Below are 121,896 nucleotides of genomic sequence, written 5' to 3'. Positions count from 1 at the left end.
TCCAGCTGCTGATACTGGTTGTGTAGAGTGCCACCCAGAGGTCCCATCCTCTGTAGAAAGATGGGTCAGAGGAAAGGAGGAGAAATGAGGCAACTTCTGTGGCTGGAATCTACACAAGGAACAAAAAGAATGATGAGAGAACATGCCCAGGACCCATCCCTTGGACATTAATCCTTTTCTGTGAGGGTGAGATAGATTTACCTCGATCATCTCGGGGGCCAGGGCAGTCGTACAAATGGAGGTCTGGGGCCCACAGCCTGCTGTCTTTCTCTTCCTAGTCCCATCTCTGTCCCACGGCATGACATGCACATGTGTGTGCACACCCCAGCCCACAAGTCAAGTTCTGTCACAGCTCCGCATGCTCCTGGCAACAGCTGCCCTTTGCTACCCCTTTACCTAGAAGCTTGGTCTACTCTCAGAAAGACAAACTCAAGAACCAGGCCTGGCCAGACTCTGAAAGCAAGCTCAGAGCCATTTAGGGAGGGAGTTATGACCCAGATCATGGTCGGGGTGTGGGTTGTGGAGGGCACATCCCTTTGGGCCAGTGGACTCCTCACCCCCTAGAGAGGGGCATGGTCCGAGGAGAGCCAGAGTTCTGGAATCTTCCAAAGCTCACGGTCAGGGCCAAAGAGTTAACATAGATGCACTTAGGTTACCTTAGGTCATGAGGGCTATATTCCTTTGCTAGGTCTGTTGTAACAAAGTACTACAAACTGAATGGCTTAAAACAACAGAACCATATTCTCGCGGAGTTCTGGGGGCTAGATGTCCAACCAAATCAATGAGTCAACAGGGTCGGTTTCTTCTGAGGGTTCCGAGGGAGACTCTGTTCCATGCCTCTCTCCTCGCTTCTGATGACAGGTGTCAATCCTCGGCATTCCTCGGCTTTAAACATATCATTCTCATCCCTGCCTGCATCTTCACATGGCATTCTCCCCATGTGGCTGTGTCTTCATGTGGCCATCTTATTATAAGGACACCAGTCATATTGGATTAGATGCCCACCTGATTCCAGTATGACCTCATCTCAAACCATGTCACATTCTGAGGTTCAGGGGCTGGGAACTTCATATTTTTTTGTGTGGGGGTACACAATGAGCCCACAGCAGGGTCTATCATGAAGTCATAGGCGGTAACAAGGGTGAGGCAAGGCTCACAAGTCTGCAGAAGCCATCTTTCAGCTGGGCCTCCTGAAGGTGGGAAACAAAGTGGATGTTTCCTCAAGATAACCTGGTTCCCACTGACACTTGCTGACAAGCACTTACTGATCGTTTAGTATCAAGATGTCCCAGTCTCTCTGCATCTGTGTCCATCTCTCCGGGTTTCCCAGCCAACTGCTTTCACTCTGTGTATCTCTTTCTCGACCTGACACCTTTGGCTGCCTCTGGCCTTATGGCCAGTATGGCTGCTCTCTCTCAACATTTTTCATATCTTGCTTCTGTCAGTTGCCCTGGCTCTCCACTTAACCTCCAGGGCAACTTGCTGAGAAGTGGTCTGGTCCAAGAAAATCACCATGGCCCCTGTTCTCACCAGTTTGCCTGAGTAGGAACTGGTTAGTCTTCATTGACCGCACACCCTGATCCAAGTAGCTGTGTCCGGGGTTGAGACATGGAGGACCTGATAGGGGCGGTGCGGTGTGTGTGTATGTAGGTGTATGCGTGTATGTTGAGGTCTTGTGGTGTAAACCATGGCCAGTTAACAAGGATGAAGCAGCGCCCAGTGGTTTATTAGCAAGTTGCAAAGGGCAGGACAATTGCCCACTCCTTCTTCCAAGGTTTCTCAACCTTGGCACTATTGTCATTGTAGGCTGGATAATTCTCTGCTATAGGGGGCTGACCTTGGATGTTTAGCAGCATCCCTGACCTCCACCTAGTAGATGCAAGCAGCATCCTCTCCCCTCTCCCACTGAGTTAGGATCATCAAAATGTCTTCAGACCCCTGGTTGAGAACCACTGTTCTAAGGGTATGGGAGGCCTCAGGATTAGCCCTTCCAGGTGGGTGTAGTCAATAGTCAGGAGTATGGGCATAAAGGCTACTGATTATAGTATATCTGCCTCTGTCAGGGCTGACTCAGAGGCTCTTGCTATGGGGAGGGATTGGATGGTGCATTGGTGGGTTCAGAAGTGAATAGCTATGCTCAATTAAAGTGAAGATACCAAGGAAGAGTATCATTGTGAGTGTGTTTTTGGAGCTGTGTGAATTTGAATGAGCATGTTCATTGGTTTACTCTTTGTGTATACGTGTCTGAGAACGCACAACTCTTGGTGTGGGTGTACCTCTGGGTGGATCTGTTTGAGGGCGTATATATCTGTATGTCTCAAGTTTGGACTGTACATAGTTCATGCTGCCCTTCCTCTTATGTTATCAGGCTAGATCAGTATCATATATGACACAATTAGTATTCTCAGAGTGCTACACAGGGTAAGAAGCAGCTCTACTGAAGTGGAAATGGAAAACAGGATTTGCTTCAGCGTGGTTTTTCCTATTGTGTAAACATGTCTGCCTCTAGGCATATGTAGTATGTTATGAATATATAATGCCCTCAATGACATCATTCTGTAGCACCAAAACCCAGGATGGACCGAGCCCAGGGTCCAAGAAGCACAGCCAAACCCATTCTGAGCACAACAGTGTTTTCTAGTCTCAGCCCTTTGACCAACTGATTGTACAAAAAACTGCTTAACACTTCATTTGTGCGTGTGTGTGTGTGTGTGTGTGTGTATATATATATATATATATATATATATATATATATACACACACACACATACATATACACATCCTATCTAATAACAGACAAACATGGTAATTGATTGTACCTTCGCTATGCCTCCCATAGGCTAATCAGTGTGATATGCAATTTAGCCGCCAACAAAGATGGTGGTTAATTTGCATACGTAGGCTCCAAGCGGTGGAGCGAAGCCTGACGGCCCGGGGCTGGTGGAGCAGCGAGGCCGGATGTTTCCGGGGCCAGCGGAGAAGCGAGGCCTCACGGCCACGGGCCGGTGGAGCAACTAAGCCTGATGTTTCCGGGGCTGACTCCAGCCAGAACTCGGCCAGACCGAAGGCCTGGGGCCTAATATATATATTAGAGGCCCGATGCATGAAATTCCTGCAAGGGGTTCGGCCCTCGCAGCCCCCTGCAGCCCCTTGCAGCCTTGGTCAGCCCTCACAGCCCTGGCTTCCTCCGGAAGGTCATCCGGACGGTTGTTCTGCTGTTTGGTCTAATTAGCATATTAGCTCTTTATTATATAGGATATCAGAGCATGTTCAAGTCCATCGTCATCTCACAGGAACTGGAGAGGAGGCAGTTTTGTGTGTGAGACACTGGTGCTGGGGTGGATGGCCACGTTTCCCTCCCTGATGCCACAAGAATAAGAAAGAGCACTTGGAAAAAGTATGATATAAAATTTTTTTTAACAAAAAATCAGAAGATAAAGTTGAGAAAATCTTAACTTTAGGAGAGAAGTGATTTGAAAATCAGGGGAGTGTATTACAGGGACCAATTCTGGAAGTTCAATATTGGACTAATAAGATTTCCCAAAAGACAAAAGAGGGAAAATGGAGAAGAAATAACCAACAAAAAATTTCAAGACCATTTCCCAGAACTAGAGAGCTTGAGTTTTAAGACGGAAAGAACCCATCCATTCCATTGGAATGGATGAGTGAGCCCATGTCAAAGCACAGCATTGTGTAATTTGAAACTTTTGGGGAGAAAAAGAAGCTTTCTCAGGCTTCCAGGAAAAAAACTCCACAACAAACAACAACAAAACCCAGAGAGGTCACATAAAATGGGTAATTGGATGTTTTCAGAATTCTCAATAGCAGTACTGGAAGCTAGTGGTCACTGTAGTAATAGCTTCAAAATCCTGAAGGAAAATTATTTCCAACCTAGAATTTTATATGCAGCCAAACTATATATAGAGGGTGAAGGTTTTCAGACTAGCACGCCAAACTATATATAGAGAGGGTGAAGAGTTTCAGACTAGCACAAGCTAAAAATTTTTTGCCTGATGATTCATAAAACTGGGGGTAGGGGGTGGGGTACAAAACATTAAGTAGCAGTGTTGCCCTGGCCTGGGTAGCTCTTCCTTGGAGCGTCATCCCCGTAAGCCAGGGTTGTGGGTTCGATCCCCGGTTAGGGCACATACAGGAATCAACCAATGAGTGCATGGACAAGTGGAACAGCAGGTCAATATTTTTTTCTCTTTCACTTCTGTGGAGTGTCTCCCCAATTTCACTTCATGTTATAATCGCCTGGGGAACTTAAAGATCCCCATGTTATGTCCCATACCAATTAAATCAGACTACCCGGAAGTAGGAGCCAGACACCGGTAATTTTAAAATCACGCTCAGGTGATTCCGATGTGCAGCCAAGTTTGGGAACCACGGAATCGTGTTCGAGGCGGGGTAACACTGTCCCCGGATGAGACGAGCCTCCGCTCTGGTCTGGAGGAGGCCGTGGGATGCCAAGGGATGCTTCTGAACGGGAAGGGGTGCACAGCGATATTGGGGGGAAGATGAACGCACAGGAGAAATGGGAGGAAGTGAGACCCCAGAAGCAAGAAGACCACTAACTGGACCGAGGGGCTAGTTCTGGACTCGAAGTCCGCGGGCAGCGCGCCTGGGGTTCACGGTCCTCGATTCTCTGGAAACGTCCGCAGGGGAGGGCGGAGGGCGTGTGGGAAAGGGATCCCAAGACACTGAGACATGGAGGACCTGATAGGGCGGGGCGGTGTGTGTATGTGTGTCTGTGAGTGTGTCTGTGTGTGTCTGTGTGTCTGTGTCTGTGTGTGAGAGCCGCTCCAAGCGCCCCATTGTGTATGTATGTGTGTATGTGTGAGTGTATGTATGTGTATGTGCGAGTGTGTATGTATGTGTGTATGTGTGTGCATGTGAGTGTATGTGTGTGTGTCTGTGTGTGTGTATATACGAGTGTGTATGTGAGTGTGTGTGTGTGTATGTATGTGTGTGAGAGCCGCTCCAAGCGCCCCATTGTATATGTATGTGTGTATGTGTGAGTGTATGTATGTGCATGTGTGAGTGTATGTGTGTGCATGTGAGTGTATGTGTGTGTGTCTCTGTGTGTGTATATACGAGTGTGTATGTGTGTGTATATGCGTGTGTGTGTGTGTATGTATGTGTGTGAGAGCTGCTCCAAGCGCCCCATTGTGTATGTATGTGTGTATGTGTGAGTGTATGTATGTGCATGTGTGAGTGTATGTGTGTGTGTGTGAGTGTATGTGTGTGAGTGTTTATATATGAGTGGGTGTGTGTGCATGTATGTGTGTGTATGTGTGTGAGAGCCGCTCCAAGCGCCCCATTGTGTATGTATGTGTGTATGTGTGAGTGTATGTATGTGCATGTGTGAGTGTATGTGTGTGTATGTGAGTGTATGTGTGTGTTTATATATGAGTGTGTGTATGTATGTGTGTGTGTGTGAGTGTGTGTGTATATGAGTGTATGTGAGTGTATGTGTGTATATGTATATGTGTGTGTCTGTATGTGTGTGTGTGTGAGTGTGTGCATGCATGTGTGTGTGTGTGTGTGAGAGCCGCTCCGAGCGCTCCATCGAGGCCGGAAATGCAGCCCGAGGTTGCCCTAACTTCCCCAACTCAGGGTCCCTCTGCCCTTCCAGGAGGTTCCATGCCACTTCCGGCTGTGCCGAGAGGCGCCCTCGACGGCAGGCGCCATGGACGCTGCCGTGAGTGTCCAGAGGCCGGAGGCCTCGCTGGCCTCTCCCCGCCTGGCTCCCCGGGACTCCGACGACAGAGGCGCGGGCCCAGAGTGAGTGCTGGGCATGTGGGGCCGGTCTGACAGGAAGTGGCCGCGGTGGCGCGGGCCGCGGCCTGGGGGTCTGTGGGAGGGACGGAGGGGACTGAGGGGAGGAGCGGCAGGCGCTCGCGCTGAGCCCGCCGAGGACAGCTCACGGGTGACCGCGACGGGTGTGTGTGTGTGTGTGCCCAGGCCCTGAGGTGACCGGCCCAGAGCACCGTCCGCCCGCGGCCCCTCCACGGCCGCTCACACGCGCCGCCGGAGGGACGTCGAGACGCCCGGAGCCCAGGACAGACCCCCGCCCACCAGCGGCGACGCGCACGTGACAGGCCTCGGCTCCCGCAACTACGTGGAAACTTGGACCCGGTCTGCACTGCACACGGCCGGCCGCCGGGGCCTCGCGCCGCCGCCCCGCTCCTCACGGCCCGGGCGCCGCGCCTCCCGGAGCGGGCCCCGCGCTGCCGCTGCACGCGCCGCCCCCGCCGCCCCCGCCAGGGCCGCGCTCTCGGGCTTCCGCACCGCCCGCCGCGCCCTGCCCGCCAGCCAGCGGCTCCCGAGGCGGCGGCGGCGGGCCCCGCGCGGGCGCTCAGGCCCCGGCCATGTGGGACCCGCGGGCCATTAGGTGCGTACGCGGCGCGGGAAGCGCGGGGGGAGCCGCCGGCCTGGCGGGCCCCGCGCCGCCTCCGGGCGGGCAGCGGCCGCGCGCGCGGGGGGCCGGCGACCCCCGAGACGGAGGCCGGGCGGGCCCTGCGCTCCTCCGGGTGCAGACCCGGGCCTGCCTGCCTGCCTGCCGCGCGGGGTCGGGCGGGGGGCGGCTCCGGCCTTCCGGGCCCCGGGGGACGAGGGCACGCGCTGCGACAGGGCTGCGGGGGCGCGCGGCCTGCCTCGTCCCCGCCCGGGGACCGAAGCCGCGGCTCCCGGGCCCGCCGCCCGCCCCCCTGAGGGGACCCCGGGGCCGCCGGCACCTTCTACCGAGAAGCCCCGCGGACGCGCCCCCGGGCACGCACCCGGGCGCGGGGCGGCATCTGCGGGGAACTTGGAGAGTGGCCGCTGGCAGGCAGCCGGAGCCTGGCGGTCCCAGCCCCGGGCAGGCCTCATGCTCTGCCCTCCACCCCGATCGCGAGCGGGGCTGGGCCGACAGGGGCTCCCCGCCCGGCGTCCTCGGCTAACGGGCTAACCGGCTAACGGGCTAACCGAGGCGAGGGCCTCCCGGGGAGCTGCCAGGCCGAGCAGGGGAAACCCCCAGAAGCCCGCAGGCTTCTGCTCCCGATGGTTTTCAAACGTGGAGCCCGGGCGGCGCGCTCCGCACCCCCGCAGCGCGCACCTCGGGGAGCCCCGAGCGTCCGCCACGCCGCGGGAATGGCGCTGCTTTGGGCGTGCAGCGCGGGCCAGCCCCCTTCCAGGCCGGGGGTGTTTCTGGGAGGCTGCAAGCTACGGTGTTTCCTGGGGAGGGTTTTGAGGGAGATGTGCAATTTGGAAAATAATGCTCAAAAGAGGAGAGCGGACGGGGGCCCTGAGTTCTCTAGTCCCCAGCCCAGTTGCTATTTGCCCAGTCAGTCCTTAGGTATCAGGGAGCAAAAGGGCCTTCCTTGCGTGCTGGGCACCCAGATGCTCCCCCGCCGCTGAGCCGCCCGGGCGCCAGGCACCTTTCTCGGGCAAGGCTGTTGCACGGATGGCTGGGTCTTTTATGGAGCATCTGTTTGTGCTTATGGGAAGGACCGCCTTGAAGGGGAGTCAGAAGTTTGTTTCCACTGTTTTCCAGTTAGCTGTGTTTTGTGGAAGAGCAGGGTGGGTGCTGGAGTTCTCAGTACCCGCTGCTGGCCCTTGCATCCTCCACAGGGGATGGAGGTGGCTTGGGGGGTGTGGCATTCATCCCTGGAATCGGATCCCACTGAGGCATATGCTGCCTAGTCTGCTTTTGACCAAGACCAGCCATGGAGACCACATCCACCCACATACATATACAATACGAAACTGCCACAAGAGTTCTGCAGTATATTTATTCTCTCTATAATAAGGCACAATGATATTGTGTGTGTGTGTGTGTGTGTGTGTGTGTGTGTGTGTGTGTGTGTAAGCTAGTCATAACCCATTAACTTGATTTTATGACTGACTAATCAGTTTAGGTGGCAACTGCAGGCTCTCTTTGGGCCATCTCCAGGGAGGCGGGGAGAACATCAGCCTTTCCCTGGGAAGTAACTTTGGAAGGGAGAGGTTGGTGTTGGAGAGATGGAGACTGATACTCATACTTGATAAGGAAATTCCTACGTGAATAATGAGAGTGCCACAGGACATGGTGGTGTGGTTCACACCATTAGCGACTGCAAAGGCAGGCTAGGGGATGGATGCGTCTGCTCCCTCCGGTTCTGTCTGTCCACACCAACCTGGCTGCTTGCCATGATGGGGATTGGGGATAGGTTGCTTTTCTTTTCTTTTTTTTTTTTTTTAAGAAGAGTACTGCAAGGCTGTCACAGACTCTGTATTCATACATTCCAAAGGCGGTTCTTTAAGTCTCTGCTCAGAATTTTACACCTACAGTGTCAGGGCTGGGCCATCAACATATTATAGATGAAGAAATAGGCCCATCAACTGTCAGTCACTAGTGGGATCTGGGATTAGATACTGATTCTCTTGACTTCCCAGCCCATGGCTCTCAGGGCCCAAATAGAGACTTTGCTTTTGTGGGATTCTTGGAATTCTCTGTGCTGATTAGTTCTGTTTTTTGTTGGCTGCTACCAAAGGCCCATTGCTGTGGTGTATGCCCTCTTATTATTTTACCTTTGCTTCTTGGGATGAAGTTTCCTTTAGAAGCCTGAGTAGAGCCTGCAGACCCCATGTTTGGATGGGGAAGATAAAGTGATCCTGGGATGTTTTTAAGAGCTGGAGTGAAGGTTGAGGTGTGGGCCTCCAGCCATTGTCAGGAGCGTGGCATTGTTTTAACTGACCTTGAGGAACCAGCGCTCCTTTGCCTTTTCGGATGGGGAAGTGGAGCTGACAGGTCAGTGCCTTCCCTGCAGTTCTCTAGCCAGTGATAGAGCTGGCTCATGGCTTTTGTAACAAGTTTCCTTAGAGTGCAGCCTGAGGTTCTTAAGGCCAAAAAATCCCGGTTATTAGAAATGAAAGAGAAATTCAAGGGGAAATAGTCTCCTTAGCAAAGATGACTCTTTTTAGCAGAGAGTGGGGGCAGTGGCAGTGGCAGGGTGAGCATTCAGGTTTAAAATGTTAAAAAAAGTACTAAACCGGCTAAACCGGCATGCTGGAACCTCCCGGCACCTCAGGACACTGACCAAGAGCAATGTTCTTCCTTTGGTCAGTGAGGCTGTCCATGCTGCCTGATCAGACATTTTTCTTGGTCTAAGTTTCTTAACTAAGCGTCGCCTAGTTCCTTGTTTTTGTGGAAAATCTGGAAACATGAATGAGCCTTATATCTGATACCCTGGCCCAGTTTTCCTGAATTAACTCCCTCTTTTGCCTGGGTGTTGTTGAACTTCAGTATCGCTGCTCACCTGTAGTCACTATGGCGCGTTATTCTGAGCTCCCATGAGCCTGGTGAGCTGGTGGGACTCCCGTGTGTCTGTCAGAGCCAAACCAAGTCTAGGTTCAGCTATGTCGGTGTTTGAAGTTCTAGTCATTTAGATTGAGATGTTTTTATTTTTTTAAGCATTGGGTCCTTCTGTCAATGGCAGCATTTGGAAGGGTGTTTGTGGGGGGTGGGGAGGGGGAAGGCAGAATTGCTATCCCTAGAAAATGGTGATGACGTTTTGGAGGTATAGGGGTGGAAACATTTTTCCCTTCTTCCCTGCTAGTTTCTATGGCTGTTCTGAGTTAAATTGATGGAAGACAGGTTAACAAGAAAAAAAACAAATTTAATTTTGTACACAGGGGAGGCCCATAGAAATAGGAGACTCAAAGAAATGACCGAAGCAAGAAGCTTTTATATCTTTTAGAAAAAGAAACAATACATTTGTGAAAAGTAGACAAGACAGAGGGATTTGGGTTTGGGGTAATAGGTGAAGAAGTAACAAGGTTTGTTTATGTGGCTTTCTCTGCCCTCAACTCCCTGTCTGTGGTCATAAGAATTCCTTCCTCCCTCCTGGTTCAGGGAGATTACCTTTCACATGGGACCTCACAAAGGAGGGTCAGAGTGTCCTTCTTGCACTGGCTCTTTCTCAGTACCTTTAATTCAAAATAATCAGTATGCCAAAGTGACATATTTTGGGGAAACCAGGCCATTTTGGAGGAAACTGCACAACATCAAGAAGAGTAGGCAATTTGATTCACTGTGACAAGAATACTCAGATCATAGCCTTGAACTGTGATGAGCTTCATGTCCAGCTGTGGCCTCCAGGGCACTCTTCTTTGGCCACCCTTGGGCCAGCTCATCCTCCGCCCATCCGGGTCCACTCTACCTGCAGGGTCAAAATTTGGTGACAAGTCTGAACTCCCCCTTAATCTGGCCCTCAGACTTTCTGTCTGTTATGCCTCTTCTTCTCCTCTCAGGTCTTACCTCTTCTCACCTCTTGTTGCTTTTTGTTTTTCAAGGCAGTGTCACCCTTCACAGAACTCAGACCCTGTCTCATGGAGGATGTAAACATGTAAGACAGGCACTGCTAGCGGTGGTAGACCAGGCAGAGCCGTGAGAAAGGACTAGAGGAGGTGCAGACAGCACTTCAGGAGTTCCCAGCCCTAAATCCTTCCCAGCAGGAAGATGGAGGGGTGTTGGGAAGGAGAAACAGACATTCCCGGTAAAAGGAGCAGCTTCTTTTTAAGAATAACATTGCACAAAAGGGCTTATATCTTAAACATCAATATAGTAATCTTATTACTATATTGATGTTTAAATATGGCTCTATGTTAAGTGTGTTTCATATATTATTTAATTCTTACAGAAATATTATGAGAAATCCTCAAATGATAGATCTCTCTTCACCAGAATGTAAACTTCATAAGGACCACAGTGTTTTGGGTCATTCTTGCTCATTCACTCAATATTTGTGGGTCATTCTTGCCTGGCACTCAGTATTTGTTGACTGACTCAGGAAACGGGAGTCCAGTCACATAGGTGATACTGTCCACTTTCCAAGGACACTGAGGCCCAGAGTTAGGTGAATTGGGTCCCTGATAACAGGCCTAAAGTGGGACTTGATCCCAGGCTTCTGGATTTTGTTTTCTATCAGGGGGACACATTCATATCCTTCTACCCTCCTCCTGACACCGTCCCAGCCCTGTTACATTGCTGTGCAAAGGCATGGGAGAGGGAGGGAACCAGATGAATTTGAGGAAGCGTGATACAACATTGTGGGCACATAGTATTGGAAAATGCTGGAAAGATAAGTTGAGGGTGTGTGTATGTAGGACTTAGAATGGAATCTGAGCTATTTGGGCTTTATTCTAAATGGAGTTAGGAGCCGTGGAAAGTATGGTTGTGTGTGTGTGTGTGTGTGTGTGTGTGTGTGTGTGTGTGTGAGAGAGAGAGAGAGAGAGAGAGAGAGAGACAGAGAGAGAGAGACAGAGAGAGACAGAGACAGAGAGAATGTGTGTGTTTTAACAGCTCTGAGTTTTATTTAGAAGGCTGGGAGTATGGATGAATAGATCTTTCAGTCTGGCCACTTTTTTCAAGACCAAGTTGAAGGCCCCATGTTTCAGGACACTGTTAGGTGGTGTTAGAAATGGGGCTAGAACTCAGGATCTCCCAGCACTGCTGAGGGTCTGCCCTTCAGGAGTTCCTGTCTGGGGGAGACTGCTTTGTTTATGGGGATTTCCTGGGCACCTCTGGATCCTCCCCATGTTATAGTGGATGGTGTTTTAGCCTCTTTGCTGGGTTGTCTTGCCCTTCATTCAGATTGAGGGAGAAGTAGATTACTCTGGTCTTGAGGTGGGAAGTAAAATGGAGGCTATTAACCAGCATTTAAAGCATCGCAGAGGGGTTTGGGGAAAGATCTGGAGGGGAGGATGGCTGGCTGCTATTCAACTCAAGTTCTCCTGTGAATGAGAAAGCACCTTTGTTCAGGGGCTGCCAACTTCTGTGGCGCTGCCACCTTCTGTGGGGTTGCTCCAAACTTTACAATCATCTATAGCTCTCAGATGCTTTAGGGAGAGTGGGAATATGAAAGGAATATGGCACTTGTTGGGCAGCCTGGAGTCAGCACAGATACTGAGTCAAGATTGATGAGCGACCTGTGCTGGCTGATGCTTAACTTCCTTGTTTGTCTTGAGGCAGAGTGTGGAATGCTAACTTCTTGGGCTTTCTGCCTTTAGTGATATTTGGTTTTAATGTTAAAGCCCATCCTTCCTGTTTCCCCCAGTTCCCCTCACCCTGTGTTCACCTTGTCTCTCCTAGGGCTTGTGAACACTGATTTTGGTACAGACTTGGATTTGTGCCTTGCTTGGAGAAATCTCTTCACCTTGATTAAACCTGTTTTCTGACCTGGGAAACTGGGATAATAATTATACATCTCTCGCTGGCATTGTTAGGGACATTCAATGAGCAAATGCCCAAGAAGAGCTTAGTATATGGAACATAGTAAGTGCTCAATAAATCTTGTTATCATGCAGCTGCCTGGGACTACTCTCATTCAAATAGCAGAATGGGAAAATGCCAGTCTGTGGCATACACTGAAGAGAAATTGTGCCCATCACTAGCCACCAACTGGGAGGGAGGCCTGCTTGCAGCCTTTCTCTTTAGAGGTCCTGTGATTGAAACTCCACTGCAGAACCAGGAGTTGAAATTGATCCATCTGTGCCCTTTAGTGATGTTTCTTGAGCATCTTCCAGGGGCCTGGCATGGTTTTAGGGACTTGGAACATCTGCCTTTGAAGGTCCAAACCATCTGCACACTGTCCAAGACTAACATGTGCTGTTAGGTTCTTAGCTCAGTCTTCCTTGAGAATGGCTTTCTTTAGACTGAGTTTACATTTTCCTCCCTTTTTTTGGGGGGGGGGGAGTTAAAATATTCCTTCTTTTGTGAAATTATGGGGAGAGACGATGGTACACTTGAAAAAAAAGTTTTTATTTGGCAAAATAAAGAGCTGGCAACCTTAATTAGGTTCCTTTCGATTTCTTTTCTTTGTCTACAAATGTTATCGTTGGCCAGCTCCAAACTAATCTACGGGATTATGCTTTGCTTTGAACATTTTTGATATCTGGGACTATAATTTCACATGGGAATTTGTGGCACTATTTGCTGACCATTGAATTCTCAACAGATAACTTACAAATGTGTAAACATTTTTCTCCATTGTTTTCCCAGAGTAGCTGGCAGCTTTGGCAGTTTTATTTTGGTTGGATTTATCTGGTGGTTTCTGGTTTGTACTTTGCGTGGTTGGCTTTTATTAAATGTGTGTCCTCCAAGGGAATAGATGACAGTTAAGCATTGGCTTTCCAGGAGATGGTTAGAAATCCAAAACCACCAGTGAAATTACCCCCCCTCCTCCACCCCACAAACAATCCTTCCTTTCCCATCCTCCAGCTTAATCATCTGTCCCTGCTAAAAAGCCAGAAAATCGTTTATTCATGCAACACCGCTGAGCCCTCGGGTTGCAGAAATAATAAGACTTAGTAAGACGCAGTTCCTGCCTTAAGAGCTCAGTCTACTGGGGAAAGCAGGAAAACAAGGCCTAGCTAGCATGGAGCTTTGGAGACACGGCACCGGGTAGGGACAGGGCACCCTTAATAAAGACCTTGTTTAATGTGAAACTGTAGGGAGGGGTGAAGTAGGCGATCCACTCTCCTTTTCTTTCTAGTGAATGAATGAAAAAACAAACTACTTAGGCAAAAAGAGGAATGTTCTGGAAGGCTGCTGATGACTGATAATTAGGGAAGGGGCAGGGAGCCGCTGGGCCTCAGAGGCAGTGGCAACCCTCTTTCTGCCTCTCCTGTCTCTGGGCATAGTATTCCCTCGCCCCAAAGTGGCTTTTTCGCAGGGTGGGGGGCAAGGCCACCCTCCTGGAGCCTCTTGCCTCAGCTGCCACCACCGAAGGAACTTCTCCTAAAGTTCAAACCTGCCTGCAGGTCGGAGGCACAGATCACGGATCACACCCCCGCCCTGCCTCTGGGCATCTCGCTCTCTGGGAAGGCCTCTGTGGTGAGCTGAGCAGCCATCCCAAAGGCTGCTTCCCAGGGTGACACCCTCCCTCTGAAGAGGGTTCAGTAGGGCCTGGGACCAGGAGCTGGGCCCTTCTCCCCAAAGGAACAATCCTGAAGAAAGAGTTGGGGCCCTTTTCAGATGTTGCAGCACTGACCCTTCTCTCCCTTCATCCAAGGCCTGAGTCTCTCAGATTCTCTTAGCCACTTAACTGACTGGTCATTTCAGGAAAGCCCTGAGAAAACAGGCAAATACTAGGGCTTTGTTTTTAACAAATATTTTCTCTGCTGAGTCAACAAAGCAAAGGTTCTGTAAATGTTGCAGGGTTTACACTCAAATTACATGCAGGGGCGGCTGCTGCCGATACCATTACCCTGAACCATCACCCCAGTTAAAATGTGGTCATCACCCCAGTCAAAATAGAGAACATTTCCATCCCCCAGAAAGTGCTTTCGCATTCCATAGCCTTCCCTCCCTTTGATTTCTTAAATTTGCCAGTTCTGGAACCTTATCTCAGGGGAATCACAAGTACATACTCTTTTGAGCTTGGTTTCTTTTGCTCAGAATAATGTTTTTGATATTCTTTATGTTGCTGTGTGTCAGCAGCTTGTTTCTTTTTATTACGGTGGGTTTTAATTTTTTTTTTTTGCTTTTTAATTACACTTGTTAACGTAAAAAAACCCATTAAAACCTGTAAAGAATTTTTCTGAGTTTATTTGAGCCAAACTGTCGACATATGCTGGGAAGCAGAACCTCAACAAATTGAGATAATGCTCTGAAGAATGGCAGGTTACATTAGTATTTATACATTTGCAATCAAAGGAGGGACGTAGTTGGGTTACATGAAATTCATTGGTGATAGATTAAGGAGGAGGGATAAAGCAAAGCAGGGGAAACCCCTGGGATTGGAGAAAAAGTAAAATGATGGACACATACTTAGGTGGGTGCAGGATCAATTAACATGATAGTGGAGGAATCTGTGGTATCTGTCCTGGCGCCCAGCACATTTGGTTGTGCCCCAGGGAGTCCAGAAAAAAGGAGAGTTACAAGTTACCCAGACATTTCAAGGGTATGTTATCATAGATGCAAAAAGACAGATAGGCTCAGGTAAGGTAAAGGTTGACTTTGTCAGTGAAGATACCGGCCTAGGACGTAACTGTCCACCATAACTGCTTTTAGTTAAGGTTTAATTTCAGACCATCCTTTGTGGTGACTTTAGGTCTCTGAGTCTGCAAGACTGCCATGCAGGCCTCCCCTGAGCTTGTCAGGTCAGCATGTGGCCCCTTTCGTCTACACTTGACATTCAGTATTATTTTCATATGAGTTTCAGGTGTACAACATAGTATTTAGATAAACAATTTATGCTGTGGTGTTTTCTTTCTTTTTTTAAAAATATATATCTTTATTGATTTCAGAGAGGAAGGGAGAGGGAAAGATAGAAACATCAATGATGAGAGAGAATCATTGATTGGCTGCCTCCCGCGCGCCCCCATTTGGGGATCAAGCCCGCAACCCGGGCATGTGCCCTTGGCTGGAATTGAACCCAGGACCCCCCAAGTCCGCAGGCCGGCGCTCTATGCACTGAGCCATAGGGCTAGGGCATTGTGGTGTTTTCTTTAAAAATTTCTATCATTCTATTTTTTAAAATATATTTTATTGATTTTTTTTACAGAGAGGAAGGGAGAGGGATAGAGAGTTAGAAACATCGATGAGAGAGAAGCATTGATCAGCTGCCTCCTGCACACCCCCTACTGGGGATGTGCCTGCAACCAAGGCACATGCCCTTGGCCGAAATTGAACCTGGGACCCGTCAGTCTGCAGGCCGACGCTCTATCCACTGAGCCAAACCAGCTAGGGCTTTCATTCTATTTTTTTTTTTTTTAATTTATTGCTTAAAGTATTACAAAGGGTATTACATATGTGTCCATTTTATCCCTCCGCCCTAGACAGTCCCCTAGCCTCCCCTATCCCCCAATGTCTTATGTCCACTGGTTATGCTTATATGCATGCATACAAGTCCTTTAGTTGATCTCTTACCCCCCTACCTCCTGCCCCCCAACCCTCCCTGGCCTTCCCGCTGCAGTTTGACAATCTGTTTGAGGCAGCTCTGCCTCTGTATCTATTATTGTTCAAAAGTTTATAATGGTCTCTATTATCCATGAATGAGTGAGATCATGTGGTATTTTTCCTTCATTGACTGGCTTATTTCACTTAGCATAATGCTCTCCAGTTCCATCCATGACGTTGCAAATGGTAAGAGTTCCTTCCTTTTTAGAGCAGCATAGTATTCCATCGTGTAGATGTACCACAGTTTTCTAATCCATTCATCTACTGATGGGCACTTAGGCTGTTTCCAGATCTTAGCTATGGTGAATTGTGCTGCTATGAACATAGGGGTGCATATATCCTTTCTGATTGGTGTTTCTGGTTTCTTGGGATAAATTCCTAGAAGTGGGATCACAGGGTCAAATGGGAGCTCCATTTGAAGTTTTTTGAGGAAACTCCATACTGTCTTCCATAGTGGCTGCACCAGTCTGCATTCCCACCAGCAGTGCACGAGTGTTCCTTTTTCTCCACATCCTCTCCAGCACTTGTCATTTGTTGATTTGTTGATGATAGCCAGTCTGACAGGTGTGAGATGGTACCTCATTGTTGTTTTGATTTGCATCTCTCGGATGATTAGTGACTTTGAGCATGATTTCATATGTCTCTTGGCTTTCTGAATGTCCTCTTTTGAAAGGTGTCTATTTAGGTCCTTTGCCCATTTTTTGATTGGATTGTTTATCTTCCTTTTGTTGAGTTGTATGAGTTCCCTATAAATTTTGGAGATTAGGCCCTTATCAGATATGACATTGGCAAATATGTTTTCCCACACAGTGGGTTTTCTCGTTGTTTTGTTGATGGTTTCTTTTGCTGTGCAGAAGCTTTTTATTTTGATGTAGTCCCATTTGTTCATTTTCTCTTTAGTTTCAAGTGTTTCATTCTATTTTTTAAAAAATCTTTATTGTTGAACGAATTACATATGTCCCCTCTTCCCCTCCCCCATTGATTCCTTCTAGCCCATTTCCCCCCGCCCCACCCCCTGCCGCAGGCCTTCACCACCCTATTCTCTGTGTCCATGGGTTATGCATAGATGCATACAAGTTCTTTGGTTGATCACTGTGGTGTTCTGTTTTTTTTTTACATGAACATTTTTTCATTCATTTAGAACGAATTTTGGTATAGGATGTGTATTCGTTTTCTATTGTTGCCATAACAAATGATCACCAATTTGGTGGCTTATATCAACATGAATTATGTAATTATCTCACAGTTTGTAGGTCAGAAGTCTGGGTTGGCTTGGCAGGTTTCACAAGGCTGAAATCAAGGTACTGGTTGGCTGAGCTCCTAGAGAGAAAGCAAGGAATCCTCTTCCGGGTTCATTCAAGTTGCTGGCCTGGTCCAGTTCCCTGTGGCTGTAGGGCTGAGGTCTCGAGAGCCTCTTCCCAGTTTCTAAGGCATCACCTCCATCCTCAGGGCATCACTGATGGGTCCTCTTTCTCATGCACATCTGCTGCTGTGACTCTCCCACCCCTTCCCCCCCCCCCTCTCCCCTGGCAGCTCTCCCCAGGCAGAGGAAGTTCTCTGCTTCAAGGGTTCTTGTGGCTAGAATGGGCTCGCCTCATCTTCCAGGATAATACCTTTATCTTAAGGTTTGTAATCCTAATTACATCTACAAAGTCCCTTTTGCCATATAATATAGAATTTTCTGGGGTTCTGGGGGTGGGGGCATTGACTTTTTCCGGGGGGGGGGGGCGGGGAGGAAGGTGGAGGAGAGGTGGATGAGAGGTCTCCATTATTGGTCTACATTGCAACATGGTGTGAAGGAGCAATTTAACTTCTGTTCCAAATATCTAGCCAGTTGTACCAATTGATTCATTTCTTCTCTATCAATTTAAAAAGCCCCCTTTATCATGGATGAAATTCTTTTATAGTATATATTATTTCCTTATATTCTGTTTGTTCCATTGATCTCCCTACTCTTATGTTAGTATTACAATTTAAAATTAGATATGTTTGAGATGCATTTTAAAATGGTAGAGAAAATGTTTCTCTTAATACTTATTTTTTTAAATAAGTATTTGGCTATTCTGGCTTGTTTATTCTTTTCGATGAAGTTGAGAATTCTTTCACTAATCTCCTTAAACATTCTGTTTTCTAAATAGAAATTTTATTGAAAATATTAATTCATTAATATGGAGAAGATTTGACATTTTATAATAGTGAAGTTGTTCAAACAGAAACATGTTGAGTATTTTTAAAAGTCAAGACTTTTTTTAAAATATATTTTATTGATTTTTTTACAGAGAGGAAGGGAGAGGGTTAGAGAGTCAGAAACATCGATGAGAGAGAAACATCGATCAGCTGCCTCCTGCACACCCCCTACTGGGGATATGCCCGAAACCCAGGTACATGCCCTTGACTGGAATCAAACCTGGGACCCTTGAGTCCTCAGGCCGACGCTCTATCCACTGAGCCAAACCGGTTAGGGCAAGATTTTTTGAGTAAAGTTTTTTTTAATCCATGTAAGTCTTTCGATTTTATGGGTGTTATTGGATATTCTGTTAGGAGCCCTTAAGAAAAGCTATGAGAATTTTATATATACCTATGCTTACATATTTTTTCATTAAAATTTTTATTGCCTGTTTTTTCCTTGAAAATTGGTGTCTGTCCCCTCAGGTTGAACAGATATAGGTTATTTTATTCCTGTGTTAGTTTAAGCCTATAAACATTACATTGTGAAGCTGTGTGAATATAATTAACCTTCCTAGGAGTCCTCTTCCTGCCTTTCTCCACATAGTGAAGTGTTCCACTTATGATCTGGAATTGAACAAAGAACATGTTTTTTGAAATACTTGTTGGTTTGAGAGACAAGAGTGAGTCACTCTGAGGTGAGTCAGGTCTTAATGTGAATATCCAGGGAAACAGGGCTTTAGAGTTGGCTGAATCAAAAACTCTAAACAGTTACTCAGCAGAGATAAAGCTGCAACAGCAGAATACAGCTATTTTATCCCCTCTCAAATAAAAAAAAAAACAAGTTGCTTTATGAAATCATGTCAGGAAGTATTTTTCATGCTTGCTTTACAAGGTCAGTAGCAGTTTCTTAGGTTGGACCTTGGCTTTGCAGGTCTTTGCTCTCTTAAGGGAATAAGTAGGATAGAAACGGAAGGTTCTGTGTTTATGGGGGAAGCTATGGAGCAATGACCTAGTTTCTCGTTGTACTACTTCGAGCACTAAGATGCTTGGGGGAGATGTGACTGGGTTCACTCAGCACGACCTGTGGCCCCACATTCTATCCAACACATGCTGCAGAAGTAATTCCAAGAGAACTTGTAACCCTGATTGCAGATATTATTAATCCCTGTGTGTTAGATATTGTGTGGGCTAGAAAAATGGCACGATGCTCAGTGGTGGGACTAGGGTAATGCAAGAAAGGTGGGGCCATCCAGTCCCTGGGCAGACACGCCGCACACCAAGATTTGGGGCAACAGCCCTCACATCTGCCACTCTCACACACAATAAAGGCTACGTCTTTCACCGAGTAGAAGGTAATATTTCAGATGTTGCACCGAGGTTACTATTCTGTCTGGGACTTTATTCTCCAATAGAACTTTCTCAGGGCTGGTGATATTCTGTATCTGTCAAGTATGGCAGCCACATGTGACTATTGAGCACTTGAAACGTGGCAGGAGCGACTGAGGACCTGAAGCTTTCCACTGAGTTTAGTTTTAGTTATTTATTTTTAAATACGTTTTTATTGATTTTTTTTTTTGAGAGAGAGAAAGGGAGAGAAACAGAGATAGAAACATCAATGATGAGAGAGAAACATCGATTGGCTGCTTCCTGCATGCTCCCCACTGGGGATCAAGCCCATTGGCTGGGCAGTTTTAGTCATTTTAGATTAAAATGTAAATAGCCACATGCATAAGGCAGGCCTCAGGATTGTCTCAAACCAGTGGCTCCCATGTCTTGTCCTGTGATTCCCTGGGCTCTGGCCTCTTCCATTTGGTGTTGGCTTCATCCTCAGGCTGAAGTTCGGGGCTGCACATCTGCATGTGCAGTGTTGAGATTCACAGCCACACTTCTACACTGGCCGGTGCCTCAAATGGCAGGCAGATTTGCTTCTGGAAGCTTATTCAGAAGAGTGAGGAAAATGTTCCCAGAAGCCTCTAAGAAACATCTCTAAGTTTCAAGGTCCAAAATTGAGTCCCACACCCAGTCCTGAACCAGTCCCTGGCAGGGAGATAGGATTTGCTCATCAGACTCTCAGGAACTAGGGCTGGGATGGGCTTCCCATAAGGACAATAGCTCTGGGGGGAAGGAGTGGTAACAGAAACACAACTGGGATTCAGTTAGGCAGGTGTGGCTACTTTGAAGGCCCCAGGATGGTTCACTGTAGCCAAGTGGGTAGTGCTGAGCTTTCTGAGTTATAAACACCACCAATTGATATTCAGGACCAACTTTCAAGTTTCTGCCATAAAAGTTTAACCTGATTTTGGTTTTTACAGTGACACCATGCTATCATACTAGAGTCCAATGAACTCTCATTAGCCACTTACTTTAGAAAATGTATTTCCTGAGCTTGTTATCATTTGTGTGCTGTTTAGTTGAGTAATGGTTGTTGGGTGTCCAGGCCAGAGTCCACTCCTCTCCCTGCTGCCAAGTAGTGATATTATTGATTAAATAATGAGCTAAAGTGGGCCTGGCATGTGGTCATCTATGGTTACTTATTAAAAACAAAACAAATAACCCTTTACTTTTAAGATTGGGTCTTTTGGCACTCCATAAGAGCGGACATTCATGTGGCTTTATGTAAAAGCACACATCATTAGTCATCAGGAAAATGATAATTAAAACCACAATGAGATACCACATTGGTTAAAATTAAAAAGACTGATACTACCTACTATTGACAAATGTTAGCAGTTTATACTCCCAACACACTGCTATTGAGAGTAAAACTGGTAGTATCTACAAAAAGTATATAGTACCCTGTGACCCAGCGATTCTACCCCTGGGTTATGTACTCAAAAGAAATGCAGACATATATTCATTGGAAGACATATACAAAAATGTTTATAACAACTTTATTCATAATTACCTCAAACTGGAAACAACCTAACATCCATCGGTGGAATGGCTAAATTCTAGTATAAATCATGCAGTGAAACACTGCACAGCAACAAGATAAATCAACTACTGATACATGATACACACAGTAACATTAGTGAGTCTTATACATACAATGTTTAAGGAAAGAAACCAGACTCAAGAATTGCCAGTGTGACTGCGAGGTTCAGGAACAGATAAACCTAATCAATAGTTTAGAGATCAAAATAGTGGTGAAGGTATGTTTACAGGAGACAGGGGCAAGAGGGAACCTTCTGGAAGCTGACAATGTGCTGTATATTGACTTGGATGGGGTTACATGGATTAATAATTCACTGATCTGAGCACCCAAGATTAGTGTTTGTAACGCACATTACTGTATTTTACTTCAATGACAATGTTAAAATAAATAAATTTGGTCTTTCCAAGGAAATGGGTTAGGACATCCCTATTACATATATCTTTTCCTTATATGCAACTAGTGACCTGGTGCACGGATTCGTGCACATTGAAAATAAATTAATTAGAAGATGCCCGGTGGGGTGGGGTGGAACTGGGTTAGATGGGCCGGACACGCCCTGGAGCCAACCTCCATGGTCCCTCCCCGGCGTCTGTGGAGTGAGTGGGGTCCCTCTGGCAGGTGGAGTCCTTTGGCCTGGCCTGCAGGGATCAGGCCAAAACTGGCTCTCTGACATCCCCCGAGGGGTCCCAGAGTGTGAGAGCACTCTGCAAAGTTGCTGTTGTACAGGGTGTGGAACACAAATGCAAGTGTGCAGTAAACCAGATTCGAGGCCAGCAGTGCCCCAGTAACAACATAACCCATGCCGAAGGTGGAATCACGCATCCCCGCGAGGAATTGGGCTCTCTCCTCGCTGGTTTTGGGGTGCATCACCTGAGAGCTGCCACTGCCTAGTTACTGCAGCTTGGCAGCTCCTGCATTGAGTGTCTGCCCCCTGGTGGTCAGTGCACATCATAGCTACCGGTTGGATGGTAGGAGGGACACTTAGCATATTAGCCTTTTATATATATATATAGATTGAAATTGTTGATGTATGTTGTCAGACAATTTGACTATAAGCCCAAATACATTATTTGTATAATGTAGGGGTTTTTTTTTGTTTTGTTTTTTTTTATAATCATAGAAATTACCTTTGAGTACTGCCAACCTCATACATGTGATACCTTCTGGATGATGTTTCCTCCCAGCTTTATGGAGGTGTAATTGGCAAAGAAAATAATAAGATATTTAAAGTGTATAGTATGATGATTTGATATATGTATATGTTGAGAAAGGATTCGGAGGATTTTTTAAAAAGGGATTTTGTTTTATTGCCGTGGCCAGTGTGAGCATCAGCCCAAGCATCAAAGGGTCTCGGATTTGATTCCTGGTCAAGGGCATGTACCTGGGTTGCAGGTTTGATTCTTAGCCCAGTCGGGATGCGTGTGGGAGGCAACCAATTGATGTGTCCCTCTCACATTGATGTTTCTCTCTCTCTCTCTCTCTCTCTCTCTCTCTCTCTCTCTCTCTCTCTTTCTCCCCCTCCCTCCCTCCCTCCCCCCCTTCTACTCTATCTAAAATCAATGGAAAAATATCCTCCGGTGAGGATTAACAACAAAAAAAAGTTTTAATTTTTATTTTTCAGTTATAGTTGACATACAATATTATAGTAGTTTCAGGTGTACAATGTAGTGATTGACATTTCTATGACTTATGAAGTGATCACTCTGATTGGGGGATGGGTTTTGATTGCTGTCATTACCGTGGGGCCAGCACATTAGCCTGGCTTTGTCAGTTAGCATCTTGGCTGCCTTCCCTTTGCTGGCTGTGCATGTAAATCTGAACTACCATGAGACAGGAGGTTTGGGTACACTACCATATTTTGGGTATTTTGGCATATAGCATAGTATACATAGAGAAAAAAAATATTTTTTCTGTCAAACTTGGAGTAGAAATAACATGTTTGGAAAATATTCTTTTACACTGGTGTATTCGTGTTTCATTTTCTTCCTTTCTGGGTTTTTGGTTTGTTTTTACCTTTTATTTGTGTATCTTTTTGTTAATCCTCACCCGAGAATATTTTCTCCATTGATTTTTAGAGAGAATGGGAAGGAAGGGGAGAGACACACAGAGAGAAGCATTGATGTGATGGGGCTGGGGACTGAGCCTGCAACCAAGGTACATGCCCTTGGCCGGGATTGAACCTGAGACTCTCCAGTCTGAGGGCTGGTGCTCTGACCACTGACCAAAACCCGTAGAGCTGTTTATAATTTTTTTTCTTTAACAATATTTTATTTTATTTTTGTTGTTGTTAATCCTCACCTGAGGATATTTTTCCATTGATTTTTAGAGAGTGGAAGGGAGAGGGAGAGACAGAGAAACATTGATGTGAGAGAGACACATCGATTGGTTGCCTCTTGCATGCACCTGGACCAGGGTTGGGGAAACCTGCAACCAAGGTACGTGCCCTTGACTGGAACCGAATCCAGGACCCTTTAGTCCGCCGCCGATGCTCTATCCACTGAGAAAAACTCCTATGGCTGCTTTTACTTTTAAAAAATTTTAATTGTGACCCTAGCCGGGTTGCTTGGTTGGTTGGAGCATCTTCCTGTGCACTGAAAGGTTGCGGGTTCGATTCCAGCTCAGGGCACATACCTAGATTGTGGGTTTGATCCCTGGTCAGGGTTCCTGGGAGGGAGGGGCAACCGATCGATGTTTTTTTTGTCACATCATTGTTTCTCTTATCCTCTCTCTCTTCCTCTCTTTCTAAAAATAAGTCAATAAAAAATATATCCTCAGGTGAGGATTAAAACATTTTAAAATTGTGTCAAAAACCACATAACATAAAAGTTACCATCCTAGCTATTTTAAGTGTACAGTAATGTTAAGTGTGTTCACATCTGTTGAGCAACAGATTTCCAGAACTTGCAAAACGGAAACTTGAAGTCATCAAACAATGACTGCCTCCACCCCCAGCCCCTGGCAGCCACCTGCTTTCTGTAGATGGCAACAGTTCTACTTTCTGTCTCTGTGAATTTCACTGTTCTAGGTACCTTATGCAGGTGGAATCAGACAGTATTTGTCAGTTAATTTCTGGCTTATTTCACTTAGTATATGCCCTCCAGGTTCATCCATGTTGGTAGCATGTGTCAGAATTTCCTTCCTTTTTAGGGCAGGATCCTGTTGTATGTATATACCACATTTTGTTTATCCATTCATCCATAGATGGATCTTTTGTTTACTTTTAACATTTTTTTATTCCTCAGTTTCCATTAGGGCAGTGATTCTTAACTTTTTTTGTTTTCATTTTAGCCACACTCCAACCTTATAAGCTTTTTTTTTTTTTTTTTTTTTTTTTGCTAATATAGCTCTCCACCCCCATGACATTTTAACACCACAGTTATGCACATTGTTATCTATTTGTGCATTTACATTATATATATATGTGTGTGTGTATATATACACACATATATATATATACACACACACATATATATACACACACACACACACACTCTCTCTCACACATATACATATACATACACATATATATTCTTTGTACATAAAAAGAATAAAAAAATTCACTCCTCAACCTTTTGGGGGACGAATAGTTCCCTTGAGAGTGCGTGCTATAAGGAAAATTACTTCCAGAATAATGTAAATGGAGCCAGCCCCAAATTTCCTAAATATCCTGATAATGAAAGAAATGGCACTTGAAGAAAATTTTAAACTCACCTCTGGTCTCTCGTCTCCAGCTAACTCTTCTACCTCCTCCATCGTGTGTCCTACCCCTTAAACAGACAGAAAAGGGCAGCAGAGAAATAGCCTTTCCAGTCCTGGTGTAGGGATGGCTTCCTCTGTCCTAGAGGGGAGAGTGGCTCTCCGTATCCGACACTGCCCCCAACCCTACCCTGCACCTGCTGCTGTTGCTGGAACACTAAAGGGTTCATGATGCTACATTGGCTCACAGGATGTATTCTTCTATGGGATACAGTTCTACTTGGTACATCCTGACAGTCACAGGTGATCTGTGCTCAGGCTGTCATGTATTTCCCCCAATTATTTACTTCATAGAGCATATACTTTACCCCATTAGATGCAAGGCATCAGAATGGTTATTCTCAGAGGCTAGGCTGTGCGTGTGTGTGTAAAAGTTCAATATTATATGCATTTATTTTGAAACCAAAGCTCCTATTTCTGTAATGCAAAGTAAAGTTTGACTAAAAGCTTTGGAGTTGATTTTTCGTGCCCTTTACTCTCATGTAGTCCCATCAGTAACTCTTACTGACTCCGTGTCCTGTATTTGTTTTGCAGTGGCCTATTTCTCTCCATCTGGCCGGCAGCCAGTATAAGCCAGTTCTTGTTAATCCCAGCTTAAAACCCTCTAGTGCTGTACTGTCCGATAAGGTAGCCGCCAGTCACATGTGGCTATGCAAATTAAAGTTAGTTAAAAATTAAGTAAAATGAAGAATTTAGTTCTTTAGTCGCAGTAGCTGTATTTTAAATGTTTAATAGCCCCGGTGGCTAGTGACTTCCATATTGGGTAGTACAGAATAGATCATTTCCATCATCACAGAACGTTGTCAGGGACAGGGCTGCTTTCCCAGTTGCATTTAAGATGAATTCCAAGACCTTCTGATGTCCCTCAAGATCTCAGCTCATCTGTCTAATGGAGCCCTTACTACTCTTCCAGCTTCACTTCTGTTTCCCACCCACCTGACAGTTCTTGAATTGTGAAGCTCAGAGCCTTTGCATATACTGTTCTCCTTGCTTGGACATCTACCCATACTATTCACTGGACTAATGACCGATTTTCAGGATCTTTGCTTAACTATCACTTCTAAGAGAAACCTGCCTTCCTCCTACAGTTTAGGTTATATTCTCATTTTACATCCTTCCTTAAACCCTCTACTTTTTCTTCTTACGAAGGAAAATCTGTTAACTATAATACATGTGTGATTATTTATTTAATGTTCATTTCCCTAATAGACAGTAAGCTTCTCAAAGATGGGTTGTCCTTTCTCAGTCAACCTCCCTGTCCCCCCAGTGCCTAGCACAGGATAGACCAGTGATGGTGAACCTGTGACACACCTCTGACACACCTCTGACACGCGAACTCATTTTTTTGGTTGATTTTTCTTTGTTAAATGGCATTTAAATATATAAAATAAATATCTAAAATATAAATCTTTGTTTTACTATGGTTGCAAATAACAAAAAATTTCTATATGTGACACGGCACCAGAGTTAAGTTAGGGTTTTTCAAAATGCTGACACACCGAGCTCAAAAGGTTCGCCATCACTGGGATAGATGCTATGTAAATTTTAAAATTGGAATATTCTGAGATACCTGTGTGTTGAGTGAGTGTGAAAACTTCATCAAAAGAGGCATCGATTTAAAACCAGTCAAGAGACCCTGCCTGGTAGACTGTTATTTATTATATTTACTTTTTGCTGGGAATATGAGTTTTAGGATGTAAATTTTACAAGGGCATTTCAGAGCCGGACTTGTCAACTGGTTTTAGCATCACCAATTTGACTTTGCTTTTCTGTGTGGTTGGGGGTTAATGAGACTATAAGTTGGGGCAGAATAATTTAAAGTTGATGGATGAAGGAGAGTGGGTGGACTGGGACAGCCCTAGGTTTATGGCAGGCTGCTGAAACAGCTGAGGTGGTGTGGCAGGATGATCTGTTTTTTCTTGTTCTATTTTGATACCCAAGTAGAAAAGTCTTAGGCCTAATGCTTCAGACTTTTCCTGAGGCCTTTTGAAGGATTTTGAATAAGTTTCTTAAGAAAATCCCTACTCTTCTCCTCCTGGGTTTGTCCCCTTCCCTCCAAGAAAAAAAAAAAAAGAAAGAAAGAAAGAAAGAAAAACAATGAAAACACATTGGAGTCCCCAGAATGAGTCTGACTTTGGATTCTTATCCTGGCTGACTTCCTGTGGGGAGTAGGAAGGAATCAGCTTTGAGAATTGTTTTCTCTGGTCTCAGTTTGGAACTCTCTCTTCCCCTAGCATTCCAGAGTTGATCTTGGATCACTGACTGCATTTAGGGTCTTTTGAAAGGATTTTATAAAAAAAAACACACAAAAAACCACCAAAAAACAAAAAAGGAAACTAATTTGCTTTCAAGATTTTCAAGTAGTACCCAGATCAGGTATGAAGGTAAAGCCCTCTGCTGCCCATTTCAGCTGCCCGCGAGCCCACTCCTGTTGGTAGTTTTTGCTCTATTCCTGTAAGTTAGTTACACAATTTCATGCGCATACACACAATGACTAATAAAAACCATAATGACCTGGATCTGTTTTCCTTCAAACGTGCTTGTTTCAAAGTCTGCTTGGTGCATCTGTATTTTTCTTGCTTCTGCTTCCTTGTGTGTAGCTAGGCAGCCCAAGACACCTCCCAACAGCTGGACCCTGAGTTCTCTTAGGGATGTACTGAAACTGCCGAAAGCCAATGTGGCAGCTGTGAAACCTGCAGCTGTGAAACCGTCTCTGTTTATCTTTTAGTTTTTGCATCATTATCAAAACCGAAAGGGCAGGGGAGTGAGTGCTCAGTGCTGGGCAGAATGTCACATACCGTAGTGATTTGACCGGGTGCTGGCCTTTGGCCTCTGTCTTGGCCCTTCAGAATGTAGTTGAACCAGTCAGGCCATCTGGGTTTGAGTCCAGCTCAACCACTTTCTGTGAGACCATGGTAAATAGCTTGACCTCTCTTTGCCTCATTTCCCCTATATGTCAAATGGGGATACAATCATACCTATTTCTTGGGGCTTCTTGTAAGAAGAAAATGACTCGATGATGTAAAGTCTGTAGTTGGTGCTCAAGCGTGTTGTCATTTTGTTAATTTATTATCACTTGCATTTAATAATTTCATCTTATAAAGAGACCACCCAGTTGTTAAAAAAAATGGACTCAACAATGGAGCCTTCTGTGTCCTAAGGCAGAGGTAAAGAGCATTCTTCCCTATAATGAGAATGTAACTGGCAAATCTTACTTAGAAGTGAAAAGCCTTCTGGGTTGGCAATTCACTTTCCCCTGTGACGTGATGGTACCAAGAAAAACAGAAATATAAGCACATGAAAACGTGATGTTTGCCCACATAACAGTAAGAGCTCACTCTTGGTTTCTAGAGGAGTATAACCTCCCCCCGCCCCATTCTGACGTGAATAATTTTTATTATAGTTGTAAGCATAGAAAATATTTTGTGTTTGAATTCTTCAGGTAAGCCCTTAAAGAATCTTGTTTTGATAGCATTGATTAAATGTTATTTAAACTAGTAAATAAAACGGCATGATATTGGTGTAAAAACAGGTATATAGATCAATGGAACAGAATAGAAAGCCCAGAAATAAACCATGCCTATCGGGTCAATTAATGTATGACAAAGGAGCCAAGATATACACTGGGGGGAAGGATAGTCCCTTCAATAAATGATCCTGGGAAAACTGGACAGCCACATGCGAGTTTGTGTGTCACCTCTGACACGCGTGTCATAGGTTCGCCATCACTGAACTAGATCATGCTACAAAGGGTCTGTACAGCAAAGAAAACCATCAACGACCTTCTGAATGGGAGAAAATATTTGCAAATAATATATCTGATAAGGGGCAAATATCCAAAATGTATAAAGAACTCATACAACTCAAAGCAGAAAAAACAAATAATCTGATTAAAAATGGACAGAAGATCTGAACTGATATTTCTTCCAAAGAAGACATACAGACAGTCAGTTACATGAAAAGATGCTCAACATCACTAATCATCAGGGAAATGCCAATCAAAACCACAATAAGCTACCACCCGTTAGAATGGCTATTATCAAAAAGACAAGAAATAACAAGTGTTGGTGAGCACATAGAGAAAAGGGAACCCTTGTGCACTGTTGGTGGGAATATAAATTGGTGCTGCCACATGAAAAACAGAATGGAGGGTCCTCAAAAAATTAAAATAAACTACCATATGATCCAGCAATTCTACTTTTGATTATTTATCCAAAGAAAACAAAAACACCAACTTGAAAAGGTGTATGCACTCCCCTGTTCATTGCAGTTATTTATAGTAGCCAAGAGAGAAACAGCCTAAATGTCCACCAGTGGATGAATGGATAAAGAATATATTCAGCTATAAAAAAGAAGGAAATCTTGAAGTTTGCAACATGGATGGACCTCTTAGTGAAGTAAATCAGACAGAGAAAAACAAATACTGTATAATCTCTCTTAGATGTGGAATCTAAAATCAACCAACCAACCACAAACCAACCCAGCTTATAGAAAACAAATTGGTAGTTGCCAGAGGTGGGGGTGGGGATTGGGAAAAATGGGTGAAGGGGGTATGAATTTATAAAAAGTTAAATGTAGCCCTGACCAGTTTGGCTTAGTCGGCCTGTGGACTCAGGGGTCCCAGGTTCGATTCCAGTCACGGGCTTGTACCTTGGTTGCTGGTATATACCCAGTGGGGAGTGTGCAGGAGGCAGCTGATCGATGTTTCTCTCTATCCCTCTCCCTTTCTCTCTGTAAAAAATCAATAAAATATTTTTTTTAAAAAAAAATGTAGACTAGCCACGTGGGGCCAGTGGCTTCTATATTGGACAGCACAGATCTAGAGCAATTGGGGGCAGGGGGCGGGAAGGAGGGTTCTATTGAACTAAGCTCACTCTGTGCATAACTTATAGTTACACTATCTCATTTAACCCTTAAATCAGCCCTGTTTTGTTGACAAAAAAGTGAAGCTCAGAGGGGTCAGGTAATGTGCCCATAGTTTCACAGCTAGGAAATGGCTAAGTGGGAACCATGTGGGATGCTGTTACCACTATGAGATGAAGCCGAAGCACAGGCAGGACCAGGTTAAAGGCTTTGGATATCAGAGAGTTCCCTCCCCAGTTGACCAACTAAAAAAGTAGAGAACCATACTCCACTGCCAAGGACACTGATGTCGGGAAGCACATCCCTGGCCCCATCTGGGTGTCATGGAACTCACAGGCTACACATCGCTGAGTTCTAGCAACCAGACCTCTCAAGGGGCTGAGGGGTCAACATCAGGACTTTAGCCCAGTGAGTACCAAATAGCTCACCAGTGATTTGGGTCAGATAGAAGGTTCTAGAGCAAAACCAAGGCAGTGTTTTGGAAGGCACAGTGGGGGAAGCCCATTGGGGGCTCACTGGAGAATTTGGGGGTTTGCTGCTCAGATTTGCTTAGTCCAGCCGTGGGCAAACTACGGCCCGCGGGCCGGATCCAGCCGTTTGAAATGAATAAAACTAAAAAAAAAAAAAAAAAAAAAAAAAGACCATACCCTTTTATGTAATGATGTTTACTTTGAATTTATATTAGTTCACACAAACACTCCATCCATGCTTTTGTTCCGGCCCTCCGGTCCAGTTTAAGAACCCATTGTGGCCCTCGAGTCAAAAAGTTTGCCCACCCCTGCTCTAGTCAATCAACTCTTTAACTGTTTTCATGTTCAAAGTCACCTGTGTGTCAATGTGCGAGCCATAGGATCGAGAGATTATTTAATGAAAAATGTCGGTGGAATTTCGCCTTCTGACTGCTTATGAATCATGTGCCTCATTCTGCTACAGCTCTGCCTGAGGAATGCAGCTCAGTTAAAAAACCCCATTTCCAACACGCTCAGGCGGATTTAAAATAAGCCATCACTTACATCTGCGTGCGTCTGCTTTCCCTGACCCGAAATTCCTCATCAAGATTTGAAACTAGCCCTGGTCAGTGTGGCTCATTTGGTTGAAATGTCCCATGCACTGAAGAGTTTCGCATTCAATTCCCCGTCAGGGCACATAACAAGGTTGTAGGTACTGTCCTCAGTTGGGGCATGTATGGGAGGCAACCTATAAATGTTCCTCTGTCTCTCTCCCTCTCCCTTCATCTCTCTAGAATCAGTGAAAACATATCCTCAGGTGAGGATAAAAATAAAGATTTGAAACAATAAAAATAAGAATTATTATGTGTCTAAGAATTGTGTTGGTCAGTAAGACCCCCAATGGATTGTACATCCCCACAGATACATGGCATTTGCAAACACCTGAATCAGCCTTATATTTAAGACCTCCCCCACTGCCTTCCCTTTCCCGCTGCTATTTTGGGAGGAGGAAATCCTAAAGGCTCCCTGCTGTCCCTCTCTCCCCCTTCGCTTACCTCCTGGAGGCTCTCCAAGCTGCTCTCTTGAGGCCCATCATGTGGACAGGGCTACAAGCACTTCTCCGACTACCCAGGCCACGCCAGAGAGAATCAGGAAGTGAGAGTCGACCTCTGGGTCTGACATTCAAATCTGTTACACAAAAATATTAAAGTACCCATGATATGCTAGGCCATAGGGGCACAAAATGAATAACACAGAAAGTCACGACTTGAGAGAACCATGTGCTTCTTGCGAGGCGCAGGCGAGTAAGCAGGCGAAGGCAAAATCAGGCACAAATCTCAGACACGAGTGCTCTGTCACGTATTTTATAGTGTTTTAGGCAGGGTGGGGGACGGGAGAGGTAGCGATGGTGGCCCTGTGACTTAGTCCCTTGTGTATTGTGGCTTTCTGCGCTGCACCTCCTCCTCCCCTTTCTGAGAAGGACCATCAGCTGAGTTTTGCTTGTACCATCAGGTGATGTGGCATAGTGGTCAAGAGCAGAAGCCTGAATGTGGGGTCTGAACTGGGAAATGCCATTAGCAGATCTTAAGGCAAGTGGCGTGAACCTCTTTGAGAATTGTTTCCTCATCTGAACAGTGGGGACAGTGCATCCTTATGGGCATAGTGATGGTAATGAGAGCATAATAATCGTGCCAGTTATAGGAACCGCTGCCACTTATTGAGCCAAACTACCTACTGGGTTTATGCTGTCGGGCATCTGGAAGCAGCCTCCTTGCTCAGTGCAGAGCTGATCATTAACACAGGCTAAGTGGCACTGTTCTGGCTTCTGCCCCTGAGGTCAGAAAAGAACTGAGGAAGAAGTGACCGAGGCAGACTCTGGTCCCATGCTGGCGAGAAGTGTTGTCAGGGTGTGCCCTCTACAGGTGGGTGGAGCCAGAACTTACAAACTGCCTCTCCAGACTCTCAGCAGTGCAGATGGGAAGGGGACCGAGGCCCGTGCAGGCCTGGCAGCCAGCCCTTTCCTATGTTTCCTCACAGGATGGACCCAGCAACTTATGCTGAGTTGTTGAAAGAATCCGGCAACCAAGTTTTTAAGAATGGGAACTTCTCTTTGGCCATCAGAAAGTACGATGAAGCCATCCAGGTTCTTCTGCAGTTATACCAGTGGGGGTAAGTGTTTGTATTTTCTTCCCACCTTTTTTTTTTTTAAATATATTTTATTGATTTTTTACAGAGAAGAAGGGAGAGAGATAGAGAGTTAGAAACATCGATGAGAGAGAAACACCAATCAGCTGCCTCCTGCACATCTCCTACTGGGGATGTGCCCGCAACCCAGGTACATGCCCTTGACCGGAATCGAACCTGGTACCTTTCAGTCCGCAGGCCGACACTCTATCCACTGAGCCAAACCGGTTTCGGCTTCTTCCCACTTTTTTTAAGTAAAAAGGGAACTCAGTTGCTTAAGTTTTCTTGTCATTTATCACACTGCCTGGTTTCTGTTTTCTTCTCGCTCACTTCCTGTTGATCTTCTCTACATAGTCAGCCCAGAAACTGAACAGAATACACTAGATCAGTGGTTCTCAACCTGTGGATCGAATGACCCTTTCACAGGGGTCGCCTAAGACCATCGGAAAACACATATATAATTACATATTGTTTTTGTATTTAATCACTATGCTTTAATTATGTTCAATTTGTAACAGTGAAAATTCATCCTGCATATCAGATATTTACATTATGATTCATAACAGTAGCAAAATTACAGTTATGAAGTAGCAACAAAAATAATTTTATGGTTGGGGGTCACCACCACATGAGGAACTGTATTAAAGGATCGCAGCATTAGGAAGGTTGAGAACCACTGTACTAGAGTAATAAGGGAAATGGAAAGTGAAACTTGAGGGACTGTTGATAAACATTACAAAGCTTTCCCTTCTGTCTGATTATGGGATCAGAGTTCCTGGATTGAGAGAAGTCTCCAAACTTATCAGTTGTCATTCGTTTCATCTTCTGGAGTACCTATGCCATATACCCCCTGGCCATTGTACTCACCACTCAGGAATGCGGCTCACCTCTCTACCTGCCCCTTCACTTCTAGTAGACCTGTTCCCAAACATTTTCATATTATGATAATGCTTAAAGTCATAGAGGACCCAAAGAGCTTTTGTTTATGTAGGTTTTTAGTTGTCAATATGTAGGTTTTAAGTCTGTATCAGAACTTAAAACTAAGAGAAATTTAAAGTTTATATTTATTAATCTAAATAAAAATATCAATAAGAAATCCATTACACGTTAATATAAATAAAATATTTTAAAGAAAAGTAACTATATTTTCCAAAGCAAACAATTTGGTGAGAAGACTGGCACATTTTACATTTTCACAAATCCTTTTAATGCCTGTCTTAGTAGTAGACATCTGGCTTCTCACATCTGCTTCTACAGTCAATCTGTTTTGATAGCACACGTCATGTAGCCTCTGAACATCCCCTGAACACGTGAGAGAATGAGTGTGTAAAGGCACAAAATATCTTAGCATTATTATTGTATAAGTTTCCTGTTGCTGCTGTAACAAGTTACTATAAACTTAGTGGCTTCACACAATACAAATTTATTATCTTACAATTCTGGGGGCCAGAAGTCTGAAATGAGTCTTAACAAGGCTAAAATCAAGATGCCAGAGGAGAATCCATTTCCTTGCCTTTTTGAACTTTGAGTGACTGCCGTTTTCCTTGGCTTGTGGCCCCTTTCTCCATCTTCAAAGCATATTATTTCAATCTGCATCTGTCATCACATCACCTTCTCCTCTGCCTGGTTTCATTCTCTCTCTCATCCTTATGTTTGTGATTGTATATAATCTGGGATAAACTCTTCTCAAGATTCATAAATTAAATACATCTGCTTTTGCCATAAAAGGTAACATTGTTGGGGGACCATTATTCAGTCTACTACAGTTTGACCTTGTGGATTACCTTAAATGGTCTTGGGGAACCCTTCCCCCCTGAGGTTCCCAGATCATATTTTGGGAACAGCCATAGCAGAAGAAGCAAGAGCTTGGCATTTGTGGGTAAATACAACCTAAACTTGTACTTAGAAATGACACCGAATTAAATTACTGAAACATGGCTCCCAACCCTACCTCTCTATCACCATAGTATTGCACTCTAGCTGGACTTGGGTTGAGTGTAATTGGTTTGGGCCTGTATTTCTGTTATTCTGCCCCTTCCTAGGTCAGATCAGAACTGTCATAGCTGGGCCTAGAGCTCCTCATTCAGGGCAAAACATCCGGCTTTCTTAAAGAGGAAGCATTGGAAAGTGGTTATGATCACAGACTGACCCCAACTGTGAGTGCTCAAATCTTAGCTCCACCACTTACTGGCTGTGTGACTGCTAATGGGACTTCTGCCCGGACCCTCACATGTTGCCTTTCATGGACCTTCCTGACACTGTGTCTTTTGCCTGTCACTTGCTGCCTGTCTTCCTGCTGATATAGAGATTTAGGTGCATGGGGTTTGCAGAGCAAGTGCTCTCAGGAGATGGGGACTGAGGGAAGCAGGATGGGGCAGGGAAAGGCTCCAGGCAGGGATATTGTCTCACCTGGAGTCCCCTTCAGCCTGATCTCCAGTGAACTTGGGAGGATGAGTTGTCCTGCAGAGCTGGTCCCACTTTGGGACAAGGGGCTGACCCTTTGATTCCCATGTTAGTCCATCATTGGTTGTAGGCTGTCCAGCCCCTGGGAGTTGTCCTAGGGAGGGAGGCGGTATTAGTCAGCATGGACTGTCATAACAAAATACCATAGACTGGCGGTTTAACCAACAGGAATTTATTTCTCACAGTTCTGGAGCCTGGGATCCTGCTGGCCAGTACGGTGCCTGGTAAGAACTCTTTTCCTGGTTTGCAGATGGCCACCTTCTCACTGTGTCCTCATATGGTACAGAGAGAGAGCAAGGAAGCTCTCTGGTGTTTCTTGTTATAAGGCAGCCATCCCCATCTCGAGGGCTCCACCCTCACCACCTCATCTAAACCTAATCACCTCCCCAAAGCCCCATCTCCAAACACCATCACACTGGGGACTAGAGCTTCACCATATGAATTGGGGGTTGGGGCACACAAATCAGACCCTGGGAGGAGCATAGCTTCCTGGAGCGGATGCTCCCATTAGGCTGAGGGTAAATCTCTGGAGCCCTAGCTGCAGCGAACACTCACTGCAGGTGGGGATGGCTGCACTGGCCAGGGTATCGGGCCTGACACCAGGGCATCTAGTACACTCCAGTCACAGCTCCCTTGCCAGTCACCCCCTGGGTGCCCCACTGCCTCTTCTGTGATTTTGGAGTCTCATCTCTTGCCCTAGAGGGAATGATGGGTGCTGAGAGGAGCCGGGCACATAAAGCACTGGGGTGGGGACAGTAGTAGAGGTGATTTTTTCCTTTGCTTTATTTTTGTGCTTATCTGCATCACCTATCTTTTCTTTAATGATTGGTATAATTTTCACAATTGAAAATATTCAATAACATAGAATTGGCCTTGTCCCTCCCACCCCCCAGTGTGTCTTGAATTCAATAGCTTTTGAGCTTTTGTTAACATATTGTGATATATTTTGTGTTTTCCTCCTTCTTCTGACCTGATTTCAGCACTAACCTTGCAGCTGTATTACTCTGAGACCCAGGCAAGAGAGGCCCCACCCTGCCCATGCTTTACAGGGACCTTTTGACCTTTCCCCAGCTGAACCCCTCCCCACAGGAGTCTGTTGGGCCAGGGGCTTCATCCAGAACCCTTTCAGACCTTTTGGTCCACACTGTGGGTACTAGGGCCTGCCCATGGACCCTATTCCCAGGCCCTGCATGAGCCTCCTACCTGTATCCATTCTTCTGCGGTATGGCCAAGGTCAGGGGTGTGGACAGAGCTTGGAATTGTATCTCCTACAGGGCAGGATGAAGGCTGAGGTGAAAATAGAAGAGAGAGTGGGCAGGGGCACAGGCCTGGCTCACCCTGACCTGACACAGTGCCGGCGGTTCTAAATTTGAACCTTGCCTCCCAGCTATTATAAATTAGGAGGGTAGGATGTGTTTTACTAAGCAGTTTGTGAGCTTGAGTTATGGCCTTCAGATCTTGACTAGCACTGTCCAATAGGACTTTCTGTGACCATGAAGACGATCTTTAATATAGAAGGTGACTACTGAGTACTGAAATGTGGCAAATACAACTAAGGAACTGAATTTTACATTTTGTTTAATTCATTTAAATTTAAATAGCTACATGTGTATAGTAGCTCCTCTATTGGGCAGTGCAGATTAGCCACATGGTGTGTGGGCCTTGTTTGTACTCTGGGTCCTGCCATGATAGAATAGTGCTTGACCTGGGTCTCTCCCAGTGGGTCCGTGAGGATGCTGTGGTCACGTGTTCTGAACAGCCCCTCCTGTGATAAGCTCTGCCTCCAATCAGGAGGAGCATGCATGTGGAGCGGTTCACACCGTGTCTGAACTCTGCTCACGCTCAGTGGGAAACTCCCATCCTCTCCATCCTTAGGAACAGTCTCTAAAAAAGGAAGAGATCTGTGGGGATCAGTAGGAAATGGAACCAAGGTGTTGAGAACATTTGTCATTAAAAGCTGGGAGCAGAGGATTTGGAAGTGAGGAAGGACAGATTGTACCTTGCAAGTGCCCCAGGATTGCTAGGGGCCTACAAGGGTCAGCTCTGATAGCCATACCTGGCACATTTCCTGCTGAAACCCCGTGGGCATGACAGCAGTCAGGATCAGAGTGCTGGTCTTTAAGGATTGTTTTCTGTATTTGCAGGAAGATAGTTTTACGGATCTCCAGCTTGTTCTTTCTCACAGGGTTCCCCCCAGGGACCTGGCTGTGCTCCTGTGCAACAAGTCCAATGCCTTTTACAACCTTGGGAAATGGAACGAGGCATTTGTGGCTGCCAAGGAGTGTCTCCAGTGGGATCCAACCTACGTGAAGGTATGGTGCAAGGGACACTGGGACAGCTGCTGCTTCCTTCCTCTTAGCCTGCCTCCTCCCCTTCCTTCTAAAATGGGAGTACTTCTCATTCAACTCCCTTTGCACTTCACGCAGGTGCTCATGGGGCATGTGAGTGATACCCAGAGAAGGGCGGAACCAATGATGGCCAAGTGTTGAAATGCCCTTGTAAGGGGGAGCAGAGCTGGGCTCTTGGTGGATGGAGTGTAGTGGAGATCCTCTGAGCTCATTTTGTCCTGAAGTAGTGACACCAAATTCATAGTCTGTTCATGTTCTTTGCTGTTTACAGGTTTCATGATAGCAAAGCTTTACTTCAGATGCAAGCTAGTGTACCACATGACATCGATTCTTTTATATATATACTAGAGGCCCAGTGCACGAAAATTGTGCACTGGGGGTGGGACGAGTCCCTCAGCCCAGCCTGCGCCCTCTCACAGTCTGGGAGCCCTCAGTCTGGGAGCCCTCGGGGGATGTCTGACTGATGGCTTAGGCCCTTCCCCTCTGCAGGGAGTGGGCCTAAGCTGGCAGTTGGACATCCTTAGTGCTGCCACGGAGGGGGGAGAGGCTCCTGCCACTGCTGCTGCACTCGCCAGCCATGAGCCCGGCTTCTGGCTGAGTGGCACTCCCCCTGTGGGAGCGCACTGACCACCAGGGGGTAGCTCCTGCGTTGAGCGTCTGCCCCCTGGTGGTCAGTGCATGTCATAGTGATCGGTTGTTCCGCAGTTTGGTCTATTTGCATATTAGCCTTTTATTGTATAGGGTATTTTATTGATTTCAGAGAGGAAGGGAGAGGGAGGGAGAGATAGAAACATCAATGGTGAGAGAGAATTGTTGATCAGCTGTCTCCTGCATGCCCCCTACTGGGGATAGAGCCCTCAACCCAGGCATGTGCCCTGACTGGGAATCGAACTGTGACTTCCTGGTTCATAGGTCAACACTCAACCACTGAGCCATGCTGGCCCGACCAGATTTTATTTGATGTTACTTTCTACGTGACATGGGTCCTTCTGAGAAAAGAAGTGAAGACTCCAAAGAAGTGGGTGGGTCGGAGAGTTTATATATCATTTTTAATGAAGCGTGATACATTGTAGAGACATGGAAAGACAAAGGACAGGGTTTTAAAGACTTTAGGGTCTGTGAACCGTGGAGAAATAAACATACGGAGAAACTAACGGCAGATAAGGGCTATCAGCGAGGTTTGTTTGTGCAGGCTCATCTCAGTGCCGACTTTCTATCTCCTTCAGGCCATAAAGACTCCCTGGAGAGGGGATTTATGCAGTCCTCATGTCCCATATTTTGGGGTGACATATTCTGATACCCCCTAATCCCTGTGTCCAAAATAAAAAGATGAGACTTAAATCTGAGGAAGTCAGAGAAATGGGAAATTCTGTACCAGCTTGCCTGGTTGGAAAATAAAACACTTTTTCTGATTGTTCTCTAAGGTTTAGAAGAGCTTTCAAATGAAAGTTAAGACAAATTAAAAAATAATCAGAGATTTGGTGTTAAGTGGAATTATAAATGCCAATGCAGTTAGATGGTCAAAGTGGCGGGCGGGGGGGGGGGGGGAGAGGAGAGAAAGAGAGGTGAGAGAGAAATATCGATCAGTTGATTGATGGGCTGCTTCCCACATGCACCCTGACCAGGAATCAAACCCCCCACCTTTTGGTGTACGGGACGACAAGCAAGCCACCCGGCCAGGGCATGGGAGGCTGTTTGCATCACTAATCCTTGTAATTTTCTTCTCTCTACAGAAATAATTTTTTTTTTTTTTGCCTATAATGTGGAGCTTTGTAATTCTCAATGCTTGTGATTACAATTTTTCCCTCTACATCCCCGGTGCAAATTGTGTTTACTTTGATTGAAAGGAGCAGGAAACAATTTCTGAGATACATGACAAGCTCATTCTTTCCCAGAACACTGTAGTCGCAGGATTTTTTTCATTCCTCTCTTCTTGCACAGGCTGTGATTTGAGTCATGGGTAAATAAATTACACATGTAATTGGAAGCAGGCCAGCTTCCTTCTCTCTGTGCCCTACGTCATAGATTTGGAAGTGATTATTTTCTTAGCAGTTAGAAAATGACAGAAAAAAATGTTGCACAGGACATCACGTGGCAGTCTGGTGGGCAGTGACTGTTAGAGATCTGTGTTTACACAGAAGTGAGATTCTAGGGTCCCCGCCAGCCCCCCAATCTTGCTCATCCTCTCAGCAGCACTTGAGGAGAGACGGTAAGGTTTTCCTTTTTTCGTTCCAGGGATACTACCGTGCTGGTTATTCCTTGCTGCAATTGCTCCAGCATTACGAAGCTGCTCGCATGTTCTTTGAGGGCCTTCAGCTTCTACAGGGCAGCAGTGATCAGAGCCAGTTTGCTGATTTCCTTGTGGGAGTCTTCACCACTATGGGCAGTAAGTCTGACTCGGGGGAAGCGTTCCCTCCCTTCTTCCCTCCCTCTTTCTCCCCTCCCTCCTTTCCTTCCTTTCTTCCTTCCAGTCCTAGTTATTTTATTTGAATTCCTCCTGCAAGACTCAGGCTCCTGGGGAGATGATTACAGGGTGTTTTTTGTGGCTGATTTATGTAGTTTGAATAAAACTGGTTTTCACATTAGAAAGTATTTTGAAAGCTTTGGCGGCTCATGCCTTTGTAAAGATGACTAATTCCTATTGCTATTCATAGAGTTTTCCCGATTTATACTACTACTTGCTTTATGTGTTTTTGTGCTTCCTTATGATTTTTGCATATTTCTCCAATGTGTTCAGAAAATATTCTGGTTTGCTGTGAAAATAACCCGAAAGGGCTGGCAGAGTCCTGTGAAAGCTGTCAGCGGTGTTCAGTGTCGCGGCTGCGATGCTCACTTCAGCGGTGGACCCACTTGCTCAGTCTGGGAGTGATGCATGGGAGGCCTTGAGCATCACCACTAGATTCTTATTGTAATCACCTGGCCCATGGGGTGGCTTTTGTCAGTGGCCTGGACAGAAAACCAAAAAGCTCAGTGTAGTACGCTCCTTGCTAGTGACAAAGGGGCTCCTTCTGAAGTCCCGCCAGTAACCAGGCTGTTGTTTTCAAATATTACGCTTGATCCGATTTAAGTTCTCATTGATTTAAGATGAGCCACTAGTTTATGTTCTGCCACAGAGACACGACATCGATTGTAACACATATCCCGATTCTATAGGTGTCAGAGTGTGAATAGCAGCACATGCTAGACTTGGTGGAGTGTGGTTTTTGGCTTTCAGAAGTGGGGAAATCACTGCTGGCCACAGACTCACCTGTTAGGTATCCAGCTGTTCCACTGCGATGGTGGGAGAGTGACTTCTGTGGTCTGTGGGTGGAGCCTTACAGATTTTGGCACAGAGAGGGGTAAGAGCATGTCAGACAGTGAGTGACGGGGTTAGAAGTGGGCACCGCCATGTCCCCTAGACAGAGAGGTAGGAGATCTTCAGATTTCCAGCTGGTCACTTCCGCCAGGGCCTGCAGCCTGCATCCCCTTTCAGAACCACATGGCTTGTCCCCTGCCTACACTTCCTCATCGTCTCTGCGTGTCCTCCGAAAGTCCTTCTCCTGTCAGAGCCCAGCTGGCTGCACAACCGTTCTTGGTGACCATCCCTGGAGAAATCAGGGTGGTTTCCCTCTGCCCCCATCTTAGAGGGAGCAGTTAGCAGGACTTCTTGGGGTGATGCAGCCCCAACTTTTCTACCAAGGAGAGTATGCCCATGCCCAATTTTTAAATTTTGGAAAATATACTTGTGGAAGTTTTGTAGCCTTTCATATAATACTAGTACATGGTTATTTTGATATTTATTTTTGGAAATGAATAACTCTCGAAGAGGCACTATGTTAGTCTGTCTGTCCTATCCCTTGGATGTTCTTCTCATCCGTGAGTTTGAGAACTGTGGTTTGCAAGGTTGATGGGCTACCAGGTTAGAAGAATGTGTGTTGACTAAAAGAGTTGTTAGATGTGGATTCCAGTCTTGTTTTTGGTCATGAACTAGCAGCATGACATGCCACGAAGCCTGACCTCATTTGTGATAGTGCCTCATCTGTTGGGTGAGAATACTATTTGTCACATTTTTCTTCAAGGAAGTGAATTGTGTAACTTCCCTTAAGCTTCCATTTCCTTCTCCGTAAATGGAGGTAATAGCCACTGCCCTCTTGGTATGTTTGAGGGGTTAAATGTAAACACATGTTGCTGGACTTGGTGAATAGAAGGGCTAAGTGAATGGTGGCTCACATTATGCTCTCTGACTCTTAGGGGATTGATTGTCACCCAAATTGAAAATGATTGCAACTCCATACATCTTTAATTTTTCCTTTGTCTATGTGTGGTCTTAATTAGGGGACCTTTGCCCAAATGTTCTAGACTTTCCCCAAGTTAAAACTTCTAAACGATGGAATTTTTTTTTTCAGGTGACCCCATTGTTTTGCAAAGTTTCTTGCCCTACTTTGATCACATTTTCACCATTGGATTCTCCACGGAAGTGTGGCAATCCGTAATAGAGAAGTTGGCAAAGAAAGGATTATGGCATGTAAGTAAAAGGAGATGGTGGCTCCCTTGTGGAGAAAAACCTTCTACATTAACTGGTTTCTGCTGGCCCTGGGGCATTGTAACTTAGCATTTGTTTATCTTGATGCCAAAATAACTTTTTTCTCTTTTTTAAAATATATTTTTGTTGATTTCAGAGAGGAAGGGAGGAGAGAGATAGAGAAACATCAATGATGAGAGAGAACCATCGATTGGCTGCCTCCTGCACGCCCCCCACCGGGGACCAAGACCGCAACCCTGGCATGTGCCCTTTACCAGAATCGAACCTGGGCCCTTCAGTCTGCAGGCCGATGCTCTATCCACCAAGCCAAACCAGCCAGGGCGCCAAAATAACTTTTTAACTAGAACATCCTTAAAGATGGAAATTCACTGAGATATATTAATTAGCTAGCTTCCATTTTTTAATTTTATTTTTTGTTAATCCTTACTTGAGGGTATTTTTCCATTGATTTTTAGGGAGAATGGAAGAGAGAGGTAAAGACAGAGAGAAACATCAGTGTGAGAGAAACACATTGATTGGTTGCCTCCTGTACACACTGCGACCAGGGCTTGGGCGGAGGAGGAGCCTGCAACCAAGGTACATGCCCTGGACCAGTCTCTGATTATCATGGCTCAGGCTGAAAAGCTTGGCAGCTGGCCTAAAAAAAGGAGACAGGTTCAGAGGGTATTTTGTTTTGTTGTTTGTTTGTTTTAAAGCTTAAGGATACTTTGGCTCTAATAACCTATGTGGAGAACATCATTATTCTAATCTTTTATTTTTCTGCCTTCACCAGTCATTTCTCCTTCTGTCAGCAAAAAAAGATCGACTACCAAGAAATATTCACGTCCCAGAGTTATCACTGAAAAGTCTCTTTGAGGTAAGGTGGCTTTTTGAAGGGTATGGTTTTACTTCAGGCTTGGATTTGGGACCTTCTTTTTCAGCTCCCCAACTGCAAATTTGTTATTTATGATAATCGTTTGCTTGGGCCACAACAAGTCCAGGTTTTACTGATTCTGAGCTTTATGGGTGAAGGAGTTGAAAGTTTCATGTTGCTACAGTGACTTCCATGGTTGTTCCTGTGTGTTTTCTTTCCCAGAAATATGTCTTCATTGGACTTTATGAGAAAATGGAGCAGGTGCCCAAGTTAGTCCAGTGGCTGATCTCCATTGGCGCGAGCATCGAGACGATAGGACCGTACCCTCTTCATGCCCTCATGCGACTCTGTATCCAAGCAAGTGAGTGTTCTCCGGGTAACACCCTCCCAGCTGCCCCCGGGCTCTGAGCTTTTGGTGCTCCTCTCTGCTCAGGTGAAAGCAGAATTTAGCCACTTGAATGGAGACTGTTCAGATGTTTTAAATATTCAATGATTGATTATTCATATGCATGAAGGCAGCAGGGCAACAGCATCCTTTTTATTTCTCCCGGGACCTTGTAGGTACAGGATGCCCGGATTGAAAGGGTCTGTGTTCCTAGACAGGCCCTGGCAGTAGGGTGGAGCCCGGGACCCACAGCCTTGCTGGGCAGAGCTCCCAGGAGAGCTGTGGAGTGTCCTCCCACTGCAAAGGCAGATGTGGTCTTTTCCCAGGTTCAGGTTCATTTTCTGTAGCCTAGAGGGCCGACTGCGGTGGGGGTAGGATGGGAAGCACTGGCTGTTGCCGACACAGATGGCTGGTGGTTCTTTTAAACTTTAAAGGACTTTAAAATTTCAAGGACTTCTATTTCCATAAACATCTTAAAAATGTTATTGTTAAAACTCTCTCTCTCTCTCTTTACACTTCAGATGGGAGCTTGTTTTTCTTTTCCAAGCAGGTGTGGCATCTCTGATGGACACTTACCCATATCATTTTAGAGCCGGAAGGGCCAAGAGAACTTGTCTAGGCAGTCCTCCTCTTCTAGGCCATATCATCTCCCAGAATGAGAGAGTGGTGGTGGCCAGAGGCTTGAAGACTTGGGCCCCCACCTTTGCTTTAGCCAGGTTTGCCCTGCCATCATTCACTTCATGTATTGAGGAATCTGTAAGAGACTTTATTCTTACACGGGGATTGTTACATAAAACACCAAATAAAGTTTGATTCAGAGCAATCTGATCCATGTTCCCAGCTTCAAAGTAGGAATCTGGAACCCAGAGAAGTGTGCCTCTGGTTATGAAAGGCATGATTCCTCATCCTGTCTACTCTTCAAGGCGGCTCCTATGAGAATAGGCAGGTATCCGTGAGATCAGGTCTTCAATCAAGTTTATCCCTGTTTAGTTTCTGAGAGGAAAACTCTGACATGGTGATAAGTAGTGTTACTGAATTGGCAGAAGAGTGGGGCTTTCCTCCATCCCAGGAGCTACAAGGAAAGGAGTCTGTGAAAAGAATTTAAAATATATGTCCTATGATAGTAATGTAGTAATCTCTTCAGAATACTGACTTGATGGACGCTCTTAGGCCCCGCCCAGATCCTCTTTATTTTTATTTTGTTAACAGAGGAAGGGAGAGGGAGAGAGAGATAGAAACATCAATGATGAGAGAGAATCATTAATTGGCTGCCTCTGGCATGCCCCACAGAGTTCAACCACGGAGCCACGCCGGCCGGGCCCAGGTCCTCTTTAGACCATGCTTACCCCCACCTGCTATGAGTGCTGGAGGCTTGGACAGAGAACTGCTCTCTGCCAACAGGCACCACATCCCAGGGACCTTCTCCCTCAGCCTCACCTTCCTCCCAGGGGCCTCCTGCAGGTCTCAGGGACTGACGTGGGGGTACAGAGGTCAACCTCTGCCTCCAGGTGGGCCAACTCTGCGGTACAGTTCACACTCCAGAGCTCCCCCTGGGGTCAGGCCCGAGTGGACGCAGCTGGGACCACATCTCTTTTTGCCTCCTCCCCCTGTCCTGTCCTGCTCCCCTCCCTCGGTCTCGAGCTCCCTCTCTAAGTCACATGGCCAAGAATTTATGTCTTAGGCTTTGCCTCTAGGGAAGCTGACTTCAGTGCATTGTAAATAACTTTCTAAAACTTTCAGTTCACAAGCTCCCGTGTCTCCCACACCTGTGTGTGGCAATGGCGCATGTGTTGGATTCCCCGCTCGGTTGCCTCAGTGTGGTACACATCGACTTGCTTTGCTGGTGTTCTGTAAGCAGAAGAGAACATCAGTAACTCATCTTAATGCCCTTCAGGGGAAAACCATCTGTTCAGGTGGTTGATGGAGCAGCAGCCCGAATGGAAAGGCCGCGTCAACCAGAAGGACCAGGATGGCTGCACCGTCCTGCACGTGGTCGCCGCCCACTCCCCGGGATACCTCATCAAGCGTAAGTGGCGACACCGGGTGCAGGGCGTGCTGTGGGCTGGAGGACCTCAGGCATCGGCGAACTCACTTAACAGGCCATTGTGTTTGCCCCGTCCATCCTGTGACGGGCTCAGGAGTAAACTTTGCCATGAATTAAACATGATTAGGAGGGTAAGCTGTGTGCAGAGAGGAGGTGGAGCGAGAGAAGGAAGAGTTGCAGGGCTCTTGGCTTTGAATGGCTTCTGTGGGGTCGAATGACTCAAGGACATGGGCTTCCATCTGCATTTATTCTCGCCCCCATCACGTGGTTACTAAGGGCTTTATTTTATGCCAAATCTGTGCTCCACCAGAGATAAATTGTGAACCAGACAACAGACATAATCCTGCCTTCCTGGCACTTAGGAGCTAACACAGGAATTGCATCCTCCCCTGCCCTCCAGGGGGAGACAGGCTTCCTGAAAGGGGCTGACACGTGGGAGGAAAAGCTGGCTCCTTGACGCAGATGTACCTTGTTAGCCTGTGACACAGGAAGCTGTGAGCACGCCCACACAGCTCTGGAAAAGGGGTCGCTGTGATGATAGATGGTCATGGACTCTCAGCCCCAGTGGAAGGGAGGCGACGGAGCAGTGGGAGCTTGTGTCTGGGCTGGCTGCAGCCAGTGCTGATCGTGGGAACCAGGCCTTGCAGCTGTCTTCTGATAGCAAGAGACGTTGGAAGGCTGGATTTTTAAAAAAATACGAAAACTCATGATTATAACATGTCGGCTTGGAATTGAATGTGCCTGTGGACTGGACACAGCCTAAGTCTAAGTCCTGCTGTTGGTCTGGAGGGCCCTCCTAGGAAATTGCAGTGTTCTCTCTCCAGTGGTCCCAGGAGCAGCCTGTGAGGTTTGTTTCTCTATTGCTATCCCCCGCTGACCGGGGCCCCGGGAATCCATGTCGGGGTGCCCTATGAATTTTATTGTGAGATTTATTTATTTACTTATTTAAGTCAGGACATTGATGAAATTATTTACCTTTGTTAAAAATAGGTTTTTTTAAATTGATTTCAGAGAGAAGAGAAAGAAAGAGAGAGAGAGAGAGAACCATCGATTGGCTGCCTCTTGCATGCCCTCTACTGGAGATCTTCATCAGCTCATTTGGGACAATGCACAAGGATAGCTGCGTTGGTTTTCTATGCTATGTAACAAACCACCATAAACTAAGTGGTTTAAAACAACACCCATTCATTAGCTCACAGTTCTGTAGGTCCAGAGTGATGTGACTGAGTTTTCTTTTCTTTTTTCTTTTTCTTTTTTTTTGTTGGGGAATCAACAGAGAGAATTGCTTTAATATACATATGGATGTTTCAAACATAATTGGTATCTCAGTAAACAAATCATTTCATGATATATTTTTTTACATTTTAAAAAACCTTTATTGTTGAAAGTATTACATATGTCCCCTTTTTATCCCCATTGACCCCTTTTAGCCTGCCTCCATGCCCCCCCGCCCCCCCCCCCCCACTCCCGCCCCAGGCCTTCACCACACTGTGGCCCGTGTCCATGGGTTATGCATATATGCATACAACTTCTTTGGTTGATCTCTTCCCACCCCCGCCTTCCCTCTGAGATTTGACAGTCTGTTCCATGCTTCTGTGTCTCTGGATCCATTTTGTTCATCAGCCTATTTTGTTCATTAGATTCCACCTATGAGTGATATCATGTGATACTTGTCTTTCTCTGACTGGCTTATTTTGCTTAACATAATACTCTCCAGGTCCTTCCATGCTGTCTCAAAGGGTAAGAGATCCTTCTTTTTGGTGCTGCATAGTATTCCATGGTATAGATGCACCACAGCTTTTTTATCCACTCATTTACTGATGGGCACTTGGGCTATTTCCAGATCTTAGCTATTGTAAATTGTGCTGCTATGATCAGTGTGGAGTTTCCTCAAAAAGTTAAAAATGGAACTGCCAGGGATTCCACTTCTAGGAATATATCCTAAGAAGCCTGAAACACCAATCAGAAAGAACATATGCACCCCTATGTTCATGATATTTTTCACTCTGCAATATGTACCCCTTTTCAGTAAAAAAGAACAAAAATGGAGATAGGTGTGATGTCACCTAGTGGCCAGGTTCAGCATTGCAGCTCTGAGAATCTCAGACGGGGGCTTTGCAAGGGTGAAGGGAAGTAGGTTGGAAGCTTAACTTTGTGGGCACAGCCAGTGTTTTCTAGATTTTCACTTAATGGAGCAATACTTCTGTATCCATCACTTTTCTAGGATATAAAAGCCCATTTTCTGGGATATCTAACCTTGAGATTGGAAGCCCAGCTCCAGCCTAAACTGAGGAGAAAGCTCCAACTGTGAGCATGTATTTCAAGTGATAGAGCTAGAGGGACATAGACACACACACACACACACACACACACACACACAGTGTTTTTAAATCTACTTTGTATGTGTAGAAAACTTTGAACTGAAGACATGTCTGAGAGATACTTGCTTCCTTCAAAAAGATACCTATATTCTCATTAGGAGAAACAGCGAGAAATGACTTTCCACAATGCCAGCCTTGGCCCTGAGGCTCAGCCAGCCCCTAACTGTGTCTCAACAGTTAAAGGGCCATTAAGTTCCACCAGTGTCATGTACCCGGCAGGTTTTCTCACTCACCCTCAGGGACAGCTGTGAGGAAGGTATCATGAGTCCAGCTTCACAGATGATGACGCTCAGGCCGCTAGAGCCCATGTCACTCTCCAGATCAGTGGTAGGATGGGAATGGGGTTCCATCCCTCGTCCTCCCTACAGGACCCGGAGCAGCCTCCCTTTTAGAAGATGGGCTTCCATGTGAGTGAGTTTTCTGCTCAGTGTCTCCTGAAGCTGAAATCAGGTGTTGGCTGGGACTTTGTTATTATTATTATTTTTTAAATGTTTTTATGGATTTCTTAGAGAAAGAGGAATGGAGAGGGAGTGAGAGATAGAAACATCAATGATGAGAGAGAATCATTGATTGGCTCCCTCCTACAGGCCCCCCACAGGCATGTGCCCTGAACGGGAATCGAACCAAAACCTCTTGGTTTCTGGGTCAACGCTCAACCGCTGAGCTATACCGGCTTGGCCATGAAACTGTTTTCTTATCTAAAGTTTGAGGCCTAGCCCTAGCCGGTTTGGCCCAGTGGATTGAGTGTTGGCCTGTGTACTGAAGAGTTGCGGGTTCGACTCCAGTCAAGGGCACATGCCTGAGTTGCAGGCTTGATCCCCTGTAAGGGGTGTGCAGGAGGCAGCTGATCAATGGTTCTCTCATCATTGATATTTCTCTCTCTCCCTCTCCCTTCCTCTCTGAAATCAATAAAAATATATTTTAAAAAAAGTTTGAGGCATTCCTTCAAGTTCACATGATTGTGGCAGAATCCAGTTCCTTGTGGTTGTAGGACTGGGGTCTGAGTTTCCTTGCTGACTGTCAGGCAGAGGCTGCTGCCAGCTTCTACAGACCACACACATTCCTTGTCATCAGGTCCCCTCTATATTCAGAGCGGGGAGAATTTCTTGTGCATCAGATCTCTCTTGTATTTTGAATCTCTGACCTCTACACCTTTGACCTTTAAGGTTCAAATGGTTAGGCCAGGCCCATCTGGAAAATCTCCCGATTATCTTAAGGTTAACTGCTTTGGGACCTTAATTACATTCTCAGAGTCTCATCACAGCAGTCCTTGGATTAGTATTTGTTTGAAGAACTGGGAGAAGGTGTGTGTATGCCAGGTGCTAGGAATCTAAGGGATTCTGCTTACTACTGTGAGATATTTGATGGGAAGAGAAAAGTAGGACTTTAATTTTTTTGTTAATTCTCACCCGAGAATATTTTTCCATTGATTTTTAGAGAGTGGAAGGGAGGGGGAGAGACACACAGAGAGAAATATCGATGTGAGAGAGAGACGTCGATTGGTTGCTCTCAACCAAGCCAGGGATTGAATCTGCAACCAAGGTAGGTGCCCTTGACCGGAATTGAACCTGGAACTCTTCAGTCTGTGTGCTGATGCTCTGTGCTCTGAGCCAAATTGGCTAGGGCAGGCCTTTTAAATTTTGTCTTATTTTTGTAAAGTGGAAGAAGGGCAGTTGTTATTGGGGAGATGGGGAAGGAGAACACCATGAGTAGGACAATACCTTGAGTACGGGTGCTTGGTCAAGGCAGTGCATTTTAGGAAAGCATGGGTATGAACGTTGGGGATCGGGCATTGATTCATTTAACTCTCTATGCCCACATAAGTCTTTGTACCCCAGAAGTACACCTGTTCCATTATGAAGACTGCTGCATCTGTGACCACAGAGACACCTTGATGCTTGGCAAATAGATTTGTCAAAGCAGCAAATGGAGCTGGCAGCCAGAGGGTAGGGGCTGGGAGGATGGAAACAGTGACAACAAAAAGACCCCGATTGGAGAGCAATTGCCACTTTTTTCTCCTGTCCCCAGACAGGCTTTTTTTTCTGGAGGAATATTTTGTTTCCTCTCTAGGGAATAAAGAAATCTGAAGTCACAGCTTGCTGTTATCCTTACAGCTGTAACAGTTGCCTAGTAACCAGATTCCCCATCTCCTTGCTTGTTGCCAAGGAGAGGGGAGAAAGGTATAGAGGAGCGCACTTCTGAACCTCTTAAAAGCTATTGTCCTTCCCACTCCACAAAGTCCGCCTTGCTTCGGGGACTTTGGTGGGTTGCCCAAGGCCAGCAGTTTAGGTTCTGCAAGCAGAGGGACCGTGGTCCCCTTGCCCCGGGCTGCTCAGGCAGGAAACTGGGAGGACGAGCACTCATGGGGACATCTCCTTACGGAAGGAACCATGACAATGCCCCCTTTTCCTTTTGGCCTGCCCTAGGACAAACAGAGGATGTGCAGATGCTCCTGCGTTTTGGGGCAGACCCCACTCTGCTAGATCGACAGTCCCGGACCCCCGTGGATGTCCTGAAGAGGAATAAGAACTTTAAAGCCATTGAGAAAATCAATAGTCACTTGGAAAAACTGGCTGCGTGTTCTAAGGACCTATCAGGTACAGCTTCCAGTGAATTAACTTTTTTTTTTTTTTGAGGGGAGGGGTGTGTGTAAAAACTGGTTCTGTGATGTTAGATACAAATTGATTAATCTTTTCTTGGTATGTGAAGATGGAAATGAGACTCCCAATCTTTGGAAAACTTGTTTCCTTTTTTTTGGAAGATAGAATGAGACAACTCTTATTTAGAGAGCATCTGCAATATTCCGGGAACTTCGCCAGGTTGTCCTTTAGATGCTATGGGGGATTTATTTTCTAACGCATGCACACAGTAAAAAAGAAAAAAAAAGCAGAAGGAATAGGAGATAACCAAAATCATTCCTACCCTCAGAAACAGCCACAGCCAACAATTTAAAATACATTCATGTTGCACTAGATTACACTATGCACTTACATATTAACTTCTATTCCTATTTCTTTATCAGTTTAGGACAGCATCCATTGACTGACTGCTGTATAAGATGAAGTTAAACAAGTCAGCCCTAATTGTTGAGGAATGTCTAGTAATGTTATTTGTGTCATTTACATTCTGTTCCTCAACTCTTAAGTTTCTGTGCTACGTCTATAGATTGATTCTAAAACTTGAAAACCAGTAAATAGCATTGGCATGATAGGATGAGTATATAAATGTTATATTTTCTACAACAAGTAGCATACCTGGACCCATAGGAAAGAATTACCCAGTGTCCTGAAACCTTTGCTCATTAAATATTATAATAACTATGTATGGCATTGGGGGGATCACTTTGTAAGTTATATAAATGTCTAACCACTATGCTATACACCTGAAACTAATAGAATATTGAATGTCAATTGTAATTGAAAAATGAAAAAAAATTTAAGAGATGTGACACTCTTTAGGCACCCCAGTTTAATGAAACATACATATACATTATTGCATATGTGTGTATATGCATGTGCACACACAGTATATGCTTTTTAGACTTTACTTAGGCTCTAGTCCCCACGTGTGTACAGTATGCTGCGTTTAGTTTTGTTACTTCTATATGATTCTTCTGGATCATGTTGTCTATTTAGATTTCTCTCCTGTTCTGCTAGAGCACCAACTTGTACGTTTTTCGTGGAGGGAGGAGACATGGGTAGTAGACTTATGGAATTTGGGAAGAGTCTTTATTTTATTCCTATTGGTTGATAATATGTCTGAATATAGGCATTGTATTTCATTGATTCCAAGTTACCCTTTCCCCCCACATTTTAACATCTTCAAAACTGGAATGTGTTCTGTCATCACTGACATGCCTCTGTTTAATGGTATATTAAATTAAGAAATCGAAACTATCTTTGCCAATGAATTTCCAGGTTTTAAAATAACAACAAAAAATGACCACCAGTTAATGGTAGAAAACGGCTGCTCTGATTGCCAATTTATTGTTTATTAATTCTAATGTTAATTCTTATAATACTCTATATGTATGTTATATTTAGTGTTACAGACTTTAGCATGTCATTCGTTTTTATTTATTTTTTAAAATATTTTCTGATTCCTTGTACAATAGAATTTTTGAAAATCTGCTGATCTTAAAAACATCTCATCTACTGAGACAGGGTCTCACTCTCCCTTCCTCTCTCTGCTCCTTCATCAACTAATTCTGGTCCAGGTTTGAACCAGGAGGAGAGACTCAGAATTGCAGCTGGTCCTTTTTTACTTACTAGGACTCAACTGCACTCGCCTGGCTGAAAAGCCCATTAGGAGGGGTGTGTCATCCCAGGGCTGACTGGTAGTTTGTGATGGCAGTGGAGGCAGTCAAGCCTAAAGTCCCCCAGTGGTCGTTGGTAAACGTATTGGAGATTTGATTACCGCAACGTTTTTCAGACCATCAACCAGGAAGGTTTCCTTGCTGCGCTAGAGGAATATTGAACGACCATAGGAGAACACTGAGTGAAAAGAAAGCAAAAGGAACTGATACAAATCAGAAAAGAGCAGGATGACAATTATCAGGAAGAGCTAGCTAGTGATGGTGTCTGTAGATAGGGTGGCTTTTGCTTCTGGGTGAGAAATCTCACTGAATATTTCTGCTGTTCTCTAAACCAGAGCTTTCCGACGTAACTGTGCACACAAATCGCTGGGGAGCCTGTTAAAATGCAGATTTTCATTCAGCAGGTTCAGGGCAGGACTCAGGATTCTTAGAAGCAGCCAGGGGAAGCCAGAGTCCACTTTGAGGAGTCAGGGTTCACGCCTCAAGAGTCAGGATTATGTAACTGTCTTACCTGCCTTTGACCACCAGATGGCAGCATGTCCACCTTCTCTGGAAGCTCAACTTTCCTTAGGACCTAGACTAGAACAAGATTGATTGATCTTCCTTCTCTCACTCACTAATGCAGCGCCTTTCAAGCGAGAACAGATCCAGTCCTCTGAAGCTTTTCTCTCTGGTCTCTTAGGCCCTGCAGTGGTTCTCAACCTTCCTAATGCCGCGACCCTTTAATACAGTTCCTCATGTTGTGGTGACCCCCAACCATAAAATTATTTTCGTTGCTACTTCATACTGTAATTTTGCTACTGTTACGAATCGTAATGTAAATATATGATATGTAGGATGTATTTTCACTGTTACAAATTGAACATAATTAAAGCATAGTGATTAATCACAAAAACAATATGTAATTATGTGTTTTCCGATGGTCTTAGGCGACACCTGTGAAAGGGTCATTCGACCCCCAAAGGGGTCGTGACCCACAGGTTGAGAACCGCTGCTAGGGGGAGCCAGCTGCTTTCTGCTCTGTGCTGGTGCAGGCATCTCTAGCACAGCAAGCACTTGGAGGATACTGGAACTTTCCCTCACAGACAGAGCCTGTGATTCGAGGTTTCCCATCTTCGCATCCCTCAGCACCAAGACGGGCCTTGTATTCAGTAAATGCAGGGATGCAGTGCTTACTTATATGTGTCCATGATATGTTTTTTCTTATTATAAAAGCAATATATTCTTTTTTAAAGGAAATTTACAAAATAGGAAAGGAAAGCAAGAAAATACTAATTCTCTATAAACCAACCTCCATCTGCAAATTCATATATTTGTGACTTGGCTATTTAGTCTTATCTCATGCATTTATAGCTATATGTTTTTATATTTTTCTTTTATGAAGTGAGATGGTTGCATACATTTAAACTGATTAAAATGTGTGTAATAAAATGTACCAGAGTGTATGATAAATCTTACTAGTTTGTCTTTTTTAGCATGGGAGAAAGATTTTAGGCAAAAGCGAAATCTCTTTTTGAAATGATTTATTCTGTTTTCTCACACTTCTGAGCACTGTTACAACTTCAGAAGACCTTTTTTAGTTTTAATTTTTTTAAAAATATATTTTATTGATTTTTTACAGAGAGGAAGGGAGAGAGATAGAGAGTTAGAAACATCGATGGGAGAGAAACATCAATCAGCTGCCTCCTGCACATCTCCCACTGGGGATGTGCCCGCAACCCAGGTACATGCCCTTGACCGGAATCGAACCTGGGACCCCTCAGTCCGCAGGCCGACGCTCTATCCACTGAGCCAAACCGGTTTTGGCTAGTTTTAATTTTTTAAAATATATTTTTATTGATTTCAGAGAGGAAGGGAGAGGGAGAGCTAGATAGAAACATCAATGACGAGAGAGAATCATTGATTGACTACCTCTTGCACCTCCCCTACTGGGGTTCAAGCCTGCAACCAGACATGTGCCCTTGACCAGAATTGAATGGGACCATTCAGTCCTCAGGCTGGCGCTCTGTCCACTGAGCCAAACCAGCTAGGGCTAGTTTTAATTTCAAATCTCCTAATATATATCCACTAAATATGATCATTGAAGGAAGTTTGTAAAAATATGGTTTTATATAAAAACAAAAATTTATTATAATCACAGTTTAGCATATTTTCACCCAGTGTTTCTGTTGTTGTTTAGTACTTATATAGTCACTTTTTTTTTTTTTTTAGATCCAAAGGTATTTTTTCCATTGATTTTTAGAGACAGAGAGGGGGAGGGAAAGAGAGAGAGAAAAAAACATGAGAGAGACACATCCACTGGTTGCCTCCGGAAGGCATCCCCACCAGGGTCAGGGATCAAACCTGCAACCGTGGTATATGCCCTTGGCTGGAAATCGAACCCACAACCCTTCAGTCCTCGGGCCTACCTTCTAACCACTGAGCCAAACCAGCTAGGGTCCCAAGAGAGCGAATGGAACTAATAGGCCTCTTGAGGCCTAGGCTCAGATCTTGCACTGAAACCACAGCCACTGCATTCTACTGGTTGTAACTGGTCATGGAGCCAGGCCAGAATTGGGTGGGAGGGGAATAGGCTCCACCTCTTGGTGGGAGGAGCTGCCAAGGTCATGGCAAAGCATGTGGGTGGGGTGCAGAATTGTAACTTTTCCATCTCCTGCAGCTGTGATCTCTATTCGGAAGCATCACCTGGTTCTGTTTTGCAGGACTGAGCCATGGCGAAGGACCCAGTAGCGAGAGCAACATTTTCCGGGAGGCCTCTGCGCAGCTGGTGAAGTACCTGAACTCAGGAAACCGGTTGCTGCATAAAAACTTTCTGAAGCAAGATGTAGTCCAGAAGTTCTTGCGCCTCCTTTCTTCCCTGCAAGGTAATTTTTTATTTTTATTATTTATTATTATTATATTTTTAATATTTTTATTGATTTTTTTACAGAGAGGAAGGGAGAGGGATAGAGAGTTAGAAACATTGATGAGAGAAAAACATCAATCAGCTGCCTTCTGCACACTCCCTACTGGGGATGTGCCTGCAACCGAGGTACATGCCCTTGACCGGAATTGAACCTGGGACCTTTCAGTCCGCAGGCCGACGCTCTATCCCAGAAGTTCTCAACCTGTGGGTCACGACCCCTCTGGGGGTCGAACGACCCTTTCACAGGGGTTGCCTAAGCCCACTGGAAAACACATATTTTCAATGGTCTTAGGAACCGAGACACTGCTCCTCTACCCGTCTCCAGGCGGGTCCGCCCACATGCAGATACACCCACATACGAGTTGCAGCATTAGGAAGGTTGAGAACCACTGCCTATCCACTGAGCCAAACAGGTTAGAGCCCTGCAAGGTAATTTTTCTCACAAATTCAATTGTGTGAAAGGTTATTTATGTTCATTCAGACTTTTTGAATATCTTTTAGAAATGGATTTAAAAATGTAATGATCTGCCCTAGCCAGTTTGGCTCAGTGGATAGAGCGTCGGCCTGTGGACTGAAGAGTCCTGGGTTCGATTCTGGTCAAGGTTACACACCCTGCTCGGGGCGTGTATGGGAGGCAACCAATCAATGTGTCTCTCTGTATCCCCCTCCCTTCCACTCTCTCTAAAAATCAATGAAAAAATATCCTTGGGTGAGGATTAACAACAACAACAAAAAAGGTAATGATCTACATGTAAAACAGCCAGCACAGAACGTCAGTTATCTATCAGTGAAAAGTCCATCATCCATCTGTGAACTTCAGTCCCTAAGTCCCGTCCCTGAGGCAACCTCCATTATTAGTTTTTCATGCATCCTCCTAGAGTTACTCCTTGCTTAGGCTGTCCTTTTAAAAACACCACAGATGTTTCTCTCTTCTATAGATACTGGCTAACATTGGGACATTTGGTTATTGTAGAATGGAATGTTAATTTTTTTCATTTTGGGAAAATCGGAAGGAAAAGAATTTTAGATGACAAACTTTAGATAATCAGGGACAATTAAAAATTCTGTTCTCCTAGACCAGGCTGTACTCACCTTAGGGTATTTCTTTCTTTTTTTTTTTTAAATGGAGAACTTTTTTTTTCTTTTTAATATATTTTATATTGACTTTTTGCAGAGAGGAAGGGAGAGAGATAGAGAGTTAGAAACATCGATGAGAGAGAAACATCGATCAGTTGCCTCCTGCACATCTCCTACTGGGGATGGGCCCACAACTAAGGTACATGCCCTTGACCGGAATCGAACCTGGGACCTGGGTTCAATTCCACTGAGCCAAACCGTTTCGGCCTTAGGGTATTTCTGACCTCCCCAAGGAGCTTTGCCACGAAGGCACAAAGGGCATGCCAGGGCCACACAGCTCGCAATGGCATGGGTAGAGGTGGGAGGTGGCAATGCCTCGTAATTCATTATTTGCTTATAGTTTCTCCAGTGCTTCAAACTACTGATCAGTAACGCGTTAATGACGCATCTATGTGCTAAGTTGTGGTTGGGGACAGAAACCGTATGAACCTTTTTTGGAGTGTGGTGTGTGCTTACTTTTGAAAGAGATTCCTCCTGACCTGGTCTGTGACATTAACCGCGACTGCGCCAACGCCTTCGTCAAGTGTTTACTGGAGAAACAGAAATGGCCCGAAGTGCTTCTGCTGCTGACCCGCAAAGCGAGCGGGGAGCCTCCGCTGGGAGACTGCCTCATCACAGACTGCGACTTCTCGGGCCTCGACCTCTGTGCCATCATCCCCCCGCTCAGCACCTGGGACCAGCGCCGGGTACAGCTCCTGGGCCGCCTGGTAGACAGCGGAGGTGAGCATGCTGAGATGCGGGGCTCCCCTCCCACGGGAGCTCAGGCCGTGCCTGGCCTGGTGTTCTTCACTTGATTTTGAAGGCTCCTTTAAATCCTGCTCCTTCTCTTCCTCCGTATCTCCTCACTTGGAAACAGCGAGGCCTGTCAGTGGGTGGTGCCCTGTGGGAAGCCTGCATTTCTGTGAATTACAGTTATGAGAAACCTCAGGTACGTGGAGGGAGTGCTTTGGCCCGCAGCGGTCACTTCCTCCTGGCCTCAGGCTGGACCCTGCACGGCATCTGCTGCGTGGGGCCTCGTCAGCTCTGCGGCATTCTTTTCTAATCAACACATTGGGATTCAAGATGCTTGTTTTTAAAAGAAACAGTGAAATAATTGGTTGGTGGAAGCACCTGCCGCGTTAATCAGCACAATCACACTTGGCTGGGTGGACGTCTGGAGTGTGCAGCATCTTGCTGGATTGGGTTTTATTTTAAAACGAATTTGGAAATACCAACCTGCTCTGGCAGCACCTCCCACCCCTACTCATGCCATGGCTAGCTGTGTGGCCTTGGCATGCTCCCTGTGCCTTTGTCTGTTCACTTATAAAACGGGAATGTGAATAGTCCCTCTTCCTTAGGGGTGTTTTGAATGTGAAGTGAGCTCACTCGGAAGAGCACCCTGGCTGTGGGTTTTCCGCTTGCTTTGTCGTTTAAGGGGAGTGGTGACACATCGGTCCTCGGCTCTCCACGTGCCATACAAAGCCCCCAGGCATCGGCTGTACCCACAGGTTTCAGGAGGTGGATGGATGCCTCCTATAGTTTATTTCTTCAAACCTCTCCCCTAAATGGAGTGTTACTCCCTTAGCCCAGAAACTGTGGCTGCAGTGGGATTCCAGTTTTATTCCTGAGTCACAGAGCACTTAGGGAGCACCTCCCTGGGATCAGGTGCTTGGGCCTAAGGGCAGAGAGTGAAGGTGTGGCTGCTGGAGGCCTGGGCAGTGCCGAGGGGAGAGGAGGACTGAGCTAAAGGAAGGGAGGTGGGGCTGAGAGGTGTCAGGGAAGATGGCGATTGACAGTGGATGCGCATCCTCTGGAAGCAGCGTCATAGAAACAAAGGATGTTGGTAGTGGAGCTCACGTCCTGATCACCGGCTGACTGTGCGGCTGACTGTGCGGCAGGTACAGTGTCAGGCCAGCACCCGGGTTCAGTTGTTTGCAGGCCCTGCTCTCCTCCCCAGCAGGGCTGATGCTGGGGTCCATGTCCTGTTCTGGGACGGCAGGGGGAGCCAGAGAGCTGGGGGAGAAAAGGCCCACAGACAGGGCACTGGAAGGAGCTGGGCTTTCACTCTGAGGGTCTGGGAAGCCTTTGCCTGCCAGGCAGTGGTAGCGGGCCTCACCAGTCAGGCGAGCATCAGCTCTTCCCTGGGAATAATGGCAGAGGCTGCCCTGCCTCCAGTGCCCAGGCTGTACCTCGTCATGTGAATGCAGCTCACGGTGCCCTTCTCCCTCCCCCAGCCTTGCCCGAGGGCCTCCAGGACAGCCAGGCGAGGCCGCTAGCCATGTGCCTACAGCACCAGGACTTCGAGTTGGCGTTTCTGCTCCTGACCAAGGGTGCGGACCCCCGCGTCATCTCCCTCACGGAAGGCGACACACCTCTGCATGCAGCTCTCCGCATCTTTTTGGATGTCAATGGTAGGCCTCTTTTTCAAACCGGTTTTTGCCTTGGGGAGGAGGCTGGATATTAGAACCGGTGCTCTGGTTTTTTTTCTGTTGGGCAAGCCAGCCAGTGATCTGGGAAAAGCCCCTTCACTGGCAAGGCCTGCCCGTAGCTTGACAGGAAGGAGTGACCATCACGGTGAATGATCAGGGTGGGTTGATTGAGGAGGATTCTTAAGTTTCAAACTTGGCTCCATAGCCAAGAATACTTTATTTACATCAGGGGTCCTCAAACTACGGCCCGCGGGCCACATGCAAATACAAATATTGTATTTGTTCCCGTTTTGTTTTTTTACTTCAAAATAAGATATGTGCAGTGTGCATAGGAATTTGTTCATAGTTTTATTTTAAAACTATAGTCCGGCCCTCCAACGGTCTGAGGGACAGTGAGCTGGCCCCTGTTTAAAAAGTTTGAGGACCCCTGGTTTACATGGTTTTCAAGGGTCCTGGCATAAAGGATCTGACTGGAATATCATAAGGTTATTTCAGGGTTTCTCACCCTTGGTGCTGTTGACATTTGCGCTGGGTAATTCTTTGCTGTGGGTGCTGCCCTGTGCTCTCTGGGATGCTTAGCAGCATCCCTGGCCTCCACCACTCGATGCCAGTAGCATGTCCCAAATTGGGACAATCAGAAATGCCCCAGACATTCTCACATGTCCATGGGGAGCAAATTTCCCCAGTTGAGAACCACCGAGTTGTCAAATACTTGGGGAAGTTAGGTGCTCTACGACATCCCTGGCTGGCATCTCTCTTAAATCCAGGGGACCCTGTTCCCCGGGAAGAGGGGCTCAGCACTCAGAGTGTTGTTTGTGTCTTTCAGCTGACATCGGTTTTAACTTCCTCAACCACCTGCTGGATCTCTTCTGGTCCAACCCCGCCAAATTTGACTACCTCAACCCCAACACCCAGGACAGCAGCGGGAACACGCTGATGCACCTGCTCTTCCAGAGGGGCACGCTGAAGCGCATGAAGAAGCTGCTAGACCTGCTCGCCAAGTTTGACATCAACTTCAACCTGAAGAACAAAGAGGGCAAAGACGCACGGCACCGGATTAAGAAGAACGCCCCTCTGCTCTTGGCCTGGAACAAAGCTGTGGCGGAGAGCCGGCGGAGGAGCCGGCAGGACCCCGCTGCCCACCAGGGGAAGCTCCTAAAGAATGCTGTCCCTGGTCAGATGGCTCAGCTCAAGTCCCAGGTTCCATCTGATGCGCTGCTGTGCGGTGACCCTGACAGACCCCTGCCCGAAGGGGCCATGGTTCCTGACAGCTGGGAGACTCTCTCGGACGCCCAGATGGCGAGGCAGGAGTCTGGAGTGGCCAGGCCCTGTTCTCAGAGGGACCGCCTTGTGCAGCACATCACGCGCCTGATCGAGAAGGTTGAACTGGACATGTCCCTCCCGGAGGACTGTCCTCCGGACTCCAAGCCCCTGGAGATAGGAGCTGTCACAGAAACGAAGAGGGAGGAGCTCCAGCGAACCCTGGGGGTGGGGGGCTCTGACTGTGGTGGAAACAGCCCTGCTGTCCCTGAGGCAGGGGGTGGACACGCTCAGGCGGGCCTCGGGACTTCACAGCTCACGCCCGCTGGTCACAGAGGCGGGGAGGACACTAGCGATCAGGATAGCTGTCAGGAGGTGGAGGCCTGCCTCCAGGACTTCGAGAACATGACCTGGGAGATCGAGTGTACCTCTGAGATGCTGAAGAAGCTGTCCAGTAAGGTGATGACCAAGGTCATGAAGAAGAAAATCATCCTAACCATCCATCAGCTAGGGAACGGCGAGTGGACGCAGGGCCTGCAGAAGCGGCTGAAGCACCTGAAAGGAAGCATCCAGCTCTTCGAGGCCAAGCTGGACAAAGGAGCCCGGATGCTATGGGAGCTTGCCATCGACTTCTCCCCTCGATGCAGCGAGAACCCTGAGAAGATAATCACCACAGAGCGGAGCTCACACCCCATGGAGAAGTCGGGGCGGGTCTACACAGAAATCATCCGGATCTGGGACATCGTCCTAGATCATGGCAAGCTAACGGACTCCATCCGGGCCATCTGCAGCGCCTACAACCGCGGCCTATCCTGCATCCTGCGGAAGAAGCTGAGGGGCATCAACAAAGGCCAGGTGTCGGCCAACATGAGAATCCGAAAGCGGATACCCCGCTGCTACGTGGAAGACACGGAGGCGGAGAAGGGCAGGGTGCCTGTGGAGCCCCAGTACTTCCCCCCGGCCAGCGCGGTGCAGACGGAGTACAACGTCATGAAGTTCCACAGCTTCAGCTCCAACATGGCCTTCAACATCCTCAACGACATGACAGCGACAGTGGAGTACCCCTTCCGGGTGGGCGAGCTTGAGTACGCCGTGATCCACCTCAACCCCCGGCCGCTGGAGCCCATCATCCTGATCGGGCGGAGTGGCACCGGGAAGACGACGTGCTGCTTGTACCGGCTCTGGAAGAAATTCCACATCTACTGGGAGAAAGCCGAGCAGGCGGGAAGCCCACTGCTGGCCAAGCAGGTCTGGCTGAAGAGAAGGTTGGAAGTGGAACCCAGAAAGGAGGGTCCCGGTGGGGAGGAGGAGGAGGAGAAGGAGGAGGACGAGGAAGAGGAAGGTTCCATCGAAGTGGAGACAGTGGACAGTATAGATGAGGAGCAGGAGAGCGGAGCCTGTGCAGGGACAGCCAGTGAGGACCCTGGGGGGCCCAGCCAGGTGGCAGAAGTATGTGCCCCAGAAGGTCCCCAGCAGCTGGAGCATTTACACCAGATCTTTGTGACCAAGAACCACGTGCTGTGCCAGGAGGTGCAGAGGAATTTCATTGAGCTCTCCAAGTCCGCCAAGGCCACCAGCCACTACAAACCCTTGGAACCCAATGTCCACAAACTCCAGGACCTGAAGGACGAGAACTTCCCTCTGTTCGTCACTTCCAAGCAGCTGCTCCTCCTGCTTGATGCTTCTCTGCCCAAACCATTTTTTCTGAGAAATGAAGATGGCAGCTTAAAGAGAACCATCGTTGGGTGGTCCACGCAGGAGGAGCTGACCATCCCCAACTGGCAGGAGGAGGAGGAGGAGGCTGAGGGGGATGGGGACAACGTCGAGGAGGATAAGGTTGCGGAAACACGTTCGTGTGACATTGATCCCCGGGTGTACGTGACATTTGAGGTGTTCACCAATGAAATATGGCCCAGGATGCACAAAGGGAAAACCTCCTACAACCCTGCACTGATTTGGAAAGAAATAAAATCTTTTTTGAAGGGGTCTTTTGAGGCCCTCAGCAGCCCCGAGGGGAGACTCACGGAAGAAGAGTATAAGAAATTAGGGAGGAAGCGGTCCCCCAATTTCAAGGAAGACCGGAGCGAGATCTACAACCTCTTCTGCCTGTATCAGCAGATCAGGTCCCAGAAGGGCTATTTTGACGAAGAGGATGTTCTGTTCAACCTGTCCCGGAGGCTGTCGAAGCTCAAGGTGCTTCCGTGGTCCATCCACGAGCTCTATGGCGACGAGATTCAGGACTTCACGCAGGCTGAGCTCGCGCTGCTGATGAAATGCATCAATGATCCCAATGCCATGTTCCTCACCGGGGACACAGCTCAGAGCATCATGAAGGGCGTGGCCTTCCGCTTCAGCGATCTGCGCTCTCTGTTCCACTACGCCAGCAGAAGCACCGGGGACAAGCAGTGTGCCGTCCGGAAGCCCAAGAAGATCCACCAGCTGTACCAGAACTACAGGTCGCATTCGGGTATGTCCAGAGCTCGGACTCACCTACGAGGGAGGTGCTTGGGAACTGTCCTTGGGCTGCTTTGGAAGCTGTGGCATAGCTTGTTTTTTTTTCTTTTTTAATGTATTTTTATTGATTTCAGAGAGGAAAGGAGGAGACAGAGATAAAAACATCAATGATGAGAGAGAATCATTGACTGGCTGCCTCCTGCACGCCCCCTACAAGGGATCGAGCCCGCAATCTGGGCATGTGCCCTGACTGGGAATTGAATCATGACCTCCTGGTTCATAGGATGACGCTCAACCACTGAGCTATGCTGGCTGGTCTTCTCATGATTTCTTTATATTGTATATCTTAATAAGTATTAGTAAAACTTCCTTTTACTACTTGGTAACAGCAATGGACATATAAGCCCATTTCATGGTCATCTACCAAGAACATAGTGTTCTGTGTGGTGTTAGGTAAAGGGCACTTGCGCCCAAGACTAGTGGAGAGACCCAGGGGGATCTGCGTGCATTGGAGCTTCATGTCCTCACAGGTGTTGACTGACTCCTCAGAGTCCCTGTTTGTCACAGTGGGATTATCTGGCCTGTCTCACTGGGCAGTCGTGAGGATAAAATGGGGTGATTTCTGTGAATGTGCCTGTTGAGTGGTAGCATTCAGTCAGCATCACTGTCACTATTACCTTAAGCTTAGACAAAAAATGGGACCCAGGGAGAAAGCTCTTCAGAATACCTTTTCTCCAGCTCTGACAGTGTTTCTTGGTATAGCTCTCTCTCAGCTGGCTATAAACCTGGTGGAAAAGGATGATGGAGGCCTTGGTTGCAGCCTCAGCTGACCTCCAGCACTGCTGTTACCATGGCAATGTTGTCTCCAGTCCTCTAAGCGGCAATGAGAGGGGACAGGATAAGTCTCGTTTCCTTACCATCTATACTGGCCCCTGATATTCGCATTCTAACAACTCCCATTGTTCAGATTACATTTCTGCCTTGACTCTTCTTTATGAGGCAATTTTCTCTCATGTGAATGTAGGTCAGGAATGAGATTCTACAAAACCTCTGCCTTCATCCACTGTGCCTGGAGTAAGAACGGCTCAGGGCCAAAGTGATCATCTAATGAGAACTGGAGATTGGCTTGCAATTATATGTATTATTATCTGGACCAGTACTGCTTCTCAGGAAAAAACTCCCACACAAAACCCCCAAATCCCAGCCATTTTGTCATGTTGTTCAATATTGGACATGTATTTTCTGTTTTATCCCAGGAATCCTCAATCTGGCCTCAGGAGTAGTGGATTTACTTCAGTTCTATTTCCCAGAATCTTTCGATCGCCTTCCAAGGGATTCTGGCCTCTTTGATGGTCCCAAACCAACGGTCCTGGAGTCTTGTAGTGTAAGCGACTTAGCAATTTTGCTCCGAGGGAACAAGAGGAAAACCCAGCCCATTGAATTTGGGGCCCACCAGGTGAGCTTCTTGGGATTGTTTTGAAATAAAAGGAAGTTTGCAATTGAAAAAAAGGTTTGAGAGGCTAAACTATTCTACAGGGTAGAATTCAATAGCCCTTCTCCCAGAGTGGGTAAATTTCAGAGATGGGTGAGTGACTAATTGTTACTAATATTTCCACTAGCCTGGCCAACCAAGTCGATGCTGGCTACTTCTTAATCGCATTACTGCCTCCTATAGAAAAGGACTGAGGTGCAGCTGATTTTTCTTTGTAGAATTTGATGTTTTTTTCCTTCTATCTTCCTTTTCTTTTTCTAGGTGATCCTTGTAGCCAATGAAATGGCAAAGGAGAAAATTCCAGAAGAACTGGGGTTAGCACTTGTGCTAACAGTTTATGAAGCAAAAGGCTTAGAATTTGATGATGTCCTCCTTTACAACTTCTTTACTGATTCCGAGGTATGTCATACTGACTTCTTTTCACACAATGCATGTGGCTATGTGTGAGTTACCCTGCCACTCTGGGAAAGAGAATTTGGAGCTGAGTAGAAGAGAGTTTGCCAAAGGTGCCTATTTCTGTTTTGGAGTATCATCCCTTTAGTGTGGGGCTTGGAGTGTTTGATGTGGGTTTTGACAGTGGCTATGAGTTGTTTCACAGTGTGTTATGGGCTGGTTCCCGCCCTTCCTTATTTTCTTGTATTCACCTTCTTCTAAATGCCTGGTACCCAAGTGCCAGCTGCCAGTTTTCACTAGCTACTGTTATCCTTGACTCCCAAGGATGCTCAAGTTGGAGTGAGCTCTAAGGAGAGCTTTCCAAGTGAAGGCAAGGGTAGCAGAGTCCACCCAATGAGGACAGAACTGGGCAAGGTCAGTCCATAGAGAGAGACAACTCCAGGAAGACAAATGAGGCTTGGTTCCTGCCCATTGGATCAGGTAATGTGGGGGACGAGAACAGCCGCCTGCCTGGGGGCTCCCTTCTGGCATGGCTTCGCCACCACTGCTTGTCACCCATGCAGACAATGGCAGCAAGAGTGTCCCCAGATTGACCCCCAGTGACCTCTGTGCCAGCTCATTGCTTTGACTTGATGGTCTTTCTCAGTGCATTATGGGTAGAGCCACTAACTCAAGCCCACTGCCCTTGGTTTTCTAGCCACTGATTTCTCTTCATCACTGTCTTTGGTGGGGACTCAGGCTGGCTGCTGACTGTGCTGTGGGTCTCCTTTGGGGACGTAGCTGGCTGTGCCCTGGTCCCTGTTGCAGACGTCCACTGCACATGGCGCATGCTCGGAAGGGCTGTTTCCATAGCCAATTCAGGAGCACCGCTAGCTTTGACACGTTAAAATCTGCCCCAGAATTGACCCTTTACATGGAATCCTTACTCTTTTTGTGATCTTTGAAAAAATGTCATGTTTGACTTGATAATACCTATAGCTAAGGTTGCCATGGGTGCTTGACAGTTTGTGAAATACCTTTTGAATGCATTGCCTCACTTTATCTCCCACCAGCCCTCTGAGGTTGTGTGTATTTTTATTACCCTAATTCTGCAGATAAGGCCGAGTGTCATGGAAATGAAGTCAATTGCCTATAGTGATAAGTGGCAGAGCCTAGACATGAACTCAGACGCTTTGAGTTCTAAATTTCACTGTACTCCCTTCCTTTTAAAGCCCTGCATGCAAATCAGCTTCTAGTACCTTCCACAGAGTGTATCTTTGCCATACCTTAAGTGCATTCCTTTTCTGTTGACTTTTGCTAATAAAATCAGATGCACTCGCATTAACCCTGGAACCATTTTTAATCTCTGAGGACTAACTTTTTTTTCTCATAATACATCCATTGGTCATGGTTGGACCGAGGCTCTCCTAAAGAGGAAGGGGTAAGAGTTTGTTGTTCCTGTCCTTTATTAAGTGCCAGTTGTGTGCTTGTGCCAGTAAGAAGCTCAAGGAGCTCTGGGCTTATGGATCTGTAGCTTGTGGTCGCCTCTGTTTGTGAAAGAAAAACCCAGTGATTGTCTCACTTTGATCCTGGAAATGGCAAAGGCCCGCGATACCTTGACCCTGTGCTCCCACCAGTGGCTCAGTGAGTTGCACAAAATTAAAACAATCACAAGTGGAATCTTTTGGTAACATCCACTCCCTCCTTTGTGCACACTAAGACTTATAGAAAGACCTCTGATGTGCTTCCCAAGGTACCAGGCAATGTAATTCTGCATTCCCAGAATAGAGCATACCCTTAGTCTGTCATTTACAACCTCAAAACCCCAACGTGTGCATCAGCACGTGAGAGGAAATGCATTAATCAAAGCAGAGGAAAGACAAGGATCACATGAGTCCCCAGTCGCCTGTGGGCTGGCTGCACAAGTGGGGTTTCTTTCGGGGTGACTGGCAGAAGGCTGTTGAATAGTAATTGCTGTTTGAGATGGGGGACTGTGGAGGGCTCCTCCCCATCCCTGGCCTCTTCTTCCACCCATCCTGGCTTGTGTTTCTGTCAGGCACTCCCTTTGCAGAACCTGCCACGTGGGTGAGCATGCGTGTGTGGGCATATGTGCGTGTGTGTGCGTGCGTGTGTGAGGGGGTCTTACTGCCCTGATTGGTGAGTTTTCTGTCTAGAAGATTTACTGTTTACCTGTTCTCCTGAGATGGGGAAGGAGCCAGGGAATGTTACTCCAAGTCCTTCTGTAGGATTTCGCCTCAGTTTGGGGAGGGGCAGTCATTCTCCCAGTCACCCCGAAACTCTCCTCCTGTGGGGACTTGGAAGGGTGCCTGCCATTTATATTCTGCCCCAGTGGGGAGTCCTTTCCTTCACACTCATGTGCAAATAGGACAGGAAGGACTTCAATAACCACAACCTTTGTGGGTTGCAGGCCCCACAGTGGAACGGTAGGCTTGCAGTAGAAACAGAGCCTTGTTCCTTCACTGTGATGAGTCCCAGTAGAAGCTGGAAGATTGAAAGGCTTCTTGCTTGATTGCCAGAAGTGCTGCAGGCCTGTGGTCTTGTGTCTTTGTGCACAAATGCACGAACTCACTTTTAAAAGGCTTGTCTCGAAAGTCGAATGTGTTTTATTCATGGAAACAGTTGTCAGGTGCCATGCGAGCAGCTTTTCTTCCCACTCAGCGGTTCTAAAATGCATTGTGCTTCACCAGCCCTTCCAAGACCAGCCAGTCTGCACCCCATGCTGTCTGCTGGGAGGTCCTCCCAAATGTCAAGTATATATGTCTCTGCCTGCTTTCCTTGGCAGACAGTTTGGTTGTGTAAACACCTTTACAGAGAGGACAGTCATAATATGCCCTGAGAGGTTTTTGTAACTTCCAGCTACTTAAATGATTACATGACTCACATCTCTTTTCAGAACCTGGTGATTAATTCCATAATTGCTTACTAGCATAACCATTCTTATTTAAGAGATAGTGTTTAAAGCATTTAACCTGAAGTTTATATAGTTTAAGTCATGGAATAACTGACAAGAGGCAATGAGCAGTATCCACTCCATTTTACCTTGAAGAGATACACAGGTGGCAAGTAGCACCACTTTAGGAAAAGCAAAGCAAAGTAGAGGAGAGTTAACAAGCTACTCTCACAAGTCACGGTACCGTATGAAATCTGAAATGTCGTAGGAATTCTGGACTCTAAATACTACATGTGACCTGGGTACTTTAGCCACACAGGGTCTGCAAACCATGCCCCCAGGGCCCAAGTCCAGCCCACTGACGTTTTCTAATGGCCTGTGGGCTAGAATGGTATTTACATATTTTAAAATGGTAAAAAAAAACAATGAAAAGGAAAGTAACATTACGTGGCCCGTGAAGATGATATTAAATTCAATTTTAGTTTTAAAAAAGACATTTTATTAGAAAACACCATGCCCATTAATTTACATATTGACCGTAGCTGCTTTGGTACTGTAGTAGCAGAGTTGAGCAGTAGCAAGAGAGACCTTAGGACTCACAAAGCCAAATATTTATTATCTGGCCCTTTAGAGAGAAAAAATTGCCCATTCATAGTCTACAGAGTCAGTATGGTTTGAGTTTACATAAAGGGGAAAACTGGCTAAAATATTGAACTCTTTATCAGCCATAGTAGTAGATACTCACCATTAATGATCTGCTTTTATTTTCCCAACAAACTTGGGTAGTTCTAGCATTCTCATTTTATAGAGCAAGAGAATGAGATCAAGAAGAGACAAACGGTTTGTCCAAGATCATGTAGCTAATAAGTGAAAGGACTGAGATATGAATTTGTTCTGTCTGAGCTCAGAGTTTACCTTGAACCATGTACCTCACAGCTCTGGAATATTCTTCCATCCTCGGTGAACAAGTTAGTTAGAAAATGCTGCCTCATGTGTTTTAGCAGCTGACCTTAAGTGGCATCTTTTAAACATGTAGTGAAAAGAGGCGAGGACACTGGGCTCCTTTCTCCATTGCCTGTTGAAATTCTTCCAACAAGAACTTCTTGGGCCCTTGGCATTCCTCTGGAAGTGGGCACAAGTGCCTGGCTTCCCAGCTGTCCTGACCACATCTGCGGGAGATTTCCTGGAAGCTTCCCTGACCCCTGCCTGCGCAACCTGAGACCCAGCCCATCATTTGGAGGCCATAGGATGGCCCCCTCCTCCTAGCTGGGGCTGACGGCCTGGTCCCCAGGCCAGGAAAAGGGGGGCTCAATTCTCCATGAGGCTCAGGGTGGCTGTGTGTAGAGTTGGAAAGCATGTTCTGTTGGTCTTTAATCTGTCCTTCTTGTTCAGGCTTACAAGGAATGGAAGATCATTTCCTCGTTTACACCTTCATCACCCGACTCCAGGGAGGCAAGCGGGCCGCTGATTGACGTGCCCCTGAACAAACCCAGCTCCTCTCAGAGTCGCTCTCTCGTGAATCCAGAAATGTACAAGGTGATTTTCTGCCATTTGTCCACACAGGTATTTGACAGGGAGCCAGTGACCCAGGCTGGGATGAGAAGATGAGATTGAAGATGAATGCTTGCTTTTGGCTCTTCCCGAACATCAGCCCTGGGGAGTGGAGGCAGGCGAGGGGGCGGCAGGGATACCCGTGTCCGAAAAGTCCCTGGTCTCAGCAAAACTGGGCCTGTTGGGTGGGCACTGTAAGAAAGTGAAGGGGGTGGTTGTACCTTCTGTTCCCCTCAGGAACTGTTCAGAAATTTTGATGTTGCTGATGGCAACTCAAAAGTGAAGTCCAGAATCCTAGTTAGTGGAGGCTATTGTTCAGCAGCCTTGACTGTTAAGGGGCCCGGCTTTCCTTGCCCTTCACATCTCAGCTACGTTACTGAGGAGGCAAAGCTGAAAAGTCCCGTTGAATTCCCCACTGAGGGGTAATGGGGAACTCAAGAAAGTGAGGGTGACATCACCGAAAATTGAACCAGCAAAACCAAAAACTACTTTCTCTTCAAGTACAACCCTAGTTTTATGTCTCAAAGTATAAAACAAACAAAATAGCAGCTATCAGGTTATTTCTGTAAATGCCTCGAAGGCTCTTGGAAATAGAAGTTAAATCCCCTAAGCTTTGCAAACTTCTAGGTAGCCACTCATCTGTTGTTGTCTTGAAAGATGCACTATTTAATCAAGTAGGCCGTCCCTGGTCCAAGTCATAATCACCTTGCAGCTACAGTGCTCAGTCATGGGGTCAGTCATGGGAATTTAGTACTTGGATGGTTATAATAGAAGCGTAGGACTGGTTTAATTTTTAAAAATAAGTTACAGTCATTGTGTAAGATATGACCATTGGGGTAAACGGAATGGAAGGTATATGGGACCTCACTGTACTATATTTTTCTTAAAAATATATTTGTATTGATTTCAGAGAGGAAGGAAGAGGAGGGAGGGAGGGGAGGAGGGAGGGAGGGAGAGAGAGAGAGAGAGAGAGAGAGAGAGAGAGACAGATCAATGATGAGAATCATTGATCAGCGGCCTCCTGCACACCCCCTACTGGGGATCAAGCCTGCAATCTGGGCATGTGCCCTGGCTGGGAATTGAAGCATGACCTCCTGGTTCATAGGTTGATGCTCAACCACTGAACCACACCGGCAGGGCTCTCTGTACTATCTTTGGAACTTCCTATGAATCTATAATTTATTTTGAAAGATAAAACTACCGTATATTCAAGGGAGGTGCTGAACTAATGTGTACTCCCCGCTGGAGCTGTTGATCAGTGCTGAGACCACAGTGAGCTCCTCGTTCTTCATCGCCTTGCGGGACTTCTCTGTAATTTACTTCCTGTATTTCTCCAGAATCAGGGTTAGCCCATTGAAGTGTGTCACCTTGTAGCTCTAGGCACAAGATTTATGGTCTCTGTCCTTATCCCACCTTTAGCTCCTCAACGGAGAGCTGAAGCAGCTGTACACAGCCATCACCCGGGCTCGCGCCAATCTCTGGATCTTTGATGAAAACCCGGAGAAGCGGGCTCCTGCTTTTAAATATTTCATTCGAAGAAATTTTGTCCAAGTTGTGAAGACAGATGAAAATAAAGGTAAGATCTCATTAACATATTCTGTCTGTGGGATAGAAAGTGTGTTACTTCCACTTGTTCTTAGGGTCAGATATAAAGGGCATAGATTTTGAGATCTCTATTCATTTATTGGTAAAGTGTGATGGGCAGTGTGTTGTAGTGGGATTGGGAGGGTTAACTCCTTTAGGGAAGATCTTTTATTTGTCCTTCACCAGTGAGGGCCATGGTCAAGGGTTAGAGGATATAGGCTCTACTGGGAGAATACAAATTGCTGTGGGCTTTTGGATCGCTGATTGGCAATATCTATAAAAATAAAGAATGAGCATAGCTTCTGACCCAGTAATTCCACTTTAGGAATCTATCCTAGGATATTCTTGTTTAAAATCTCAAAGATACATGAACTAGAGTGCTCATCACAGCCCTGTTTATAATGATAAGAAGCTAAAAACGACCTATGTGTCCCCCAGTGTGAAACCATTCATAGTGGCTCCTACGGTGCCAGGAGGACTGGTGGGTGTGGAGATGTGGGCACCTCTTCTCAACTTTATGCCCTTCCAGGCTGTTTGCAGTGTTTTCATTTTTTTAAAGAAGAACATTTTCATAATTTACAGAGACTAGTTAATTAAAAAATGGAGTGAAGGTCTCCTGATAGGATAACTCGGGAGAAATAATCAGCCCTGCATAAAGGAGAAAATAGTGATCTTTCTTGTGGGTTAGCAGTTGAGTTGGCTTGTCCAGGTCTTAGTTAATTTCTCCAAGGACAGGGCCAAGCTCTGGGCTCAGCTGCTGCACAGAGATGTTTGCTGGCTTCCTGAGCATGTTTCATCCAGTTGTATGGAGGCTCTTTCTGGTTACAGCCAATGGCTCAGTTGGGAACCAGAATTAGATGTTCTGTTGTGGCCCTGACTGTTGGGATATAGTGGGAAGAGTCAAAGGCTTGGGTTAACCTAGCATCTCATTAGTGTTCTCCGCCTCTGTAGCCACATGACCTTGTTCAGGTCCCACTTTCTCTCCCTGGGCCTTCACTTCCTTAACTGAAAGGAAAATGAGTGGGTTAGCCTACTGTGGGCATCCTTAATCTTTCCTGCATGCCATTATTCTCAAAATCTGTTCAGGCATCCCATTATAAGAGACCATCAAGATAGGCATTTTACAAATATAAAAATTCAAAATGAAAAAGGATTACAATTTATTATGTCTTGGTAGCATTAAGAATACGAGGAAATGCCCTAGTTGGTTTGGCTCAGTGGATGGAGTGTCGGGTTCCAGGTGCAATTCCAGTCAACGGCATGTACCTAGGTTGCAGGCTTGATCCCCATCCCAGTCGGGGCATGTGCGGGAGGCAGCCAATTGATATGTCTCTCTCACATGATGTTTCTCACTCTCTCTTCCCACTCCCTTCCACTCTCTCTGAAAATCAGTGGAAAAAAATCAATGGAAATAAAGGATTAACCAAAAAACAAAAGAAAGAAAGAAAGAAAGAAAGCAAGAAAGAAAGAAACAAAGAAAGAACACAAGAAAAGTACAGTCCTAATTGTGTTATAAATAGCACATGGTCAAATCTTTGAGAACATCTGTTCCCACTGTGCCAGGGAGCTGGGGATGAGTGTAGTGACTGATTCGGGTTTCTTCAACACAGTGCGGCAGCGTTCACTGGCCTTCTGCAGAGAAACTGCAGCACTTGGCTGTGAGTTAAATGTCACCAGGCCACTGGTAGTGCACACTGAGTCAGAACAAAATGCTGCGGAGTCATCTTTGCACACAGTGTTGTAGGGACAGCAGAGGACCCGCAGGGAGGGGTCAGGCTGCAAGGCTTAAGGCATGGTTTTGCACTTTCTAAACAAAGCTGGCATGACTGCCTGGCTCCCCGGTTGACATCCATTGTCTTGGGTATCTCTGACCCCTTCAGCTCGGATTCGGCTGTCTGTGTTGTCCTGGTAGTCACTGTAATCATGTGCTTGATGAAGCTATGGCTCAGACCCGCAGAATGCTGCCCACTCCTGGTGTCGCTCAGGGGGCGGTAGGTGGGGGAGCGATACCCTCACCAGCAGGCTAGTGAGGCTAACAGGTGGGTCTGACAGCAGGTAGTTATAACAGTCTATGTTCACCAAGGGAGTGTCATACTGCTCACTATGAGTGCAGAGTTGGCACATTTGGGAACACTGTGAACTCCCATCACCTTGTCCCTTGCTAAAGTCTCGACATGTGAGTTTGCTAAGAGGTATGTGGCTTTGGATTTTCAAGGAGGAATTAGAATTGCTACCTGTCTTCTAATCCATAGTCATAGAAAAGGTAGGGCCCTAACTGGTTTGGCTCAGTGGATAGAGCATCATAGGGCCCTAACCAGTTTGGCTCAGTGGATAGAGCATCAGCCTGCAGACTGAAAGGTCCCAGGTTCGATTCCGGCCAAGGGCATGTACCTTGGTTGCGGGCACATCCCCAGTAGGAGGTGTGCAGGAGGCAGCTGATCAATGTTTCTCTCTCATCGATGTTTCTAACTCTCTATCCCTCTCTCTTCCTCTCTGTAAAAAATCAATAAAATATATTTTAAAAAAAAGAAAGAAAAGGAAGGTAGGGCCAACCAAGTTCAAAAACCAAAAAATATATTTTCTCACCGCCATCCCCTCCTTTCGAAACCCACAACAACCGGGCCTGGTAAGCTATAATATATCTTTAAATGAATGCCAGAAAGACAATGCAGATGTATTCTTTTGCTAGGGGTGCCATAATAGAATATCACAGACGAGGTGGTTTATGCAACAGAAACTTATTTTCTCACAGTTCCCAAGGTTAGAAGTTCAAGATCAAGCTGTCAGCAGGTTTGCTTCTTCTGAGGCCTCCCTTTCTGGCTTCCAGGTGGCCTTTCCACTGTGCGAGCCCCTGGCATCAATCTCCTTTTCTTTTCTTTTTTTTCAAACATATTTTATTGATTTTTTATAGAGAGGAAGGGAGAGGGATAGAGAGTTAGAAACATCGATGAGAGAGAAACAACGATCAGCTGCCTCCTGCACACCCCCCACTGGGGATGTGCCCTCAACCAAGGTACATGTCCTTGACTGGAATCGAACCCAGGACCCTTCAGCCCTCAGGCCGACGCCCTATCCACTGAGCCAAACCGGTCAGGGCTCTCCTTTTCTTATAAGGACACCAGTTGGATTGGTTCCGGGCACACCAGAACAGCCTCATTTAGGCCCAATTTCTAAATATAGCCACATTCTGAAGTACTAGCTTAGGGCTTCAATGTTTACATTTTCAGGGGTTGGTGAGGGGGGGTACAAAATTCATCCGCTAAAAACAGGTTTAAGTGAACAAATGCCCAGAGAAGCAAATTTACTTTTCTTTTTCATTTTAGACTTTGATGATAGCATGTTTGTTAAGACCTCAACTGCTAAGGAGTGGATCGCACAAGGGGAATACTATGCCAAACATCAATGCTGGAAGGTAAGGGGCTGGACCAGAAGGCTGGGGAAGTCTTGGTGACTGGTGGCCTCATCTAGCCTCACTGGCATGTCTCTTACCATCATGTTTCCCACCAGGACAGGGTGGGGGTAATGGTGCTTTTGCCACTTCCTGCAACATCAAGTCACCCCTGGATGAGGGTAGTTCCCTGTCATACTTCTTCCCCGATGCAACCATGGCAGCCCTTCATTTTGGCCAAGGGCCAGCGTGTGGTGATACAAAAATGGAAGGTTTTTGCCCCACCAAGGAACACTACTAGTTATTTTCTTTCCCTCCTGTGTTCTATGCTTAAAAGCTTTTGCTGCAAACATGTGACAACTTTTTTATCCTCACCTGAGGATATGTGTATTAATTTTAGAGAAAGGAAAAGGGAGAGAGAGAGAGCCCTAGAGAAACACTGATGTGAGAGACAAACATTGATCAGTTGCCTCCCCTATGTGCCCTGTCTGGCGATTGAACCCGGACCCTTTCAGTGGATGGGATCAGCTGAGTTCCAAACAACTGAACCACCCAGCCAGGGCAATCAAATGACATTTTAAAACAGTAATAGATTAGTCCTTTTTTTTTTTTTTTTAAGTTGATCAGACATAGACTTCACTGCCCATTTGAGTCTGATGGGCATAGGCTAAGCTTTTTCACTAGACTGAGCTGACTGATTTCTAGCCATAGGACATCTTAGTGAGCCTGAGCAGTGTTCTTCTGAGAAATGGTATCATTGGCAGTCCTCTCAAAATACTGAACCAGCTTGAAGAGCCCCATCCTTTTCCCCACAGTCATTATCCCTCCAGATCACATGGTCTCGGGTGGGGCACCATTGAATGTGTGTCTGCTGTGATGCAGTGTTAATGACATCTTCACCTGCAGGTCACAGACACCTCAGCTCAACCAAGTCCACATGGGCCCAGTCTCATTCCATCTGCTCCTTGTCTGCAGCTTGTCTGAGATGTCCCCCTCATGGTCACATGATGGCTATGGCAGTGGCAACCATCTCAGCAGCATCCCAAGCAGGAAGGAAGGGCAGGCACTTTCTTCTCCTGGGTCTCTCTTTTATCACGAAGTCCCCAGTGGACTTCTCCTTACATCTCATTGGTTACTACTCAGTCACATGCCCATGCCTGGCTCTATGGGAGTCTGGGAGAGCTATCCCATCTGGCCTTTCATGGGAGGCAGGTTCTGCCATTAGGCAAGAAAGGTAGGAGTGGGTGTGGGTGACTGACAACAGGGTCGGCCACCACAGGCATAGCCACACGGAAAGGCACATTTCCCTCAGATCTGGCTCCCGCAGGCACCTGGAGTGCCCCGTGCTTGCAGGCGCAGGCAGTGCTTCCTGAGAGAACACCGGAACTGAGCCTGGGCCAGAGCATGACTTTTCCTTCCATGCCTTCGCGCTCATGCTAGGCTTGGTCCAGCTCCTCACACGTTACCGGAAAAGTGCCTGCAGTTTCTCTTGCTAATCCCGAAGAAATGTTCCGAGACAGTGATTTCTCTGAAGAGCTTATCCTGCCGCTTTAATGATCTTTCTTTTCATTGGAATTTCTTAGCGTTGGACCCGAGTGAAGGTACTGGGAAGTGATGAGTGCAATGAAAATACAAGTCAGAACTTACTGGGAGTCACTGTTGGAGGTGTCTTCCATCTGACATGCCTGGAGAAGGAATTCCAAGAGTTTTCTTTCCCCAAATTCTTAGGAGAATTTTGTCTCCTATGGCAGAGAAAGTGGTTTTAAGTCTACAGCAAGTAAGTCATATGTAGGATTCACCTTTTTTCTGCATACTGAACACCCCAAAACTTAAGTGGCTTAAAACAAGTCACTTAGGCAGCTCATAGCTCTGTGGGTTTGCAAAGCTGAGTTTAGCTGAGTAGTTCTGGTCTCAGCTGGGGGCCTCATGTGTCTGGACGCAGCTGCCAGGTGGCAAGCAGGTTGCTTCTGGCTCTTGGCTCAGGTGATGGGGTGATGGGGTTCCTGGATCACATGCCCTTCAGCCTCCAGCAGGCCAACCTGGGCTGGTTCATATGACACCTGAGCAGGGTTCAAAGAGGGCAGCAGACACACTCAGTCCTCCTGAGGCCTGGCCTGGATTGCTCCAGTGTTGCTTCCCTGTGTCCTGCTGGCCAAGCAAGTCACAGCTGAGATCAGAAGGGTGGGGACATGGGCAGCCTTTATAATGGGAGAAGGTGCAGGGTTATTTGATAAAAGGGCGTGGACAGATACAGGGAGGAATAAAGGACTGTGGCCACCCTTGAATCCCAAGGGGTGAGAAAACAGAATTTGCACTGTTGGGCGTATCTGGAAAGTATTTTCGTAAATATGTAGTCTTTAGCTGCAGAAGTCTTTTTAGGGGAGCCAGCACAGATGAGAATGTTATAAAAAGCCTTCTCCTCTTCGACTTTATTTAGACTCCACTAAAGGACTTCAGGACTCAGGTGGTTTGTTGAGTTTCTGGCTGCCTGTCAGTGAATGTTCCAGAATCTCAAATGAGAACTACTTGAGATTCATTCCTTCAACAGATTCCTATTAAGCTAGGGGCCAATATTGTGTTTAGGTTGTGGGGATATGATGATGAGCGAGACAGACAAACAGAAGATTGCACTGTCCCAGCTGTTGCAGATGTCAGAGGTGAGAGACCACCTGCCCCCAGAACGACCTGTCCTGGACAGGAAAAGCTGCTTCGAGTAAGGGAGTGTTGAGCTGAGACCTATGGGATGAATGAAGTTAACCAGGCAGAGAAGGGATGGAAGAACATCTCAATCGGGAACAGTATATGCAAAGGCCCTGTGGTGGGAAGGGGTATGGCACAGATCACAGGAATAAAAGGAAGCCCATGGGGCTGTGGGTGCTGCAGCAAAGAGCTTGAGCAGAAGAGATGCCATCCTGTCCATTTTATCAGCAAGTGCCACTTAACCCTTCCCTTACCCATGAGACCCAATCTCTACCTGTTGGGCAGAATGTGAACTTTCTGCTGTAGCCTGGGCTTGCAGACATGGTGTCAGCATTTCTGTTGGGGAACAGCAGCTTTCTGCTGGCAGGGATTGGGGTGCAGGCTGACTCCCCTGTGACACTTGTCTGCCCACCTTCTGTTTGGTTTACCCAGATCTTCATGTCCCAAGGGTCTGGTCAGTTATCTTCTGGGATATGTTTGGTACTGTCTCTATCCCCATTTCTACCCCCAGTGGGTGCACTGAGGCTGTTCCGCCAACACCACCGTTAGCCGTTACAGTCACCAACTGGGAGAACCTGTGTTGAGCCCAGAAAAGCCACGGTGTGCCTTTGGGCCAATTACTCTGTGTCTCTTACCTGAAGTTGCTACTCTGTACAAGAGAAGGATGTAACCTCTCATGCGTGACTGTTGGATGATTAACAGAGGGTGTTATTATGGTGGCCTGTAAAAGTATGCACTATGTACCCTTCCCATGGCTGCCGGGTACTTTGAGAAGGAACCTTTGAGTGTGAAGTGTTAGCCGGTAACACTATTGGACTTGATCCTTGGAGGCCGTTTTCTTTAGCTCACCAGCACCTTCCTCTCCTCCCTCTCAGATTGGGCTGGGGTGAGCCTCATGTTTTGTCAGCTCAGACACTCTGGTTCTGTTGGTCACCTCCATTCCCTTGCAGGGAATCAAAACCTTTCGCCTTTTCCAGGTTGCAGCCAAGTGTTACCAGAAAGGAGGTGCGTTTGAGAAGGAGAAACTGGCCCTGGCCCACAACACCGCCCTGAACATGAAATCCAAGAAAGTCAGCCCCAAGTAAGAGCCTCGGTCCTTTCAGGTTTGCTGTGGTGAGCTCAGCAGGTAAATACATTGGTGTTAGGTCAACGTCCCATGGGAACTCTGTTTTGTTTCCCCCTCACAGGGAAAAGCAGATGGAGTACTTGGAACTGGCTAAGACCTATTTGGAATGCAATGAGCCAAAGCTGTCCCTTAAGTGTCTGAGCTACGCCAAGGAGTTCCAGCTCTCCGCTCAGCTGTGCGAGAGGCTGGGGAAGGTACAGTCTGGCCCACGGCTGCTCCCGGGAAAACTGGGCTCCCTGTGAGCAGATGGGGGGTGGGGGGAGCATCTGCCTCTCTTGCTTCAGGAAGGGGCTCCAGTCCTCCAAAGAGGGAGAGGTTGGCCTTGTCCACTCTAGGATAGTCCTTCTTTCTCCATTTGCACAAATGTTCAGAGGGCTCCAAGGATATGCACGTGTGTGTGTGTGTGTGTGTGTGTGTGTGTTCATGTCTGTGGGAATGTTTGAGGCCTGATATTAACCGTGGGGAGGCCATATGTTCAAACCAAAGGGAAGACGGGCTTTAGAACATTCCTCTTCTCTTTCTCTGTGTTCGCAGTCTGGCGTCTGTCTGGGTGAATGGCTTGGCATTTCCATGGCAGTTGTTCTGTGTTCCCTGTACTTGCTCTAGATCTGCACCGACCATTCTGGCAGCCACTAGCCTCATGTGGCTATTTATTTTAAAGTTTAAGTTAATTAGAGAGTGAGAAAATTAACAGTCCATTTCCTTAGCCTCACCAGCCACATTTCAAGTGCTCGCGGATACAGAACATTTCCATTGTTGCAGAGAGCTCTGCTAGACAGACTGCTAGCCTAGGGCACGACGACTCACAGTGGGCAGCAGGCTGGCCGAGGCCACACACTATGGCTTTTCTGCAACAAGATTGGCACAGAAGATGAAAGTAAGCAGTTAGACATTTTTATAACAATTTAGCATTGCTATGCATCCAACTGGTGATAATTTTCTTAGTGAACATTTTTTATTGAGTTAGAATAGAATATGACATTGTATTAGTTTTAGGTGTACAGCATAGTGATTTGATATATGTACTAGTATATATTGTGAGGTGACCACCACCATAAGTTTGATATCACCACACAAAGTTAAGATTTTTTGCTTGTGACGAGAACTTTTAGGATTTATTCTCTTAGCAACTTTCAAATGTGCATGACAACATTACTGACTATAATCACCGTGCTGGAAGTTATGCAATTTGTTTTAATGAATCAGTGGCGATGGATTGGACGTGTAAAACCATTGAGTCCTTCACCGCCGGTTGTCTGAGAAGCAGTGCTCTACAGTGTCCAGCTGTGGCTGGTGCATTTGCCCTGGTGGGTTACCGTGTCGCTCCAGGAGGGAGGAGGGTTTCCATGTCTGTATGTGAAATGCATTAACTCCCGGATCCTCAGAGCACCCCGAGCATTGGGTGGGGTGGAGGTGAGACCTGTGGGGAAGTTTGAAGTGTGGCTCCCATGCTGCCTGCCCTGCCCCATGTTTATTATGGGATGTGACTTAGGATGTGGGAGATGGGATGGAATAGGAATTTCAGTGTGGCTGGAAGTTCTGGGTGCTAAGATTTCAGGAACTAGAATAGTTTCCAAACTCTCCGTATCCCTTAGTCTCTAATGCCATCACCCTCCAAACTCTAATGCCACCACTTGGACCCCAAGCGGTGACAACTGCAAGCCTATGCCTACTGCTTTCCCCTTTTTGCCCACCAGTGCCAGTCATGACTGAGCCAGAGACCCCTTCCTATCTGTCACCTCACCTTCCCAGCCTGCCAAGCTCTGCCTCTGAAAGTGGGGGGGAGGGGACCCAGGCAGCCATAGCACAGCCCGCATTCTCCCCTCCAGGACGTCAGTGCCCACAGATTGTGGATACCGCCTGCTCCCAGAGCCACAGCCGCCTCCTTTCCACTGCTGCAGGCTTGACCAGAACATTCCAGTAGCTCCAAGCCCCACCCAGGGGAGAGTCTGGGCCCCTTTTTTTTTTTTTTTTTTTTTTTTTTTTTTTTGCTGAGGCTCCTTCCTGGAATTGGGATTGGACCCTCAGCCAGCTTCTGGCCTTTTGGAGGCATCCCACCAAATCACCAGCTTTACTCAAATTGACCAGCTTGGCAGCAGCCTTTGTGAGAATCCTTCAGCCACATTGCCTCCCTGCTCCCAGCCCCACGTATGTGCTGCCTCCTCCCCCCGGAAGAAATGCCTGGGAGGGGCCGTGGGAGTGCGAGATTTCCTTTCAGGGATTCCTCTGCCTTGCCTGCCTCCAGCCTCTCCAGAGAGCAACATTGGTTTCCCTGGAAACCTCTCAGAGCCCTTGCTCTGGATGTCAGTGGGGACCCCCTCATGGAGCAGAGCCGGCCTAGTGGGGAGCTGCCTCTTAGAGTCATCCCCTCTTTTCTTCAGCTGGGGGCACATTGGCACTTATTGGGGCCTTCACTCATACTCAGGGAAATGTTTTCAGAGTAATCAGCATTGTCGAGGAGCGGCAAGGAGACAGCGCGGTTAGATGTACTGGTTATGGAGAGGCAAGGAGCCAGGGCAGTTAGATGGCACTGGTTATGGGGTTTTATCAATGTGGAAGATGGGTCTAAGAGCTCTCAGGTCTGTGCGGTCTCTGGACACAGAGGAGGCTCACACTCAAATCTTATGCATATTTTGGTCTTTCATGGAGCTTGTCGCACTAAATTAGACCCAGATGAGGTTTATCAGAGGGCCTGGCATATGTACTTGGTTTTGTTTTCTCTTTGGACCTCAGGTACAGCAAGTAGAGCTATGAAGTTAAATGTGCAACAAATCCAAGGACCTCTGCTGTGCCAGGCTCTGTGGGTGCTCAGCAAGCAGCAGGCGACAAAGCAGGGGCTCTGTCTGCAGAGCTTCCCTCTCTGGTGTGAGGGAGAGATGACACATAAGCCAGTGAGTGTAAGATGTCAGCGATGGTGAGAGGAGACAGGGTGGTAGGTATTGCTGTTTTAGACAGGGGGTGTCAGGAGCTGACTTTTGAGCGGAGACTCTGAGAACAGCTGCTGGAGGGCATGGCAGGCCAAGGATCCCTGCAGGGGTAAGGCCACAGATGGGAGGGTGTGGGCGAGGTTGAAGAACAGCAAGGAAGCCTTTTGGCCAGAGCAGAGCGAGCCAGGTAGAAATGGTAAAATGAGCAAGAGATGGGTGGAAACAAATCATGTAGGGCCTCAGAGTCCATGGTAGGGGACTGGACTTTGTTCACGTGGGGGAGGAAGCGGGGCGGAGAAGCCAGTAGAAGGTTTGGATTGGAGGACTGACATGAAGCTAATTATTTGGATGCTCTGTCAAGAGGTCTGTAGGCAGCAAGAGTAGAAGCAGAAATGTCAAGAAAGTCTAGTGGTGGCTGAGGCTGAGGTAGGTGGCCTGGATTGCCACCATGGTGATGGAGGTGATGGGAAGGGGTCATATCTGGGAAATGTTGGGAGAGCCAAGCAGGCAGGATTAAGTGATGGGTTGGATGGGGAGTGTGAGAGGGAGAGGAGTGGAATGCTCTTCTGTTCGTGGCAAGCCCACCAATGAACATGGTACAAGTCCACGCTCGTTGCATTTCATTTTGTTCATCCTCTTCCTCTTCATAGCCAGTCTCCATTCTCATTCTCTTCTTATTGGCAGCCATTGCAATGCATTTACTATATGTCCTCGTGTGCATGCGCAATGGAAGAATAAATAGTAGTATTTTCTGTGCATGTATATTTTAAGCTTATCTAAATACATCTATTCTGTTTTTCATTTTTTTTCCACCTCCTGCTATAGTGTTATGTCTGGCCAGGTTGCTGATTACTGATAGAATTCCACAGTGGGCATCTTCAACATTACTTATCCATTTCCCTAGTGGTGGACACCCAAGTGACCACCAACTCCTGGCTGCCAGACATGGTACTGTAGTGCAGGCTGTCTCCTCCAGTTCTGTGTGAGACCGGGAGATGTGATGTTAGAAATGAGATTGCTAGCCCCAGGGTATGCATATACTTAGTATCAGCAAGTGAAGGTGAGAGCTTTCCAGAACAGTCATGCCACTTGGTGCCTGTGGGCTCCACATTCAGTGGGTACTGATTTTCTGAATTTTGCAAACCAGATGGTTGGATCTCAAATGGTTTTAATTTGCATTTCTCTGATTATTAAGTTTCCCCCACTGTGAACTGCCAGTTTATATCTTTGGCTTAGTTTTCTGTTGTGTTTTTAGGAAAGTCTTTTTTTTTTCTTCTTTCTTTTTTTAATGGCTGCAGGAATCCATTTTATGTTCTGACCTGCCTAGTGTAGTACAGTAGCCACTAGCCACATGTGGCAATTAAAATTAATCAAAATTAAATGCAATAAAAAATCAGCTCCTTGATTGCACTGCCCACATTTCATTGCTCACAATTCACACCTGGTGAGTGGCTGCCATGTTGGATAGCATAGATATGGGACATTTCCATCTTCACAGAAAGGTCGGTTGGACAGTGCTGATCTAGATGTCAGTGTTTTTCTTCTCTCTGTTAACTGTGTTTCACTTGTTCATTGTTGAACAGTTTTGATGTAACCAAATCCATCCATTCCTCTCCTGAATGTGTGTTTCGGGTTTTGCTGAAGACCTTCTTCACCTCTCAAGTCACAAGAGATAGTTTCATACATTCCCCCCAATAGCTTTCAAACTTATAGCTTTAACCCATCTGGAGCTTCACTTTGTGTATTGTGTATGGTGTGAGGTTGGGGTTTACATTTATTTTTCTCCCTATAAGGCAGTGATGGCGAACCTATGACATGCGTGTCAGAAGTGACACACGAACTCATTTTTTTGGTTGATTTTTCTTTGTTAAATGGCATTTAAATATATAAAATAAATGTCAAAAATATAAACCTTTGTTTTACTATGGTTGCAAAGATCAAAAAATTTCTATATGTGACACGGCACCAGAGTTAAGTAAGGGTTTTTCAAAATGCTGACATGCCGAGCTCAAAAGGTTCGCCATCATTGCTATAAGGAATTAGTTTCCCCCACATTACCTGTGTTTTAGTCATCCCCCCGCCCCTCCAATGGATTCTAACAATTAGCAAGACATACGACTATTTTATTCATCACTCAAGATGTTTAGTTTATTTTTAAGATCAAAAGTTATGTTCTGAGTATTCAGAGAAGAAAATTGTATTCCATCTTAGATAAAAGATGCCGCCTATTTCTATAAGCGAAGCCAGTGCTACCAAGATGCTTTCAGATGCTTTGAGCAGATTCAGGAATTTGATCTAGCACTTAAAATGTACTGTCAAGAGGAGCTCTATGAAGAAGCTGCTGTTGCAGTAGAAAAGTAGGTGGTTTTATTCTCTCCCTCCCCACCCCTGCTTCCTGGGGCTGCCTGCCTTGGGTGATGTCACCCTGTTCTTCCATAATGGCTTGACCATGTCACCCTTCTTCCACTTGAGTGGTGGTCTCGGTGCTGGCTCAAGATCTTGAGAACAGGACTCTGTGTTCTCCATGCTCTTTATAAGCTTTGACTCAGGGTCATGAAGAGAAGGGGCTGAAGAAGAGGTTACCAGTGTGTATATAAAATGCACAGCAATTTTGTGCTTAGTGACGGTTCTGTCCTCTCACCTTTACCTGCTGAGATGACAATTTCACTGGCGTGTGGCTAGATAAAGGTAAGAGCACTAGTGGGCAGTTAGGATTTTGCTTCATTGTGATCTACTGGTAGATGCTCAGCTATGTATTTATAAATAGGTATATGATAGGTATGTGCACATACCCTCAGTTTTAAAATACATAGGTTTCATACATGACCCAGTGGAGGCCTCCTGAGCCTTTAGCCTAGTTGCTATTCCAAAGGGGAGGAGGAAATGGGTGGGTTTAAAGCTTGACAAGGAATCTAGAAACAGCATGTGGTTGAGGCCCCCAGAGATCTCCCTCGTGGTATTAGAATCTGTTATTCTTCATTTCTGTTCAGCAGGGGTTTGGATCCCCTCTCGGCTCCTGGAAAAGTAGGCTATATACTACATGTGGCAATTTTACTTAAGTTGCCCTGTGCTGTATTTTGGAGGAAGTTTTCAAGTGGTGCATGACAATGAGTTATGACTTGGGTCATCTTTCCCTGTAGGTATGAAGCAATGCTAAGGAGCAAGACCCTTCCCGTATCCAAGCTCTCCTATTCAGCCAGTCAGTTTTACTTGGAAGCTGCAGCAAAGTACCTGAGTGCAAATAAGATCAAGGAGATGATGGCTGTCCTCTCGAAGCTGGACGTGGACGACCAGCTGGTGTTCCTGAAGTCTCGGAAACGGCTCGCAGAGGCCGCAGACCTGCTGAACAGGGAAGGCCGGAGAGAAGAGGCTGCCATGCTGATGAAGCAACACGGCTTCCTGCTGGAGGCCGCCAGGCTCACTGCCGACAAGGACTTCCAGGCCTCGTGTCTGCTGGAGGCTGCCCGCCTCAATGTGGCTAGGGACTCAGAGGTAGAACATACCAAGGCCATTCTGAGAGAAGCCCTGGATCTCTGCTATCAAACCAATCAGCTGTTCGGCATTGCTGAGGCCCAGTTCCTGCTGGGGGTGATCCTGAAAGACTTTCAGAATCTCAAGGATGCCTTCTTCAAGTTCGACACTCTCAACCACTCGGCTGGCGTGGTGGAAGCGCTCTACGAAGCCACCAGCCACTGTGAGGCTGACCCTCAGAAGGTTCTGGCCTTGGCTCCGGGGGGCTTGGAAGTCCTCCTCAATCTGGTCAGGGCCCTCAAAAGAGTCACCAACAACGCAGAGAAGGATATGGTCAAGTTTTGCTTTGAGTTTTTTGGGATTTCTCAAGTGGATGCCAAGTATTGCCAGATAGCTCAGAATGACCCTGGACCCATATTAAAAATAATTTTTGACCTGGATTTAAACTTGAAAGAGAAGAAAACAAAAGATCATTTCTTGATAATGACTGACCAAGTGAAACTGGCCCTAAACAAACACCTCTTTAGCAGGCTGTGTCAGATCACGCAGAGCCTGCTGGGGAAGACCTACCCGGGCATCTGCCTGCGGTTCATTGTTGGCTTAAAATGTGAGGACGGAAACTGTGAAGATTACCACAGGCCTCTGCGGCGTTGTGAGGCCAAGTGTTTGGTTCAGTCGAAAATGCACCAGGTGGCCATCAACGGGCTGCTTTTGGAAGCCAAGAAAGTATTCCCTAAAAGCTTAGCTGAAGAACTGGAACAGATCGATTATATTCTGTCTGCAGATAAGTATGGCCATTGCAAATCCTTCCTGAGTGTAGTCTTCCCTAAACATTTCCATCAGCGAGTGTTGTCCGAAAACCCCATGGCGTGCAAAGAGATCCTCAAACCCAATTACAAGTCCTTCCGGTCCTACAGGTTTGCCCTAAAGGAGTACATCTACTTCCTGTTTCAGAACGAACGGGCGCGCAGCCGCCGGGAGTCCACCGACCTGTGGCTGAGCGCCATGCAGGCCTTCCTGCTCTCGTCCAGCTACCCCGAGGAGTTCGGGAAGCTGCTCCACCAGGAGGAAGACAACTACCACCGGGAACTCAAAGCTCTCGCGTTGGAGAAAGAGGAACGGGGCCGGGGCCGAGGCAGCAGGATGAAAGGGATAGAGGGGAAGTTCGGCATGCTGGCACCCAACAAGGATGATGAGAGCACCGAGAAGACCCACCTGTGCTTCATCCGGCTGCTGGAGAATTGCATCGACCAGCTCTACGTGTATAGGAACCCAGAAAACTACAAGAGGCTCTTTTTCCGTTTCATGAACGTCCTGGTCAAGAGGTGCAAAGAGCCGCTCATCCCCAGCATTGGGAACACGGTGGCCCTGTTGGAGTTCCAGTTCGTCCACTGCGGGGTGGTCCTGGCCCGCCTCCGGAAGAGCGCCATCCTGTGCCTCCCCAAGAGCTACATCGCGCTCTTGCACTACTGGGAGTTCCTGTTCAGCAAGAGGGACAAGGAGTTCGGGGACGTGTTCTCCATCATTCAGGACTACAAACCGAAGGATGTGACGAGAGCCATTCAGGATTTCCGCTTCCACCTCTCCTACCTCGTCAAGGTGCTGTGCGGCTACGAGAATGTGAACTTCAACGTCCTGCTCGATGCCTTCAGTGACATAGACTGTGTGGTCTCCGGGGAGGCGGAGCGGACCCTGGTGCTGTGCTTGGTGATGCTGGTGAATGCCGAGGTGGTCCTGCAGCCGTTCTGCAAGTCGCTCCTGCACCGCCACTTCCAGGAGATCGAGAAGAGGCTGCAGCTGATGAGCGTTGACTACCCAGACCAGGTGCCCGAGAGGCTCCAGGATGTGGTGAAGCGGGTGCTGATGGCGGCCGATGTGAAGTCAGTGGCCGAGGCGCTGCAGGACCTGCTCTTTGAGCGCGATGAAGAGTACCTGATGGACTGCCACTGGCGATGGGACAGCGGGCACACCAAAGGGGTCACGGTCCACGGCCTCTATCACGAGGAGGTCAAACTAAACCGCCTGCTCTGCGTGGACCCCGTGGGCTACTTTGCCGAACCAGAGTGTGAGTTTGGTCAGGATGAGACGGATGAGCTGGCCTTAGAAGACCGAGACCACCTCCTGGCCACCATCCTGTCCCAGAAGCAGTGGAAGGCTTCCATCCAGAGGAAGTTGAGGAGAACGTGCCTGGTGGTGGCCCTGTGCATTAGCTGGAAGAGGAGGGTGAGTGCCCAGATGGGGTGTTCCAGGGAGGAGACCAGGGAGCCTGGGACCGGGATCTTCAAAAAAGCCGACGTCGACAGGACCCAGTGCGACCTGTGCGGGGTGAAGTTCACCCGAAGTCCTGAGAACTATTTCAGCCCTAGTAAAGCCTTTGAAGGAGAGACTTCAGAGGCGGTGGCCCTCTCCGAGGCTGAGCTGGGTGACAAGGAAAGTCGGGAGAGGAATAGCGAGTCTTATGAGCATCACATCCACCTAGAAGGCCACCAGAGGCAGCAAATGGCCTACCAGAAATACTCTGAATTCTTTCATGAGAAGGTGGACCCGGCCATCGACGAAGGCAAGCTGGTGGTGCAGGACATCGAGCAGAGCGTGTGGATTCGTAGTCACCTGGGCTCCAAGGAGCACAGCCTCATGCTGCAGAGGAAGGTCCAGGAGAACATCAGGAAGGTTTCAGATGCGGTGGAGGACCTCTACAGGCAGAAGGCCTGGGCTGGCGGTAAGGGGCCCTCGGGAATGGGGGCCCAGGCCGTGGTAGAACCTGGGCTTTGAGAACACAGGTCAGAATCAAGCCCTTTGTGTTGAGGTCTGACCTGGGGTCATGGAACTTGGCGTTTGCAGAAATACAAGTAAGGACTGTGTGTTCTCAAATTAGAGCAAGGCACCATGGTTTGGACCACCCTTTCCCCAATGAAAAACTTCCTGAGTATCTTGGGCTGGGCTGGTTCCCCTGGCCTTACAAGGATAGGGCTTACTGCCTAGTTCTATGGAGATAATATAGGGAGAATGTTTAAAGTCTTGAGCTTCTGAGTCATTCATTCATGATCATTTCTTGAGCTCCCACTCTGTGCTAAGATCTGTAGGTGCGTAGCTGGTCTCTTCCCTTTAGGAGGGTCCTTAAGCCATACCCAGTGTGAGCCCTTAATGATAAGAATGCTAATGGGTCTTTGAATCAGATTTCCTCTAACTTCCTAATTAGCTACTTCTTAGCAACACGGAATGGAAGTTATGTTCCGTACAAAGTGAGTGAAATGGCATATTTTAGAATCATTCCATAATTCAGACACTGCAGTTTAAGGTTTAACAGACACACAGGAATGATGCCGGGCTAGCATTTAATCGCAGTTTATGCTGCTGGTGGCAGAAGTGGGCCGTGGGGCCTTGTCTGCCGTTTTCCTCGGGGGAAGCAACAGAGACAAGCTCTGGGGAGGCGGGGGCTTTGGCTCTAGTTCTGGGTGTTCGAGGCCCTATGGCAGCCCCTTCACTCAGAGCCCTTGTTCTTTGGTTCCCACAGCGAAGGAGGTGATGACTCGGCTGGTCAACGTTCTGATCCCGTCAGTCAAGGATGCGAGGGAGTGGCTGAAGAAAACAGAGCTGCACCTGAAGGAGGAAGGTAAGGAGCCCTTTGTCCTAGGACCGCGCTCTGGGCCCCATGGTTCTTGGTTCTGCTGACGTTCAGGTCAGGCTGACGTGGGGCTGTCCAGGACATCAGCATTGACCACTGCCTGTCTAGCACCACTGCCCCGCTGAGCGAGATTTTTTGTCACACGGTATCTGAGCTTCTCCACCAGACTGAGGGTTATTCCGGGTTTATGTTAGTTGTTTTTTTCTAAAAAATGTTTTGCCACTCGAGCTGTTATCAATGCTCATCGGTCACTACTCATACTCAGAACAGTGACTCCCAAGGATGCACAAAGCATTGCAGAGCCATTCCTTGATAAACATGTTTGCATATAAGTTAATGATTATTAATGTGTGTTTAGTGTGTGTCAGTGCTGTCCTGGGCTTGGGATAGAAAACAAACTGAATCATTGGGGCAGCTTGCAATTGTCTTCCCACAGAACATTGAGGGCTGTGTCGGATGAGTCAGGCTTCTCTCCCGACAGTCAGAATCATCTTGCCAAGTTCTATTTGATCTGGAAAGTCTTCTCTCTTGCCCATTCCAACTGCTGCCCCCTCCCCACCCGCCCACATTTCTTCTTGCTCTGAGTATTTTGCCCGGCCCAGGTGGCCCTTCTTTGAGTCCTTTTAATCCAGACGCTACTGGAAATTGCAGACTCCAGAGCTGGGGGGAACTGGAGGGCCCTTGGCACAAATGTCTATGCCAATAAAAAAAAATCTGGGACTATTATTTCAAGATGGAGGTAACTGATGTATCAACTCTAGTCTGTGGTTGAGTTTGGGTTTTGTTTGGTTTCTTTCATTTAAAGGGCCTCTAAAAGAAGGCCAAAGGAGCCAGCCTGTAAGAGAACTTAATTCCAGAGATGAGGGCTTCTCTTGGCTTTGGCTCATCCTGGGAGGCAGCATCTGTGCTCAGATACATCCTCACTTTCTGTCACCCTGGCGGGAGGCCTTTTCCCCTTTAATTTAAAACAATTACAGAAACATGAGGTTTTACTAGGGTGTTATGTTTTGCAGTGGAGTGGGGAAAAATCACCATTCTGCACATTGTTTTTCTTTCTTTCTTTTTGGTTTTGTTTGCTTTTTAAATAGGAATCGTTCAGGAAGATGAATATGAAAATGAAATTGAGGACTTTGGTGAGCTCCGTCCTAGAAGGCGTTCACGGAAATGTGGAAAGCAGAGAAAATACTAGGATCCACACAGCTGCTGCTGCCTAACCTTCAGAACATTCCGTCCGGACTTAGAATCCTGAATGCTGGGTCAGAAGAGAAAAGAATGTCAATTAGCATAAAAAAGTAGGGGAGTCTAGCAACCTCTTTGCTTTGTGATATTGCTCCTTCCAAGGTGGCTTAGGGTCTGACTGCTCCCTCCGAGCGGGCCCTCTAGTGCTTTCCCAGTTCAGGCCTAGCAGTATTAGCTCCCCTGAAACTCGTCAGATGAGAGGAGCCATCACTGAAGGGAACCTTGGGTCTCCTCCCCCAAATCCCCAAGTTCTTTGGCTCAAAACCATCACGACATGAGCAGTAGGAGGGACACCCCTCACCTCAGAGTTGCGGCTTCCCTGGGCCGGGACATCCCTCCAGGGATTCCCTCATCCCCTTCCACACGCTGCAGCCAGGGCTGTGCGTGCCCAGGTCTGTGTGGGCCCTGCCACCGGCCTCTCCTGACCCCAATCCAGTCTGGTCATCTCTGAGCCTACTTGTAGCATAGTTTGTTTCGTCATATAGGTTAGCCTTTTCTTTGTGGCAACTTTTCTGCCCCCCCCCGCCCCCCCCCTCCCCCGCCATGCCCAGCTACATGTGCAAGTCATGGTTAGACTACCTCACAATGTAGTCAAGAATCCCCCCGTGTCCTTTGGGCGGCCAGGATGGGGATGATGCTGGGGGCCTTCCAGCCTGCCTCGCCAAGGTGGCCCTCACTCCGCCTCGGCTGTGGGAAGACATCTCTGAAAGTGTTTTGTGTGTAGCCGTGTATGTCGTTTCCTTGGTTCTCCCTGGCAGCTTGTCATTCTAGCTCAGGTTGACATTCTGATGAGTTTTCTCCCACTGAGCTCACCCCGTGGGACAGGGGCGGCCTGCAGCGATGCAGGTTAGGAAGGTGGACAGAGTAGTAGGCTGGTCGTACAGTGCCAATCCATAGGGACTCAGCTGTGAATCACTGCCCGAGGCTGGGAGGCCCATAAAAGGAAGGGTGGTGGTGGTGGTGGGGGGGGGTCGGTGTACAGGAGGCATTGCTCCCCCCACCCCGCTGGGCCAGTGGCCGTCAATAGGGTTCCATTCTGGAGGCCTTGGTGCCTCTCTCGAGATCACTGCCCGCCGCTTCCCCAGCCCCTCAGCTGGGCTTGGAGCAGAAGGTCAGGCTCCCCCTCGGCCCTTAATTGTTTTGTCATCACAACGGAACCGACTTTCCACCCACGTCGTCGCTGCTGCTTTTGCTGCTCATTGTTGTCACTGTCTTTCTAAATGACTATTTCCTCAAAATGTTTATGTTTCTAACTTTTATTAGTTATGTTTCTAATTTTTATTCCAGGTGTTTTTTATAAACTTCACTTGCCAGATAAACAACCCCAATCAAATCTTGCTGTATTATCACATTTTATAAAGTTAAATCATTTCTCTTACATGCTGCCGTCCCATTTGTTTATTTCCAGTCCCTGCGCAGAGAGTGAAGGGGTCGGTCTTGGGCTGGTTCTTTCTGGTAGCTGGTTGATGTGGGCCAGAGCTTGCTGTGCCTCCCAAAACTAAGGCAGGGACAGACAAAGCACAGCCCGGCACTCGCAGCTGGTCGCAGTGTCCCTTGAGGGCCTGCCTGTGCAAATTCTTTCCCATTTGGATGCTCTGAGCATGCAGGTGTGGACAGTTTGGTCAGTGCGGTCAATTGGGACCACCCCCTAACATTGCCCTGGGGGGCAGGGGACCTGGAGTCGAGTCCTTGTCCTGCCCCTAATGAGCCAGTAACCTGGGGTGAGTCAGATCCATGAACACCACCCTGGGGTGGGGGCGAGAGATGGAGATGGGGAAGCAGCGTGATGGACATGTGGGCCGCCTGGGGGCATAGCCAACTGGCCCCAGTTTCCCCCTTTCGGAAATGAATGGTCTAAGGCTTGAATACCCTCAGGTCTTGGTTGTGTGATCCCAGTGTTTGCTTGTGTTGGGTGAGCAGGACAGCTGAGTCTAAGGAAGCAAAGTGTCCTCTGGTTCTATGCCTCAGGGTCCCAGAGGCTCAGGTCTGGGAGAGACGGTGCTGCTCCTTCTATGTCAGCACCTTCTAAAAGAGCCGCCTGGAGAGAACTCCCAGGGAGCCATGTCCTCAGCTCGTCTGGCCCTTAGAGTGGGTGTGGGACTGTGGGCGGAGAATCAGTAATTCCCATCCATGACCCAGTCCTGAGGCCCAGTCCAGTAGCAGGCACTTTGGTGCCCGGGCCTTGACTGGAAGTCCAGGATAGGGGTGTGTGTCAAGGGTCCCCAAGACCCTGTCAGTCTGCCTTTGGAAGGATAGGGCTCCAGCCATCTCACCTGTTTTCCTGGCCCGGGCGGGAGGGTCCTAGTGCCCTAGTACCCTGAGGGATCCTAGGACCCACCCGTGGAAACATCCATTTGTCATCTTAGCCACGTCCCCTGGGGACCCTGACATCTTGCTGGCGGGGAAGGGCTTTGCCAGCAGTGGAGACTTGGTTGCCAGGGCAACTGGCAGGAGGCATTACTCTGACTAATGTTACAGGATTCTCTCCACTCAGCTCCTGGGTCTGGTTCCTCTGGGACGCTGGCAGCCAACACTGCCAGCTGTCACATAAGGACAGTCTGCCCCTAACATTTGTGGGGCATGAGGTGTGAAAACAAGAGGCCTCTGCCCCATCCCTTCTCTTCCCACCCACCCTGTGCTTCATCCTGCACTACGGAAGCCTTCCCTTGTGTGAGTGTGGACATTCCAGCCTCACTGCAAGCTCACCATGTATCCGCACCCCCTCCCCAAACAGCCACCCTTGGCCACCCCTGCACCCAGCACATCGGCAGGGAAGAGGCTCAGGAGTATTGGGGGGGGGGAGGGGAGGTTCCTGGGTACTGGATTGCGATCTGCAGGGGGCTGTGGATATGTCCTGTTTTTGCACATTTGGGGCACAGTATTTAGCTAATGGCACAGCATTATGCCGTTTTTCTTGGCCATTTTTCCTCCTATGTCTGTCTCCTTCAGGATCCTTGCAGGACAGGGTTCCAGCGTTCATAGATTCTCCAGCCATGATAACCATCTTAATCTTCTCAACGCCTTTCTCAACGCCTAGCTTAGCGTACACTCTCTCTCCCCCTGGCCTTCTCCTGCAGGCCGATCCACGGTATAGGATGTCTCCAATGTGTTCCTGGATCAATGTCATGTAATTGCCAGAAACCTGTGTCCCTGGGGTCATCCTTAAGTGTGTGACCCAGAGGATGGGAGCCATCTCCCTACCCAGCAAGCACCCTAAGGGCACAGAGGTTAAAGTTCATTCTTTTCGCAGCTGAGACACAGGCCTGCCCACAGCTGCAGACAGTTGCTCCCCACTCCTCCCCACCTGCTCCCCAAGGGGGAGGGAGAAGCCATCAGCCAGGTAGCAGGCGTTGCTTAGGTGGGTTGTTTAGAATCTGTCTCCGGATGCTGCTGAATTCTAACCCTGTTCAGAATTCTGTGTTCTCTGCTTAAAGCACCTGATCTTACCCTCCTCAGTGGTGATGGGACCTGAAATCTAATGGGACCTTCTTGTGGGATGGGTGGCCCTGGGGACACAGTACTTTCATCACACTATCTTTGAAGTGAGCCATAAGGTTGAAATTTAGCTTCTCACACTGGGAATTCAGATACATTTTTTTTAAAGTCTCTGAAAAACAATATAAATGAGCAAACAGAACAGAAACAAGCCCATAGATGCAGAGAAGATTTTGATGGGTGCCAGATGGGAGGGGAGTTAGGGGAATGGGTGAAAACGGGGGTGGACAAATTGCCAGTTATGAAAACAGCCACCAGTATGTAAAGTACAGCATCAGGAATATAGTCAGTAATATTGTAATAGCTATGTATGGTGTCAGAAGAGGGGATCACTTCGTAAGTTATATAAGTGTCTAATCACTGTGCTGTACACCTGAAATTAATATAGTATTGTATGTCAACTGTTATTGAATTTTTTATAAATCTTTATTGTTGAAAGTATTACACATGTCCCCTTTTTCCCTCATTGACCTCTTCTATCCCACCCCCACCCTCCACCCCAGGCCCTCACCACCCTATTGTCTGTGTCCATGGGTTATGCATAAATATATACATACAAGTTCTTTGGTTGATCTCTTCCCACCCACCCACCCTCCCCCACTTCCCTCTGAGATTCCTCAGTCTGTTACATGCTTCTATGTCTCTGGATCTATTTGTTCATCAGTTTATTTTGTTCATTAGGTTCCACATATGAGTGAGATACTGTGATACTTGTCTGAAATATTTTTAAAAATTAAAAAAACAAAACACAATGAAGAAGAGGCTGTTCACATGCAATCTTGACTTAGGTGTTGGAAGTGGACAACAGGGAAAAAAGTCCCTGAGCCCCTTTGGGGATTTATAAAATGGAAATAGAGACAAGCTTGTAGCTTGGCTGTGATAGCATCACTCTCCCTCCCCTTCCTGTCTTCCCGAGACGGACCACGGATGGGACAGAGCTCAGGGCTCTGCTTCCAGGGCAGGCGGCAGCGGTCATGAGCAATGACGACTGGGGACAAAGCTGGGTCAGCTTTTGGTGCCCTTTATGGAGGTGGGGACGTTCCCAAGAGGGCTTTGTTCCCAGGGACCCAACCTTCTTTCAGGGACTGAGACTATTTTTAACCCGAGTTTTTGTGATTCTGCAGGACAGCTGTTTCAGGGAAATATGTAGGCCAGTCTGTGATATTTGGAGTCATCGTTTTAAGGTTAAGGAGTGGGATGGGGGAAGAGAGTGAGAATAATTGTGGATTTCCGGAGGCGGTGTCACGGAGTTCTACAACTGCAACTCTAAGTTACTTGGAGGCCACTTTTGAGGGTCTGGAGGGGCTGAGCACATGAACATCTTTTTGTTTCCCTGCAAGTTGAGTGTCAATTTCTGCCCTCCCTCAGTCCCCATTTGCTATTTCCAAATCGTGATGCCGACAAGATTGACAACGCCAGGGTCGGAGCGCCGGGAGAAGGGCGCCCTCACAGGGCAGTGGGAGCAAACTCACTACAGGTCTTCCCAAGGGCACTTCAGTCTCTACTCAAATTAAAAAAGGGACTCACCTTTGGATTTAGCATTCCCACCTTTTTGTTTATTATTTTTTTAAATTGTGGTAAAATACACATACAATTTAGTTTCTTAATCACTTAAAAATATTTTTATTAATTTCAGAGAGGAAGGGATAAGGAGAGAGAGAGAGAGAGAGAGAGAGGAGAGAGAAACATCAATGATGAGAGAGAATCACTGATTGGCTGCCTCCTGCATGCCCCCTACTGGGGATTGAGCCTGAAACCCGGGCATGTGCCCTTAACTGGAATCAAAGCCGGGACCCTTCAGTCCCCAGGCCGATGCTCTATCCACTGAGCAAAACTGGCTAGGGCAGCTTAGCCATTTTTTGCACATACAGCTGAGTGGAGTTGAGTACATTCATGTTCGTTGTGCGACCGGCCTCCAGAGCTATTTTTTATCTTACAAAACAAACTCTGTCCCCATTGGACATCTCCCATCTGTCCTGTCCTCAGTCCTTGGCCACCACCATTCTACTTTCCGTCGCTGTGATTTTGACTACTCTAGTGCCTTATATAAGTGGATTCATATGGTATTTGTATGTTTGCAATTAGCTTATTTCATAAAGAATGTCCTCAAAGTTCACCCATGTTGTGATATGTGGCAGAATTTCCTTCCTTTTTAAGGCTGAATAATGTTCCATTGTATGTATATTACCAGCACCCCTACGTTTAGGGATTTATGTTAGAGAGACAGTCCTACAAATGCCCAAGCAAATGTTCACTGCAGAGTGCCTAGGAGAGTCCAAATTTGGGGACAAGCAGTCAGCAGGGGCATGGCTGAATACTGTGACTGTGGTCTGGGGTTTAGAAAGACCATGTGTCCTTATGGAATAGAGCAAAGGTCAATTTCTCACTGAAAACTCAAGCTAAAGAGGAGGCTCTAAGGTTCAAGTCACTTTTGTAAGACTTGGACTTTTAAAAATAGTTTGGAGTATCCTGGCTGGTGTGGCTCAATGGTTGAGCGTGGACTTATGAACCAGGAGGTCACGGTTCCGTTCCAGTTAGGGCACATGCCCGGGTTGCAGGCTTGATCCCCAATGGGGGTTGGGCGGGTGGCAGACAATGCTTCTCTCTCATCATTAATGTTTTTATCTCTCTCTCCCTCTCCCGTCCTCTCTGAAATCAATAAAAATATATTAAAAATAGTTTGGAGTATATTTGTGGTCACAAAAAATAATGAATGTATTTTTAGAAATCAAAATGGAGAGATGCAGGAGGGTGAATATTTGTTGCTCAAAGAGGTGGTCGGATATGAGCATGCTCCACCCACTCAGGAGTTTACAGAGAGGCATGAAGAGCTAGTGTTGTGTGTTCCATGGAGATGATAGCGCATGGGAGAGGATGCTCTTCTAGGCGCCCCTTGAGGTCCTTCCCAGGTCTAGCCTGGTCCTCTGCTTCTCATCGAACTGAGCCCTGCCGAACTGGTGTGTATCTGCAGCCCGCTGTGAATGAGAGGGAATCTCAGCTTCCTAGGTGTCCATCATTTACACCTTGAACTTTGTCACCTGATCCTTGTGTGCCCTGCTCTTAGTAATCTTGGCTCTAGACCAGTGGTTCTCAACCTTGGCTGCACATTAGAATCACCTGGGAATCTCTTTAAAATCCTGATTTCTGGGCCTCATCCTCCGGAAATTCTGTTTCTTTGTTATGGGGTGAGGCTACAACACTAGTAACAAAGAAACAGAATTTCCGGAGGATGAGGCCCAGAAATCAGGATTTTAAAGAGATTCCCAGGTGATTCTAATGTGCAGCCAAGGTTGAGAACCACTGCTCTAGACTTACCTGACTCCCTGAGAGCATTGTTGCCCTTGAACCTCGCAAGTGATGCTATCCTCCTGCTACCTTCCCTGGCCTCTTTCCTGAGCCATGAAGACACACTCATCAAACCATGGGGCTCAAGACAATGCCATAGTCACTGCCATTAAGTGAATGAGACTTCAGTACTGGCTCATTCAGGTGCCACCCCATGAATACTCATAATGCCCAGAGAGAGATGCCAGGTCACACCCATCAGACAGATGGAAACTAAGGCTCTGAGAGCTTTAGCCAGCCTGTCCCTCGGGACACCTCTCCAGCACTGGCCCATCACAGGTAAGTTTGAACTGTACAGAGACAGAAAGGATGGAAGTTTTCATGAAAATAAAAAACTTTTTTAACTTCTATTCATCAACTTCCTCCTCCCTTTAGGTTTTTTTCCAAGCAGATGTCAGGTGTTTCCAGGTTCCTGGAGTCCTTTGGCTATTTGATTGCCCACCTTGCAGGTGCTCACTTGGAAGTGGGAAGCAGGTAGGAGCGTGTTTTTTGTTGCTTTGCACACAGTCCCTTTTCCTGGGTGAGAGCTACAACGGTGAACCAGCGTCAGGGATTCTTTCCCACCATGTCACTGGGCTTGTCAGCCCAGGAGTGGGACCCTGGGGACAGGACACGGCTGGGCCACAGCCAAGAGTCCCTCCCATGGAACGTTCCTGATTTCACATGGGAGGAAACAGAACAGACCACACTGGTGACTTTTCCAGTTTTACTCAGAGCTCCTGGGTCAGAGCTTGGGAAAACACTTGGTTCCTTCCGCTGGGATATCTGTGAGATGTGGGACGCTGTGGACGCAAGGTGAGGATGCGGTCTGCTGTGCCTGCTGCCGATCGTCTGAACCTGGGACCAACCGCAGGTGGGCCGACCTTGGTTGTCAATTCTCTTGGCTCATCAAAACTCAGCACTTAGGAACCCAATCAGGTTGGAGTTTTCAGGGATACCTGGGTTTCCAACTACGTACTTTCTCAGGGGAACTCCTATTGAGGGCTTGCAAATAAAATTTTAAAGCGGCAACAATCCTGTTGGAAGAGAAGTAGGCACTGCAGATGCTGGGCTGTCAGGCCTGGGCCCCAAGGGCACAGCTTGTGAGTAGGCAGCACACAGCCCGGAGAAGAGAATGGGTCTGTGTGTGCATGTGCGTGCACATGCGTGTGTGTGTGTGTGTGTGTGTGTGTGTGTTTGTGTAGAGGATTGGGGCATGGGGGGTGACGGTGCAAGTGGCTGAATTTCTCATTCCTTCTGTTTCTTCTTTGCATTTAATTAAAAGGAAAAGATGCGCAGGCTCCCCAGGGGTAGTCCAGGTGGAACTAAGTCCTGGCAATTTAGTCCAAGGGAACTGCAGTCCGCAAATATGTTTGAGAAGGAGCCTTTGCCAAAGGACCAACACTGTCTACCCTTCTTCCAGGAGATATTTTAAAAACGAAAGCGGGAGCCTGCCATCTCAAAGGGTGAACAAACCCCTTTCTGATCCCGCACTGATGGGAGTAGGTGTGTGTGGGTGCGTCAGGCAGGGAGGGGCAGGGACCTGCGCAGTGAGGAGGGGACGACCTATTTGATGTAAGGAGAGGAGAACAGAGGCCTTCTTGATTAGGGCCGTCACCCCACTAACGATAAGCAGGTGTGTTTTTGCTCAGCCCGCTCTGACAAAGTGCAGACTTACCTTAGTTTATTGTGTTTCACAGATGTTGGCATTTTTTGTAAATTGAACGCAAACCCTCCACCAGAAAAAAAGATTACGATTTGCTTTATTGTGACGCTCCCCTTATTATGGTGGTCTGGAACCAAACCCGAGGTATCTCCAAGGTCTGCCTGTGCTACAGGCTGGGGCTTAACCAACAGAAATGTATTTTCTCACAGAGCTGGAGGCTGGAAGTCCAAGGTCAAGGTGTTGGCAGCTTGTTTTTTTCCTGAGACCTCTCTCCTCGGCTCTTAGGTGGCCCTCTTTGCCCTGTGTCTTCACATGATCTTCCGTCTGTACGTGTCCCTCTTTCTTAATTCCTCTTCCTATATTGGACTAGTGACCCAGTGCACGGATTTGTGCACACTGAAAGGAAATTAATTAGGAGGTGGCCGGCGGTGTGGGACTGGGTAAGATGGGCCGAACACACCCTGGAGCCAGACTCCCGAGGTCCCTTCCCACGGGGATGGGGCCGAAACTGCCTGGCCTGTGGGGATCAGGCTGAAACCGGCTCTCCAACATCCCCCAAGGGGTCCCAGAGTGCAAGAGGGCACTCAGCAAAGTTGCTGTTGTACAGGGTGTGGAAGGCAAACCAGATGTAAGTGTGCAGTAAACCAGATTCGGGGCTGACAGTGCCCCAGCAACATAACCCATGGCTGAAGGTGGAATCGTGCAGCCCCGCAAGGAATCAGGCTTCCTCCTCTCTGGTTTTGGGGTGTGTCACCCGAGAACTGCAGCTGCCTGGTCACTGCAGCTCGGCAGCTCCTGCATTGAGCATCTACCCCCTGGTGGTCAGCGCATATCATAGCAACTGGTCGGACGGTTGGACACTTAGCATATTAGCCTTTTATATATATAGATTAGGACCCATTAAAATGAAAGAATCTTTGGTGCCCTCCAATCAGGCCTGCAGTCTTCCTAAGTGAACTGGCACCTGCCTCTCTGGCAGGAGGATGGGGAGAAAGGAAGGAAAGGCCCAGAGATGTACAGCCCCCAGATCTGTGAGGCCTGGTGGATTGTGTGCACAGGTGCAGACAATTGCTGTTGTAGACACATTTCTCCCTAGAGATGAGACACATTTTTGGCTCACAGCTTAACATAGAATCAGGGCCAAGAGTGTGCACTTGAGTGGGTGTGTCTGAAACTGTCATAGTGTTTGTTTGAGCATGACCTCCTGTGCCCCTGCCCCACTGTGCTGCCCTGCCAGTCCACCAGCAGGCTCCCCAGGGGCCCGGCCACCCTTCGTCCACATGGGGAGACTAGAGAGAGAGCGGAGGCCTTGCAGAGCGAGGCACCTGGCTGCTTTCCAGCCCGGATCTGGGGCTGTGTGTCAGTCTCAGCTTCAAGCAGAGGCACCTCCCTTGCAGTGGCAGTGAGCTAGTTTCTCTGGGAAACCCGTCTCCAGGCCCTCTGACAGCCCGTGGGTGGCTCTGAGCTCTGCCAGGCTCACATCAAGAAGTGGATCATCTCTCCTATCAAACTTGATTGCCTTCCCATAGGTGCCCCCAGGAATTAATATCACAAGATGATTTTGACACCTGGGACTCCATCTATTCCTGGTCTCAAATTGTCACTTAGCCCCTTTCCCTTTAAGAATGCTCGTGAGCTACTTGAGCATAGCAGTCATGGGGTCTGTGTGGTGCACCCCCCAACGGCATTCGGAACCAGGTGTCTCACGGCTGTCATTGTATGTACGCTTCCTAGTAACCTTGAGAAGCCAGTGGTGTCCGCTTTGCAGATGTAGAGACGGGTGCGGAGAGGATAAGCTGCCTGTCCATGCCCTTCCCTCACCACTCTCAGTGCCCGGCTCTGCCCCTCGCTAGCATGGCATCAACACAAGGAATGCTCTTTGCTGCCCCACCATGTCCTTGACAGCTCTCAGACTTGCCCTTCCTGCCAGCCAAGACTGAGCCGTGCACCCATCTGGGATCTGGTACAGCATCAGGTACCACTGACTCCTGCAACTCCAGTTAAACCTTTCACCTGTCCCACCACACCCCGGCATCCTCAGCCTTAAGCAGCACACAACACAGATGCCTCTAAAGGAAAATGACAACTGTCATGCAGGGCATGAAACCACCCTCTCCAATCTCAGCCCCCACGCTGGGCAGGCCACTGATCGCTTGCTCTTTCTCTCAGGCTCTTTGCAGCCAAGCTCAATCATGCCCCTACTCACTTTCTCGCGCAAGAGACACCCCTACCTCATTTCTCCTGTGCCCCCTATTGTCTCCAGTTTTCTTCCCCTCCTCTCCTGTGGTAGGTTATATTTTCCAAAAACTGGCACAGCAATGTTTCTAGTCCCACATACTCTACCGGGACTTTGACAAATCTCATCAAGCGATAGTCTATTTTCTCACCCCTTGAACTGGGTGGAACTTTGTTAGTTTCTTAAGGAACATAATATGGCAGAAGGAAAACTGCATTATTGCCAAGGCTAGGTCATAAAAAGTGATATAGCTTCCACCTGGCTCCTTCTCTTGGAGAGCCCAGCCACCATGTTGTAAGGAAGCCCAAGTAGCCATTGGGAGAGGCCTCCTGTTCCAGCCAATAGCCCAGCTGAGTGCTCAGCCAATAGCTGCCATCAACCACTAGACATGTAAGTGAGCAAGCCTCTAGGTGACTTCAGCTTCTAGCCCCTGCCCCTGTGATGTCAAATAGAGTAGGGACATATACTCACTGAGACCTACTCAAATTGTAGACTTGTAAGCAAAATAAATGTTGTTTTAAGCCACGATGTTTTGGGGTAGTTTGCTATGCAGCCATAGTAACTGGAACACTGTAATGGATTTTCAATCCCAATAATAATAATTGAAAATCCCTTTTCTGATTTCCCCCCCAATATTTCTTCACAAGCTTTTAGGCTGGTCTATTGTTTGTTCCAACTGTTATTTTGCATCTTGGGCAACAGCAACTAATATGTTTGTCTTTTAGCCTATAAGTGTTTCCAAATGCCGCAGGATCCCTCCCTCTGGCTGCTGCTTAGTACATATCTTGTAGGATAAAGTCCATAAGACCACAGGGACTATGACCTTGTGTGCTGTAGTTTTAAGAAAAGACTGTCTTGATCCAGTTTTGAGGCCATACCTAGAGGCTGGTAAATTCTCCTTCCTGAACAGCCAATTCAGTTCCCACACCCTCACCTCCTCCATCAGGCTTTCACATTCATGGCCACTGTACATCTGCCCTAGGGGCCCAGGGCCAGGGAACTCAGTGAGACCAGGAGAACAATATCTCAAGGCAGAAGGAAAACTGTGTTATTTCTAAGGCTAGGTCATAAAAAGTGATATGGCTTCCACCTAGCTAGAGAACAGCAATCAAAAGATAGAAATTATATAAAGGAAACGAATAGAACTTTTGGAGTTGAAAAGGACAACTGGAAATGAAAAAAAAAATCACATTTAGACACATCATAATCAAATGGACACAAGGGCTAACCAGCTGAAAGGGAGGGTGTAAACAAGAGACATGGGACAGTCTTTCTGGCCAAGATTTGCTTAGTCTCGTGCTTAGCATTGCTGTGGTTGACATTGTTCTTCTTGAAAAGATGTTTCAGTCTTGTCTTCTTCCATGGACCATAGTTAGGACTCTGCCCCTCATGAACACTTCTCTTCCTTTCTCTCCTTCAAGGACCTACTGGGCAAGTCCATCCAGACACCATGGGGCTCTGGGTGAGAGCTGTCTTGCTTGGCAACAATTGGCTTTGCTTACCTGGATACCAAGCACTCTGCGAGGTTTGCCTGAGGCATGTCTGGGTTGCCTGGCAACAGGGCTCAGATGACAACAATCTGCTGAAATGACAGAGGGATCCACCCCCACTCCCCAAGGTGCTTCTCTTCTTCCCTCGGAGGATGAGGACTGTAGTCTTCAGTTGCAAAGACCAGGCCAGGCCAGCAGCACTGGAGAAGCTCACCTTTCTTAGCTCCTTAGTCACTTTCTGTCACAGCTTTCTGCTTTATTCACTGTATAGCATTTATCACAATTAGTAGTTATCTCGTTTGTTTGTTTTCTCCTTTATTGTATGTCTTTTCACATGGGAGCGTAAGTTCCTTGAGAGCTGGAATTTTGTCTGTTTTATTCACCTCTACACCTTCTGCACCTAGATCCGTACCTATCCCTCTTTACCAGAAAAAAAATGAAAGTTAATCACTGGAGAAAACTCCAGACCAGTATCAACCCAGAGAGGGCACCAAAGGAGTCACCTAACAAACCTTACTAACTAGCCCTTCTCTACCATTAGTTTCCTCATACATTTGCCTCCCCGCAATTTGCTGCCCCAGACACTCAAAGTCCTTTTCCCTCGTTCTGTCACTTCTTTAGAAATGCATTATTCACCCTTTTGAGATTCTCATCACTGAGTGCTCCCCTGTTATGAGAGACACACATGTTAATAAACATCTGCTTGTTTTTCTCTTGTTCACTTGTCTTTTTCAGCCTAATGTACAGGCCCCAGAAGAACCTAGGATGGGTAGAGGAGAAGGATTTTCTCTTTTCTCCTCTGCACCACCAGCCTTAAACCATAATGTATTGGGAAACTAGATTAAAAACAGAACCTTCTGACCCAGAAGTCCTTGTTGCAAAGGCAGTAGAGAAAGACAACACTGTCATTACTGTATAATCAAAATGTGATTGAATAAACTAGCACAGGCAATTCTCTAAGCCATTGCAAAGACAGAAAGAAATCCCACCTCTTTCTGTCTACAACCCATGACTTACATGGCCATTGGGGAGACTCCTTGTGTTGGCTTTATTGGAGAAACACTCTTCTCAACCTCTTTCCCTTCCTGGAGCCATCTTTTCAGACTGAAATCTCCTGATCTAGTGTAGTTATTTGTCACTTAATAATAAAAGTGCATCTCCATTTCCTCATGGCCTGCCACCTGGTATATGACCTGCTCTGTCCCTCGATGCTCAGGGTTGGCCTGTCACTCCGCTGCCCCTTGAGCTCACCCATGGCAGCTGCAGCGTGAGGAGGTGGTATTGAGCTCCCCCCTGGGAGAAGCAGACTCTCGGCCTGATCTGGAAGGACCCCCTCTGAAGCAGTGCAGGTGATGCAGGGAGCTGAGCCCACAGGCATGCTCTTCTATAAATTTCCCGTATGATGTGGAAACTAGGGTCTGGTTAAGTGTGGCAGCCATCTGCTGGAGGCTCCAGGTCCCCTGGGGTGGGGGTAGGGTGTGACTTTTGCTTTCTTTTCTTTTAAGTCTGTTCTTTTAGGGCCAGTAAATGTGGAAAGGTAAATATATGGGGAAACTAATGGAAGATAAGGATCGTTTATTAAGATTTGTCATGTAGAGTTATGCTGGTGCCTTTTCTATTGGGAAGATTGGTGATTAAGAATCTTCCTGGTAGGGGAGAGGGAGATACCTGTACAAATGGAAATTTATGTTGCCATTAGGAAGGGAAATTTAAATCCTGTCTTTAGGCAGATAGCGGAGGGTATTGGGTGTTCTTTATGTCTGTTCTCTCTCAATTGCCTTCAGCAACAAATAACCAAGTGGCATAATTTAGGATGGCACATTCTGATCCCCTTCAATGGTGTTTTATTTCCTAGAAGATTATCTAATTAGTTTTTGCTTATGTAAAGAAATGAGGTTATCTATTTTAAACATATGATACAGAGAAGTGAACCTATCATCAGAGGACAACTCAATGAATTTCTATAAGCTGAGCATGTCAATGTAACCAGACCCTAGAGCCCGCCCCGTTCCCTCAGCCTCCTTCTAGTCACAACTCCCACAATGATAACTACTACTACCCTGCCTTCTAACTTCCTATATTAGTTTTGCCTGGTTTATACCTTACTAGAGGCCTGGTGCATGAAATTTGTGCACGGGTAGGGTCCCTAGGCCTGGCCAGCAATCAGGGTTGATCGAGGCCTTCCTTTGTTCCTCCCCGCCCCCTAGTGGTCAGCGCACATCATAGCGAGCGATCCAACTCCCGGTCTCCTGGTCGAACTCCTGAGGGGACACTTTGCATATTAGCCTTTTCTATACTGTATATACTGGAGGCCTGGGGGCGGGAAGGGGTCCCTCAGCCTGGCCTGTGCCCTCTCGCAGTCTGGGACCCCTCGGATATCCCTCTTGCAGTCCAGGACCCCTTGTTCCTTACTGCCTGCCTGCAGCAGAGGTGGGAGGGGCTCCCGCCACCACCGCTGTGCTCGCCAGCCATGAGCCCAGCTTCTGGCTGAGCGGCGCTCCCCCTCTGGGAGTGCACTGACCACCATGGGGCAGCTCCTGCATTGAGGTCTGCCCCCTGGTGGTCAGTGCACATCATAGTGACCTGTCATTCCACCGGTCGATTGATTTTCATAGTAGGGTTTTATTATATAGGATATAGATATAAATGGAATCATATAGTTTGTACTTTTGCATCTGGCTTCTTTTACTCAATAGTGTGTTTGCTAGTATGAGATTCATGCATATTGTTGTTTCTGGATGTAAATCATTCATTTTTGTTGATGTACGGTACTTCATTGTGTGAATGTATCCCCATCTATTTAAACCATTCTATGATTGATGAGCATTTGGGTAGTTTGTGGTTTATGGGCTATTATGAATAGTATGGCTTATAGACATCTTTTTTTCATATCTTTGGGTGAACATATGTACGTATTTCTATATACCTAGGAGTAGAATAGGTTTTGCATATGGTCATTTTTAGTAGATACTGCCCAATGATTTTTCCCCAAATGGTTGAGTTGCTATTGATTTTTTCTTTGATTTTTAAAATTGTGGTAAAATACACATAATATAAAATTTATTATATTAACCATTTTAAGTGTCCAGTGAGTTATATTAAATACATTCATAATGTTGTACAACCATCACCACCATCTATCGCCATAAGTCTTTTCATTTTGTGAAACTAAAACTATACTTGCCGGGAGCCGGTCCATCCTTGCTGTTTCAAGGGACCTGGCTTATATGGCATACTGTTCTTAATATGTTTGCTCACCTTCTTGGCACTGTGTTTTAACCAAGGTCTCCTCTCTGAGAAAGGTTGTTTCCCCAGGTAGGGATTTTCCCCTGAAGTTAGGGAGGGAATAAAACCCCTCAACTAAGTGCCAGGCGGGTAATTAATCACTTTAACTATGAACAATCATGCTTAAGCTACATAATCTTTACTCCCTGGAATGGAGATAAGAAACGCCCTAACCTTTGTAATAGAGATTGATAGGATTGAATCAACTGGTATAAATACAGATGTAACAAGACAGCAAGACACAGAACTTAGAACACAGAACTTAGAACACAGAACTTAGAAGACAGAACTCAGAAGACAGAACCTACACAGAACCTAGAGACAGAAGAACTTCACTGGAGAGAACATGGCAAAAGATCCTGGACTGAACCTGACTACAGAAATTGGCAAGAGAACCTGACTAGAACCTGGTGACTGAACCTAGCTGGAGAACCTGGACAGAACCTGGCTGGAGAACCTAGCGAGGGAACATGGCTACAGAACCTGGCTGGAAAACCTGGAGAACCTAGCAAGAGAACATGGACACAGAACCTGGCTGGAGAACCTAGCAAGAGAACATGGACACAGAACCTGGCTGGAGATCCTAAGCAGAACCTCTCTGAAGATCCTGAATAGATCCTGGCTGGAGATCCTGGCTAGGCTGCTGATCAACTGAACACTGTCTCCGTGTCCTTCCTTCTTCGCCGACTCCGTCTACGCCTTTGGGAACCCCTGGACCTGCTGGGGTTGGACCCCGGCATATACTCATTGAAAAATAACTCTCCATTCCCTCCTCCCTGTAAATAATTTTTATGTTAATGTTTCTGAAAACCATGATAAACTCTATTGTTTATTCTAATAGTTGATTCTGTTGTGTTATTGTTCATGAAACCTTTCCTTTCATTGAAAAGTTTTTAGATCATTGCGTAGGAACACTTTTGTGTTGCTATATGATTTGGTGTGTTCATTATATAATTTGGGTGAGAATTACCTCACTTTTCAGAGTTGCCCACTAGTCTTCTAATTAGCACTAAGTAAATCATTCTTTATATTTGTGTGAGGAAATAAGCCACACTAACTATATCCTTTCTTAATGTATTTCCTTCAAGTTCTCTGCCATTTTTCAATTTTTTTTGTTTGTTTTCTGATTCCCACAGTGCTTCTGTTTCTCTATGTAGCTGATAAAAGAGTCTCATGTGGGGAAACTGGCATTTATTAAATGCCAGCTCAGTAGGAGGCATTAAACAAGGTACATTACCAGGGGGTCTGGTATACTAAACAAGCATAGCTCATATTTTTTACTGCCAGCTGCTAATTTTAAGTTTGGTAGCTGGCTGTTCTCATTATTGGTCCCTTGTAAGTAAAAGAATGTCTGAAGCTCAGTGTCACTAGGTCCATAACCACAGACAAAGCCCTCCTTACAGGAAACCTGTGCTCCAGCCTCTTATTTCTTACTTCTTCCTTTTTTTTTTGTTTTTGTTAATCCTCACCCAAGGATATTTTTTCCATTAATTTTTGTTTTCTTTTTAGAGAGAGTGGAAGGGAGGGGAGAGATAGAGAGAGAAACACCAATGTGAGAGAGACCATCGATTGGTGGCCTCCTGCATGTGCCTTGATCAGGGCCAGGGATGGAGCCTACAACAGAGGTACATGCCCTTGACCAGAACCGAACCCGGGGCCTTCAGTCTGAGGACCGATGTTTCTTACAGGGCACTTTGGGATAAAGCCTTCATCCCCGGTGAACCCATAGTTCTCTCCAACCAGTCGACGGCTTCTTTATTGTAACTGCTGACTCCTGGTTTCTCAAGGTCAGCTAAGATAATGCGGGTCAAGCCCCTGGCACAACGTTAGACTCTCAGACAGTCGGCTCAGCCTCTCCAATCCTAAGTTCTGCTTGTCCTTCTAGGGTGGACTCCTAGACAATACGTAAGGCAACCAACCCACAGACTGGCTGTTTCTTGTGCATCCCCCAAACTAGCCCATGGGAAACAAGCTTTGGGAGTATAGAATATAACCTCTCCTTTATCCACTCCTTCCAGCCCGTTTTTGTACATTATATAAATAGAATTGGACAATATGTACTCTATTATCTGGCTTCTTTCACTCAAAATAATGTCCATGAGATTCATCTGTTGTAGTTGTACCTGTAGATTGTTCATTCTCATTGCATGAATATACACATTTGGTTGATCCATTGTAGTGTGGATGAGCATGTGGGTAGTTTCTAGTTTTGGGCTGTTATGAGTTGCAGGGAATATTTGTGACAGTGCCTAGATAAATATGTATTTTTGGAATACATTGATGGCATAATCCACAGGATAGATGGATGTTCAGCTTTAGTAGACACTGCGAACTTATTTTCCAAAGCGGTGGCATCATTTTACATTCTCACCAGCAGGGTATGAGCATTTCAGTCTCTCTCCAGACTCCCCTATAGTTTGTGTTTTGCATCTTTTTAATTTTAGCTATTTTGTGTGCTTTGTAGTGGTATCTCGCTGTGTTTTTAATTTGTATTTTTCAAATGAGTAAACAGGGGAGCATCATTTCAAATGTTTATTGGCCATTGAAGACTTTTATGCAAGAGCATGACTCAGTCACATTTGCCTTCTAAGAAATCCTCTCCAGCTTCTGATGTGGAATAGCTGGGTGAAGAGCAAGATTCTAAGTGGAGATAAGAATTAGGGGCTCATGGCAGTGGTCCAGGCAGGATGTGACAGTAGGTTGAACTAGGGTGCTGGTAGCTGAGATGTGGATAGATTTGCTACTTTAGAGGTTACATTGACAGGACCTTGTGAAGGAGTAGGTGCAGGGGCTGCGAGAAGAAAGTATACAAATTGTAACAGTAAAATTTCTGGTGAGCCCCATCCCTTTCTATCTATATTCAGGTTGCTATCATTATGTATATTTTCTTTAAGATTTTTTTTTGTTACTCTCCAAAGACTGCAAAAGCAAACTTTAATTGGAAAAAAAAGAAACACACCTTATAAATGTGTGTTTAAAAAAGAAACACAATTCATTTGCATACGGTCATTGAAAATGACCTTGTCATTATTCATTTTTTATTTGACTTCTCTTATTTTCTAGGGTGTGTAAATTTTTAATTTTCAGATGACTCAGAAGTGAAACCATGCACGGATCTAGATAAATATTACCTTGGTGGTGAGAGAATTCTCGGAAGCGCAGAGACCTTTAGAGACTGGCTAGTGGACTAAAGTGTTTCAAGGGGTGTTTTAAGAGCTGCTCTTTCTGTGGTTTATCTCCATGCCAATCTTGGGAAGGATGCAAATCCTCTGGGAATCCAAAGGACCACCCAGGATCTTAAGTGCACCCACACAGAGAAACCCCTGTCCCAAAGCTGGCAGGGCTGAGAGGACCTCCTATGGCCCGAGGAGCAGTGAGGGCATGTGTGGCAAATGAGGGAGAGGACCAGCAACCTGACTCTTGGCCAAAGCTCAACAGGCTACGGCCATGAGTGGCCATCCCTTCCTTTCATATTTTTTATTCTTTTAGGTAAGTCTAAAATTATCATTTCCTATTAAGACATGAAGCTTGATCTTAACTAGGGCAATGAACCCTATCCCAGGCTTTCAATGGGGGAAATAGACACCTATGTGACCTTGGGCCTTTACCCCAAGACTGGTATGGCAGACAGCAACCATCACTGGCGGTGTCCTGTCCATAGCGTTCGTGTTGGACTGGAGGATGTGGCAGGCAGCCCCGTCTATGAGCTTTTTCCTTGGGTCCCTTTCCTGGGGGGAGCACCTGCTTCCCCTGAACTGACTACCTGAGCGCTCCAGCCTAATGGGCTTCATCCGGCTCATGCAGGGTGAGCAGAGGGAAGGAGCCTTGGGAGTCTCCTTAGCTGCTCCCCGGAATGTTCCTGAGTCATGTTGCATTTTCCATGGCTTAGGTCTCACAGGAGTCCCTGGTGTCTGTTCACAGAGCAGCATCATTTTTATGTCCCTGGAACACATTTTTTCCCATTGACCTGGTTTCTTATGGGCGAGTCCCATGATGCAATGACATCTGTCTCTAACACCCTTAAAGGCGGACTTTTTCATTGAGAACTGGAAATGGTACAGTGAGTTCCCACACTTGCTTTCTCTCAGAATTTCCTGTTTGATCCAGATGGTTTCCTCTAACAATTTCCCAAATGTGAAGAGAAGTCAAATGTCCTCTGATGACATTTGTTCCCTAAACGAATCAGTGTCCTCTAGTTGTGTCCCTTTTTTAAAAAATATATTTTTATTGCCAAAACCGGTTTGGCTCAGTGGATAGAGCGTCGGCCTGCGGACTGAAAGGTCCCAGGTTCGATTCCGGTCAAGGGCATGTACCTGGGTTGCGGGCACATCCCCAGTAGGAGATGTGCTGGAGGCAGCTGATTGATGTTTCTCTCTCATCGATGTTTCTAACTCTCTGTCCCTCTCCCTTCCTCTCTGTAAAAAATCAATAAAATATATTAAAAAAAATATATATATATTTATTGATTTCAAAGAGGAAGGGAGACCGAGAGAGAGATAGAAACATCAATGATGAGAGAGAATCCTTGGTCAGCTATTTCCTGGACATCCCCCATCGGGGATTGAGCCCACAACTCGGGCATGTGCCTTGATTGGAATCAAACCGTGACCGCCTGGTTTATAGGTCGATGCTCAACCATTGAATCACATCATCCAGGTCATCAATCTTTTTATTACAGCCTTTAAAATTAATGTCTTGTTGCTGGGTTTATCACCGTGAGGTTTCTTAGAGAGTCGCTTCATCTGATTCGTTTTTGACCTGGGTACAAAGAGATTATTGTGAGAGTAAATAAGACGATTCACATACAGCCAGTCACACAGAGCTCAGTACATAATAGATGCTCTGTAGCTGAGGTTCTAAGAACCAAGGTGATGCCTTCTTAAAGTTCGAGGTGTAGGAGGTGCCATCTTTTGGGAGCAAGCCTTCTGTCACTGTGTGTCATCTACTTTCATTTATTTTTCTAGAGAAAACATTCTTTGAACCATATCGAGGCCGTCTGCAATACCAACCATTTCCATTTGCACTCACCCAGTTCTGTTTCCCTAAGGACTAAGGTACATACTGTCGGTTCCTGCATCACGTGTCGGTGAGCACCTTGTTCTGCAGTGGAGAGCCCTAGAGAGCCGGGGCACGAAGTTCCGGGGACAGAAAGGAATCACGTAAACCTGCCCCTTCTTTTAAACAGAAATTATCACGCTGCCAAGGGCTGTGGAATTATGGAATGATCAGTTTTGCTTTGTTAGATAAATGTGCTTTTAAGTGCTTTCCTGAAAATAGCTTTTTAAAAAGAAATCTACAGTTTCTACCTTTTCTGAAGCTTAGGGGCAGTTTGAGGGAGTTTTGTCCAATTTTCTTGTTCCTAAAATGCTGAAGGAAATAACATTATTAAAAGTGAACCAGGACAAAGTTAGGATTTTTTTTTTAAAAAAATGTGTTTTTATTGATTTAGAGAGAGAGAGAGGAAGGGACAGAGATAGAGAGATGTAAACATCTCAATCGACTGAGAAACCCCAGGCATGTGCCCTGACCAGGAATGGAATTGGGGACCTCTTGGTTAAGGGTCGATGCTTAACTACTAGGCAACACCAGTTGGGCCAAAGTTAGGAATTTTTTTTTTTCATTCTTATCCTCTTCTCTCACCCAGAAGAGGCTGTTTCATTTCCCTGGATCTCATGCTCTCCACTCACTCTCAGTATAAGTGGGATGGTCTAGAGATTCATGGAGCACTTGCAAAATTCTTGAAATTTCAAACCAGGAAGGTTCCATGCGGGTGCAAAAGACAAAGAGAAGGACTATGTGCAGAAGGCCATGGCTGTGCAGCCCCAGCGAGACTGCCCTGCTTTCCTGTTGCAACCGTAGCTGTGCCTTGGGGTTCGTTGAACATGCTTATTTGGGAATTAAAAAAACACTGAGACCACTGTGTACCACTGTGGCACAGATCACACGATGTACCAACTTTAAGTTCAAAATATCATCACGACTTTCAAATATTATAAAGCATGACATGAAAATGTCAACACCAATAGCAATAGTTTCAGATTATGTAGAAGAGGGATTCCCCCCCCCCGCCCGCCCCCCCCCCCCCCCCCCCCCCCCCCCCCGTCCAGAGTATCTATCTCTCCATCCTGAACAGTAGGGCAGGCTCACACCCTCTCTCGCTGTTTCCTTGTCTAATTCCCTCTTTCCACTAACTCACAATTGTAGGCTGTCGGGATGCCAGCAGGAGTTTGATGGCTCTGTTAGTTGCTTTGGATGTTGGACTCGGGCCATCACCCAGAAATCATGGAGCAATTTCTCCCTGAAGACTCCGCTCAGAGTCTGTGAGGTCACCAGGTGCATTGTGCTCAGAGCCCAGGAGGACGGCTGTGTGAGTGGGGAGGGAACTTCCTCCACTCCTGGTTTGCACTTTGTGGACTTGGCCTCGGAAAGAACTTCATGGTTTGGTGCACTGTTTGAATGTGGCTGTTAAACAGGCTCAATAAACTGATATTAATTTCTTTCTCTGATGAATAAAGAAAAGAAAATATTGGGTGGAAAATCCTACCCAGTGAGAGAGTCATTTGTACCCCAGCCCAAACTCCCAATGAAATGAGAGTATCTTAGCTTTGCTTTCATAATATTTGCCATGGTGACATCTTAGCTTTGTGGTTATAATCTCGACTTTCTACGATACTGGATATGTCAATGACACTTGCCATTTGGAATCATAGAATAGGTCGTTTATTACATTATTTGTGACATGAAAAAAAATTTACAATCTCATCTTTAAAAATTTTTTTAATCCTCACCTGAGGATACTTTTCCATTGGTTTTTAGAAAGAGTAAAAGGGAGAGAGAGAGAGAGAGAGAGAGAGAGAGAGAGAGAGAGCCAAAGAGAGAAACATTGATGTGAGAGAGACACACCGATTGATTGCCTTCGTACATGCCCCAACCAGGGCTGGGGATCAAGCCTGCAACCTAGGTACGTGCCCTTGACCGGAATTGAACCTGGGACTCTTCAGTCCCCAGGCCAGCACTCTTTCTGCTGAGCCAAACCAGCAAGGGCTTTATAATTTAATATCAACACATTTCTACTTGAGTGTGGGAAAAGCAGTCATTCTTGTCCATTTCCTCTCCCAGCGTGCGGACAGGGCCGGCACTGTGATCTAATCATGTCTGTGATTTTCACCGGCTCCTCTGACACGGTCCCAGAGGGCCTGCTGCCGACCGCTGACTGTTCTCTATCAAAGCCGTGTGTGGGTGGGCCTGTGGGAGCAGGCCCTTAACTGTATAAAAATACTCTTCTTTTGCTTCAGAAGTGGCTGATGCCCCAAAGCCCTGACCTCAACCCTTATTTTCCAGTTCACAACCCAGCTGCCAAAACAATCTCTTCTCCCGGAGCATGAAAATCATAGAGCACCTCCCCCCTCCATGTGCCATGCAGGTGTCAAGAGCTGAGTTATACAAACTTCCAGTCACAGGATGGAATGCGCAGCATAGGGAATACAGCCAGTAACATGGTAACAACTTCATACGGGGCCAGATGGTGTCTATTCTTAGCATGGTGATCCCATTGGAAGGTATATAAATGCTGAATCACTATGCTTACACCTGAAACTAATATATGTATATTAGTTATAGTATATTAGTTACACCTGACACTAACATTGCATGCCAACTACAATTTTAAAAAATGAGTTGGATTATATTTTGCAGTTTAAATCTAAGCTGAGGTAACTTCTACCACACACACACACACATAATACAGATTTCTCTTTCCTGTTGTGTCCAACTTTTTAAAAACATTATATACAAAAAGATTGCCCAAGGATGATATTGAAAAGTAATGACACCCAGTTAGAGACTCTGGCACAGTGACTGTGTATAACTCCTCACAGTCTGGTGGGTTCTATGCCACCGGAATCATGTTTGATATGATGGTTACTAGAAATTCAAAGGTAATCTGGGTAAAAGGAAAACCAGGTTGGTTTGAGAAATGGTTTCAAATCTCATGAGCAAGGCATCTTCTCTGACATTGTATATATAGTCTATATACATCATGCATATATTTCAGGGTTACAGTCTAATTAGTCAACACAGCATCTTTTAGAAAAAATAAAACCATCTAAGTATATTTCATAAGAATATGGTTTCTCTGAATTTTTTTTATTAGATTATGGATTGAGGAAATTCTGGGGTGGAGGGTCACATCTATCTTATTTGAAGTGAATTTTACCTTGGTATCAATTTCTCTTCTTTGTTTTTGATGACATTGTGTCCTTGGTGATTGAACATAGCAAGTACCCCTGAAGTGCTTGATGATTATTAATTGGATAAATATATGAATAAATTGACCAGGCAGCAAGATATAGTGGGAGGAGCATGGACAATGGAATCAGACAGACCGGTTTCCAATTTTGCTTCTGCAACTTATTAGCCTGTTGGGTGACTTTGGGTGAGTTTCTTAAGCTCTCCAATACTCAGCTTTCTCAAGTGTTTAAAAACAGGAGACAGCCTCAGAAAAATGGCAAGAATGATCCTATCTCAAGTTACGAGGTTTAAGAGAAATGACTCAAGTGGCAGCTTCTGATAGTTCGGAAATGTTCACCTCTCCCCTCATGTCAATCTTCTCTGCTCGGTAGAGATTGTGAGCATGTTCAGAGAGGCGAGTGAGTTAGACGCTGAAAGTGTTACATTTAAACAGAACGACTGTCTTGAAGTTGAGATTGAGGAACTTTCATTTTTTTTCCAGAAAAGCTCTCATCCTTATTAAACCTATCAATAATAGATTTTGGTGGCTTGCTCTTCTCCATTTCATACAGAGCCTGGAATATGCTGCCACTGTACCAAGGGCTGCAAATTTTTTCCTATAAAGGACCATATAATAAATATTTTTGGCTTTGTGGAATATACAGTCTCTGTTAGAAGTGTTCAGAAGTAGCATAGACAATCTATATATAAAAGCATAATATGCAAATTGACCAGACGGCGGAACCACCAGTCGCTATGATGCACACTGACCACCAGGGGGCAGATGCTCAGTGCAGGAGCTGCCCCCAGCCTGCAGGCCCCAATCAGGCTATCAGGGCCTGCTGGCCAACTTCTTGGTCCCTCCCCCAGGCCGGCAGGCTCCGATCGCCCGAAGGGGAATGGGGAAACCTGGGGTGGGTGGCAGAAGATGTGGGTGCGATTGCCCTGCTGGTCACCCCACGCACAGAGGGTGACCGGTGTTGGTGGCAGGGGGCAGGGTCGGCTACTGGCAGCCTGGGAAGATCGGCCCTGATCACAGGCCAGACCTAGGAGTCCTACTTGTGCATGAATTTCGTGCACCGGACCTCTAGTATATAAATGAAAGGAATGCCTGTCTTCTAATAAAACTGTATTTATACAGACTGGCAGTGGGTGAGTTTGTCTGTGAGCTCCATGTAGCTTGCAGACCCCTGCTCTAGAGCAGCAACCTTTAACTAAATATTAAAACCAGGAAATACCTGTCCACTTTCTCTCTGTTTAACCTTGAGGACAGCACCCATATCCCAGGTGACTTCTATTCTTTGTTTAACATTAAGATGAACAGGGGGAATTTAATGCCAATGGAATCATTGGTTAATTTATTTTAAATTATTATATGAGAGAATTTGAGCCCCTAATTTAGGAATTTCTTTATAGCATTCTCAGTGTCAGTGTGTCCCATACATAGGCATGAACCATACATGCATTTTGCAAATGTGCATGTGCATTTGTGTGCCCTACAGGTCTTATCCTGGAGTCTTAGGACTGAATGGCATTTGCTTATTATCTCTCTTTTTTTTTTTTTTTGAAGGAAAGTTTGGTATTTCAATAGAGAACCCATGTATTTTTGTACTACAGCCTAGCTTTTTCAGACTTAGGCCCAGTTCAGTTTCCTAGCTCTTCTATCTAATTATAGGCAGGATTTTATGAAATTCTGAGTACGTTTTAAAAGTAACATGTATCCTCTGATACCTGAAATCTTGCTCCGAATCTACAGTGACACTGCAAAGACTTGAGAATGTCTTGGGCTTCCCCGTTGTTACTGTTCTATAGTTGAGAACTCATGAGTAGGCTCGCAAACGAATGCGGTTTTATTGCCATAATACAGAACCGATGCTCTGCATCTTGCCTCTGCAGCACTGAGTGCCATGTTTTTGGGCATCAGGATGGCCTACATGGCAATTTCAGCAGACCCTGGGATTCATTTGAAAGCAAGAGCTTGTATCCAGGAAGGTAACATGTTTTGATGCATCCTGACATCATGTCTGCATCCATCTGACACACAGTTATCAGAACTAGAGTGAGAAGGTAGATCACACGCATTAAGGACGCTCACAGGAAATCCTATATTTTATCCTAGGCAGAGGTTTTGACTTCTTCCTTTTGGAGACCTTTCACTAGTGTGGACTCGGGTTGCACGTGGTGGTGAGTCTTTTACGCCGGACTGAGGCATTTGGGCTGACTTCAAGGTAGATAAGAATCACGGGCTGGATGGCATGTGCCAGTGACTGGGTTAGGTGTCAGCACTGGGGAGAGATCAGATTGGCCATGCAGTCATTTCAGACACCCTACTTTCCTATTTTTCTGGGGTTAGGGAGGGCAGAATGGTTGAGATTTGAATCATGGCTTGGCTGTTTCCTCAGTGTGAGGAGTGGGTGCTGGAGTCAGGGCTGCGTGGAAAGAGATGGCGGCCAAGAGAAAGCAAGGACATTGCAGTAGCTGGAGCCCTGAGTATCCATGCAAGAATGGCAGAAGGGGAGGGTGAACAGGTAGACAAGACCAGAAGTTGAAGGGCCTTGAAGATCATTCTAGCCTGACCAGTGTGGCTCAGTGGTTAAATGTTGACCCATGAACCAAGAGGGCACATGCTTGGGTTTTGGGCTCAATCCCCAGTGGGGGTGTGCAGGAGGTAGCCGATAGATGTTTCTCTTTTATTGATGTTTCTATCTCTCTATTCCTTTCCCTTCCTCTTTCTCTAGAATAAATAAAAATTTTAAAAAAGATCATTCTAAGGGGTTTAGATTTTAACTCTCAGGGGACATAGAGCCACTGGTAGGTTTTCTGTGGGAAAATTATGTAATCAGAGAGAGTAATATTGAGCATGATTTCTTTGTCTCCAGTAAGGCTGATGATGTGGGAGTAAGAATGGAAAGGATGTAAGAATGTGGAGGAGGAAATGCTTGGGATGGTCAAGATGGGATGTCATGAGAGTGTGAACAAGGCAGTGACGGGGAGATGGGTGGAGGACAGGGAGAGAGCAGTGGACCTGGTGAATGGAAGTGGAATTGACAGTATGTCAAGGTCTCTCTCTTTGTTGTTAATCCTCATCTGGAAATTTTCATTGATTTTTAGAGAGAGTGTAAGAGAGAGAAAGAGACAGAGAAAGAGAAACCTTGATGTGAGAGAGACGCATGGATTGGTTGCCTCTGCACACACCCCGACCAGGGCCAGGGATGGAGCCTGCATCCGAGGTACATGCCCTTACCCGGAATCGAACCCGTGACCCATTGTCTGCAGGCCGACACTCTTTTCACTGAGCCAAACTGGCTAGGACTCAATGTTTCTCTTAATATGAACAGAGCAGCAGGTTGAAGTTTAGGTCTGCTGCATGTTTCCCCACATCTTTCTGGGACAGGCAGCTGACCTGGGTTATTGACAGGAGCTCACAAGGGCAAACCAACCCACAGGAGTACATTCCAACCCTCTCTTCACATTATGTCCAATAACATCCCACTGGCCAAAGTCAGTGAGTTTAAAATCAAGGTTAGGGAAGTGTGCTTCATGTACTATAAAAGGTGATTGTCTAATTCTACTGAGGGATAGAGTGAAGAGTTGAAAGTAATAATCCAGATAGGGGAGGCTAGGGGACTGTCTAGGGCGGGGGGATAAAATGGACACATATGTAATACCCTTTGTAATACTTTAAGCAATAAATTAAAAAAAAAAAGAAAGTAATAATCCAACCTACCACAGACATGATGTCTGAAATCCAGGACCAAAGAAGGAGGTGGAGAGGGACAAAGGAATATATCTATTAAGAGCATTTGCATCTTTAAGGAGCCCACTTGAAACTCTGACACTACACTTCCAATTCTATTAGCCAGGGACGTTTCATATAGCCGGTCCTGGCTGCAAGGGAGGCTGGGAAATCTATTCTTTATTCTAGGTTGCAGTGTGCTTGGCTGAAAATCAGGGTCTGTTACTAGGTCAGAAAGAGAGAATAGGTATTGAGTAAGCAATTAGCAATTTCTTCCAGTGCTCACCCAGATGCATTCGTGTTTATCCCTCACCGTTGTGCGGTAACCTGATTATTTGAGTCAAGGTGTTCATTGTAATTGTTTAAAGTATAAATGATGACCTAGCCAATCATTAAACACTGCTGGACTGCTGCCTCTGCACGAAATCAGATTTCTCCTGGACAAAAGTTTAACTATTTCCTAGAGCTCAGTTTCTTTGTTTTCGTTACTCCTAAAATTAAATGACAGGGCCAGGAACAGTGGCTGGAAAGGCTTCTATAAAGAAAGTAAGTACATGAGGGGCACTTACCCTGGAAGAAATTTCCAGACACAGTAGTCCCCTCATCCACAGGGCATATGTTCCAAGACCCCCAGTGGATGCCTGAAACTACAGATAATAAGGAACCCTACATATACCATGTCTTTTCCCAGATATAAACCTGATAAAGTTCAATTTATAAATTAGGCACAGGAAGAGATTAACAACAATAATAATAATAGAAGAATTGTAACAATATTTTGTAGTAAAAGTTACGTGAATGACTTTGGGGCCATTCTTAAGTAAAATAAGGGTTACTTGAACACAAGCACGGTGATACCACAACAGTGGGTCTGATAACCCAGCCGGCCACTAGGTGACTAATGGCTGCCTAGTGTCTGTAGCCAGTGTGGCCAACGCTGGACAATGGGGTGATTTACATCCCAGGTGGGATAGAGTGGGACGGTGTGCGAGTTCATCACGCTACTCAAAACACCGCACAATTTAAAGCTTACTAATTGTTTATTTCTGGAAATTTTCATGTGATATTTTTAGACTGTGGTGGATAGTGGGTGAAACCATGGAAAATGAAACAAACCATGGCCTTGGCTGGTTTGGCTCAGGGGATAGAGGGTTGGCCCTTGGACTGAAGGGTCCTAGGTTTGATTTCAGTCAAGGCCATGTACCTCAGTTGCAGGCTCAATCCCTGTGCAGGAGGCAACCAATCGATGCTTCTCTATCTGTCTCTCCCTCTTCTTCCACTCTCTCTAAAAACCAATGGGAAAAGATCCTCGGGTGAGGATTAACAACAACAATAATAAAACGTGAAACCACGGGTAAAGGGAACTACTGTAGGCTCATTTATTTACTTATTTTAGGTTGGCAAACAAGACTTATTTAATTGTTTGAAGGTAAGCCAAGTTTCGCAGTGCAAAAGGTAAAAGCAATGTGGACTGTGATGTCTTCAAACTGTAGGCTCTTCCTTCAGGCTTTTCCCTCCACCTTCCCTAGTCAGGGAGGCTTTACTTAAAATAATAACACTCCCCATTCCTTGATTATTTCACTATGTCTCCCCCCTAAGCCCTCAATAAAAGTTGAGGGACTTGGAGGCCAGTCATTTGTCATTTTGTTCAATGTTGGTGAACCCATCGCTGAAAATGGTCCTTGATGATCAACCTTGGGCCATGGAACAGGCTAGAAGCAGAAGTTCCTTTTCACACAGTAGCTTCATGAGGCCGGTGCAGCCGTTTTGTGTCTGAGGTAAGGAGTCTGAGAAGAGGCAATGTGTAAAAGTGGCCCTCAGGATGAAGCAACAAGGAGTGGCCTCTAGACTCCTGTGAGGTGTGAGAAAGAGGGCGAGCCTGCCTCTGGGAGCCGACCTGGCACTACCAGCTCAGTCTCCGTGTCTTGCCGAATCTGAACAATTTCACAGAACACCAACGCTGGGCAAGGCCACTCTGTGAACTGATGGATGGAGGCAAAATCAAGACCAGGCTGAAACTGGAACTCCCATTTGACCCAGTAATCCCACTTCCAGGAATAGATCCCAGGAAATCAGAAACACCCATCAGAAAGGACATATGCACCCCTATGTTCATAGCAGCACAATTTACAATAGCTAGGATTTGGGAACAGCCTAAGTGCCTATCAGCAGATGAGTGGATTAGAAAACTCTGGTACATCTACATCAATCATGTCAAACTCGAGGCCTGAGGGCCACATGCCTCATTTATTTGGCCCATATTCATTAGCCTTTGAATTTGACATGCTTGATCTACACAATAGAATACTACGCTGCTGTAAAAAGAGAAAGAACTCTTACCATTCCCAACAGCATGGATGGATATGGAGAGCATTAAGCTAAGCGAAATAAGCCAGTTAGAGAAAGATAAATACCACAGGATCTCACTCATTTGTGGAATATAATAAACAACATAAACTGATGAACAAAAATAGATCCAGAGACAGAGAAGCATCAACAGACCGTCAACTTCAGAGGGAAAGCAGGGGAGGGGAAGGGATAAGAGATCAAGCAAAGGACTTGTATGCATGCGTACAAGCATAACCAATGGACACAGACACTAGCGGGGTGAGGGCATGTGTCGGGGCTGGGGGTGGCTGGGGAGAGGTCAATGGGGGGAAAAAGAGACATGTAATACTATATGTAATATTTTAAACAATAAATGATAATAATAAAAAGACCAGGCTGTAATCCTGCCTGTGGACTTGTGGAGAGGTGGGCATGGATTTCCCTCGCGTCCATCATCCCTCCCAGCCTGGCAGCCAGTAGATAATATGGTGTATGGTTACCCCTCACCCCCCAACCCTGGCTGTGTGGCTACAGACCTGGGATCTACAAACATGAGGGTTGGGCACATGGTGCTGGGAAGGGGCACTGAGCAGCCAATGGTACCAGGAAGCAGGAGGCTGGAGGGATGCTTTGCAGCCTGTGTCTCTGAGGCCACGAGTGTGGACCAGGGTGTGCGCAGGTGTCTGAATCCGAGGGGCACCAAGGATGGAGGGCAGCTGCTGGACCTGGAGCCTGTGTGACAGCAGCGGCGGGAACGGGGTAGGAGGAAGGGAGTGGAGCGGGCAGTCTGGACTCTGCCGGGAGGGGCGAGGATTGCCGGGGCGCCCGGGGGCGGCTTTGGTCCGCCAGTCACCGAGAGCGTGGGCGAGGCGCCCGTTCAAAGCCCGACCCCGCCTGGCTCCGCGGGGTGCGCGCCGGGAAGGAGCGGAAAGGCGGGACCGGCGGGCGGGGAGAGGCGGGGCTTTGTGGGGTCCCCGGGGACGCCTCTAGGCGCTCACTGCGGTGGGTGCGAGCGCACGTCCAAGCCGGGCCCCCCTCGGTCTCCAGGGCCCCCGCGGCGCGCACCCCGGCCCGGCGCAGAGGCAGGGAGCTGGGCGGGCGCGCGGTTGCTAAGCCCGGCGCCCCCGGAGACGTTCCCGTAGTCGCGGGCGCAGCGGCGCGGGGCGGCTGCGGGAGCCCCAGAGGAGAGAGGGCGGGCGGGCTCGTGGCTGCTCCCGTCGCGCCCCGCCTCCCGCGCCCGCGGGGCCGTCGAGCCGCTGCCCCTGCGACGGCCGCCAGCCCGCTCTCCCGGAGCCGAGCGCGCACGATGCCGGCCGCAGCGCCCCCGCCGCGCCCGCCGCCCCCCGCCCGGCCCGCCCCCGGCTGCCCCGCGCGGCCTGCCCCGGGTAAGTGCCTGGCGCTCCGGCGGGGACGGGGACCCGGGCAGGGACGCCGCCTGGGTGGGGGGTGGGAGCGCTACTGTCTCCTGAACTTGAGACTCCGCTCCGTGCGGGGTGGGGAAGCGGTGCCCGGCCCGCGGGGGATGCCCGGCCCGCGGGGGGTGCCCGGCCCGCGGGGGTGCCCGGCCCGCGGGGGTGCCGGAGTGCAATGTGCGTGTGTGCGCGCGGGCGCGTCTACACCAGCTGAAACTGGCTCGCTCGGGGATACCGCTGTCCGGAGCTGGTTCCCCTCTCTCGCCACCCAAAGGGGCTCCCAGAGAAACGCGTGGGCATCTTGCGAGGTGAGGTGGACTTCACGGGGAGGGCACCGAGAGGGAGCTGGCATTTACCAAGCGAGCGTCTCACCCTGCCCGGTGCTTTCCTCAAGGTTGACCTCATTTCATCCCCTGCACAAACCTGAGCGCGCTTTTCTCAGCTGAGAGCGCGGAGGTGCCGGACTCCCGACTTGCCCAAGGTCACATGGCCCGGAGCGCTGGAGCTGGGATTTGAACCCAGGGCTCCAGAGCTCGCTGACCCAGCTAAAGGCAAGGAGACCCTCCTTAGAACTAGGTAAGAAAACACGCAGAGGACCATCAGGAAAAAGGATAGAGGCAAAGCATTTAGGAATTAACAGAAAAAAATGAGTTGGTGAAATGTCCCATTAATTAACCACAAATATAGGAGCGCGTTTACACGGCCTTCCACGCCTGGCTCTGGGGGCGGTGTTGTGAGGCGGGCAGAGGCGGCTGGGGACACCTTTTCAGCGTACCCACCTGTTGGGAGTGGGGGGTGAGAAGTTGTGGAGGGAACTCAGTTGTTATTCATCCCCAAGTTAGTCATCCCTCTGCCTCCCCCCTCCCTGTTGGCCCCATTTCCTTTCCTTGAGGTGTCGTCCGGGATGACAGCTGTCACATCGGAGCTGGGTCCTGCCTTCATCATTGGCTCTCGGGGAGGATACTGGCCTTCGGTGGTCCTGTGCGTGGGTGACTGTTAGGAGCTGTGAAGCTGGTCCCGTTACTGCCCGCGCAGCCGGGGCTGGTGTTGCGTGAATGATCGTGGTCACCATCAGTGGGGCATCTAGAGCAGTCGCCACGCATGGCGCTTATCCATGGGGCAGCATAGCAAGAAACGGGCCCCAGGAAGTAAAAAAGGAAAGGGGTGTTGCGTTTGCCTGGCAGCACCACCTCAGAAAAGCACTTCAGTTCAGTATTTGGATTGCTTTGGGCGGTGCCCTCAAACGCTCCCCTGGGGAAAGACGGAGGCAGGACTGACTTCTGAAAGACGCTCTGTCACCCATCCCGTTGAGGTCTGAAAGGTCGTTGGGTCAGGGTCTTCGATGGTGAGCTCAAGGAAGTGCAAGACTGGTAAGGGGTCCTGCCGAGGCTTCAGAATAACAGAGATGGAGTCTGTGTTATCATGGCCAACACTTTGGCAAAACTTGGAGAAAGAAATATTGGACAACCTAGCTGGTTTGGCTCAATGGATAGAGCGTCGGCCTGTGGACTGAAGGGTCCCAGGTTTGATTCTGACCAAAGGCACATGCCTGGGTTGCGGGCTGGATCCCCAGTGGGAGGCATGCAGGAGGCAGCCAGTCAACGATTCTCTCTCATCATTGATGTTTCTGTCTCTCTCTCCCTCTCCCTTCCTCTCTAAAATCAATAAAATATATTTTTTTAAAAAAGGAATATTGGCCCTGACCGGTTTGGCTCAGTGGATGGAGCGTCGGCCTGCGGACTGAAGGGTCCCAGGTTCGATTCCAGTCAAGGGCATGTACCTTGGTTGCGGGCGCATCCCCAGTAGGAGATGTGCAGGAGGCAGCTGAATCGATGTTTCTCTCTCATCGATGTTTCTAACTCTCTATGTTTCTCCCTTCCTCTCTGTAAAAAATCAATAAAATATATATTTTTTTTTAAAAAAGAGATATTGGATAGTGGACTGTGGTAGATGCCCCGTGCTGCGCTGCATTTCCTCAGAGACCTTTGCCACCTTTGTGCGCATCGGTACCCTGGTCCCACTGCCAGCCCTCCTCTTCATTGGAGGATGACCTTGGGCTGCTGGGGTCAGCTTGTCCGGAGGAAGGAACTAAGAGCAAGGAGGGCCTGGGAATGGACGTCTCCCCTGGGGGCAGCCCCTGACCAATGACTGAGAGGTGCTGGAGTATAAATAGTCCGGCTCCCTTGCCCTTGGTTGGGACACTGGAGACGTAACCTCCTTTGTCTCCAGAGACCATGGTGGAGTTGTGTCAGCTGACCTCCATGGGTCTTTGCTGGGCTTGCTTTTCTTCTTTCTCTCACTTCTTTACTCCCCTACCAGTTTTTCCTAGTGATACTTCCTAATAAAACACTTTCATGGGGATTCTTATTCCAGGATCTGATTCTAGAGAACCAAACCAAAAAAAAAAAAAAAAAAAAGGACCCTCTCACTTTCAACATCATTTTTCTTCCCCATGGGATCCGAGTAAAACTGTATCATTAATCTTGGGTTAGCTGGGCTGGCCCGTAGAGAGCCTTTGTACGCATTCTCACAAGGTGCCTCCTTCCGGGCAGA

General features: G+C 47.0%; 1 protein-coding gene across 4 annotated transcripts; it reads left to right on the top strand.

Moving 5' to 3' along the window:
• Window positions 1-6,359: 6,359 nt before the first annotated feature.
• On the top strand, window positions 6,360-89,521 carry TRANK1 (tetratricopeptide repeat and ankyrin repeat containing 1; the record flags this gene model as incomplete). 4 transcript variants are annotated; one of them, XM_081105937.1, is made up of 24 exons in its annotated part: window positions 6,375-6,397; window positions 32,135-32,266; window positions 36,930-37,056; window positions 39,328-39,478; window positions 41,478-41,596; window positions 42,387-42,470; window positions 42,690-42,828; window positions 44,747-44,878; window positions 49,704-49,874; window positions 54,295-54,456; window positions 56,100-56,354; window positions 57,848-58,024; window positions 58,869-61,769; window positions 63,013-63,212; window positions 63,510-63,647; window positions 67,924-68,067; window positions 69,502-69,658; window positions 72,990-73,078; window positions 76,732-76,835; window positions 76,942-77,074; window positions 82,019-82,164; window positions 82,948-85,997; window positions 86,793-86,891; window positions 87,992-89,521. In XM_081105937.1, 24 exons carry the CDS (start codon window positions 6,375-6,377, stop codon window positions 88,090-88,092), a joined length of 8,934 nt encoding a protein of 2,977 aa, XP_080962063.1. In that variant the 3' UTR covers window positions 88,093-89,521. The 4 variants fall into 4 exon arrangements, with proteins under 4 accessions (XP_080962064.1, XP_080962063.1, XP_080962061.1 ...); XM_081105935.1 differs by lacking the exon at window positions 6,375-6,397 and adding an exon at window positions 34,930-34,968 and having other exon boundaries at window positions 32,121-32,266; XM_081105936.1 differs by lacking the exon at window positions 6,375-6,397 and having other exon boundaries at window positions 32,121-32,260.
• Window positions 89,522-121,896: the final 32,375 nt, after the last annotated feature.

The sequence above is a fragment of the Myotis nattereri genome, assembly GCF_964212035.1.
Source record: "Myotis nattereri genome assembly, chromosome: 14".
Classification (NCBI taxonomy): Eukaryota; Metazoa; Chordata; class Mammalia; order Chiroptera; family Vespertilionidae; genus Myotis; species Myotis nattereri.
This window is presented reverse-complemented; position numbering and strand designations above follow the sequence as displayed.